General features: G+C 35.6%; 13 protein-coding genes, 1 non-coding gene and 2 pseudogenes across 25 annotated transcripts in view; 9 read left to right on the top strand and 7 right to left on the bottom strand.

Moving 5' to 3' along the window:
- Window positions 1–2615: 2615 nt before the first annotated feature.
- Window positions 2616–10665, top strand: LOC113058155 (SAM and SH3 domain-containing protein 3-like). The gene is made up of 8 exons (XM_026225831.1): window positions 2616–2841; window positions 4645–4737; window positions 7863–7997; window positions 8466–8610; window positions 8699–8850; window positions 9666–9878; window positions 9969–10113; window positions 10196–10665. Exons 1-8 carry the CDS (start codon window positions 2779–2781, stop codon window positions 10396–10398), a joined length of 1149 nt encoding a protein of 382 aa, XP_026081616.1. The 5' UTR covers window positions 2616–2778; the 3' UTR covers window positions 10399–10665.
- A 1699-nt stretch (window positions 10666–12364) lies between these two features.
- On the bottom strand, window positions 12365–32064 carry LOC113057902 (palmitoyltransferase ZDHHC9-like). Its single transcript, XM_026225484.1, has 9 exons — window positions 31898–32064; window positions 23013–23173; window positions 19753–19911; window positions 18439–18576; window positions 17077–17125; window positions 16794–16896; window positions 15225–15328; window positions 14894–15002; window positions 12365–13325 (listed from the first exon to the last, which is right to left on the bottom strand). Exons 1-9 carry the CDS (start codon window positions 32062–32064, stop codon window positions 13158–13160), a joined length of 1158 nt encoding a protein of 385 aa, XP_026081269.1. The 3' UTR covers window positions 12365–13157.
- LOC113057903 (C1GALT1-specific chaperone 1-like) lies at window positions 31883–36628 on the top strand. Of its 2 annotated transcripts, none has more exons than XM_026225486.1 (2): window positions 31883–32012; window positions 35183–36628. In XM_026225486.1, the coding sequence occupies exon 2, from the start codon at window positions 35197–35199 to the stop codon at window positions 36148–36150; it is 954 nt and encodes a 317-aa protein (XP_026081271.1). In that variant the 5' UTR covers window positions 31883–32012; window positions 35183–35196; the 3' UTR covers window positions 36151–36628. The 2 variants fall into 2 exon arrangements, with proteins under 2 accessions (XP_026081271.1, XP_026081270.1); XM_026225485.1 differs by lacking the exon at window positions 31883–32012 and adding an exon at window positions 34666–34887.
- Window positions 36629–39144: 2516 nt separating this feature from the next.
- On the bottom strand, window positions 39145–41595 carry LOC113057901 (malignant T-cell-amplified sequence 1). Its single transcript, XM_026225483.1, has 6 exons — window positions 41474–41595; window positions 40816–40968; window positions 40618–40715; window positions 40330–40463; window positions 39946–40013; window positions 39145–39378 (listed from the first exon to the last, which is right to left on the bottom strand). The coding sequence occupies exons 1-6, from the start codon at window positions 41482–41484 to the stop codon at window positions 39297–39299; spliced, it is 546 nt and encodes a 181-aa protein (XP_026081268.1). The 5' UTR covers window positions 41485–41595; the 3' UTR covers window positions 39145–39296.
- A 1065-nt stretch (window positions 41596–42660) lies between these two features.
- LOC113057900 (cullin-4B-like) lies at window positions 42661–68567 on the bottom strand. The gene is made up of 20 exons (XM_026225481.1): window positions 67660–68567; window positions 49422–49537; window positions 49234–49337; window positions 48889–48958; window positions 48665–48738; window positions 48373–48535; window positions 47730–47819; window positions 47329–47411; window positions 47170–47237; window positions 46946–47064; window positions 46654–46846; window positions 46433–46537; window positions 46230–46340; window positions 46032–46117; window positions 45828–45935; window positions 45624–45737; window positions 45287–45392; window positions 44445–44617; window positions 44218–44370; window positions 42661–43524 (listed from the first exon to the last, which is right to left on the bottom strand). The coding sequence occupies exons 1-20, from the start codon at window positions 68126–68128 to the stop codon at window positions 43429–43431; spliced, it is 2601 nt and encodes an 866-aa protein (XP_026081266.1). The 5' UTR covers window positions 68129–68567; the 3' UTR covers window positions 42661–43428.
- A 2728-nt stretch (window positions 68568–71295) lies between these two features.
- Window positions 71296–76383, top strand: LOC113057899 (lysosome-associated membrane glycoprotein 2-like). Its single transcript, XM_026225480.1, has 5 exons — window positions 71296–71686; window positions 71806–71943; window positions 72442–72496; window positions 72861–73031; window positions 76127–76383. Exons 1-5 carry the CDS (start codon window positions 71654–71656, stop codon window positions 76276–76278), a joined length of 549 nt encoding a protein of 182 aa, XP_026081265.1. The 5' UTR covers window positions 71296–71653; the 3' UTR covers window positions 76279–76383.
- A 1896-nt stretch (window positions 76384–78279) lies between these two features.
- Window positions 78280–84216, bottom strand: LOC113057898 (protein ATP1B4-like). 3 transcript variants are annotated; one of them, XM_026225477.1, is made up of 9 exons: window positions 83620–84210; window positions 82888–82921; window positions 82558–82780; window positions 80939–81067; window positions 80603–80716; window positions 80065–80264; window positions 79787–79843; window positions 79579–79671; window positions 78280–79499 (listed from the first exon to the last, which is right to left on the bottom strand). In XM_026225477.1, exons 3-9 carry the CDS (start codon window positions 82739–82741, stop codon window positions 79338–79340), a joined length of 939 nt encoding a protein of 312 aa, XP_026081262.1. In that variant the 5' UTR covers window positions 82742–82780; window positions 82888–82921; window positions 83620–84210; the 3' UTR covers window positions 78280–79337. The 3 variants fall into 3 exon arrangements, with proteins under 3 accessions (XP_026081262.1, XP_026081264.1, XP_026081263.1); XM_026225479.1 differs by lacking the exon at window positions 82888–82921 and having other exon boundaries at window positions 83768–84216; XM_026225478.1 differs by lacking the exon at window positions 82888–82921.
- A 1872-nt stretch (window positions 84217–86088) lies between these two features.
- On the top strand, window positions 86089–92369 carry LOC113057897 (transmembrane protein 255A-like). Of its 3 annotated transcripts, XM_026225475.1 has the most exons (10): window positions 86089–86273; window positions 86791–86933; window positions 87405–87467; window positions 89374–89463; window positions 89561–89626; window positions 89727–89815; window positions 90023–90094; window positions 90513–90675; window positions 90755–90898; window positions 91733–92368. In XM_026225475.1, exons 1-10 carry the CDS (start codon window positions 86219–86221, stop codon window positions 91874–91876), a joined length of 1029 nt encoding a protein of 342 aa, XP_026081260.1. In that variant the 5' UTR covers window positions 86089–86218; the 3' UTR covers window positions 91877–92368. The 3 variants fall into 3 exon arrangements, with proteins under 3 accessions (XP_026081260.1, XP_026081259.1, XP_026081261.1); XM_026225474.1 differs by having other exon boundaries at window positions 89727–90094; window positions 91733–92369; XM_026225476.1 differs by lacking the exon at window positions 90023–90094.
- A 2123-nt stretch (window positions 92370–94492) lies between these two features.
- On the bottom strand, window positions 94493–97257 carry LOC113057896 (transcriptional regulator Kaiso-like; annotated as a pseudogene).
- Window positions 97258–99024: 1767 nt separating this feature from the next.
- Window positions 99025–101849, top strand: LOC113057895 (NF-kappa-B-activating protein-like). Its single transcript, XM_026225472.1, has 8 exons — window positions 99025–99631; window positions 99725–99805; window positions 100281–100345; window positions 100438–100527; window positions 100607–100646; window positions 100730–100918; window positions 101023–101172; window positions 101370–101849. Exons 1-8 carry the CDS (start codon window positions 99312–99314, stop codon window positions 101542–101544), a joined length of 1110 nt encoding a protein of 369 aa, XP_026081257.1. The 5' UTR covers window positions 99025–99311; the 3' UTR covers window positions 101545–101849.
- Window positions 101850–103018: 1169 nt separating this feature from the next.
- Window positions 103019–103548, bottom strand: LOC113058154 (NADH dehydrogenase [ubiquinone] 1 alpha subcomplex subunit 1-like). Its single transcript, XM_026225830.1, has 3 exons — window positions 103420–103548; window positions 103185–103274; window positions 103019–103105 (listed from the first exon to the last, which is right to left on the bottom strand). Exons 1-3 carry the CDS (start codon window positions 103519–103521, stop codon window positions 103085–103087), a joined length of 213 nt encoding a protein of 70 aa, XP_026081615.1. The 5' UTR covers window positions 103522–103548; the 3' UTR covers window positions 103019–103084.
- A 643-nt stretch (window positions 103549–104191) lies between these two features.
- Window positions 104192–108988, top strand: LOC113057893 (regulator of nonsense transcripts 3B-like). 2 transcript variants are annotated; one of them, XM_026225470.1, is made up of 10 exons: window positions 104192–104376; window positions 104966–105072; window positions 105160–105266; window positions 105452–105550; window positions 105638–105748; window positions 105839–105882; window positions 105992–106183; window positions 106652–106812; window positions 106930–107254; window positions 107995–108988. In XM_026225470.1, the coding sequence occupies exons 1-10, from the start codon at window positions 104272–104274 to the stop codon at window positions 108133–108135; spliced, it is 1392 nt and encodes a 463-aa protein (XP_026081255.1). In that variant the 5' UTR covers window positions 104192–104271; the 3' UTR covers window positions 108136–108988. The 2 variants fall into 2 exon arrangements, with proteins under 2 accessions (XP_026081255.1, XP_026081256.1); XM_026225471.1 differs by having other exon boundaries at window positions 104216–104376; window positions 105184–105266.
- A 695-nt stretch (window positions 108989–109683) lies between these two features.
- Window positions 109684–110899, top strand: LOC113058153 (60S ribosomal protein L39). Its single transcript, XM_026225829.1, has 3 exons — window positions 109684–109789; window positions 110016–110119; window positions 110688–110899. The coding sequence occupies exons 1-3, from the start codon at window positions 109787–109789 to the stop codon at window positions 110734–110736; spliced, it is 156 nt and encodes a 51-aa protein (XP_026081614.1). The 5' UTR covers window positions 109684–109786; the 3' UTR covers window positions 110737–110899.
- LOC113058173 (small nucleolar RNA SNORA69) lies at window positions 110235–110369 on the top strand. The gene has a single exon (XR_003277937.1). It is a non-coding gene; the product is annotated as a small nucleolar RNA SNORA69 (small nucleolar RNA).
- A 787-nt stretch (window positions 110900–111686) lies between the features above and the next one.
- LOC113058035 (ankyrin repeat domain-containing protein SOWAHD-like) lies at window positions 111687–113650 on the bottom strand (annotated as a pseudogene).
- Window positions 113651–114448: 798 nt separating this feature from the next.
- LOC113057891 (septin-6-like) overlaps window positions 114449–114950 on the top strand; it is a 19530-nt gene continuing 19028 nt past the window's right edge. For all 6 annotated transcript variants that reach the window (XR_003277894.1, XM_026225463.1, XM_026225465.1 and 3 more), the window contains exon 1: window positions 114449–114554. Coding sequence is in view for 5 of the 6 variants with exons in the window: in XM_026225463.1 (XP_026081248.1) it covers window positions 114510–114554 (45 nt within the window). In the remaining variant the exon portion in view is untranslated. The remainder of the gene's footprint in view (window positions 114555–114950) is intronic.

Raw genomic sequence — 114950 nt, 5'->3', positions numbered from 1 at the left:
GGCAGGCTATCAGGCAATGACTTTTCAGGCAGCATTTGCATGTGAAGATACCTCACAAAACAGATTTCAGACAGCCTTCTAAGGCAGAATAACAGTCTAATGATCTTCAAGAAAATATAGAGAACTTTGGTAATAAGTGAATATTAAATTTTTTATTTTATATATTTATTAATGATTTCATACTTAAGTCACAATAGTAGATGACAAACAGAGTTCACTCTACTGAGTGAAAATACTATCCAGACACCATCAACACCTCCTCAACATAACACCTTATGACACCAAAAAAATTATAACGCCAGCTATAAGGACATTCATAGACACTTTTGCATACAGTGCAATGCACAGCATTGAGTGGTTTACATTTAGCCCATTCTCAGTGATGCATCAGAGAAAATCAAATGTATAACTATATATAAAAATATATAAGTTTGCAAGGCATGAAAGCACATGATGAACACGCATAAAAATGTAAAGACAACTGGATCTGAATTTTTTTGTCAGCTGGGCTGAACTTTCCTTATCCTTTATCCCATTCCTATTGCAATGTGAAACGATCCAGTGCATGAGTGAATAAATCAACTGAATTACAAACCATTTCAGACTTTTTTGCAAACCCACCAAACGAAAATGATTTTTAGGACAGTATACATTAATAATCCCATTGACATAAGGATTTATCAATTATAATTTACACACAGTGCAATATTTCCTAATTTCCTAAAATAGGTCTAGAGATGGCCCTGGCATTACCTGCGTGATATGTTTTGAAAAAAGCTCATATATATCAAAATATTTTTGATTGTAAGATTTTATGTGGAGGTAACAACTTCAGTAATTAAACTAGCTCAGTAAAACAATTTGCCTCTAAACTCCAAACTGCAAATTTTCTGAAATTCACATTCATTGCCATTAATATGTCAGACGTCATAATTAATAGTATACATTTCATTACAAACTGTCAGCAATCATTAAAAAAATTTAATCATGCTTTCCATGAATTCCATATTTTTTGCGTGTAAAAATTACTTGTGACCAATCCTTTCTAAAATATTGGCCCAATGTGTGATTGGCTGTTGGGTGTGTTGGTTTTAGGGCCGGACATGGTTTAGGGCACTGAAACTGACATGACATCTTTCACACATATATCAAAGCAGACGCACATCTTAACAGTGCTTTCTGAGAACCAGCTTACAATCCCCTTTAATGGTCACAGGCCTGAAGCGAGGTGCTGTCAGCAGCACTGCTGCATGTCTCATGTCTGCAGAGGTGCTGTTGCTTGGCAACAGTTCCGTCAGAACCGCAGTAAGGTGTGAGTGTGGTTTCTGACGTCCGCTCACTCACTCATGCTCTCTCTCTGCGCTTCTTTGTTTGACTGTTCTCCTCCAGCTCAAAACAACTTTCAACGTTGTTTCTTATCTTTTCAAAAAAAGGACTGATTGGGTGTGATTCTGTATATTTGTTGTTTGTTTCTTTGCTGAGGCTCTGACCTTACAATAAAGAGGAACTGCAGCAACAGGAGGTTTTGAAAACAATGACTTCATTAAAGTTGTCATTGTACTTGACCGCTGGCTGTACAACAGAAAAGACTGTTTTTGTCTAAAGTCATGTATTACATGTTACTTACAGCTTGTATGTGCTGTAAGCACCGGCCTATTTGACCTAAACATTTCATACTTTATGACATGCTTATTTTTGTCAGGCATCTTGCCATGTGGTGTAAAAATAAATATAAAAATAACTCTGACAACTCATACACACCACTTCCTCTGTGATCTGTACCAGCTGGCTGAACTTACATGCAAAAGGTCTCAGGACTCAGAGGCATCATGATCGTGAATGTTAGTTTCCATGTAATATATGAAATAATAATAATAATAAGAGAGATAGATAGTAATAATTAATTGGTAATTAGTAATAATTGTTAGTAATAATTAGTAATCTTTTTTTTTTTATATATTTATACATTTCTAAGTACTATTAGAGTAGAACTTTTGATTACTATTACTTAGAATTAGAGTATTTAAATGTTCTGCATTAAATGGTTTTCATTTTAATATATTTATTTATATTAATATGAATTAAATATGTATTTAAATGTTCATTTAAATATTCTAAATTAAACATTTTAATTATTTATTGAAAAAAAATATATATTGTTTATGTTTATATGCAATATTTCTAAGCATTAGAAAAGGTTAATGTTTTTATTATATGTTTTTAACTAATGTATAATTAATATACAGGGTGTGAATAAATGGATTAAAAATGTACTTGATTTAAAAATATTAGAATATTAAACTATTCAAGTATTCAAACTATTTAGAGTCAGAGACTGAATGTTTAACTCAAGAAATAATAAATTAAATAATAATATTATATAACAAATAATAATAATTCATCATGTTCTGAACTCCATGACAAATCTTCAGGGTGAGGATGTTCTGTATGACTGAATATATCTGGTCTTTTTTTTTATTATCTTTTTATCTATGGTTTGGTTTTTATCTGATATGAACCATTTCAACCAAAACCACCTCCTAAAAAAGAAGTTCCTGTCTAGTCATGTGACTTACTTCCTCAAGCATTTAGTTCTCTACTCCTGCGATCAGAGAAGAACTTTTCTTCTGCCTCTTCCTCCTCTGGTGGCTTTTGTCTCTTTGTGAGTGGCACCTTGGCAGTGAGACTGACAGTTCGTTTAGCACAACCAAGTGTCATACTGCCACAGCTATAGTCGTGGTCCTCAGGAGAATATTGCCCACCCACTACAGGATCAACATGTTACGACGGAAACCATCCAATGCATCTGAAAAAGAACAGGGCCAGGTGCAAAAGAAGAAGGTAGGAGTTTGTGTCTTAATGCCTGTGTGGCCCTGTTTTGAAGAGTTTAAGCAAGAGTAGAAATTATGCTCTTGAAGATTTCATTCTAGAGGTCTTTAATCCCAAGGGAGCACACACACGTAATAAACTGTTTAAAAAGCACATGGTAAATGACACAAACACATTATGGCAGAACATGTGGTTTTGTTGCTAACTGCTTAACAACACTACTTTGAGAAGCTTTTTCAAGTGTTTCCATTCATCTGCATTAATAATAGTCCTATTGTAATATGTAGTTTTGACTTGAGACCGGTAAGAACTGAAACTCTATGATTGTTCTGGGTGAAATGCATGGCTGTGCAGCAGTTCCTGTAGAGATACAGCAGACCGTACCACACATCCTGAAACAGTTCATACATCATCAGAGCAAAGCAACCAAAGCTCCTCAATTCAAAGTGAGATTTACGTAGGTCATCACAGCAATCAGCGGTTAACTGTTCTACAGCATTACTCTTATTTTCCATTTGATTTGGTTCATCTTGCGTGTGACAGCCAACAGTTTCGATATTTCTCCTCTGTGAAACTGCATGTGCTTTGTAAAGGCCCGGAACCCAAGCAAAGTGAGAACTGAAAATCTTGCTGCTGTGCATCAAGGTTAATTTTGCTGTCTTTTATTTATATGTTTTACACCAATGCCTTTCTCATATCCTTATCCAGAATACAGGATGTACCATAGAGGTGCCGCTCAGTACCACGTAAATGAAAATAGCTTTTGCACATCACCTAAAATGTTCCAGTTTCCTCTTTGGCCATGGTTTAGATTATGCGTAATCATTTCAGTCGAGATCTATCAGAAATGTATTTCACCATCTCATGATGATGCAGAATGTTGTCACTGTGTTGGAGAAATTTATGTGGAAGGTTTCCAAATGAGAATGATTTGTGCAATGATAGTTTAACAGTGGGACTTTTCGTTTAGTATGATTTTTGAACAATCTCTCTGCATTTAGTTGTCTCAGCAGATTGCAGTCTGTTGTGTGTTGTCTAGATAGTGCACAGCTCTGCAGGGATTGGCTGCATGATGACTGTGACATACCCACTTCCTGAGTTGAAGAAAAGCAGCACAGCGAAAGGTTTAGATAAGAGAGAGAAAAAAAGTCAAATTGGAACAGAGATGCACAACAGCCCACAAAACCCACACTGAATGACAAACATTAATTCAAAAAAGTGTTTTATTCTTGAATGAATCTTGTCTGGTTCTATTCAAACAAGTCATACTTTGCAATATATTGTCTTTTACAGTGACTTTATCATAAACTGTAGATCAGCGGCGCACAAACCAGGGCCAGAAAGCCCTTTGTTGTAGAAAGATTATACTGACACATTGTTTTTGTAATCAGTTACACTGAGACCTTATGTAAAGTGTCACTAACACATTATCCTATCTGTGAAAGCCTATGAAGTGTTATCCATGCTTATAATTTCATCTGGTCCATGGATCTGAAAAGGATCATGTTGTTTCTTCTGCTCATGTGTTGCTCCAGAGGCCTAATAATGCCTCCAAATATTGATCAGGATATATGCTTGTGGAATTGCAATAACATTAAATGGCCATTATAACATGAGCTGTCAGTTAAAGTGAACTGGATTTGTTCATGACGCATAGAGATAAAATTTCATCAGCATAATGCTGGATGACTCTGCATTCAGCCAAAAGGCCAACTGGGTCAGGAATCATGAACAATAATCTATCTATCTATCTGAATACCGTACAGTACTGTAACTTTAATTAGACTCTGATGAGAAACTGTTCTGTGTTCACAGCTGACTCTGCAAAGGTCCAGCAGCTTCAAAGACTTTATGAAGCCAAAGCCGTCGTCACCCGTAGTGAGCTCTGAACCTACACTGGATGAAAACGTAAGTGAGGAGTTTGTTAAAAATGAAAATGCTGTCATTTAAGCACCGTCCTACAGGTTTCAAATCTGTATGAGTTTATTTCAGCTGTTGAACACAAAAGAAGACTTTTGAAGAATGTTGGTTACTAAACGGTTGACAGTAGCATTTGACTTCCAAAGTATGGAAAAAATACTATGGAAGTCTGTGGATGCCATCAACTGTTTGGTTGCCAGCGTTCTTTCAAAATACATTATTTTGTGTTAAACAGCTGAAATAAACTCATACAGGTTCAGAACCACTTGAAGGTGAGTAAATCAAGATAATCATTATATAAAAATTGATCTACTCAAGCTCCAACTTGCTATTGTCTCATGATTATCGAACTATTGGATAATATGAAGTTGTGTAGAAAAACAACAGGCAAGTCACAGTTAACCTTAAACCAAACTGCTAGATTGGTGCTTAATAACAGCTTCATTTGAAAGTTTTAAAAATATCTAGACAGGATGTCATCTTTTCAGAAGCCATTCAAGCAGAGAGCCTGCTTAGCTTTCTGTCTGCTTTTCAGAGAAGCAGGCAACTGTGCTATTTTATGCAAAGATATATCGCTTTTTCTATAAGATTTATTTATAATGACTGCTGAAAATTCTAATAATAAATAATAAAATATAATAAATTACATTTATAAATATAACTTTTTTTAAATAGAAAACAGTTATTTTAAATTGTAATACATTTTCACAATATTACTGTTTTTACTGTATTTTTTAATCAAATAAATGCAGCCTTCGTGAGCATAAGATACTTCTTTCAAGAACATTAAAAAAGTTATTGTATATATTTTGTTTTTAGTTAATTAAGATAACATTTGAAAAAAAAATTAATAATAATTATTATTAATTAATAATTTAATAAATATGAATGTATTTATTGTTGTTAAACTGTGTCCAGTTCGATATTAAAAGTGCTAAATGGTATGGAATAGATTTCTGTGCTGTTGTTAAGTGAAGTTCTGAGGTATAAACACAAGGGCAAAGTAACAGACAGACGTAAAATCCCTTTGACGTCTTCAGGTACTTTTGTTTTTTCGTCTGTGTCTTTGATAACAGCACATGTCCTAAAAGGAAGAGTCGGTGGCATTTCTCTTTGAGCTCAGAGAGGAGGAGCCACACTGACTCATTGCGGTAGTGACACAAAAGCCACTGTCACAGACTTGAGATTGACTGGAAATCCTCTTAAGAACAGGCCCCATGGCCGTAGCCAGGGTTTGAAAATTAGTGAGGAGTGGGTGGGTATTGATATAATAACCACACATTATTACCCACACTCGTTATATACACTAAACACTTTAAAAGAGACAGATATGTAGATGTTTGTAAAATATGTTTTCACAGTTTTGGAGAAATTAGCATTGTTAAATTATATCACATTGCACCATTACTTTAGGTAAGGCGTAGCCTATATAATTTTATCAGTTGTTTCTTATTTATTCAGCAACAGCAATATAACTGTTATAGTTTTCATTAATTACCATTGCTATATTGAGGATAACTTTGTGTAGTGCCCTTATGAAATTTGTTAGCATGACTGTGAAAATGTAACTAGCCTACAATATGAATAGCATAGACGTAACATACTTGTTCTACAGATCTCTGCACTAGTGTTACTGTTTTGATAGTGTTGATAACGTTTCTGACAGATAATATCTCTTTTTTTTTTTTTTTGCGTATGCCTTGCTAAATGTTGTATCCTGTTAGCAATAAGATGTCTGTGGGCTCTTTTGATTACTATCAGTTTAAGGTGCCCCTATTATGCCTTTTTGAATATTACCTTTCATGCAGTGTGTCATGTAGCTGTTTGTGAACATAAACTATATGCAAAGTTGTGAAGCCGACAGTGCATGATAGATAAAGTTATTGTCTATCAAAAAAAGGAGTCGGCTTGTAAATAGCCTAAACGAGTTGTCAGGAATTCTAATATTATTCTGTTACGGCTCTACGTCATGAAGTAACACATTTGGCTGAGATATTTCACTTGTTCACAGTGTATTATTTCCTGTACAGTGTATTCCTCGTAGTGCACAGTGTAGGTGATAGGGAACGATTCAGACATTCGATTGATGCAAATGAGGTCTGGTTTCACGTTGTTTCACAAGAACGCACATCCAGACTTGAGACGCAATCGCACGGAGCGGAACATATGCGCGAGTCGCCATTTATTAAAAACGTTTGCAACTACATGCATCAGCAGGATTATGACCACTGTTTTGTTTTACTAAGAGTAAATCTAGAATACTGAATCTAGGGGGTAATCTGTTAGACTGAGGCTGTCAAATGCAGCTTTACCGAGCTCAACATCTCTGGTCCGAGCAGACATAATCAAAATGCAATTGGCTACTTTAAAAAGGGAGTGTGGGTGCTCAATATGTCCTGCCCTCTCTTCCTGTTTCAGCTGTCTCTTTAAGACAAGTCATGTCACTCGGCGGCCATCTTTGAAATGCCTCTTGGGCATCCAAGTCAAAAACTATAAATACCCAAGACATGTCACTCGTCTAGTTTTGAATGGGGAAGTGTCCGCGCCCTCACTCATGGTTCTCTGTTCTCAAGCCTCGTTCACTCCGCAGCATACCACAGGCAATGAACAATCTTAAAAACTGTCTAAACTTAATTATACATTCAGACTCTCATATGAGAAGCTTTAAATAGAAGATTAATCATTTAGATAAAAAATGTCAAGGTCCGAACTTCGGAGACCTCAGAGCTGGCTATGGGGCCATCAAGTTAAAACTAACACTGCTTATAATGAGATTATATCATACACAAATACATGCTGATTTAGCTTAGCCAGGGCAAAGCCCTGAACATAACACTACAAAAGCATTATGAAAATACATCAAAGAGTTCTACAGTAAGTAATTAAAAGCTAAAAGTTTTTAATTAATCAAGGCAATAAAATCTAACAGAAGTCTGTCTCGTTTTCTTTAATGATGGAGCCAGGACATAGTGCACAGAACAAGTCTATGAGGGCAAGCAGCAAGAAGTATTCATTGCCTGTAGACCTTTTTAGACAAGAGGAAGTTCTATGAGTCAAGAGGACAAAATTAGAAGCTGAATAAAATGTTTTTTTTTTTTTGCAATTTCTTTCAGCAGCTGGAGAGTGCATCACCAGAGGATTCAGGGAAAAGTAGTGGGAAACTGGGAAAGAAATGGAGAAATGTCATATCTCGCACAATGACCCGTAAAACCTCCAAGATGGTACAGAAAGCCCTTGCAGAGGCGGGGGTAAGTAGAAAGCACAAGTCTAAAGTAAAATAAGAGTCAATGATGAACTAATAATAAACTCTAGAAGAGAATGTGTTAATGTTAATTGCTACAATTATTTAGCATTTCACATTTTTAAGTATTACCACATATAAATGATCCATAAAATAATCATAATTTATCATTATATTAATAAATGCTGTAAATGTGTTAGTTAATGATAGCTAATGCATCAATTAATGTCAATTAATTGAATCTTTTTGTAAAATATTGATTTTATTACATTACATTACAAGTAATCTAACATGCTAGCAACCATCTAAGAAAAGCACTTAATGTAACAGATTGAATTTGTCTCCCCCATGTGGAAGAAACCAGTAGCCTACATTTTATACAGTCAGCAGTCTCCGGATGTTTCCAGTAGCTAAATTACATTCGTGAGCATATGAATTCAAATGAACTTTTAAATGTTACGTTTGTTGATTTCAGAATGAGAGTGGGGAGGACGGCTCTATGTCTCCCATGTCTCCAATTGACTGGATTCCAGATCTCACTGCTGGGAACAGGGCGTCTGTGTGCTCCAACAGCTCAGAGGACACAATACACAGTCCTCTCTCGCGCCAGCTCTCTGGATGTAAGCAATCTCAGCCCGGCACAATATGAAGCTGAAGTGAAATCATAAGGCTGATTGATTTTTTTGTTCTTTTTTTCCTGATGTGCAGGTGCTGACAGGCAGAGTCTGGACAGTGGCTTCAGCCAGAGAGACAGTATGAGACTGGAGGACAGCACCTACACAGGACCCTTCTGCGGCAGAGCCCTCGTCCACACTGACTTCACCCCCAGCCCGTATGACATCGAATCCCTCAAACTACAGGTCAGCCTTTTAAAAAGAGCTGTTTTTGGAGAATGTAAAAAAAAAAAAAAACACTATTAATTTACATTTTGAATCCATTTGTATGTAATCAATTAATAGTATTTTTAACACTTTTCACGGAAAGGATTACCATTGTGTATGAAAATAGTATATTATTGATATAAGTTTATGGTTTATGTAAACATTGTGATTCAAAGTTTGAGTCATTTTGTTGGGTGTGTTTGCCATTTTTATTTCATTTTTGTTTTGTTGTTTTTTTAAATATACGTCTATATAGTTTTTATTACATTTAAAATGTTGCCTTGACAACTGACAACACAATGCAAAATAAATCAGTTCATGTTTATTTTTGGCTCAAGTAGCAAAACTGTTTATTTATTTGTTTGTTTGTTTGTTTGTTTTAGTTTAGTTAACTATAATAGCCCTGATATGAAATGTGTTATATAAATAAACTTGCCTTGCTTTCTGTGGAACACAAAAGAAGTGTTTTTGAGGAAATGTACTGGCTGCTCTTTTCCATACAATTAAAGCACAATGAACATTTTCCTGAAGCATTCGAGCATCAAAAGTATCAAAAAGTGGTCCATGAAATTTGTGTGCTATGGTTAAAAGTTTTTTTGAAGCTTGAAATCTTAAGTCCCCAATCGCGGGATAAAAACAACCAGTATATTATTCACAATTACTTCTACTGTGTTTCATGAAAGAAAATAATACAACTAATGACAGAATTTTGGGTATAGCTAATCCTTTAAAAAAAAAAATGTATCCAGCAAGTATATTGCATGCAGTGCACTTATATTTTTCAAAACACACAGAAAGGAGACATCATCCAGATCATTGAGAAGCCACCAGTAGGCACCTGGACTGGTAAACTCAATAACAAAGTGGGCTCCTTTAAATTCATCTACGTCACAATACTACCAGAGGAAGACACACCACCAAAGAGGAAGCGATGCCAGAGTCAAGGACGAAAGAACAAACCCAAACCGCAATCCCTGGAGGAAGTTCTGGAGAGAATAGGCCTAACTGTAAGCCTCAAGTTACTTTCTCTTAAACATGTGAGCTATTACATCACAGTACAATAGGATCTGCACTGACTGACTTCATTGTGTGTCCAGGAGCTGGAATCTGTCCTGTCCATGCATGGCTTCCAGAGTTTGGAGGATTTCAGGGGCCTGAAGGAGTCCCACCTGAACGAACTGAATATTACAGACCCTGAGCAATGTGTGAAGATACTGAAAGCAGCAGAATTGCTTCATGATTGTAAGTGCATTAAAGAGTCTAGACCGTACATGTTTATAAGTTGCAATCTGTTTAATGTAGTAACATCTTTTCTGCTCTCCAGCGGAGGATGAATCCGATGCAGAGGAGCAAAAGACTGAAATGCCACGGGACTCAGGTTGTTACGAGAGCACAGAGAACCTGGCAAACGGATGTGAGGAGCCCCAGGTGGAATCCCAACCGGACACAGAAACAGAGCTCAATGCTATTCAGGAACAACTGGAGGAGATGAAGGTGGGGGAGAGTCCTGAGAGCCAAACAGAGTGAAGCCACCAGAATCTTCTTTTGATCCTGCTTCTTTGAAACTCTATCAAGCTGGATTGAACTCTATGAAAAAACTATTTCATATGCACAGCCCATACAGAGGCCAGTAGGTCAGATGTCATAAAGAGTTTGAATGTAGCATCATCTATTCGCTCTGAAATTATTGTTCAGAAAGATCCGAGCTTCAAAATCGAACTGAAACAAAGTTGTAAGATTTTGCAAAACAGGCTGCATAAAGTGATCTTCCATGGATTAAACCTACAGCTATGTTTTTACAGCATAAAAGAAGAAGAAAGCTGGAATCCTAAATATTGATTTTCTTCACAAGGTCAAGTATGACCTAACTGTGATTCTGTAATATCTGAGAAGTTTCATCACCATCATCATACATTTAGCTATGAAGTAGCATTTTATATACTACTATTCTGCGGTTTCTGTCGGAATGAATGTACAGTTACACAACTGGTGCACTCAAAAATGTATTTCTGTCAGGCATGAAAGAGGAAAAGCACATGGTTTCGTTTTATTCTTTTGCTTCTATAGTCAACTATTGTGGTCCCGGTTTATGAAAATGTTTATAATATTTTTTGTGTAGTTTTCAAAGCCATTGTTGTTTTAATACTTGTATTCCTTTTCAGCTTTCTAGTTGTCTTTTATATTGTTGTCTGTACTTTCAATGTTTTTACTAGTTTTAAAGAAAAAAAACTTTTTTGAAACAACATGACAGAGATTGTATTAATACCATATAATTTAATGAACATACATATACACATAAATTCATAAAAGTAAGATGTGAAGAGTTTGAGGATATACATGATCACAGTGTTATTACCAAGCAAAGTGAACACAACTCAATTTGTGATGACGAATAATGTGTTCGTTATGCATCATATCCAAATATCTAGAGCAGACCATCTTTTGCTAATAATCCAAATTTACACATTACACTGACTTGGCATTAAGGTTTTTGATTTTGTTGCGCCTCATATAGTAAACAAGAGTGACCGATTTCAGTGGGATTAATTTTTCAGCACATTGCCATATACTCAGTAATACCATCAGCATAGCAAATTAATATTCACATTTTCCATACACAGTGTAATCAATCATCAAAATAGTTCACACCAAAGTACTCACAAAAATCCCATTTGCTATAAATTAAAGCGGATCTGATAGAAGCACATTCTGTTAGCATTTAAAAGGACTACATTTTCTGCAATAATGGACTTTTACCCTCAACACATTCTTCAACATCAGTAAAGGAACTTACAATCAAACTAAATGAAATCCCACAAACATTCCAGCTTATAGATTTCAAACTGCTGTAAGATGGCACTGAACTGGCAACATAAAAGAAAAAATATAAAGCTGGCTGCTTCAAATGAATCAGAGACGAACTTCTTTCCACACAACAATACTGTCCATGTTTACATCTCTGAAACAAATGTGTAGCTGGCTATGAGAATTCATGTAAAAATATACGAGTCCCTGATGTCTGTAGGTCTGTAAATAGTGTTCCCTTACAAGTGGCCATCAACATACTACAGTGAAATTAGTAAAGGTGACTACAATACGCATTTGCTTATAAACTGGGGCTGCTACCATAAATGGTGTGAAAAGAATGTGTGAAAAAAAAAACACCGTAATTTGAAGATGGTTCTTAACTGAATGCAAAAGCATGCATAAATGACACTGAAGGAGGATTGGACTTTTCCATGCTTAGACTCGGGAAAGTTCATTTTCAGATGTAAACCAAACTTTATCTTTAATTTACCCAGTTCACATAGAAGCACTCAGGGCTCGAGTAGTAATATCCAACTCTTAGCGGAAATGAAAAAAAGGGAAGATTGCTCATATGTCAGGTGGATGTGGAAAGACCTTGTTAAATAAGACTATAATTGAGGGAATGTATTAACTTCAAGATCAAAATAATATTAATAAATCAGACATGTTTTCCAATTCTTAGGGATTTGCGTTCTGATAGATCGATAGAATTGTAAAACAAAAAAACAAAAACTGATTAACTTACATATAGAGATGTGAGTAGCATTAGGGCATTATGGAGTCCTCTGTAGATGTTATGGTAGAGCATAGATAAGGCACTCTTACTGATGCAGATCAGCCTGTACTCACACAGCTTATAGCCTCTGCTTTCTACCATCCATGCTGATTGGGAAATAAAGTCTGAGCTTGAATCACATTTATAACTGACTGACTTACTAAGCTGATCCAAAAGGCCCCATCACCAGAATAAAGCAGTTGTGTTGGGCCTAAATGTCAGTTTATGGCTAAAGCACTTTTCCTTTTCACACTTTGAAAACAAAGAAGTCTGATCCACAGGGCATTTTGCACAACTACTATAGAAGCTTGTAATGGGTTTTACAGGGCACACAATGGTTATGAATAATGGAGGCAGGCTATACAGAAACGGGTAATGACACTGGAAAAATCAACCAAACATTTCACGAGACCTTTCGAGGGAAATAATGTCCTCATTAAGCTTCAGGGTAGCCCATTCTCATCTGATTCAGTCTATGGCTCCCCATTTCCTTCATTGTGAGTTCATCATGCTGTGATTCAGAGAGGAGAGTCTCAAAACCTCCAAACTTGTCTTGAGTGCTAGTGCAGGATCCGGCCAGAGGGGGTCCCGTTCTGCGAAAGAGTATCAGAGAACATAGGCCACTGCTCTAAACGAATCACAAGTTTTTCTGCGTGTGTTCCTTTGTGTGAGGACATTCAGAGGGTTGAGAGAAGTCAGGAGACTAGTGGGTCGACTCTTTGATGACTGCAGGGGCAACAGCATTGGGTGATGTTGGTGAGGGGGGTTTCTCTTCTTTAGGGGAGCTGGTGCTCTTCTGGGTGCCTGCACCAATGCTGGGTTTGGCTTCATCAGGGGTGTGTTCATTGGGAATCAGCGGAGCTGAGGATTTCTGCAGGAAGGGCAAACACACCGTTAGCAATCAAGGAGCGTTATTTACTTGTATGTAAACATGTGAGTGGCTATCATTCCTAACCAGAGGTATGTGTACCCAGTGGGTACTTAAGCAGGGTTCAGAGGGAACTTGGAAAGATTTCAATTTTGTTTTGTTAAATAAAAATTATCAACCTTGAGGTGTCTTATTATAAGAGAGAGAAGAATAATAATCATAATGATTAATGATAATGCAATATTATCATCAATGCGACAGTAGCTGAAAAAAAAATAAAAAAAGTTTAAATAGTTCTGTGGGAGAACAGAATACAAAAAGTTGGGAAATCCTTATCTAGTAACTAAAGGAACATTTAAAACACCTAAAGCAATTTCACCTTTGACACTGTTTGACAATGAATATTTTATACAGATTGCATCGAATTTCTAGCCAATTAAATATTATATTTATTAATATATATTATTATACACTCACTGGCCACTTTATTAGGTAAACCTTGCTAGTACCGGGTTGGACCCCCTTTTGCCTTCAAAACAGCCTTAATTCTTTGTGGCATAGATTCAACAAGGTGATAGAAACATTCCTCAGAGATTTTGGTCAATATTGTCATCATAGCATCACACAGTTGCTGCAGATTTGTCGGCCCCACATCCATGATGCAAATCTCCCTTACACCACATCCACTAGTACTCCCATTTGGCACTAAGGGGCCCAAAGTGTGCCAAGAAAATATCCCCCACATCATTACACCACCACCAGCAGTCTGAACCGTTGAGACAAGGCAGGAAGGTCCATGCTTTCATGTTCTTTACGCCAAATTCTGACCCTACCATCTGAATGTTGCAGCAGAAATGGAGACTCATCAGACCAGGCAACGTTTTTCCAATCTTCTTGTCCAATTCAGATAGGGTAATCTGCATACCTTGGTTGTAACGTGCATTTTTTTTAAATTACTTTTGCCTTTCTATCATCTCTAACCAGTCTGCCCATTCTCCTCTGACCTCTGACATCAACAAGGCATTTTTTCATCCACACAACTGCCGCTCACTGGATATTTTCTCTTTTTCGGACTATTCTCTGTAAACCCTAGAGATGGTTGTGTGTGAAATCCCAGCAGATGAATTTTTTTTTAAATACTCAAACCAGCCCGTCTGGTACCAACAACCATTCTATGTTTAAAGTCAGTTAAATCCCCTTTCGTCCCCATTCTGATGCTCTGTTTAAACTTCAGGTCGTCTTCACCACATCTAGATGCCTAAATGCATTAAATTGCTAAGTAAATAAAATATATAATATAAAAACCTTTATATTATACATGCAGTGCTATACAGACCACACCATGATCTGCCCTGTGAAAGCCAAATCTATCTAAAGCCACTTAATGTATTCACTTACTCCACATAGTTCCTTTTCCCGGCCTTCTAATGCTCCCAGCTCTTAGGGTAATTGATTTAGGATCTTCTTGCAGACTCACTACTCAATGCACAGTACGACAGCCAGCAACATTTCAGCCATATATACACTCACTTGTTCAGTCAAACTGAGAAGAAAAAAAAAAGCAGTCTTACTGTGGTTTGTGAAACAGGGTTGCTGCCCTTATGTGTGGAAGCAGCAGACACATCAGAGGGGGTGGGGCTAGACGAGTCTTCCAGCATCACCCCTCTTCTGTCCAACACACTAGAAGGAGAGAGAAAGAGTTATATAATCCTGTGAACAGGTGTGGCATTTTATGGACTAACCTATAAAAAAAAAAAGAAATATCAAACCATGTGACATATTCAAACAAAACCAGCAAAAGCTGGGGTTTACTGATAAAAACGAAGGTTTCCATATTTTATCATCTAATGCAATGCCATTTAAACAACTTTTTGGGGCCACTGTACAAGCAAATGATCCTACCTAGGGAAAGTGGGGCCACACAGAACCTCACAGCAGTTCTTGAAGATGTTCTTATGACTGTATGGGTTCTGCACACGGTTCTTGCCAGACCACGAGCCTTTGATCTGTACATTAGAGATGAATGATCAGAACTTTGGAAATAAAACCAGCACAATGTAATAACTGCCAGGGACCATTAAAATCTGATTCATCCTCCAACTTTCTACTGAATCTTCAGTGCACTCTGATGTTTTATGTTATAATGAGTCTGTACAAATGGGAGCTTGATAAAAAAGAATCTCTTATTTGTTATCCTTTATTTAAATGTGCCTTTTCAGTTCTATCCATTCCATCCCTATGGATTTCATTTGATCTAGTCAAGCACTTCAAGGGTCCTCATCTTAAAAAGACATGCCTTTACGGTTTCATCTGCTCCTAGATAGAAATGTATGCATGCATGCATCACAGGCAAATCTGGAGGGGAAATTCATCTAAAGTTTCTAAGTTTCATGTGTGGTAATCCACTCAGATTGTTACAACAGCTTTAGGTTTCAGCAAAAAAGTTTAGTTGCATCTGAATTTGACTGGCAGCTATGACCATGTCTATAGGTATTGATAAATCTATTAAAAGCAGAATACATTTTATGCTAAAAACAACCATCATGTCACACCATATTACTTGCAGCAACTACATCCTTCCCTCTCGCTTCCTTTCTTTCTCACTATTTTTTACTCATTAACAAGAATAGGAGGGCCAGAGGGCAAATGTGGCAAAAACATTTTCAATTAATCGTTAGGGCTAAGTGTGAAAGTTCCACAGATCTACATTCTGTAAAACTATTAGAGCATTAACAAACTTCTAAGTTTATTAAGGAATCTAAGCATTATATATGCATGTGTGTCAGTTTGTTAGACATTACACATATAAGGCATTTTGCATGATAGGGAACACAATATGAGAATAAAAAATGCTTAACCTTTAGAAAATGTTGATCAGAGTTTTTTCATTTAAATTTCCTATTATTTTATAAGGAGTTTGGGATTTTCACAAAGCTATTAAAAGTTTTAATATATATATATATATATATATATATATATATATATAGACATACTTTTTTTTTCTTACTAATTAAACATCAGTTCAACAATGGCTAATGATGTTTATGATTTTATGATGATTTTATCTGTTGGATACAATCAGAACCAAAATTGTATTTTTTATAAGGTGTATAAACATCTGATGCATTTAAAGCTTCTTTTCATGCAAGGTTAATTGGTTACATAAAAACTTATATAACATAGTAAATGGTTACTATAAAAACATGAGATTTGTGCCTCTAATTCTCTAAATATAATGGGACCGCGATGGGTACCCGGTTAATAAACAGTGCCATAAATACTGTACATAAAACTCATGTTGATATGTTCTCTGTGCTTGCTCGCCGAGACGACACTGTTGCCAAGGTGACTGCTGGATCTAGTGTGCTGAAATGCTCTAGGGCATGTGTTTATCTTTCCAGCCATGTGACAGCAGCAAGAGTCAAGAACCAACAGAAGACTTTGGAACAGACAGGTAAGAAACAGACTCACGTCCTCATTGGTGGTCTGGTTGAGGGAGATCAAGTAGGTGTGGAAACCAGTCAATCCCACCACAGACCAGATCGTGAAAAAACACACCAGAACCTCCAACACAGTGCAATGGGGAGTCAAGGAAACAACATGCTCAAAAATATCTACTTTTTAAGTTTAGAAAACTAATATGCAAACACTGTGTATATCATGATAGATCATTTACAGAATGACAGGTTTATGAGGAGCTCATTTCATTTTAAAACCTTCTGCAAGTGGTCCTATAGCCCAGATGAAAGGATATGTTCCAGGAGTTTCTTTAAGGGTATTCACAAATCCAGAGTCTACAGAACCTATAAAACACAAAGATTTATTAATTACATTATGTATCTATGCATGCAAACAGTACCTCACTGCATCAGATGTCTCGGCATCTCCCTTTCTTTCTCTCTATCATTACAAGTACAGAAGATTTTCACACATCCACCCACACTCTGCCAGATCTGAGAAGTTTGCACTGTTCGTTTACAAGCACCTTTTCGACCACGGTAGCTACGTTTGCATTCAACTTAATACAAATCTGATGGAGTAGTAGTTTACCCAAAAATGGCCACAGGCCGTCAAACTCAAAGGCAAAAGAAGAACTATAAATAGGATCTATGTGACTTTTGGTCATACAATAACTGTGAGAAACAGACAATTTTTTTTTATGTCATTTCTCGATTTTCACCTGCACAACAAGTCTAAAATTAAATGAAGCCAATGGTGAAGGTTTGACACGATAAGGTTTGGTATGGCTTCAGAAGACTTAAAAGTGCACGTTGCGTTGACTAATTTTAGGATAACCAATGACTGCAGATGCGTATGGTCAGAAAATAATCATTACATAATATCGCACATGATATTTGTGGGAAAAAATTTTCATTTCAAGTGGATGGGGAAAATAAACGGATTAGCTTCACTCTTCAGAAAGTCAAAAATAGAAACATGCAAAATATGCTCGAAGTATATACAGCTTTGTTTATTGTAATAAGAGAGAGATCTATTTTTGTTGAGTTGTGATGCATCACATGTATCCGGTGTCGACGTGGTGTGGGGTATGTATGTGCTCTCTCCAAAAGGACTCATCATTGCTATGGAAACATTACATTCAGTCATCTGTCACACATACAGTATCTGAAGTTTGATTGAATTTATTCAGACTGTATAAAAGCTATGCACGTAAACATAAAAACTGAATTATGGAAAAAGAGTTCTAAATGAATGACAGTCACAATGTGTTTCACTTTAAACTAAGATCCCACACCAAGAGCAAACAGTCCAGGCTTTCACATGAATTCGGCTTCTCTTTTCCTTGCTGTCTATAGTGCACTTTGAGAAGAGAAAGATCAAAAGAAGGAAAGAGAGCAGACATTTAAGAGAGCCTATAGTGGCTCTTCTGATATCCTGAACCACGCCAAAGAGAAACCGCATTCATATACAGAGTGTCGTTTAAAGGCAGTTGTTTTCCCAGAAACCACGATCATTAAACCGGTGGACCGGCTTTTCATCTTAAATGGTTACTGATAACACGAAAACGTAATTCCTCTTTCGATTAATCCAATTTTGGATGTCAACAGTGAAGACACTCAGGCACTCACACATATTTTCTTGCTTTGATACTCACGTAGAACCACATGGACGATGTTGAAGGCGAAGATGTAGATGGTAAGTAGAGACAGCGAGAGTGTGAACAAGTAGAAATATCTGTAATTCCTCTTTCCTACGCAGTTTCCGACCCAGGGACAATGATGATCAAACCGGTCTGAGAGAGAGAGAGAGAGAAAGGCACAAAGAATCTTAAGACTCTTAGGAAGATTGGTGAAAGTCAACAGTGAGTGTGGATCTTCTGGCAAGGGCAGGCATAGATTTTTAACTGCTAAAAGGGAGATGGTACTCAAACCAGAGACTGTGTGTGTGTGTGAGTGTGTTGCAGGTGCAGGCCGGCCATTCAAATGGCCCTGTGTTCAGGATGACTGTGCAAAGAGAGCAAAAGAGAGCCCTCAGTGAACTCCGATATCAGCATATCTCACTAACCTTGCAATATGTGTGAGTGAGTGTGTGTGTGTGTGTGCTGCCTGACTCATCTCTTAACAATTCTCTATTATAATGGAGTATCAAATGGCACACCATGCGTAACTATGTCAAAAGTTAAGAATGCTTGTGAATTCTTTTATGTAGACGTAGTATAACTCAACTCACAAACCAAAACGAAACTGCTGCACATTATTTTTAGATATACAAAAATTATAAATTATACATTTAAAAAACAATCTACTCTACAAAATAACTTTGGCATTGTAAGGATCAATTAATTTGTTGACTTACTAATACACATACATACACACACACACACATATACATATATACATTAAAATACCTAATATTAGTAGTACCGAACATAAATACTATTAATTACCACTGAATTGATGACTGATATTCATAATTTACTTTAGTACACTCTAAGTAAAATGTATGAATGTTTTTAAAATATGCCTCATCATAAATATGGATTTATTTGGTCAAAAAAAAAAAAAAAAAAAGTAAAAACTAATACTGCAATAAAATTATTACAACATAAAATAACTGTTTTCTATTTTAATATATTCTAAAATAATTTTCCAGCATCATTACTCCAGTCTTCAGTGTCAAATGATCCTTCAGAAATAATTCTAATATGCTGATTTGATTCTCAAGAAACATTTCTTATTTTAATCAATGTTTAAAACAGCTGTACTGCTTAATATTTTTGCAGAAACTTCTTTCCTGAAAGTTTAAAAGTACAGAATTTATAAAAAAAAATGAAAAAAAATAAGTGTAATGTCTTTAATGCCACATTAGAACAATAATAAAAATTAAAGAAAACGGCACACCTTTCCTTAACAAGCCACACAATTTGAGGTACTATTCATGGTTGTAGTGTAAAATGACATTCACTCACCCACGCAGTTGTCACAGATACTGCAATGGGAAGCACGAGGTGGTCTGAAGATCTTGCAGGTGTAGCAGTACTTCAGCTTGACGATCTGGTTGTTAATTTGCACATTCCTGATGCGGGGTGGAGGCCGCTGTCCAGCCATGACGTTCCCATTGGCCGCTTCTACAAGAGATGGGTAGAAACAGTCAACATAGCAACCAACAGCCATTCAGGTTGATTAAGATCCATATGCATGACACATAGCACAGCCTCTGATGGAGGACTCACTCAAGGCCCCTCCAGCTGGTGCCATGACTCAATGACAAAAGACATGAAAAACACACCAATAAATCAGTGCCAGGAGAATTTGTGTGGATCTGTGAAGGGGGTCAAAACCTCAAGTACAAAAAAACTGTTTAAAAAATAATGCTAGTATGACAAGCATAATGATTTTTGCACTAATGATGAAGCGGAATGAGCATGACAAGAGGATGACAAAGCGGAGGATCTGGTTTCATCCTAAAAGGGTTTATTTTGCAATAATGACAGGCTGACTGCACATTATCCCCCTTAATAAATCAGTAAATAAATAAACATTAAATACTAATTTACATTATCGTTATTTGATTTTGTGAAAAGATGGAGCTACCACAGCAAAGGTAACTGTCTGCCAGTGACAACAATTAATAAACAGTTTAATGATCATTTTACACACATTTTACCACAGAATGACTCAACTGAACAAGGCAAAAATCAAATAATAAATTCTGGTGTGTATGCATACACTAAAAATGTTTATATATTTAAATGATGAATTGCTTTCTAAGGAAAATCATTTTCTATTACTGCTAATTTATATTATTTTTTTGTCTCCTAATAAAATGCTTATTTTCTATTCCCTTTTCTTTATTTGCATTTTTTCCAAATTACTCACTTTCATCAGTTTTGCAAACAACAATACTGAAGGCAAAGCAATTCGTTTAATAGATTTAAGACTTAAATTTCAAAACTTAATTTCTTCACATTTGTCAGCTTTGTACTTTTATACTCTAGTAAGATGTATGCATTAGCAAGCACTCAGGAGGCAGAACTACACAGCTGCCTCTTAATCCACATGTCTGGGTTGGCCAAAACCTCACATCCAAACTTGCATCTCATCCAGCATCAGCCACTTTTAATCAGCCACACAGACATTCATCTAAAAATAGAACAGAGCAGAGGAAATTTGCAGGAATCAATCTTTGCCCTGCTGCAGTGATCAAACAAAACTGCCCTGCTTTTAGAGGGTACAGCTGAATCAATACCAAAATTTTTGCTTTTGTTTAGCAATCAAATCAAAATGATTACATGACATGCTAACCATTTAAGTGAACTGCAATTAATTTGGCTCGAAAATCCTGGATATATAAGGTAGCCTATGAGGATATATGATTTCTAGACATGGAAAAGTCATGTAAACAGTAGAACAATTCTAAATGTGAACGTTCCACAAAATCAGTGAAAATGGGGGTTAGTGGATATTTAATGACAACAGAGAATACTGTGGTTTATCAGGGGAATTGCCAAGAGAAATGATGTCCTGGTTTAGTGAACATCAGCAATAACAAATGCTGCACCGCCCCTCAGCATGGGTGAGCTTCAGCGGAGGTGCGGATGTGTAACATCTGTACTCTCGTTTAAAAGAGAAACCAGGGAAGGGAGTAGAGATGAGGGAGAAAGAATGGAGAGCGAATGGACAAGAGTTCATCTTTACTGTAGTCCAGATCTTATAATCAGTACAGCGAACTGTGATGGGCAGGTGACTGAACTAGACAAGGCAATATATTCCCACAGAAATTAATCACCAGAAACAAAATTAGCAAGATAAGAGCAGCAAGTTTATCTTATTTAATTGCATTTAATTAGTCAGGTCCAGCGATGTTAACCTTTCTGATACTCAAAGTATAACAGGCTGGCAAAAAACGACACATTAATTCCCTATTTTTGGTTTTATATTTTCAACAAACTTAAAACAGCTATTTTTGCTACAGGATAAATCTTTATTTTCCTTTTGCAAAGGAAGCCAGTCAGTAGGGCATTTCAGTTGACTTCCCCTCACTATAGATGAGGATAGACAAAGGTAGTTGTTCCCAAATCTGTCCTGGAGGACCCCCTGGCCTCGCCCTGCACATTTTGTATGTCTCCCTAAACAGACACACCCAATTTAGTTCTGCCGTCTCTACTAATGAGCTGATCAGTGGATTTAAGTGTGTTAGATAAGGGCAGGGGGGCCTCCAGGACAGGTTTGGAAAGCACTGGTCTAAGGCAATTTCTTTTACTATTTAACAATAAATGTTTGAGCAGATTCTTTGTCCAAGAAAAATCCTTGCCATTTAAAAAGAAGAAGAAAATAAAAGACAAGATAAATGTCAATGAGCCTTAGGTTTTGAATGAGCCTCAATGGTTTCTGCCAAACACTCCTGCAAAAGATACAATTTTCACTTTGAATAGTCATAACACTGGTTTCTGTTCAAGTCAGTTGATATAAGTCATTGTGTGGGTGTTTACCAGTCATGTGAAGAATATCTATTTTTGATTTTACTTTAATAGATAGTGAAGTGAAGAAAAGGATGGAAATGCATGGATCAGATTCAAACTCTCCAGGAGCAGCTCACGTCCTCTGAAGTCTCACTTGTGCATATTTAACATACGTGTGGGATATTTTTTTGGGGGGGAAGAGACCATTTTTTTTGTTAGGGTGTCAATGTTTTAACTTGAACGATTTGAAAATAATATTTCTGTTTTATGCTCCCATGAACTCTCTCCCTGTTTTATTGTGTACCAAATGTATTAAAAACGGCTGTGTTAAATGTTTCTTCCCTCATCACATTCGTAATGTTGAGATTTTTGGAAGAGCTTTTCCTTAAATTCATTATCTAAAAATTAAATGCATCACAAGACAAAAAACATCTGTTCTTCGATATCTGTGATTTTCCAAATACCTTTTTTTTTTTTTTTATAAGATAACCATCATATAGAGCCCATCAAACTTGAAGTCAAGAACAACACAATGTTTCCCAGATGAACTCATGGACCAATGCACCCAGCCATTTTAAATCGCAAAACAAACAATGAATTAATAAGCAGGTCTGTGCCAACAGCCTCCCACTTACGCAACATACATGCTAGACTATTCATGTTCTTCCTCTCTTGGAGTCGAAACATCCGCAGGTGGCACTGATGGTACAAACCATGGCATTAAACCTCAAATACCCTTCCCTGGCCTCAGTCACCCTTACACTCACCGATCTCCATCTCAATGAAGTTGGCCTCCTCCGGCAGGGCCCGTGGCAGCACCCCTGGGTCACTGAAGCTGGTTCGGAGCAGCATGGCAATGACAAAGACGAAGAGCAGCACTGCAAACACAGGGATGGCAGGAGACAGGTGCACTGCCAGGTACGGGCACCTGTACGGGACAAGTGAACATGCAGTATTACAAAAGAGGCAAGGAAAACATGAAATTAACAGCATAGAGATTATATACGAGCATGTCAAGTGAAAGAGAAATTTATATCTAAAGGTGAAGCATGACATTTTTGTGCTGTTAATGGCACAAAATGAATTGAGAAATTGTTTGAGCAGCAATTCTCAATCGTGTGAATTTGAGGGTGGGGCTATCAGCTTGACTGACTAATGGAAGATGAGGGTATATTTGGTAGCTAAATGTGATTAATAATATAATATAATATAATATAATATAATACATTTACTTGGAAAAAAAATAAATAAAAGTCAATAATTTTTCCCATTGGTAAATCAACATATGACAACACCTTCCTTTCTTTACTTTCACTTTCAAATAGCAGCAATTCGGCATAAAAGCAATTTTTAGTTTTTAGTTAGTTTGAATTTCCCCTTTTTTCCCTCACTTTACTTTTAAATAGCTTAGCGCTGTGTGCATTTTGCTTTCACTTTCGAATAAACGGCAGTTCGGCATCACTTGAACATAACAAACAAAATACAACAAACTTACTTTAGCCTATATATAAAACATAGAATTTTTTTTACAAAACAAATAAAAATATAAAATTACAAATAACTCACATAAAGTTTAAATGGGTATACAAAACTGGAAATGGGCTAGGTATAATATATAACCAAATAAATAAGAAATGTAGAATGCTTATTAGCAAAACAAGTAAGAAAGCTTGGAGGCACGGCATACACCTTGATGTCAAATAAAATAAATGACAAAGTTTAAATAAAAGTAAAACTCAGAAAACAATGAGGAACCAAATAAATAAGAAACGAATGTTTAAAAAAAAAAAAAACTTCCAAAACACCATGGATAAACGGCAAAAGTCAACAGGCTTTTCAAAATTCATATTATTGCCAAACAGACGCTTTTGCATTTTGTTTCTAAACAAAATCATCCACTATCATCGTGTCTCACCTCCCTCTTCTGTGATGCGCATTGGCATTGTAGTGTCTGTTCTTTTACTGAATTAAATGATTTTTATTACTATAAAAAAATAAAAAATAAATAAATAAAAAATAAAACGACAGTGGGAACCGTGGCCGAGGTTTGCAAGTGACATAACTGGTGGTGCGGCTTAACACCAGTTTAACCTTCAGCACCGTCTATTGCGGCAAGCCTACAATAGACAAAGAAAATTGCAAAAAAAAAAATTTTTTTAACTTGAATTGCCAATGATGGGACAAGTGGTTTGGTGAATGGATGTAAAAAAAAAAAAAAAAAAAAAAAAAAAAAAAAAAAAAGCTTACAAAAAAAAAAAATTTGACATTCATTTCACTAGCAAACAACAACAAGAAAAATTAACATTAAAAACAAACATTTCAATTGGAATGCCAGTGTTTTTGACTATAATTTTCCTAAATTCATCACAAAAACATTTTTGTTATCTTTTTGATGAAGCATTAGTTTCTCTCTGAAATCAAAGAGGAAGTCATTGATGAAGTGGGTTTGTAATATCTGTCTGGCTCAGCCCTTCCCCTAAAATACAGTCTTTTCAAAATCAACAATGAAGCATTCAGGGAGGATGTTTATTATGAATGACTGTGCTTTCTTCATTCCCGCAGGCAAACAGCCATAAAACAATAAATTTGGTTGCTCCCATAAACTGTGGATGACTCGGGCCCTTTAAAAGTGCCTCCCGTCTGTCAGCCTGCAGCAGATTGGTCTGCTCCACAGGCTACTGCATTGAGTTATTAATAGGGTCACCCTGGCTCTCCTCCACCACTCTGTCCTGCAATGTAGACCTACTATACTAAGATAATGTATTGCTAATACATCACGATAATCCTGCTGCCCGTCACAGGCAGTGCATCCACTCTCGGGGGGAAATTTTCTACACTTAGCATCCTGCATGTGCAAAGGACATCTTTACCACACTAACTACAATACAGTGAGAGAGAAAGAAGACATGACTAGTCCTGCCAACACAATACAAAAAGACTTAGAACTAGATTTTTAATAAAAATGTAAGTGGTGCATGCTCATGCAAAAGTTGCCACTATGGTATAGTTGGTGGTTGCTTACATGCAACTGTGGTTGGGGGACCAGTATTATTAATGTACAATTTATTAATGTTTTAGGTTTTCAGTTTCGCAGAATTTCACCAAGCGAGGTTAATTAATGTGACCGCACTTTTAGACTCTATAGTTTACTCTGTTTTAGTCCATAAAGAAATGGTGCTAGCAATGCTATTTATTTATTTATTATGTCTGCTATAAAACTCTAAATCACTAAATCATTCATTCATATCAAATCAAGAATTCTTTAGTTTATATTTTAACATTATTTTGATCTTTTATTAGGCAGAAGACTCTACCATTGCTGGTCCACATGACTAAGAAGGTACCTGATATCAGCTCACAGGCGGGTTAACTACTGTAGGAAAGAGAAAGATAACCAGAGCGATTTCTTGCATGCGTCTTAGTGTGTTTTTTGTCTCAAACAGCTACCCCTTCACTGCAGACAAGCTGAAGGCTAAATCCTCATTTGGAGTCTTTCTCTCTATGGATCCAGCATCTTTAGACAGAATTTAGAATCTGTAAGTATTAAAATTAAATCTGGTATAATTTAGTTTACGGTTCAGCTGAAATGTTTGTATATGTTATTGACAAGCTATCACACATATATTCTTATGTTAGAGAAGAAAGGTTTAAAAGGTTTAAACATTTAGGTTAAAAATAAATTAACACTAATATGGAATTTTTTCCTCTCTCCCTGTTTTAATAAAGTGTTGAGACCCGGGATCTCCACTGAAGGACTGAGTGCTTTTGTGTTTGTGGACACGCATACAGACCAGGGAACATTCTGATGTTGTCAGTCAGTCAAGTTCTGATCAGGAGCAAGTCTTCGGAGAAGTTCATTTATTGTGGAATAAAAACATTGAGTTGGTTGTTAAAAGGCTATTTTGATAATGACTTTTACTTCTATGCTGTGGAAAAGATGGAGGAGTACAGACATTGATAATAAGAAATGTTTTTTAAGCATCAAAAAGACTTCTTTCAAAATACTTTTGGCTACCAGTGTAATGATTAAGATTATGTGTCATGTTATCTAATGAGATGAATAGAACTGTTTTGGCCTGTGTTGGACATTTCACTTTTGACTGTCCCAGAACTCACTCATTAATGTGTTAAAATTTAAGACTGGTTGTGTCATTTTTAACACATATTTTCTAAGAGTGTAGTTGCTAAGGAAACAATAAAAATAAATATTTTATTTAGCAAATAACAACACTTCCAGAGACCACCAGGGGTCTGTTATAGGACCCTGTATGCTTATACATCTAAAAATACTGGATTAAATAAAATTCAGTGTACGTTTTCCAGATAATAATAATAATAATAATAATAATAGGTACTTCTAGCTTTAATAATAGACAAAATGCATATAGAATTTTATACTAACTATAACGTGTCAAACCAATCCTCCTACAATGCATACTAGAACACTGGCTGAACCGGTCCATACTAGAGTGTGGGTTTGTCTCCTCAAATGTCATATTCATTGCTTTAGGTCCAGCACACAGTACAACAGATCACCTCTGTAAGAAGTACTAGCTTCAGAAAGATCATTTCTAGTCAGACTACATGTACAAGTTCAGCTGTTTCACACACACTGGTATGTCAGCATACCAGAGCCATCAGTACACCTGAGTTCTACCAGTGGAACAGGCCAGATTAGTTTCATCTGTTTTATATTGAGACTGGAACACATTAAAGGGTGGGGGTGGGGGGGTAAAGAGCAGAGCGGGTCGATAAAACTTTCCACTGCCCAGATCATAAGTATACTGCACTTATTGTGAAAGCTATGCTGGGGCGAAGCGGAGCAAAACTGAGGAGAATCGCTTGTGTTGTGTGGGTGTGTCTGATGTATCTGCTGATGACTTTAAGCATCCTGAACCTGCTCCATCATCAGTTCCCATCACATCCCTAAGTTTCCCGGATGTTACCCATCATGCAATGCTGGATGTGTCCTCTCTCCCCATAATCAAGAGATAAGCAGCTTCAATATAAAAGTGCAGATTCTGTTATCGTTACCACTGATGCACAAGGTTATTTAACCACCATAATTAGCAATTAACTTCCTCAACAGAACAACATGATAACACAAAAAGTATTGTGCCTTAATATGTATAATCAACACTTTATTGTTGAAAATCAACACAAATTTCCATTTTACTTCCGTGATGTTTCTGGAACAGGATATTCAGCTGTTCAAAACAAAAATGGGGAGTGGTAATCAACTGCAACACAAAAAACAGGCATTACCACAATAGAGCCAGACTGAATGAGAGTTTGCTGAATGCCGACACAGCCCTTTAGTTAACATTATCAGTGCAAATTTAGTTCTGATTCAGTCTTACAAATAAAATCTCTACCCTTCTGTTTGCCTTCACAGCTTGTCCTTAGTGAATTATCTGCACTCTGGTCCACAGAGAACTAGGTGAAAAGGACTGTTTTCCTCAGTTAAGACAGCAGGAAGCACAACAGCAGAATTATATGGCTCGCTGTGAAAAGGCTTAGCTGTGTGTTGTAAAAGCAATAGAGCTGCTTCACTGGTCTAGCTGGTCTCTAGGTGGAGACTGGTGGAGCAGGGAGGCCTGACAATTATCGTTACTGATCGTGCTCGGCGCAAACATCCGGTACGCCACCGGAAAGGATAATAAAGGGAGGAAGAAAAACCATGGATGATGGTTAAAAAAATATATAATTTATTTTAGTCTGAAACAAATCTGAAGACAATTTTAAATACCTTATATTTTATATATTAGATAAGCTGAATACGGTACAAAAGTTTAACAAAATAACTGATAATAATAAGAAATCTTTCTTGAGCACTGAATCAGCATGATTTCTGAAGGATCGTGTGACACTAAAGACTGGAGTAATGATGCTGAAAATCCAGCTTTGTCATCACAGAAATAAATAAGCAGTCATCACATATTCAAAAATATTTCCAAACAGAGAAAGATGATGATTTAAATTGTATTAATATTACTCAATATTACTGTGTTTTTGATCAAACAAATGCAGCCTTGGTGAGCATAAGAAACTTTGATGAACTGCTAACTGAAACTAATCTTATATATACATATGCAGTGTAGAAATGTGAAACTCTACAAGCCACATATTACAAATGATAGAATGGTGTCCTCCATAACTCACAATATGACTATATTCTTTATTTTAAACTTTATCGCACAATTACCCATTTTAGTTTCAACTGTGATGCAGAAAGCTTTCATAATATATACACCAAATACTGAGAGAAAGAGTTTCGACTTGTTTTACTTTTAAGGATGGAGGCACACAGAAAAAAAGTGCTTAAAAAAGTAGGTAAAACTCTCAAGGAATGAACACTCCTGCAAGTCCAAGGAAAAACATTCAACATGTAAATAATCACCTCATTCATTCGAACTTTGCATTGCAAAACTTGATTATATGATATGATATTAAAATAGCATGCAATAGTGCAAACAATAAAGTGGGGAAAGATTAGCAAGCAAACAAATAAAATTCATCCGAATGTGACATCAGTTGATTTTCTTCTAATGAGGGACTCTCAGAAAAGCTTAAAGTACAATACAGGTACAATACAAGTAAAGTATAAAGTACAAATATGAAAGTACAAAAGGATATTTCAGCCGTGTCACACTGATATAAGTTGTTATGCCGGGACGTTGCCAAACCCAGAAATTACATGCACAGCCTCTGTTAATTCTTCATAAAGAGTTTGCCAATTTAAGACCAAGTGCATCACGAAGCAAATCAATTATGTATTACTGCGAGAAAAAAATAAATAAATAAACGGTATCCTAATCCCTCATGGAGACAGCTCCATTTTTGCAGTCACACAAAAAAAAAAAAAAAAAACAGTAATGACACCTGAAGAAAGCCATCAACAGACAGCAGCCCTCTAGAGCTCACACAGACCAGGTCACTGACCACAAACACTCATACACTAGAACTTCCTCAGCAACAACATGAGTAATGATCCACCATTCAATGATAAACATCAAATGTATACAGAAAAACAAACATACAAGACAAAAGCAGAGTGAAATCCATGTACTTCTAAAGTGAAAGAATGAGTGAGTGAACAATCAACACAATCTGATGACTGTCAACACTATGAATCAGTTTCACTTGTGTGGAACCATTTTAGAGAGAAGTATGAGAAATATGAAGAGGGTGTAAGTCCGCAAAAACAATGCCTGTTTTCGAACAGGTTTCCTGAAAACTTTATCTGGCATTGGTCGACAATGCGGATTTGAAAGTGTCACAGAATTACACTCTTCGGGAATTCAGTCTACAAATGGCTTACTTGTAGTTGTTTCAGCTAAATATGCAGGGATACGAGTTATTTCTTCAGTGTTAATCCATCATAAATTGAAATAAACTTCAAATAAGATAAATATTACTTAAAAAAACGGAAACAAAATAAGATACTAAAATTATTCAAAATAAAACTGAAAAAAAAAAATTACAATATTAGCCAACTAAAAGAAATGCAAACTATAAAAGCCATTCAAAATATTAATACATACTATTATAGTATTTAAAAATCATTTTATAAAAATCATTTTATTTATGTAAAATTCCACACTTCACCTTTAAGTTAAAGATATCAGGCCAAAAGCAGACAATGGTGAATCGACAAACCCTTGGCTATAGTGAGTGTAAGATTAGAACTAATTTTTATATTATGGTCTATTTATTTTGACACAAAGAGCAGATTTTTTACAGAATTTCTAGCCTACACAATCAACTCAATATACTAAATCTGATATCTAAAGAGTATAAACATAAATGCAATGCAACTTGCATAATCTTTAATAAAAGTGAAGAGACTTTCAGCAAACAAAGACACATAAGGAGAGTAATGGAAGGGGAGGTGGGATACAAAGATCTTTAGAAAGAACAATGCAAAGTCCAGCCCTGCTAATCAGTCTTGAGCTTGTAACTCAGTCTACAGAGGAATAAACTGTCCAGACACAGGCCCCATGGACAGAGGACACAACAGCATGAGCATTCAGCAAAACTCAAATAATTCCCTGTAAATTCAAAATAACTGAAAGCAATGTATTTCCATAAACACTGTCTGTCTCCTCTGAAATCTCATGCTCTGTATTAAATAAAAGATAAATTGCACATAAAAATAAATGTGCACTACTGAAACTAAAGATCCACTGGGGACTACTCAAATAACCTTGGGTGATATTTAATAATTATGGATCTTTTGTGATAGTCATACCCAGAATTTTATCGAAAGTCAAATCTTAGAAAGAGACCGTTTCACAGAATACATCTTTCGTATGGTTTCAAACCCAATGGCAAGTTCAGTCCATAAAGAAGACTGGATACAGACAATGTTTGTGTAGGTAAAATCTTAATAATACACACTGAAATTGTAAATGCAAAAAAATATCCCAATTCATCTATTAGCTTCTCATGTAATAAACAATTGGGAATCATACTTTTACATTCTCTACGTTAAAATGTCTGCCTCAAGAGGACTAATTATCAGTAACCGTGATAAGCACATGGAGTGCAGTGAAACTCTACAGGAGCCAGTAGCTCCATACATAACTCAGAGTTTCTGACTAGGGACAGCAGGGAATAATTTCCTGTTCGCTGATGATAATGGAGGATCCGAGATATGGGCAGGGCACAACACTCGAGTCTCAGGAAACACCGACGTCAAAGTCCACACAAGGGAGTTCATATCCTCCCAACAGAGCTCATCTACAATATGCACTGCAGCACATCTACCTTTAAAATAAAACATCTGCTTTTGTGAAAATGTGTTTCAATAAAGATGACACAGCTCTTTCCCATCCATCAACAGGCAAATGGTCTCAATACAATTTGAAAATCTGCCATTAATCTTAATATAGCCTAATTGTAGAATTTTTCATTGCAAAAATATTTAATAGGGTACTACTAAGTTATTAGGTTCATGTTGGATGATCTACAGGTTTATGGCTCTATAGTGATCTACAGGTTCAAAAACTAACCAATTACATATTTCTTGTAGCCAGAGGGGGAAAAAAAACGTTGGATACTTTGTTCTTCTGGAGAACTGAGTTGATTATGAGTGTCATTTAATGTTGGTAAATTTGACTCATTTAAACAAAAAAAGATTTTTATATAGTGTCTGAATATAATGTTTGACTATTAAGTTTTGTTAATAAGGGTGTTTATTGTAATCAGATTTTTGAATATCAATAAAAAAAAAGTTACTAATTAAAACTAACTGTGCATGTGTGCTAAAACTGTCATTCTTTCTAATTGTAAACATTTCGAATAGATTTTATTTGTAAAGTTTAGTATAAAGGTTTTATCAGCACACACACGAATATTAAAGTAACATTGGTATATGAAATAATAGTTGTCGATTTGTTCACTTAAGAAATGTTTGGAGCGATTCACAGTTCGCAATCGGATCGAATTTTTGTTGTTACATTTGTCACGTGGCTGTAATATATTTTGACTGCTCATTAAATATAATATTTCATTCTTGCAATGGCATAAAACAAAGGTCATCTCCAATGCAAATTCCCCACTGTGAGGAAAAAAACGAAACTGTCCACTGATATCGCAGCTCGTGTCTCTAGCAGTGTAGGTCTAATAATCACCAATGGCATGCACTTACTCAAAGGCGAAGAATAGAGAGCAGGTTCCAACGATGAGAAATAAGGTCAGGTAAAATACTCCTTTCTGCCGAGCCATCATAACCCGTCCATCGCAGCAGAAGGTGTTTTTCCCAGGTAATTTCTCCCATTTTCGAGTAGCCTTCCGTGTTATCATCACAGCCGACATGATGGCAAAGGTACAAGCAGATTGTCTTTTGTCAACTTAACCTGAAATAAACCACAACCGTGTCCACTTAATGTTTAACCTGAGATTAATGGACGATGGAGAGTTATCAGCAATAAAACACAGAGGAGCTTCTTTGTAGAAATGCAATTCTTCCTTCACGTGCACGATTTGTTTGTAGTTTTCTCACGGATCTTCAGTGTTTCTTAAAATCATCAGTCTGTCGCTCTACATGTCTTCTCTTCCGCGGTTAAATCCATGGTTGGAGTCCCAGTCAAATACCAGAAAGCAAAATTCCCATATGAAAGCGAAGATTTGTCATACTGGCACAATTTGAAAATGTTTCCGTTCAAAATGTACACCGGTTTCGAATGAGAAAGCGAAGCTAACCTGTAAAAGCTAAACACACATCTGGAGTGTGAGTGGACCTTGACCGACTGACATTTATGTCATTGGTTAGGCTGGTTAAAAGCGTCTATCCCGAGAGGTTTCGCCGTTCCTTTTCTCTTAAAAGAATGCAAAATAAATCTGGGTAAAGCTTTGTGACCTACACCGGTTATACAGGAATTAATTGAGTAACGTGGTAAATAATCTTTCCTCCAATTTCGCGTCGTAGGATGCAAGCAGGGCTGGATTCTCTTCTGGAGCAGGAAACACGCCTAGATTTAAATATCTCTTCTTAAAGGGCCAGTGTCTCGGTGTACAGGGAACAAAGGAATTTTGTCTTCTAATACAAAATGACTAAGAGAAATATTGTTACTTTTTAGCTTTTTAGGCGAATGTGATATTCTCAGCACGTTAAAATGATACTTTGTTCAAGTCTATTCGATTTTAGACATATTCTAGCCATATTAGCTATTTGATTTTTACATTGTCTGTTGTTGTTATAGGCCTACATCTTGTTACTTTTTTAAATGTCTTTATATTTATCGTGTCGTGTTCTATTTACTGTGTGTATACTTGTGCTGAAATGTTGTTGTTTAATGTTAACAGTGTGCTTCCAAATAGATTCCTAAGAAACAGCATTTCAGTTTTCTCCTCTCCCTTCAAAGAAAAATTAATAAATAAAAACCCATTTTGACTAATTAATGGCATATTACTAGGTACAACTTCTTTCTTTTTTTTTACCTTTTCATGCCTTTAATCTTTTTTGAGGTATTTAGGAAATGACATGTCAGCTGAGAAACAAAATATGTTTTATTCAGTTGTAGGCTACTGTATCCAATGACAACTGCATGAGTATTTTAGCCCTTCGGATCATGCAAAAAAACATTAAAACTTAGCTCATGAGAGATGGAGTTCAGTCAGTTTATGAGTAGGAGTTCATTAGAAACAGTGGGCAGGAATTATGAGCGATAGCTGAGATTATTTCTATAAATAAGAAAGCTATTAGCATGACGTGAGAAAGACACTCTTAGTCTTTATAAAAAGCAAGAAGAGGTGACAGGTTTGGTGACAATAGCCTATACAAGGAAAATAAAAGAACAGACCGAAAAGCAAGTGGCAAGTTTCCTTTACAAAATAAACACAAGCCAGCTACCTTGAACAAAAAAATGGCAAGGAAAAATATTTTGTCAGAACACATGGGTGGTTTTCAAAGACTTTCAGTGGAAAAATATGTTTTTTGGAACCAGATGGTGTAGATATAAAGGCATCTGCTATCAGGGGCTAATGCAGAAGTCATCATGCTATACCCAATCAAATATTCTTGACCCCTCAGCCTGGCCTCTGCTGCTTGATTCTGTGACTGCATCATCTGGCTCCAAAAAGCTTCTTTATCCATTGATGATCTTTTCAAAGGAGTAACGTATGATTAATGAAAAAATAAATGTTTATATTATATTATAAGAAAAAATTATGTTTATAATAATGTATAACTGTGTTCTCATATCTTAATTTTCAAATGGCTCCATAAACATTAGCCCAAGCATTTATTTTATTTTATTGGGGATATATAAATCGCATTAATTAAATTAGTAATTAAGGTTTTAATATGCTTAATTTAAACACTTCAGATTTTTGATCAAGAATTACTTCTCTAACAAAGGACAAAATAATGAAGAAAAGCACTTTGGCAAATAGATTAAGAAAAGCGTTTTATATAATGTTTTAAAAAGCTGCAGTTTAAAAAGGGGTTAATTAATAAATTATTTTTGTTGATAGATTTAAATAGATTTTCAATTATTATTAATGTATTATTTTACTCTTACATTTACCTACAGTTCTAAACAAAGTAAATGAACAGTTTATTTATTTGTCAGTGTTTATTTTTTATTTATTTATTTATTTATTCATAAGTGAGTTAATTTAATTTAATACGTTCATTTATTTACTTAATTTGGTCAAACCTTGGTTTTTGTCATTCTTCCTATTCTATTATCTTTAAGATTTAATTTGTTTGCAAATATATATACTTTTTTAAAAATATTTTATGTATAAACATAAAAGTTGATATAAAGTCTGTAAAAACATTTAAAGCACAAAAATAATTTCCGCCTTTGCCTACTTAAAGGAAATTGACGTCTTTGTAGTTTTTATCACCTAGTTCGTCACAGCGAGACAACACAATTGAACAACATTTCCCACAGTGCCTTTCGCGTGGACTCGACATCCGCTTAAACATCCGTGTTCTAGAAGACAGTACTAGGCTAGCGCTGGACTGCAACCAGCTTTCTTACCTTATCCCGTCCAAATGAAGTAGATGAAGGGCAGGTGAAACTGACTCCAGAACAGATACTACTTTTTTGTTGTTTTCCGGTTGTGTGTACGGAAATGAATGCGACGGTGTAGCGTCTAAATGTGAGCACTCTTCTGTGTAATTGAAAGGTATGAGTTCATAACTAACTAATTATTGGAATGTGTAGTTTTGGTCAACTGTTTATTGGATTAGTGCAGTCAGATGCAGCCGTTGCTTTTCTCCTTCAGAATTACAGCAAACCTGTCTAGCTACTTTGTATTGTCACCAGGAACAGAAATGTAGAGCTATCAAAAAGGACATCGTATTTCATAATATCCTATAGGATTCTTGTTGTAATTGCTGATCAAATGTAACTTAGAGCATGAACTGCCATGATAGTTTTGTTCTAATCACAGTCTTTAATCTTATTTTGAACTATTACAGAGTTTCGGTTGACCATGATGTCTGAGAGCAGTTCGTTTATGAAAGGCATGATCCTAGGGGGCATATTTTGCCTTGTGATGTCTTTCTTTGGGACTTTTAATTCAGGATCCCACTCAGAAGGCCATGAGCATCTCCACCATCATCTGAAACCTCTCAGCAAAGATGAGCTACAGAAGTTATCAGAGTCTCAGATGACTGACTGGACCTTGCAGGTTCGAGTGTACTGTCTCATCATGGTCACTCCAAAGCTCTTGGTCCACTGGGCGACAGCCAATGACACTTGGAGCAAGCACTGCGACAAATCTGTGTTCTACACGTCCGAATCGTCCAAAGCCCTAGAGGCGATGGACCTACAGGAGCAGGATGAGTGGGCAAGGCTACGCAAAGCCATTAAACACGCCTACGAGAATGCTGGAGACCTGCGCTGGTTCTTCGTGGCCCGGCCCACCACGTTCGCAATTATAGAGAACCTCAAGTATTTGGTGTTGGATAAAGATCCAAGCCAGCCGTTTTACATCGGCCACACGGAAAAGTCCGGAGAGCTGGATTACGTGGAGTATGACAGCGGGATTGTGCTGAGCTATGAATCTATGAGGAGGCTGATAGAGATCTTTAAAGATGAGGAAAAATGTCCAGAGCGGGGACATGCCTTGTGGAAGACATCTGAAGAAAAGCAGCTCGCCACCTGTCTGCAATACAGCGGGGTGTTCGCCGAAAACGGAGAGGATGCCCAAGGCAAAGAGCTTTTTAACAAGAAGAGCATCAGCACCTTGATTTCCGACAGCATGGGCCAAAACCCAGCCGACGTCGTGGAGGCCTGTTGTTCTGACATGGCCATCACGTTCGGTGGCATGTCTCAGAGCCAGATACAGGTTTTGATGTATGGCGTCTACAGACTCAGGCCATATGGACACGATTTTCATGATTCCTTGACATTTCTGCCTCCCAAAGACTCTGATAATGACTGATTGACTTCATGGTTTCTGTATTGGAACTGTTACTGTATTGAAATGTTGATCATAACTGGGTGCAGGGCTGAATTAGCTGTGAAGTGCAGTATGTACTTTAATTCTGATCATGTTTTCATATAGTTGGTGCGGGTGTGTAAAGTTGAGGGGTTTTCACTGCTTTCTGCTACAAATGCATTCTGGCAAAAGCAAAAGGATACTTTTTTTGCATACAAGTTAATAATGTGGGGCCAATATTGGGTAATTTTGTCCACTTATAATATTTTGAACAAAAACTACACTAGATATATGAATGGCGCATATTTGGATCAGATATGCACTCTTACGCAAAACTAAAATATCCTATAAAGTACATAATGCTTAATGTATACTTTATATGATCTATTTGATGATAACTGTCTACATCACTCTTAAAAATATCAAACTAATGTGGCATGAAAGGTTAATAAGCTTGAGATTATAAAATTAATTTTGCATAAATTATCTATTTATTTGCATATCGAAATATTGTTTCTTTCTATAATTCAGATGTACTTCATCATACACTGGTTTGTGTTTTTTTTTTTATTGTTCTTTACAATGTTTACTAGGATGCTTGTTTTCACCTGTTTTAAGTAATAGTAAAGGTTACAAATAAAAGAGTGTTATCAACAGATGATAGTGCAGTGAATAAATGGCCCATAAAACTTTAAATCCTAGGGATACTTGATCTTTCAATATATTATACGATAAATAAAATGTTGTGTTTTCATCTGATTTGTCTTAAGGCTCAAAAAACAAAAACAATCAGCTTTCCTTTTTTCATATTCTCTCATTTTCTCCAGTTCTTGTTTTTCTCTCAGCTCTAGTGTTTCTGTTTTGGTTTTTATTCTCTTAACCTCTTTTTTTTCAATTCTTGAATCCCTATGCTGTTCTTTTAAGCCTTTTTTTCTGTTGTTCTTCTTGTTGATCCTCTTTATTTTTTCAAAATCTCTTTTAATAACTTGTTTTATGGCACATTTTGCTCAATTTTTATAATTTCTCAATCACGTTTATATTCATTTTTTTTCTCTGTCTTCCGTTTCCTATTGTTACTTCATTTCTTATTTTCAGTCTCTACTTTCATGTATTTAATTATTTAATTATATTCAGATTTTTCCTCATTTATTAATTTCTGTATCTCCAGCACTCATTTTCACTCTAGAGAAGGGATTTTGACTGTACTGGACATTAATTTACAATCTTTTTTTTCCTTCTTCAGCTGATCCATTTGTGTCTTGTATTTGGTCCTTAATTTCTCCGTTTGAGCCTCAATTTTTCTCTCTCTCTCTTTCAGGATTTTCTCAACCCACTTCTTAAAAGACATTTCCGTGTTTTGGTTAAAAGGAAAAATATTGCTCTTTATTGGATGTAATCATCTCTATAATTTTTACAAGTTGAGTAATTTGAGTTCTGTCTTGTTTTTCTCTTCGTTTTAACCTCACAAACTCCCTTCTTACAAACATTTGTCACTGAATGCATGTTCCTTTCGAACTTATTTTAAACTAGAATAGTGTTTCCTGTTGCACTCTTTCCACATCCTGTCCTCCCAATCAGCACAATTCTCAAACACTCCAGCTCATCTGGGAATCAAATTGCTCAACGTCAGGAATTACTATTCACACAGATTTAGGTTTGGTGTTGTTAAACATGAGTGTCCATGAGATTTAAAGATCCAGGAAAAGATGTATTTTTGAGCATTACTGTGTAGAATGTCTTCCAAATTTCAGGAGAAAAAAAATGTATAGGAGCATATAAATGTATAGGGATATTTCAGCTAATTCAAAGTGCAAAAATTGTAATTTGTGTCCCCTCAAAAAAGTGCCTTAAATTCATGGCTGTTAAAATGATGGAGCAGGTCAAAACTAAGCAAACATACAGCTCATATGTACATAAAGCTCATATACACAGCAGCAAAAAGTATAAGCATTATAGATAGTTTGTGTATCTGGTGTAACCAAACTTTATTCATCTTAATTTAATGCTATATATTGAGCAGTAAACTCCATGTACGAGATAAATAACTGAGGGAAAATGCACTGTTGGTCGGCTTCACCTAGCGTGCAGGCGTGAATTAGCAGAAGACATCAATAGTTTCATAGAATAGAATTCACTCTCAAAGTGGAAAATTTAAGGAATTTATAGTTTTATAATGTTATGGATTTATGATAAAGGCTTAATATATTTATAATTGTAGAAACTAATTCTAATGTAGATTAAATACAGTGTAAGACCATTTTTTAAGTTTCTGTTTAAGAATGGAAAATAAAGCCATTATATATTCACGGTCATTTCTAGCCTGACTTGACTAAAAACTGTGGCATCAGAAATAAACTAAGAAAATGACAAGAGGATCAAATAACTTTAGACTTAGACCCCCAGGCCCCTACTATTGGTTTCGGTTCCCAGATAATACACAACCTGATCAATCTGAATGCTCCGACTGTAAATCACTTTGGTTTCCCTATATTAGTTACCTTAAAATTAATTTGAGTTTCCTTATGTGCTGAGATGAGTTTGTCTTTCATAATCTGGTTAGATTAACTTTCTGTAACAGTCAAATCTCCCTTTATTTATTGGGACATTAACATTTGCCTTTTGTATTCCATATGTCCATAAATAAGATGTGGAAGTAAATCCAATAGAAGTAAAGCAACAGAGAAATGTGTGTATGCAAAAGAAACAACAACTCCACATAGGATTCTTTGAGATACATTGTCATCATGTAAGTTTACTGCTTTTAGTGCAAACAAAAATATTAAAAACAATGAAAACATATGGTCTAGAAATGCATATGATACATAGTATTTAATAGCATGTGTTGTATAAGTCATCTTTTGCAAGTAATTTCGTTTAAGTAAATACCAGATGATTTCTGTCTTGGGCAACTGAGAATTATACACTTGTTTAAACAGGCTTTAAGCTGCCATGACACAATTCAGCTCTCACTGTAGCAACAGACCATTTCAGTTTGGATGACTTGAATGCAGGTTTTATTTGTGCATTAAATTAGGGTCGCTTTCAAAGCTTTCGGCATGGTACACTGTTGAGTCCATTCATGTAAACAGTAGATGGGCAGCCTGGTGACAAGGGGTCCGAACGATTCCAGCACATCTTCTCATCTCTCATTACTTATACGTCTTCATATGCCACAGTCCATCATTCAGATAGTGAACGTTCTCAATTCCAATTCCCTTGTTTACTTTCCCTCTGTTCAGTGATGTGAGACAAGAAAATATTTTTAAATGAAATGCACTTCTCTTTGTTATATTTTAGTTTTCAATAACCAATTAATTGTAGTCACAGATTTAAACTGATGCTGATTTATTTATATTGATTTCATTCATTATTTCTTCTAACAACTAAAATAATTTTTATACATGATGTATTCACACCACAATCGTATGGAAGCCCGTTTACACCAATAAATAAAAAATAAAAGAAGGTAATTGAGACTTATCTCAGAATTGCAAATTTGATATTAACTCGCAATTGTGAGTTAAAAACGTAAAATTGCAAGTTATAAAGTTGCAATACTCGCTATAGTGAGGAAAAAAAAGTCAGAATTGCAATTGCAATTCGGAGTTTTTTTCTTCAATTTTGACTTCATAACTCACAATTGCAAGTTTATATCTCGCAATTCTGAGAAGAAAAAAAAGTCAGAATTAACTTTTTTATTTTTTATTCAGTGGCAGAAACGGGCTTCCATACAATCAAGACTATAGACATTAATTGTGTTTTTTATTCAGAGTGCAGGAAATGCATAAAACCACTTACATGTCATCTGCAGACATCTTCATGACTCCCACACAAAGCGCGTGCTGCTTCCCTTCTGCCATTATGGCCTGAAACAAATACTTAAGGACAACAACTTGTGATCATCAACACACACCAGTCAACCGCTTTGGCAACTACCTGAAATAAATGGATTTAAGTTGGAACACTAAAATGACTAAAACTGAAATAAAAATAAATGAAAGCTAAATAGAAATATTAAACAAAAATGAAAGTGCAGAACATAACTTTTAAAACAAACTGAATTTAAATAGAAAACTAAAAATATACATTTAAAACATAATTAAACTCTATAATCATATATATAATATAAAACTGATAATAATTACATTATCACAGATTGGAATTGACAACTTTGAAAGATACGACTACTGTGTCTGTTGCAGCAGGGTAGAGTTTGGCTCCTGGTGATGTGAGGCCTGGGCACATGATATTAGCTCCACTCAGAACAAATTTGATGGCTCCTTTATCTACTTGCTGGTGTGGCAGAATGAAGGGATCTGAAGAACAGACACGTGAGTAGCAGCCATTAGTCTGACCAAAGGAATAAGTCGTCTCACTTAGTAAAGGAAGTACCCTTCTTGCACCCGGCAATCTTTTCTGCAGAGAAACATCTTACTGCTACTGATTTAAAGTATATAAGTGCAGACTTACATTTGTGTAGAAGTCTGAGGGTGGGATAGAAGGGTCCTTCTCTCTGTCTGAAGAAGAGTAGCTCTCCGTTTACCGTAAGAATTTCAATATGCTCATGACTGGAATCATAAAATATCACACACCTCAGATGTAAAATGAGTAACTCTCTTAGTTCTGCATATCATTAAGTACTGACTTTATATATAGTGCAACTCTTACCATCTCACAATTTTGACAGGGTCCTTTTTGGGCATTATCTGGTTGAGCCAATCATCGATGTTGGGAAACTGATCTAACAGCTGATTCTTTATACCCTTAATAACAGATGTCTTCAGTTGAATACAGTTTGAAACATTTTCCTTTTCATCAAATCTATTAAGAGAGAGAGAAAAGGACATCATTTAATTTAATGTTCAATACCTGCAGAGTAGAGGTATCTGCAATATTATAATTGTATGGTAAAGTATGGTAAAATAAAGAAATTAGTCTAATATAAAAGTCTCATGACAATTACCATCAGTTGTTCAGTTTTTATAATAAATGTAAACATACAATTCAATCAGTCTTTTTTTTTATTAGAAGTATCTTGGCAAAAATTAAGTATTAAAAAAATACAGATGGATCATTTCTAATGAACCATGAAAATCAGCTGACAGAGCAAGTTAGCAGAGCAGCTAAACAGGTTGCTGTCTCGATACAGAATTAAGGGCAAATATTAAGTTACTATAGCATATAAACTGATAAGCGTGTGCATGCAACATGTCTTCTATTTCTACTGAGAAGCCAAAGCTACTGGGTTACTGAAACAATACATTACTGCAACAATGCTAAGTTATGTTCGCTACTATTTATAAGGTTGACAACGACTCAAGCTTACTTTTTAAACATCCTTGCAGGTCGTTATCCGTCACTCTTGTCCTCCGATCTGTGTGATCTTACAGTTCGTAACTGTTAAGTTTTCTGAACCAAAAAAACCTAAACATTCAGTAGATGTAATGAACGGACTCCACGCTTCACTACCGCAGGTGATTCCGGTTTACGACAGTGGTAAATCTTTTACGGCAAGGAATGGAAGTACAGTATGACAAAATTATGCTACGTATTTTGCTATACATAAAACAAATACAAAACTTTAGTCGCTAATGATAGTCAAAGTGAGTAAAAAATGTAACTAATCCCAGCATATTAAGACAATTGTTTTGCATTACACCTTTCCCAGAAATGTTTAAATATGCACCAATTTGCGTACATACCCAGATCAGAAGATAGATAAAGTAAAAACGGCAAAATATAGATTGGAGTAATTTTTATGAAAGAGCTAGTGAAGTGAACATTGAGGAAAGTGTATGAGGGAACAAACATTGAGAAAACTGCTTTTTTTTTTTTTTAATTATTATTATTATTATTAATTTCCTTCCCACAAGTCTGAAAGCAAATGTAATGGAAGCAAATTAGTCCAAAAACCTGAAAATTTAATCAGTGCATAAACAAAGAAATGCCTAAAGAGTATTGTCTTATAATCTGAGCCAACTTTGATATCTACCATAAAATATCTACATATATATATAAAAAACAACGTCAAGTTTCGTGTGGTTATTGGTTAGAATATCAATGTATTTTTTATGAAAATAATGATGTACTGCCAGTTTATTATGTCTAAGGATGCTTTGGTCTATTCACCCACCCATTATCTAGACTTAATTTGTCATGGAGATTTTTCAATGAAGATCACACAAACTGATTAGAGGGACAAGATCATGGAAACACATACAGTTGTTTATTCTGAGGCAATAAAAACGAGCATACTTTTTCCAGACACTTGGACGAATGTCCACTTAAGAATGATTTCTCAAAACACCACTGCCGAAAACTCCACAGACCGATCCAGTGATGCCACACAGAGGAGCTTCTCAGTATACGGGTCTAATTCAGAACTTAAGGGATATATAAACTTGGAAACACTAGAATGATAAAATGGTGCTGCTGTGCTTGTTCTGAGTTTTCGGAGAAAGAACGCAGTTGCAATGTAGTCGAAAGTGTCAAACATCAAAGTTGTGTGTAAAATGTATATACAAAATAAACAAGAGGAAGAAATGTGAGATGATGTAAGCAGGGAGGGGAAAAGAAGGAAGATGTACAAGTTAGTGTTTAGCAGCGTTAACATTCCTACAAACAAAACAAGTGCTTGGTTTTATCTAATGTTGGCACATACTGTGAAATTTCCAATCAGCCACAATTGTTCTACTTATCAATAAATCATTCACAGAACATAAACTGCTTGTGACCAATCAGCTGAATCTCCTTTTCCTTGTACAAACATTGGCAAAGAGAGAACCTGTTTTCAATGTTCACACACTTGGTACCCAATGTGACACCGCCTGAACAAACAAGTCAAATACAGTGAATGTGGTGTTGGTTTTCTTTGCACAGGTAATACATAAATATGTTATGTGATATTTGCATGAGTAAACGATGAGAAAAAAATAAAATAATCACGTGTCAGAGACAACAAACAAAAGCCATGGAACAAAGTCTTTCTTTTTAAGCTTGGGCGTGTCCAATTCTCAAAAGCATTTTAACTAAATCATTTTGTATTTTCTTTTCTTCTAATTGAGAGAAATACAACTTGCGCTACCCTGTCAAAGCCATGAAGAGAAAACTGATTCAGTTGTTGGTCACTGGTGCGAAGATGTTAAATTGAACAAAACTCTGAACAAGGGGTTCCATGTGCTAAGGGAAGTAAACAACGTCACTGAGAACAGCTTCCTCCTGTCATTTCTGCCATCCCTCATTTATACCTCTTATTCTCTCTCTCGCTCTCTCTCTCTCTCTCTAAGCAACATAGTTGTATTGATTGGGATTGTCCTTATCCCTTTCCATGTAGTCCCTGTCAATAAGTGACTCTATCCTCTTCTTCAGATCAGCAGGCTGCAAAAAGATGAAACAAAATTTATGGCAATGGCACATGTTCTCTGCTGTGAGCACAGTGAATCTTGGGTTTATTCTCAATTTTAGTGACATTGTGTACATATTGCTCATATTATATGAAAACTTAAGACTAGAGGGGGAAAATAATGCATTAACTGTGAATAATTTAACTTAAATCTAAATGACTATGAGAAATCCCTCGACTTTGATCATAATTATTTTTGCTGAACATAATTTGCATTAAAATTCCATATTCGTTATTTAGGCATCCCTTTTCACAACCAGCTGAATTTTCAGCATCATTACGCCAGTCTTCAGTGTCACATGATCTTTCAGAAATCATTCTAATATGCAGATTTTGGTGCTCAATAAAGATGATCAATATTTTTCTGTAACATTACAAATGTCATTACTGTCACTTTTGATAAATTAAATAAATCCTTGCTGAATAAATAAGTTGATTTAACAACAATGCTTGGATACATTGCGATTGTACAACATGCAATTAAAAATACTCTTATTGTAATGCACAAAGCAGTCACACAGTACAATAAATATTATATACAGAGTACAAGACTTGTTGAAGTATTCTAATTGCACTTTATGTTGTGTGCACACAGTCTAGCACAACATCCACAGTGTAACAGCTCCATTAACTGTGAAACCAAAATGTTTGGGCAACCATGACCTCACCTTGACTGGGAATTTAAGTTGGTTGTACACCTCAGACACCAGAAGATTATGGCTGAGAGTTTTCCTCATCTTCATGATTCGAACAATTGCAGCATCGATTTGGTACTGACGATCCTGGAAGACTCTCTCTGTAGTGCTGGCTTGCTCCTCCACCTGTGATGTACAGCAAAGAGCATGAGACTTTCACACAACAGCAACCAAATGATAGGTGTGTGCGGGGACAGTACCGTTTCTTTCATCTGGATCTGGTTGATTTTAATCCTGAAGAGTTTGTGTTTGAAATCATCATTACAAGAGAACTTGTCTCCGTCCTCCACGTCTTTACTCTTTGGGGTTTTGGTAAGGACACGCGCCTTCCCACAGGCCAGCGACTGCAGAGTCCGCCTCAACTCACCGTCCTCTGCGAATGTATTCGTATTTTAATTTACTGGAAGTTTTTTTGTCAAATTTGGTAAACGTTTTGGAAGTTTGTAAAAGTCTGTGAGGTTTACAGGCTTTCTGCAGGTTTGAAGAAGGTACATTTAAGGAGTTTTTAAAGAACTTAAAAGTTCTTTCTAATAAAGAAAAAATAACAAATAAATTGAAGCGAACAGTAAGTCAATATGTTCTCTAAATATAAATGTATAAGGAGCAAACATCGAGCTGTATTAGCAACTCTTCAAAGTTTAAAAATGCAACTTCACTTTCACATCACTTTTACTGTACTTCTAATCACACTGCAAAGAAGTGATGTTTTCCTGCATTTTGGTCTGGTTTTCACATGCAAATGTCTAAAGATTCTCATATCAAGATACATTTATTTGAGAAGCAAGATTGCATGGGGTAAGAATTCTTGTTTTCTGTGGAATTCATCTAAAACAAGAACTGATATCTGCCAATGGACTCAAGTTTTCGTATCCCATTGTTCTTGTTCTAGGCATATATTTTTATGATTTTAGAATTTTTAATGCCTTAATTTTCAAAGGACTTTTTAGGACCCGCAGAAACCCTAGTTTAAAATTGAATGCAATAGTATCTTTGAAAAGCAAGAATAAATTGCAATGCATTTGCTTGTCACAAGTATCCATACCAATGCCTGTAGCCAATTTAATATCCTCCAGAGAGAACTCCTCTGCTTCATTAAACATCAGCAGGACTAACGTCTGAAACAGGGAAACCTGCAGCTCTTTTTTGCCCTGTGAAAAAAAAAAAAAAAATATATATATATATATATATATATATATATATATATATATATATATATATATATATATATATATATATATATATATATTCCATTTTTCAGAGAAACCTTTAGAAAATAACGTTCAGATTGAATTATATACACACACGTTTAATCAGATACTAACAGTCTGGTATTCAAGCTCAATTGCTTTTTACAAAAGAAAATTGAAAAAGTGCATTACCTCTTTGAATTCTGCTTTTAAAACGCAATGTCCTAACGTCGACTGCCACTGTAGTTTCCGTCCACTGTGTTTGCCCAGGTAAAACGTTTTGAAAATCTCTTGAAATCTTACCATCTGGAGAGTGAAGGGTATTAAAAAAAGGTTATTAATGTCATGTTAAAGGACAAGGGAACATCCCATATCTCAATATTCATCAGAACAGACCTCTGGAGGCAGATGTACTTCCATGGGGACGTATGTTGGCCAATAACCCATAGTGAGGATGTTCACCGTCAACTCAATGTTCCCAGGAATATTTTGGCATTGCATGTGCTGAGGTGCAGATTCAAAGAAGAGAAATTTGAAAGATGTAATTAGACAAGATAAGAGAATGTAAATAATGCCAATAAAAATAAAAGCTCTCATTACCTGTTTGAACTGCACCATAATATCTTTTGACAGCTCCATGTCTTTGAACATTCCTTCCAACTTACTGGTAAATGCAGCGCCACATTCTACAAGAAAAACACAATTCGCCATTTTTTACTTCACAATCTGTCGAAACCTCAGTGTTAATGAGGATGCGATGTTTTAAGAATCAAACATAAAAGTAGAAATGTAATTTACCATGCTTCAGTTTCGACAGCATTGATTTCTCAGCATCTACAGAGGCACTCTTTCCGACTAGTAACCTCTTCGCCAAGTCTTTCTTGTAGAAGGCCTCAAAAACATCTTTGCCTTAAAAGAGAGATGAGAAAGTCTATGAAGCTTGGACGGATGTTTAATAATTGAAGGTCTTTGGAACAGAGCATTAAGTTTAAATGTATTACCATAAATGAACCTGAAGATGATCATTATCTTGTCCAACATTTTCTCGAGTTCCTCATCAGTCGCTTCTTTGTTCCCAGCACGGAGCTTTGAATCCACATGTTTTGCTATAGCACATAAATTTGCAACATTAGTGAATATTAATATGTGTCTTGATCCAATCAGCTCTCAATCAAACAGAAACCCCTGAAGATTGCTCGGAAAATGACATTTGTGAACTGACCTATGAGCTCTGCAGGTTTGTTCGGCCGTTTATTGATGTAGGTCTCGAAGGCCTCCTTCATGCCATTAACAAACTTCTCATTCCTCATGAAACACACATCAATGATGTGATCGACTTTATCCTTGAAATCCAAAAGCTCCTGGACCATTGTCTTGTCTTTCTCTGGGTTGATGACAATTGTGCTTCCAAAGGCCTGAGACACAACAAACAAGACTTGTGATATTGAATGCGCACATTCAGAACTGTCCGGTCATGTTTTTTTTTCAGCCATCTAGATGGGTTCCCTGCACACCTTGATGTACTCGATCCAGTGCTGGAGAAGCACCTGCACGCCTCCCTTCACACGACTGAAGAGCTGGTACAGTAGAGACAGATCCTGAATACGGTTCTCATCCAGCAGGTTATTCAAACCTACAGAGTGGCAAGAAAACCATCACTTATGGGAAATTTTGAGGACGGTCAACCATTTGAACACCAAATACAGTATCAATCATCTTCATTTGTAGAAGGCGATACCTTTCTGAAGTATTGCAGGGAGGTGTTCTCCAAGCAGCTGATTTTCTACTTTGGCAATGAGACGTTTTCTACAAATAATAAAGATATATATTTTTGCCAAAATAACTAAATGACTATACTACTATAATAATGCAAATGATATATTCTCTGCATACGTACTGTGTGCTCTGGTCTAGGTATGTAATGACTCGATCTGCCTCCTCTTCCAGACGTTTGTTGACATGATGGAGATACTCTGGCACCTGAAAAGAAAATATTTGTTCAGAATAAATAACTGAAATGTTACCATCCTAAATGGGACAGAAAAAAAAAAACTAATTTAAAGTACGATTCTTTCATTTCTATGTTCCACAAAAACAAAACAGCAGCATATCTTTGTAGGGGTGTGAATAATTTTGAAAAAAACTAAGGGTGATGACACTTTACTAAAAGATTTAAAAGAAATACAAATCTAGACTGTAGCTAATTTCCACTTAATGAGGAATGCCAATCATTTATTTCTCACAGAATCACAATAAAACAATAAAACCAATACTTTGTTCCCCTGATGTGAAACTAACCTCTCTTTCTTGCATGAGTCTCTGGCCCTCTGCAGCATAAAGTCGATTTGTCTCCTCCAGAAAGCGATCTTCGAATGAATCCTGATAAATCTGTCATTAAATGAACAAAGGTGTGATTACAACAACAATACTAACAGGTTTGACCACACAATTTAAGGCCTGAATGATATCAGGGATCAAGATCTCACAAGATTTGCCATGGTTTTGTTTAATCTTTCATTAATGTATGAATGCAGAATAACAGCTTTTTCAACTGAGACTAAGTGTAAAGATGCAAATTACAGGATGTAGCATAATGTTGATGCTTAAATATTTCACACTCATCCATCAGTTTAAGAAAATAAGTTGCTACAATACAGACACTACCATGGAGATAAACGGGCCATGTAATTTGAGAGTTTAACTAACCAGACTTCTTTTCGGTGTAATGTGAATGTTATTGGGTTTACTGACTTTATACAGACATGCCACTTAAGCAAGCAATAAGAAACACCAGTACATTGCTTATGGTAACCATGTTTTTTACAGTTTATAAACCTGAGAAGCAAGTCAAAATTATTCATATTATTAAATGGTTATTCCACATGCAAAATAAACCCAGATACGTTGGTTTGAGTACAACTGAGAAAGCAGGTGAGCTAACCTGCAGATCTGAGAGCATGCTCAGAAGACTCCTCAGGAGACTGCGGTCTACAGCCTCTCCACTCCGCTCTCTCTCAATAAGAAGCAGAATCCCATCGATTGTCTTACACTGCACCTTCAGGTCGCTGATGATATAGAAACGAAACAACTCCAAGCCCATGTCCCTGAAGACAGAACACAAGTGTATCTTTAATCACCAGTGAACAGCAAAGCAATGGTAGTAAAAAAAAAGACAGTGTGCAAATGTGACAGTGCCTCTTTACAAATTATTTCGGCAAAGAGTGAAGACCTACCAGATTGATGGCAGCATTGAATTTTGTAAAACATATGTGCGATCCAAAAACAAAAATATACTCCTAATCATGATCTAGAAGAAAAGACAGTGTTTTTGTATTAAAAGCATTTTGGCAAACAAGTAAATAACTAGATATAAGAACATTTAATAAAAAAGTCAACTTACAACCTATTTGAAATAAATGTACAGACAATAGGTCTAGAGTTGACTAACTTCACTAACCATTTGTCTGCAGTGATCTTGCCAACATTTGTCTATTTTCTTGAGGAACAGAACACTGTCTAAGGCATCCGTAGAGCAAGAGTTAAGAAATGGTTTCATGTGACAGAATTTTCCCTTATACATTTATGTTTTAAGAAATACATGATAATTTTTTTTAAAAATAGTGTCATATATATATATTTTTTTACTTCTAAATTGTTTCTAATAACTTCATCATGTCTGATGGGCCATTGTTTCGCTTCATGAAAAAAAGAAATACACATTTTCATGATAAGCCCAGATGCATGCTCTTCACTTTAACTCGGCAAGAAACTGCATATAAATTTATAGCAAGGAAAAGGATATTCTCTGAACTGGTCAATCTGAGCCTTGATATGGTCTTCACAGACCACTCGGAGCTGTTTATAGAGCTTGGCAGATATCTTATGGGAGCACAAATTTTCAACAGCCTGAAAAAACAAAAGGGAATAAATAGCATTCGATTCAATGTATAATAATACTAAATGATAAAACAAATATTTACATAAACCTACCTGATAGAGCTCTTCTAGGTTGTACTTTATTGAAGTGCTGTTCTGTATGGCCTCTACTGCCTCCTTCAGCTTCTGCCAGGTCTCATTCGTGTAATTCTCCGGTAATTTGGGCTTTTCTGATGTAACATTATAAGAAAAAAAAAGGATACTTAAAAACAATTCTGATGTGTAAGAAACATAAAAACTGATTACGGTTTCAATGAAGGTCAGGTTTTGATATGGTCTATACAAGTGATGTGCCATCATAAACAAATGCACGTTACATAAAATATATATACAAGTTCATACAGATAAAAAGCTGATCTCACCGGTGTCAACAGCACAGTATTTTCTTTAATACAGCAGTTACTAAAGTGATTTACTTTCATTAATGCATTCAAATACACAAAATAACGCTGAATTTTAAAAAAATATGGCTACTAGGACTAAATGTAAAGATGCATATGACAAAATGTGGCATAATGTTGATCACTAATTAAAATATTTTGAGTTTAAGAAAAAGTTAGCATGGATAAATTACAGTAAGGACATTATCATGGGGTAAACTGGGTTAACATGCACTTTGAGGGTTTAAAAGCAGAAATATTATTAAGCTGGTATGTTTGCTACAACACATTAATACTTCTTTAAAAATGTGTTTTGATATTTGTATCATTTTGCTTCATACGTCACTGTTTTTGAGTATATACCGTCATGGCCAAAAGTTTTGGCAGTGAAATGCATTTTGTGTTTTGCAAAGTTTGCTGCTTCAGTATTTGTAGATTAGTTTACAACATGTTTCTATAATATACTGAAAAACAATTATAAGCATATCATAAGTTCTAAATACTTTTTTTGCCCCCACAAAAAAATATAATGAGTCCATATTTGTTGACCCTTATTCTTCATAACCTCTGCAATCCGCTCACATGCTGGATATTAGCATCTGGGCCAAATCCTGACTGATGACGATCCATTCTTGCCTTGTTAGTTCTCAGAGTTGATCACAATTTGTCTTCTTCTGCTTGTCCACTCACCTTTTGAGGACTGACCACAGGTTCTCTATGAGATGGAGATCTGGGGAGTTGCTGGCCACGGATCCAAAATGTCAATGCAATGATCTTCGAGCCACTTCTTTATCACTTTTGCTTTGAGACATGGTGCTCCATCATACTGAAAAATGCACGATTCATCATCAAATTGCTCATGGATCTGTGGAAGAAGTCGCTCTTGCAGGACGTTTTGATACCATTCTTTATTCATGGCAGTGTTTTTGGGCAGAATAAATAAGAGCCCACTCCCTTGTTTGAAAAGCAACCACACACAGGGAGGGTCTCTAACATTTTATCTGTATGTTACAATTTCTTCTTCGAACAACCAATTTTCCAGCTGTCCCAAGCAGTCGGAAGGGACCTTCATCAGAGAAAATAACTTTGCATCAGTCTTCTACTGTCCAATCCTTGTACTTCCTGCAGAATTTCAGTATGTGCTTGGTGTTTCTCTTGGAGAGAAGTGGCTTCTTTGTTGCCCGTCTTGACACCTGACCATTGTCCAAAAGTCTTTGCGTCACGGTGCTACAGATGCTCTCGCACCATCCTGCTGCTGTTTCTGAGCAAGCTCTGCACTGATGGAGACACAATTCTGTAGCGGACTCCTCAGGAGAAGACGGTCCTGGCACTCGCTGGTCACTCTGGGGCGTCCTAAAGACTTCTTCACTGCAGTCGGACTCAAACCTCTCTCCTTGAAGTTATTGATGATCCAATAAATGGTTATTTCAGGTGCAATATTCTTTGTGGCACTTTCCTTGCATGTGAGGCCATTTTAATGCAAAGTGATGATGGCTGCACACGTTTCTTTGGAAGTAACCATTGCTAACAAGAACACAATGATTGTACACATGTTGTCTTAGGATGAAAAAAAGTTTTTTTTTTTTTTTTTGGTGAAAAGTTCTTTTTTTTATTTTTATTTTTTGGCCAATGAAGCTTTTAGCAATTATTTAAAATGCATCTGATCCCCCTACACAATAATCTAAATAAAACAATGTGAATGAACACCACAACAGCTTAAGCAGCAAACTTTGAAAAACAAAAATATTTGGTCACTGCCAAAACTTTTGGCCATGACTGTATATACACACGCACACATTAAAAAATTAATTAAATACAAAATTATAACACAAAGAAAAGGATGTTTACATCAGTTAATAATCAAAATGAAAATAAACTATCGAGTGTTTCAATTAATCTCAATTCATTGTTATTGTTTTTTTGCTTACGTAATGGAAGTTCCTTAAAAAAAATAAACGCCAGTTAAATAATAAAGTCTATATATAAGTGTGTGTATATTTATAAAGCTGGTCTCAACACCCTGACAGCAGCACTTTTCCTTTTCTAAGATGGTTACTGGAGTTGCTTCCTACTGTTTTAGATGCTACGCATCATTTCTGAACATCGCAGGTGCGTTTAGCCAAAAATGCTGCATAGGCTGGCAGCTCGCTAAGTTTGGAGACACAGCAAGTTCGGTAAAACTGGCAAGATATTCACAGATTCGACTTTTCCGGATCAATAACTCGCGAGCAAAACGTTTTTGGTACACGAATTATGCCTCTTTTTACTCGTAGTGATGTAGTAAACGAGCTACAAGCGAGTTTGCCTGAAAACAAGCTTTCCTCCGCTCTGTACAAAATACGTTGATCTCAATGCGCTGGCGTCTGAGAGACAAGTCCTAAGGGACCGTCTGCAAAGTGCGAAACGCGAAAAAGGTTACTAATAAAATACTCAATAACTTCACAGTAACACACTGTAGTGTCACCAAATTCAGTTCACACATCACTGCTCTCCTGCTGCTTATACTACAATGTTGGTTTTAAAAATAGTTGCTTTTTTTAAATTATGAAAACAAATTATGATTTTTTTTATTATGAAAACGTTAATAACGTTACTGTAACACACTGTACTCTCACCAAATTCAGTTCATACATCACTGCTCTCCTGCTGGTTATACTACAACTTTCATTTTGAAAGTAATTGATTTGGCAAATGTTTAGAATTTTTATTATGAAAAATAGTTAATGAATTCACCATTATTGAACATAATAGTAAATAACTTTAATGTAACACACTGTACATTCATCAAATTCAGTTCACACATCACTGCTCTCCTGCTGGTTATACTAAAACACTCATATTGAAAATAATTGCTTTGTCACATTTTTTATGATTTTTTTATTATGGAAAATAGTTAATACTTTACTGTAACACACTGTACTTTCACCAAATTCAGTTCACACATCACTGCTCTCTAGCTGGTTAGATTACAACTTTCATTTTGAAATTAATTGCTTTTGCACATTCTTTATGATTTTTATTATGAAAAATAGTTAATAACGTCACCGTTATTGAACATAATAGTTAATAACTTTACTGTAACACACTGTACTTTCACCAAATTCAGTTCACACATCACTGCTCTCCTGCTGGTTAGACTACAACTTTCATTTTGAAAGTAATTGCTTTGGCACATTTTTTTGAATTTTAATTATGAAAAATAGTTAATGAATTCACCATTATTGGACATAATAGTTAATAACTTTATTGTAACACACTGTACTTCCATCAAATTCAGTTCACACATCACTGCTCTCCTGCTGGTTATACTACAACTTTCATTTTGAAAGTAATTGCTTTGGCACATTTTTTAGAAATTTTTATTATGAAAAATAGTTAATGAATTCACCATTATTGGACATAATAGTTAATAACTTTATTGTAACACACTGTACTTCCATCAAATTCAGTTCACACATCACTGCTCTCCTGCTGGTTATACTACAACTTTCATTTTGAAAGTAATTGCTTTGGCACATTTTTTATGATTTTTTATTTTGAACAATAGTTAATAACTTTAATGTAACACACTGTACTTTCACCAAATTCAGTTCACACATCACTGCTCTCCTGCTGGTTATACTACAACTTTCATTTTGAATGTAATTGCTTTGGCACATTTTTTAGAATTTTTATTATGAAAAATAGTTAATGAATTCACCATTATTGGACATAATAGTTAATAACTTTACTGTAACACACTGTACTTCCATCAAATTCAGTTCACACATCACTGCTCTCCTGCTGGTTATACTACAACTTTCATTTTGAAAGTAATTGCTTTGGCACATTTTTTATGATTTTTTATTTTGAACAATAGTTAATAACTTTAATGTAACACACTGTACTTTCACCAAATTCAGTTCACACATCACTGCTCTCCTGCTGGTTATACTACAACTTTCATTTTGAATGTAATTGCTTTGGCACATTTTTTTTGAATTTTTATTATGAAAAATAGTTAATGAATTCACCATTACTGGACATAAGTTAATAACTTTACTGTAACACACTGTACTTCCATCAAATTCAGTTCACACATCACTGCTCTCCTGCTGGTTATACTACAACTTTCATTTTGAAAGTAATTGCTTTGGCACATTTTTTTTAATTTTTATTATGAAAAACAGTTAATAACATCACCATTATTGAACATAATAGTTAATAACTTTACTGTAACACACTGTACTTCCATCAAATTCAGTTCACACATCAATGCTCTCCTGCTGGTTATACTACAACTTTCATTTTGAAAGTAATTGCTTTGGCACATTTTTTATGATTTTTTATTTTGAACAATAGTTAATAACTTTAATGTAACACACTGTACTTTCACCAAATTCAGTTCACACATCACTGCTCTCCTGCTGGTTATACTAGAATTTTCATTTTGAATGTAATTGCTTTGGCACATTTTTAGAATTTTTATTATGAAAAATAGTTAAAGAATTCACCATTACTGGACATAAGTTAATAACTTTACAGTAACACACTGTACTTCCATCAAATTCAGTTCACACATCACTGCTCTCCTGCTGGTTATACTACAACTTTCATTTTGAAAGTAATTGCTTTGGCACATTTTTTTTAATTCTTATTATGAATAAATAGTTAATAACATCACCATTATTGAACATAATAGTTAATAACTGTAATGTAACACACTGTACTTCCACCAAATTCAGTTCACAAATCACTGCTTTCCTGCTGGTTATACTACAACTTTCATTTTGAATGTAATTGCTTTGGTACATTTTTTAGAATTTTTATTATGAAAAAAAAAAACAGTTAATGAATTCACCATTATTGGACATAATAGTTAATAACTTTACTGTAACACACTGTACTTTCACCAAATTCAGTTCACACATCACTGCTCTCCTGCTGGTTATACTACAACTTTCATTTTGAAAGTAATTGCTTTGGCACATTTTATAGAATTTTTATTATGAAAAATAGTTAATGAATTCATCATTATTGGACATAATAGTTAATAACTTTACTGTAACACACTGTACTTTCACCAAATTCAGTTCACACATCACTGCTCTCCTGCTGGTTATACTACAACTTTCATTTTGAATGTAATTGCTTTGGTACATTTTTTAGAATTTTTATTATGAAAAAAAAAACAGTTAATGAATTCACCATTATTGGACATAATAGTTAATAACTTTACTGTAACACACTGTACTTTCACCAAATTCAGTTCACACATCACTGCTCTCCTGCTGGTTATACTACAACTTTCATTTTGAAAGTAATTGCTTTGGCACATTTTTTATGATTTTTTATTTTGAACAATAGTTAATAACTTTAATGTAACACACTGTACTTTCACCAAATTCAGTTCACACATCACTGCTCTCCTGCTGGTTATACTACAACTTTCATTTTGTAAGAAATTGCTTTTGCAAATATTTTATGATTTTTTATTATTAAAAATAGTTAATAACATCACCATTGTTGAACATAATAGTTAATAACTTTACTGTAACAGACTGTACTTCCACCAAATTCAGTTCACACATCACTGCTCTACTGCTGGTTATACTACAACTTTCATTTTAAAAGTAATTGCTTTGGCACAATTTTTATGATGTTTTGTTTTGAACAATAGTTAATAACTTTACTGTAATGCACTGTACTTTCACCAAATTCAGTTCACACATCACTGCTCTCCAGCTGGTTATACTACAACTTTCATTTTGAATGTAATTGCTTTGGCACATTTGTTATGATTTTTTATTTTGAAAAATAGTTAATAACTTTACTGTAACACACTGTACTTTCATCAAAATCAGATCATACATCAATGTTCTCCTGCTGGTTTTACTACAACACTCATATTGAAAATAATTGCTTTGGCACATTTTTTATGATTTTTTTTTATTATGAACAATAGTTAATAACATCACCTTTATTGAACAAAATAGTTAATAACTTTACTGTAACACACTTTACTTTCACCAAATTCAGTTCACACATCACTGCTCTACTGCTGGTTATACTACAACTTTGATTTTAAAAGTAATTGTTTTAGCACATTTTTAATGATTTTTTTATCATGAAAAATAGTTAATAACATCACCTTCATTGAACATAATAGTAAATAACTTTAATGTAACACACTGTACTTTCACCAAATTCAGTTCACACATCACTGGTCACTGATTTTATGTAATTTCATTAAGCTGTGTTGCCACTAATCTCCTAGTTTGCACTGTGTATTTCAATTCCTCTGTTTCAGTTCATAACTCCGGTCTCATCTAGATTACGTCTGTGCTGTACTACTGTGTTTGGATTGCCTGTGTGTTGGATTAAAAAACTTTTGAAACATGCATATTTGTATATTTAGCACATTGTGACTGTAACAACCATAGCTTTTTGCACAAAAATAATTTTTCTTCTATGTTTTTTACATTTCTACATTTCTCTCCCTTTGCAGTCTTGAGCAGATAATGATTGGAAGTGTAAATCGTTGTATCTGCTTCTATAATAAAATTTAAAACAACAAAAATACAGGTAGTGTAAACTCAAACGGATTAAGTAAACCAATTTATCATGATTAAATTAAGTTGTGGCAACATCATAAAATAATTGTGTTGTATGACCATCTTGTATTTATTTACATGGAACTGTATAAGTTCTACAATAACAGCACACTCTATCCGTTTCTCTCTCTCTCTGTGTATATATATATGTGTGTGTGTGTGTGTGTGTGTATGTGTGTAAGTGTGTGTGTCTGTGTGTTATCCTGTTATGTTTGTACTGTTGTGTGTGATATTCCATTTTGCATTGCCTTTGTCTCTACTTTTTCAACACTGGAAGCACCTGTCACCAAGACAAATTTCTTATGTGTGCATTGTAAACATTCTTGCCAATAAAGCTCATTTTGATTTTGCACAAGAGGCTAAATTAAATAATTAAATTTGAATTTTTTTTGAGTCCATGGTTACTTTTTAAGACATTGTTTTGTTTTTTTCCATTTTTAACAAATATTTGTATTCATGTTTTTGTCTGTCAAGACAACCATGTTTTATTTATTTATTTATTTTTTAATTAAAATAATTTTATTCATTCATTTATTAATACACTCATTGATTCATTTATTCGGTTATTGTTATTGTAATTGTATGCACTCAAATAATTTTTGAGAAAATATGTATTATTGTTTGGAGAGAAAGATACAGTCACTAAAAAACTTTTCCAAAAAAAAAACATTATAATTGTAAGGAGCACCTCACATGACATGCAAGAAAAATAAATAAATCGTGCTCACGATTTATTATTTCGTTTCCTCGATTTAATAAAGTGCGCACGATTTATTATTTCGTTTCCTCGATTGAATAAAGTGCGCACGATTTACTAGTTCGTTCTCTCGATTTATAAATCGTGTACACGATTTAGCAAATGGAGGGAATGAATTAGTAAATGGTGAGGACAATTTATAAATTCGAGGGAATGAAATATTAAATCGTGCGCACTATGTAGCCTAATTTGTTCCTGCATGCCATGTGCAGGGCTCCTATAATTGGAATGTTGTTACATGATGAAATAGGCCTACCTTAATTATTTATTTCGGTAATGTCCATTCTGAGCAAACTCTTTTTTTATGAAAATATATGAAGACAAAACATTTTTTTAAGGTATTTAAAATAGACTTAACTGTAACTATAGTAGTAGCCAATCAGGAGCAACTTTCAATTAATCTCTACCTGCATCATTGCACGTAGAGACGAAGGTTGCAAATCATAAAAATTGTGCAAAAGCAACTATTTTTAAAATCAATGTGGTAGTATAACCTGCAGGAGAGCAGTGATGTGTGAACTTAATTTGGTGAAACTACAGTACATTACAGTAACTTATTTTAATAAGAAGAAATATCATAAGAAATATCATAAAAAATGTGCCAGCACAAATATTTTCAATATGAGTGTTGTAGTAAAACCAGCAGGAGAGCAGTGATGTGTGAACTGATTTTAATGAAAGTACAGTGTGTAACAGAAAAGTAATTAACTATTTTTCTTAATATATAATCATAACAAATGTACCAAAGCAATTACATTCAAAATGAACATTGTAGTATAACCAGCAGGAGAGCAGTGATGTGTGAACTGAATTTGGTGAAAGTACAGTCTGTTACAGTAAAGTTATTAAGTATTATGTTCAATAATGGTGACGTTATTAACTATTTTTCATAATAAAAAAATCCAAAAAAATAAGCAATTACTTTCAAAACGAGTGTTGTAGTATAACCAGCAGGAGAGCAGTGATGTGTGAACTGAATTTGGTGAAAGTACAGTGCATTACAGTAAAGTTATTAAATATTTTTCATAATAAAAAAATCATAAAAAATGTGCCAAAGCAATAATTTTCAATATGAGTATTGTAGTAAAACCATAAGGAGAGCAGTGATGTGTGAATTGATTTTGATGAAAGTTCAGTGTGTTAAAGTAAAGTTATTAACTATTTTTCTTGATAAAAATTCATAACAAATGTGCCAAAGCAATTATTTTCAATATGAGTGTTGTAGTAAAACCAGCAGGAGAGCAGTGATGAGTGAACAGAATTTGGTGGAAGTACAGTGTGTTACAGTAAAGTTATTAACTATTATGTTCACTGAAGGTGACGTTATTAATTATTTTTCATAATAAAAAATAATAAAAAAATGTACCAACGCAATTACTTTCAAAACGAGTGTTGTAGTATAACCAGCAGGAGAGCAGTGATGTGTGAACTGAATTTGGTGAAAATACAGTGTGTTACAGTAAAGTTATTAACTATTTTGCATAATAAAAAATCATAAAAAATGTGCCAAAGATATTATTTTCAATATGATAGTTGTAGTGAAACTAGCAGGAGAGCAGTGACGTGTGAACCGATTTTGATGAAAGTACAGTGTGTTACAGTAAAGTTATTAACTATTTTTCTTAATAAAAAATCATAACAAATGTGCCAAAGCAATTACATTCAAAATGAAAGTTGTAGTATAACCAGCAGTAGAGCAGTGATGTGTGAACTGAATTTGGTGAAAGTACAGTGTGTTACAGTAAATTTATTAACAGTTTTTTTCTTATTTAAAATTCATAAAACGTGTAAAAGCAGTTATTTTCAAAACGAGTGCTGTAGTATAACCAGCAGGAGAGCAGTGATGTGTGAACTGAATTTGGTGAAAATACAGTGTGTTACAGTAAAGTTATTAACTATTTTGCATAATAAAAAATCATACAAAATGTGCCAAAGATAATATTTTCAATATGATAGTTGTACTGAAACTAGCAGGAGAGCAGTGACGTGTGAACCGATTTTGATGAAAGTACAGTGTGTTACAGTAAAGTTATTAACTATTTTTCTTAATAAAAATCATAAATATGACAAAGCAATTACATTCAAAATGAAAGTTGTAGTATAACCAGCAGTAGAGCAGTGATGTGTGAACTGAATTTGGTGAAAGTACAGTGCATTACAGTAAAGTTATTAACTATTATGTCCAATAATGGTGAATTTATTAACTATTTTTCTTAATAGAAATCATAACAAATGTGCCAAAGCAATTACATTCAAAATGAAAGTTGTAGTATAACCAGCAGGAGAGCAGTGATGTATGAACTGAATTTGGTGAAAGTACAGTGCATTACAGTAAAGTTATTAACTATTATGTCCAATAATGGTAAATTTATTAACTTTTTCATAATAAAAATTCTAAAAAATGTGCCAAAGCAATTACCTTCAAAATGAAAGTTGTAGTATAACCAGCAGGAGAGCAGTGATGTATGAACTGAATTTGGTGAAAGTACAGTGCATTACAGTAAAGTTATTAACTATTATGTCCAATAATGGTAAATTTATTAACTTGTTCATAATAAAAATTCTAAAAAATGTGCCAAAGCAATTACCTTCAAAATGAAAGTTGTAGTATAACCAGCAGGAGAGAAGTGATGTGTGAACTGAATTTGGTGAAAGTACAGTGTGTTACAGTAAAGTTATCAGCTATTTTTCATAATAAAAAATCATAAAAAATGTGCCAAAGCAATTATTTTCAATATGAGTGTTGTAGTAAAACCAGCAGGAGAGCAGTGATGTGTGATCTGATTTTGATGAAAGTACAGTGTGTTACAGTAAAGTTATTAACTATTTTTCATAATAAAAAAAATCATAAAAAATGTGACAAAGCAATTATTTTCAATATGAGTGTTGTAGTATAACCAGTAGGAGAGCAGTGATGTGTGAACTGAGTTTGATGAATGTACAGTGTGTTACATTAAAGTTATTAACTATTATGTCCAATAATGGTGAATTCAGTAACTATTTTTCATAATAGAAATTCTAAAACATATGCCAAAGCAATTACTTTTGAAATGAAAGTTGTAGTATAACCAGTAGGAGAGCAGTGATGTGTGAACTGAATTTGGTGAAAGTACAGTGCATTACAGTAAAGTTATTAACTATTTTTCATAATAAAAAAATCATAAAAAAATTGGTCAAAGCAATAATTTTCAATTTGAGTGTTGTAGTAAAACCAGCAGGAGAGCAGTGATGTGTGAACTGAATTTGGTGAAAGTACAGTCTGTTACAGTAAAGTTATTAACAATTTTTCCTTAATTAGTATTTATAAAAAAATGTGTTAAAGGATTTATTTTCAAAATTAAAGTTGTAATAAAACCAGCAGAACAGCAGTGATGTGTGAACTGAATTTGGTTGAAATACAGTGTGTTACAGTAAAGTTATTAACTATTATGTTCAATAATGGTGACTTTATTAACTATTTTTCATAATAAAAATCATAAAAAATGTGCCAACGCAATTACTTTCAAAATTAAAGTTGTAGTATAAACAGCAGGTGAGCAGTGATGAGTAAACTGAATTTGGTGGAAGTACGGTGTGTTACAGTAAAGTTATTAACTATTATGTTCAATAACGGTGAAGTAATTAACTATTTTTCATAATAAAAAATCATAAAAAATTTGCAAAAGCAATTACTTTCAAAATGAGTGTTTTAGTATAACCAGCAGGAGAGCAGTGATGAGTAAACTGAATTTGGTGGAAGTACAGTGCATTACAATAAAGTTATTAACGTTTTCATAATAAAAAAAATCATAAAAAATTTGCAAAAGCAATTACTTTCAAAATGAGTGTTGTAGTATAATCAACAGGAGAGCAGTTATGTGTGAACTGAATTTGGTGAAAGTACAGTGTGTTACATTAAAAATATTAACTATTTTTCATAATAAAAATCCTAAAAAATGTGCAAAAGCAATTACTTTCAAAATGAGTGTTGTAGTATAACCAGCAGGAGAGAAGTGATGTGTGAACTGAATTTGGTGAAAGTACAGTGTGTTACAGTAAAGTTATTTACTGTTATGTTCAATAATGGTGAAGTTATTAACTATTTTTCAAAATAAAAAAATATAAAAACTGTGCCAAAGCAATTACTTTCAAAATGAAAGTTGTAGTATAACCAGCAGGAGAGCAGTGATGTGTGAACTGAATTTGGTGAAAGTACAGTATGTTACAGTAAAGTTATTAACTATTGTTCAAAATAAAAAATCATAACAAATGTGCCAAAGCAATTACTTTTAAAATGAAAGTCGTAGTATAACCAGCAGTAGAGCAGTGATGTGTGAACTGAATTTGGTTAAAGTACAGTGTGTTACAGTAAAGTTATTAACGTTTTCATAATAAAAAAACCATAAAAATTGTGCAAAAGCAACTATTTTTAAAACCAACATTGTAGTATAACCAGCAGGAGAGCAGTGATGTGTGAACTGAATTTGGTGAAAGTACAGTGTGTTACAGTAAAGTTATTAGCAATTTTTCTTAATAAAAAATCATAACAAATGAGCCAAAGCAATTACTTTTAAAATCAAAGTTGTAGTATAACCAGCAGTAGAGCAGTGATGTGTGAACTGAATTTGGTGAAAGTACAGTGTGTTACAGTAAAGTTATTAGCAATTTTTCTTAATAAAAAATCATAACAAATGAGCCAAAGCAATTACTTTTAAAATCAAAGTTGTAGTATAACCAGCAGTAGAGCAGTGATGTGTGAACTGAATTTGGTGGAAGTACACTCTTTTACAGTAAAGTTATTAACTATTATGTTCAATAACGGTGAAGTCTTTAACTTTTTAATAATAAAAAATCACAAAAAATTTGCTAAAGCAATTACATTCCAAATGAAAGTTGTAGTATAACCAGCAGGAGAGCAGTGATGTGTGAACTGAATTTGGTGGAAGTACCGTGTGTTACAGTAAAGTTATTAAATATTATGTCCAATAATGATGAATTTATAAACTATTTTTATTAATAAAAATAAAAAAAATGCGCCAAAGCAATTACTTACAAAATGAAAGTTGTAGTACAACCATCAGGAGTGCAGTGATGTGTGAACTGAATTTGATGAATGTACAGTGTGTTACATTAAAGTTATTCGCTATTATGTCCAATAATAGTGAATTCATTAACTATTTTTCATAATAAAAATTCAAAAAAATGTGCCAAAGCAATTACTTTAAAAATGTAAGTTGTAGTATAACCAGCAGGAGAGCAGTGATGTGTGAACTGAATTTGGTGAAAGTACAGTGTGTTACAGTAAAGTTATTAGCAATTTTTCTTAATAAAAAATCATAACAAATGAGCCAAAGCAATTACTTTTTAAAATCAAAGTTGTAGTATAACCAGCAGTAGAGCAGTGATGTGTGAACTGAATTTGGTGGAAGTACACTCTTTTACAGTAAACTTATTAACTATTATTTTCTATAACGGTGAAGTTATTAACTTTTTTCATGATAAAAAATGTGCAACATCAATTAATTTCAAAATGAGTGTTGTAGAATAACCAGCAGGAGTGCAGTGATGTGTGAACTGAATTTGGTGGAAGTACAGTCTTTTACAATAAAGTTATTAACTATTATGTTCAATAATGGTGAACTCATTAACTATTTTTCATAATAAAAATTCAAAAAAATGAGCCAAAGCAATTACTTTTAAAATCAAAGTTGTAGTATAACCAGCAGGAGAGCAGTGATGTGTGAACTGAATTTGGTGGAAGTACACTATTTAACAGTAAAGTTATTAACTATTATGTTCAATAACGGTGAAGTTTTTAACTATTTTTAATAATAAAAAATCATAAAAAAATTGCAAAAGCAATTACATTCAAAATGAAAGTTGTAGTATAACCAGCAGGAAAGCAGTGATTTGTGAACTGAATTTGGTGGAAGTACCGTGTGTTAAATTAAAGTTATTAACTATTATGTTCAATAATGGTGATTTATTACCTATTTTTCTTAATAAAAAATCATAACAAATGAGCCAAAGCAATTACTTTTAAAATGAAAGTTGTAGTATAACCAGCAGGAGAGCAGTGATGTGTGAACTGAATTTGGTGAAAGTACAGTGTGTTACAGTAAAGTTATTAACTATTTTTCATAATAAAAAGATAATAAAAAATGTGCCAAAGCAATTATTTTCAATATGAGTGTTGTAGTAAAACCAGCAGGAGAGCAGTGATGTGTGAACTGAATTTGGTGAAAGTACAGTGTGTTACAGTAAAGTTATTAAATATTATGTCCAATAATGATGAATTTATAAACAATTTTTATTAATAAAAAAAAAAAAAAATGTGCCAAAGCAATTACATTAAAAATGAAAGTTGTAGTATAACCAGCAGGAGAGCAGTGATGTGTGAACTGAATTTGATGAATGTACAGTGTGTTACAGTAAACTTGTTAACTGTTATGTTCTATAACGGTGAAGTTATTAACTTTTTTCATAATAAAAAATGTTCAACCTCAATTAATTTCAAAATGAGTGTTGTAGAATAACCAGCAGGAGAGCAGTGATGTGTGAACTGAATTTGATGAATGTACAGTGTGTTACATTAAGGTTATTAACTATTATGTCAAATAATGGTGAATTCATTAACTATTTTTCATAATAAAAATTCTAAAAAATGTGCCAAAGCAATTACTTTTAAAATGAAAGTTGTAGTATAACCAGCAGTAGAGCAGTGATGTGTGAACTGAATTTGGTAAAAGTACAGTGTGTTACAGTAAAGTTATTAGCAATTTTTCTTAATAAAAAATCATAACAAATGAGCTAAAGCAATTACTTTTAAAATCAAAGTTGTAGTATAACCAGCAGTAGAGCAGTGATGTGTGAACTGAATTTGGTGGAAGTACACTCTTTTACAGTAAAGTTATTAACTATTATGTTAAATAATGGTGAAGTTTTTAACTATTTTTAATAATAAAAAATCATAAAAAATTAGCAAAAGCAATTACATTCAAAATGAAAGTTGTAGTATAACCAGCAGTAGAGCAGTGATGTGTGAACTTATTATTTTTCATAATAAAAAATGTGCAACATCAATTAATTTCAAAATGAGTGTTGTAGAATAACCAGCAGGAGTGCAGTGATGTGTGAACTGAATTTGGTGGAAGTACAGTCTTTTACAATAAAGTTATTAACTATTATGTTCAATAATGGTGAACTCATTAACTATTTTTCATAATAAAAATTCTAAAAAATGAGCCAAAGCAATTACTTTTAAAATCAAAGTTGTAGTATAACCAGCAGGAGAGCAGTGATGTGTGAACTGAATTTGGTGGAAGTACACTCTTTAACAGTAAAGTTATTAACTATTATGTTCAATAACGGTGAAGTTTTTAACTATTTTTAATAATAAAAAATCATAAAAAATTTGCAAAAGCAATTACATTCAAAATGAAAGTTGTAGTATAACCAGCAGGAAAGCAGTGATTTGTGAACTGAATTTGGTGGAAGTACCGTGTGTTACATTAAAGTTATTAACTATTATGTTCAATAATGGTGATTTATTACCTATTTTTCTTAATAAAAAATCATAACAAATGAGCCAAAGCAATTACTTTTAAAATGAAAGTTGTAGTATAACCAGCAGGAGAGCAGTGATGTGTGAACTGAATTTGGTGAAAGTACAGTGTGTTACAGTAAAGTTATTAACTATTTTTCATAATAAAAAGATAATAAAAAATGTGCCAAAGCAATTATTTTCAATATGAGTGTTGTAGTAAAACCAGCAGGAGAGCAGTGATGTGTGAACTGAATTTGGTGAAAGTACAGTGTGTTACAGTAAAGTTATTAAATATTATGTCCAATAATGATGAATTTATAAACAATTTTTATTAATAAAAATAAAAAAAATGTGCCAAAGCAATTACATTAAAAATGAAAGTTGTAGTATAACCAGCAGGAGAGCAGTGATGTGTGAACTGAATTTGATGAATGTACAGTGTGTTACAGTAAACTTGTTAACTGTTATGTTCTATAACGGTGAAGTTATTAACTTTTTTCATAATAAAAAATGTGCAACCTCAATTAATTTCAAAATGAGTGTTGTAGAATAACCAGCAGGAGAGCAGTGATGTGTGAACTGAATTTGATGAATGTACAGTGTGTTACATTAAAGTTATTAACTATTATGTCAAATAATGGTGAATTCATTAACTATTTTTCATAATAGAAATTCTAAAAAATGTGCCAAAGCAATTACTTTTAAAATGAAAGTTGTAGTATAACCAGCAGTAGAGCAGTGATGTGTGAACTGAATTTGGTTAAAGTACAGTGTGTTACAGTAAAGTTATTAGCAATTTTTCTTAATAAAAAATCATAACAAATGAGCTAAAGCAATTACTTTTAAAATCAAAGTTGTAGTATAACCAGCAGTAGAGCAGTGATGTGTGAACTGAATTTGGTGGAAGTACACTCTTTTACAGTAAAGTTATTAACTATTATGTTAAATAATGGTGAAGTTTTTAACTATTTTTAATAATAAAAAATCATTAAAAATTAGCAAAAGCAATTACATTCAAAATGAAAGTTGTAGTATAACCAGCAGTAGAGCAGTGATGTGTGAACTAAATTTGGTGGAAGTACACTCTTTTACAGTAAAGTTATTAACTATTATGTTCAATAATGGTGAAGTTTTTAACTATTTTTAATAATAAAAAAATCATAAAAAATTAGCAAAAGCAATTACATTCAAAATGAAAGTTGTAGTATAACCAGCAGGAAAGCGTTGATTTGTGAACTGCATTTGGTGGAAGTACCATGTGTTATATTAAAGTTATTAACTATTATGTTCAATAATGGTGATTTATTACCTATTTTTCTTAATAAAAAATCATAACAAATGAGCCAAAGCAATTACTTTCAAAATCAAAGTTGTAGTATAACCACCAGGAGAGCAGTGATGTGTGAACTGAATTTGATGAATGTACAGTGTGTTACATTAAAGTTATTAACTCTTATGTCCAATAATGGTGAATTCATTAACTATTTTTCATAATAAAAATTCTAAATATGTGCCAAAGCAATTACTTTCAAAATGAAAGTTGTAGTATAACCAGCAGGAGAGCAGTGATGTGTGAACTAAATTTGGTGAAAGTACAGTTTGTAACAGTAAAGTTATTAACTATTTTTCATAATAAAAAATAATAAAAAATGTGCCAAAGCAATTATTTTCAATATGAGTGTTGTAGTAAAACCAGCAGGAGAGCAGTGATGTGTGATCTGATTTTGATGAATGTACAGTGTGTTACATTAAAGTTATTAACTATTATGTCCAATAATGGTGAATTCATTAACTATTTTTCATAATAAAAATTCTAAAAAATGTGCCAAAGCAATTACTTTCAAAATGAAAGTTGTAGTATAACCAGCAGGAGAGCAGTGATGTTTGAACTGAATTTGATGAATGTACAGTGTGTTACATTAAAGTTATTAACTCTTATGTCCAATAATGGTGAATTCATTAACTATTTTTCATAATAAAAATTCTAAATATGTGCCAAAGCAATTACTTTCAAAATGAAAGTTGTAGTATAACCAGCAGGAGAGCAGTGATGTGTGAACTAAATTTGGTGAAAGTACAGTTTGTAACAGTAAAGTTATTAACTATTTTTCATAATAAAAAATAATAAAAAATGTGCCAAAGCAATTATTTTCAATATGAGTGTTGTAGTAAAACCAGCAGGAGAGCAGTGATGTGTGATCTGATTTTGATGAATGTACAGTGTGTTACATTAAAGTTATTAACTATTATGTCCAATAATGGTGAATTCATTAACTATTTTTCATAATAAAAATTCTAAAAAATGTGCCAAAGCAATTACTTTCAAAATGAAAGTTGTAGTATAACCAGCAGGAGAGCAGTGATGTTTGAACTGAATTTGGTGAAAGTACAGTGTGTTAAATTAAAGTTATTAACTATTATGTTCTATAACGGTGAAGTTATTAACTATTTTTCATAATACAAAATGTGCAGCAACATTTAATTTCAAAATGATTGTTGTAGAATAACCAGCAGGAGACCAGTGATGTATGAACTGAATTTGGTGAGAGTACAGTGTGTTACAGTAAAGTTATTAACTGTTTTTCATAATAAAAAAATCATAAAAATGGTGCAAAAGCAACTATTTTTAAAACCAACATTGTAGTATAAGCAGCAGGAGAGCAGTGATGTGTGAACTGAATTTGGTGACACTACAGTGTGTTACTGTGAAGTTATTGAGTATTTTATTAGTAACCTTTTTCGCGTTTCGCACTTTGCAGACGGTCCCTTAGGACTTGTCTCTCAGACGCCAGCGCATTGAGATCAACGTATTTTGTACAGAGCGGAGGAAAGCTTGTTTTCAGGCAAACTCACTTGTAGCTCGTTTACTACATCACTACGAGTAAAAAGAGGCATAATTCGTGTACCAAAAACGTTTTGCTCGCGAGTTATTGATCCGGAAAAGTCGAATCTGTGAATATCTTGCCAGTTTTACCGAACTGACACAGCACAAGATGTTTTCAGACAAGACGAAGACGAACTCCGACTATTCACCTACCTTTAAAGTTCTTGATAACAAGTTTCTTCGCAGCACCGGGTTTGCTGTTGGAGAAGGTGGCGGAGCCTGCAGACTTGGTCAGTCCGTTAGCATGATGCCCGACACCTCCGGACAGGAACACATTTCTCGCCTTTGAACACGATTCTGCAGAGTTACATGACTCCTCGGCCATCTTCACATCCAGTCCGATCAAATCCAGCGGGTCCTCGAACCTCAACTTCTTCTGGATGTGCTGCTGCTGCTGCTGCTGCAGTGGACTGGAAGAGCTGGACGTTGTGGAGGAGGAATTACAAATGGCTTTAGGAGACGAAGATATTGAATCAATGTCTTCCTTCTCGGAGCTGTTAGTTTTCCTCTTCTTAGAAGCCGTTAAGCTAACGTTACTGTCGTTGTGAACATCAGAAGCTGCCGGTCTGGGCTCTTGGGTTGGCGGTGGGGGATTAGGGGAAGGTAAACCTGTTGGAAACATGAAAAAAGAAATACCAAATCAAATCGCTAATCTACTAATGCTACGATCCCGGTGAGTGGACGCTTTCTATTCCTCGGTCTCGGTCGGGGAAAGTGCAACCTCGCGGCTCCGAGTAAGAATTAAGAGGAAAAAAAGGATAAAATGAGAAGTGCAGCCCCACTTGGACCCTTTTCTGTTCTTGTTATTGCCAGCAGAGGAAAGATGGTTGAATACTGCTTCCTCTCGCTCGAGCACACTCTGGCGCGCTGCACAAAGTCCGTTAGATCACAAACTGATTTTTGCCGAGAGCTGTGTGCGTTAAAGCATTCTGCCTGACGCTGTCTTTCCGCTCGGTAAATAGACTGGTATTTTTGGTTTGAGGAAAAGTCCGCGGGGAAATAGTAACTTTTCTAAGAGGCGACGATGACCCGCCGGAAGTACTTCCAACCGTTGCGCAGCTGCTGTTGAGGCGCTTTAGTAAAGCGCGAGGCCTGACGTTCCCGAGCCTCCGCCAGGGGGCGACAGCACATAAAGCGCAAGCCAGTCTCCAAATACTGTTGTGAATATCCTCCAAGCTAAAATTTATTTTGTATTTTTTTATTTTTTGTGCCCAATTTTATCATGTTTATTTTTACTAAAAGGTTTAATTATATTATCCATAAATGTCTGGTCAAGGCCAGTTGTCACATTTAATGGGGCAGGATGTCAAATGGGTTTTAAGTCGTTTTGAGAATGAAAAATGTTTTAATTTAGCTAGAAAATATGTATAATGTGCTGTATAATAATCATGTTTTGCTGTTTTTAACAGATTTTATTATAATTATAATTATTATTATTATTATTATTATTATTATTATTATTATTATGTCTGATTTTTGTACTGAATCCAATAAGGGTCAATTTGACTACAACTATAACCATCACACACAGATTCCCGGTGGTGGATAAAGAACTTGAAATCTACACTTTAATAAAATTATAGATATCTTACCAGAAGCTAATAAAGTCACTGTTTAGAATATTACTTAAGTAAAGGTTTGTGACATTAAATGTACTTAAGTATGAGAAGTATATTTTTAGTCTCAAACGCATTGGAAGTAAAAGTACAAGTTAATTTAAATAGAAAAGGAGCAAATTAATATTAATTATTGTTCTGTTCACAGCTTTAACATCTACACTGTTCAGTTTTAACTCTTTCCTTTAAAACCTTAAATCTTTTCATAGCAAATATTTTTAGTCTGTATGTTTTAATTTACTAGACCAGTCGTCTGCTTATTTATTGCGCTCTTAAACAGGAATGAACAGCTTTGTAGGTGATTTACTCACACGCAGGTTTGGTGAATAAAGAGTGCTCGTGAACTTAATGCTCGTGCAGGAGGAGCTCGTGTCACATGACGTGATGTTATATGAGTTTTGAGCCTCTTCTACTGTCTATGGTTAGAGCTGCTGCTGAACCGGGTCTCACTCACTCACCGTCGGCGAGCTCAGAATTAGACACCCGTCGCGATGGCTGTCCGCGGTTGTGTGACCCTGCTCTTTATTCTACTGAGCGGTACGTACGATTGTGTTGTTGAAGGTTTTATTTCAGACGGTGTCACATAACAGAAACCGATATTAAGTTTATTTTTGGGAGGTTATCGCAGGCCCAACAGGAGCGCGAGAGCCCGTTAGCATTAGCATTAGCGTGAATTTTAATCTACGCCAGTAGAAGATTGTTAGATAACCAGAGAGATTGTCGGCTTCTGGGATAAATATTTAACGTCCTTCCATTGTTTTAAACCCTTTTATACAATTCAGGAGTGATCAATAAATTACTTAAGTTCGTTTTAATAGATGATTTGTGTATTACGTTTAATAGACGGACTAGTTTGCTTGCTAACGTTAGATTGTTAGCGAATTAAAATGTAAAACAACTTCGGCTGAAATATGTTTAGGGGGTGTTCAATATAGTGTATAATTTAGTAAAATTAAATATAAAAAAACAAAAACCTCTGTCCGTTTCTCAAACTAACGTACTTGGCAATAATTGGTGCAAAATTTGGTTTTAATGTCCAAAAATGCTGTCTGGTTTAGTAACGTTAGTCCACTTGATTTTCAGACACAACCGGTGTGATTCAAGCTGTAATAAAGCCAGTATATCGTTTACTGATGTATTAACTGCAGTGTGTGAAATAAATCTCATATTGGTTATAACCACTGGTCTAAATATGACCGTCTCTGTAATAGATCAGTGGTTAATAACGCTTTTCAATGGGTGTTGAGACAGACTGACGTTCTGTGTTAATATTTTCAAAAACTCAATTTTTTTACATTTTTAATAAAAAATATATATATTTTCAGCGAAAAATGGAAGTAATGCCATTGATTTCTCTCACTTGACACATTCAACCTCAAAAGCATGTGATCCTGAAGCGCTTGTTCAGTGTTTTTTTTTTTTCTTCTTTTTTTCTTCTCATCCACCCTTATTCATAATCATGTGATGGGTTTGTGTGTGAAGCACCAGGTTAATGATTTCATCAAACCACAGGACAGGGGACAGTCACTCACTGTGATTCTCTAAAGGCTGGTGTACTTTACACAGCACTTAAAGTCTGAATAGTTTTTAAACACCACAGCATACTCTTGACGACTTTGCAAATGGTTACAAAGGAAAAACTGGGCGTTGTACACCAAATGACTGCGGATCACACTACCAGACTTTCAAGTCATTCTGAACTCCGCAAACTCAAGCAGAAACATGTGCCTTGCTGCTAAGAGATGCATGTTAAATGAGAGCAACATGAGTTCTATAATTGGTCCTAAATATCAAACAGGTTTAACTTTTGACTGGATGGAATCATAGTTTGAAGAAAATAAAATAAAAATTAGAGTCTGTGCCCATCACACAGTATGTGATTTTCTGTGAAATCTGTCAACTCTGAATGCCTAAAATTTGTAGACTGGCTTTGACTTTTGGAAACTAGCATCAACTCCTGATTGCAAATTGAAAAGCTGCTGTATTCCAGCCTTAATCAGTTAGGTCTTAGACAAAAACTGCTTCCAGTTAGTCAGGAAGGAAGGTACTGGAATGTGCTTGGGTTGCTGTTTTTATTTCCTTACTAATGGAGGTGGTTGAAAGGCTGTGGTGTGTCCGACTAGTCTTTCACTTTTTTTTTTAATGAATATGAGGAAATAACATTATGCTTCCACTCTCTAGGTATCGTGCATGCTGATGTTCTTGTGACTCCATCAATACCTGCTGCTTCAACCACCTCCAAACACACTTCAGCTGTGACTACACCACTTCCAACCACACATCACAACACAACTAATTCCACCACAGAAGCGCCAACTACTCCACATCACAACACCACAAATTCCACCACAGAAGCGCCAACTACTCCACATCACAACACCACAAATTCCACCACAGAAGCGCCAACTACCGCACACACTAATGCTACAACAGCCCCAACTCCTCCTCCAACATCATCTCCTGTCCCCAACCCAACTGTTGGAAACTACAATGTCAAGTCACACAATGACACAGTCTGTCTTTTGGCAAAGATGGGTCTTCAGTTCAGTTTCAAAATGAGTGAGGTAGGTACAAAAGATCTGTACAGAGGAATACAGGAATTGAAAGTTGTTTGATTTCACTACTAATTTCTTGTGATAAGCTATTGCCACTGCTACTCTTTTATTATGTTCTTGTTGTTTAGAATGCCAGCTTCCAGACTCTTAATCTTGACCCGAGTCCTAATGTAACAGAAGTGAATGGAACCTGTGGAAGTGGTGGCAGTGACTCTTCCCTTGTGCTGAAGTCAGATGAAATCACAGTTCATTTGGTCTTCACAAATGTAAGTCTTTAAAGAAAAGGGTCAAATATTGAGTGGATTAAGTCCATTGAGGTGAAGAGGTGGTAAATGTTCTGGGTTGGTCTTTTTTTTTTTTTTTGCAGTCTATTGGTTAATCATTAATTTTGTTTAATTAAGATCGGTTTATGCCCAACTTAGGGTTAGGTTTAAGAATGGACCTTAGTTCAGTGGATTGTACTCTAGTTTAACAACACACTGATTAAGCTGAAAAAATGTAGACAAAATCTCCTTTAAACTGACTTAAAAGTTGTGGAAATTAAATGATCTAGGAACTTTATACAGTGCATGTTTTTGTAGGACTAAGTATGGAATCTAACCTGATTAAGGTCGATGGGTTGGCATTGGACCATCATGCTTGTTCGTGTTTTTTTTTTTTTTTTCTTCTGAAAATTGTTTTTGTACATTTTCATGAAACTGCTAGTTCATAAAATTACTTTTTTTCGTGATATCAGGTTGCATCTGACTGTTTGTTTCTTACAGGTTTCACAGAAGTTCCGTCTACATGCTTTGATGCTCTCTGTTAATCTTACAAATGGTAAGGGATTTTTAATGTAAAAAAAAAAAAAAAAAAAGGTGAAAATGAAATGCCTGACATCTTTTTATTCTCATTATTTTCTTCCCAAGACAATAACAAGGCAGTAACAAAATTCTATATTATTGTCTAAATGTGTATATAATTTAAAAAAAAAATCAAGTGAATGTAGGCATTACAATATAGAAAAAATATTAATTTTGAGGTTTGCTAAAGATTACACTTAACGGTATTAAATGGTGGTTGCTTTAGATTAACAGTAAGTGAATGTTAAATTTTAAGGTACTCTAAATGTCAAGACCTGTATCCCTAATGGGGTGTCTCACTTATGTAATTATGTCCTGTCTTATGATTATCACCTCAACAGGAAATGTTTTCAATGCCTCCAATAATAATTTGTCTCTATGGGAGGCATCTGTCGGAAGCTCCTACATGTGCAAAAAAGAGCAGAGTTACAACATCACTGACAAGCTTACCATCAACACGTTCGAACTACAGGTGCAGCCCTTCGCAGTCCAGAACAACAAGTTTAACACAGGTATATATTTGTTTGTGATGCTCAAGAATAAATCTGTGATCATGACCTCTTTAGAGGTAATTATACAGCTCATGTATAACTGGACTTTGTCCTTTAGTGATGTACTTCATCAGCTACTTTTCTACTCGTACTACTGCTCAATAAGAAGTGCTTTTCAGAGGGGTGTGAAAAGCCACTTTGCTTTCCAGTACTTATTAGGGTTAATTTTGAAGCTTGGGTACTGCTCTCATGCATCTATATCTGATAAGGCCATGGTTTCCTGTGATCATATCAGATGTGACTTGCTACACCAAGTTCACTGGAAGTAAGAAGATGAATATGAACAAATTATATGATGACACAGAAGGATTAATGGCAGTCTAAAAATGTCCTGCCAAATTGGTCCTGATAGCCGAATATGAGTTATGAGTTTTAAATGTCGAAGTCTTAAATGTGAGGTAAGAACATGATGATTCTTGGCAACACTTCACAATAAAGTGACATTTGTTAACGTTAGATGACCATTTTAGTTTAGTATACTTCTAAAGCATTTATTATTTTAATGTTAATTTCAGCAAATTTCATCTAATGGTCCTGAGCTAATATAAGCTAACATTAATCGGTTGTATTTTTATTAACTAATGTTAACAAAGATAAATAAATCCGTAAAGTCTCATAGAATTAGCTCAGTTTTACCAGATTAAGTGTCTGTGATTATATTAAGTTTGTGAAGTGTTGAGAATGTCTGCAGTGGTGTAGCAGCTTCATTTTACATTCATTCATGTTCTCTTTGTCTGCAGCTCATGAATGTTCAATGGATGACACCAGCCTCTTAATCCCAATCATTGTTGGTGCCGCTCTGGCTGGTTTGATTTTCATTGTTGTGATTGCATACGTGATTGGTCGACGAAGGACCTATGTTGGATATCAAACACTGTAATGCAACAAAATCACAGAATCAAATCCTGGGTGTTTTAAGGGACACTCAAGCCTGTTCCTGGACCATTTTAAATATAGTGGGGTTTTGTGCAATCTCAATTGGCAATTGGCTCATGGCCACGGGCCTTTCAAAAATGTTTTGTCCTTGTGTGGTCTATTAATCCACCGGCAGATTTTCACTGCAACATTGAAAATCTAAAGATATAGTGGCTCTCCAGGACCAGAGCTTCCTATTGTGAACGAAGTTTGTAAAAGCACCACAAAATTGTGTTGTGAAGTAAGTGCATGGTCTCTTTGGGTTTTGGCTTAAAGCTTGTTGGTTGTGGCCAATTTAAAATGTAATCGCTCCATATCAGACCATGCACTTGCTTCTCTTAGACATTCCTTTTAATTGTTTTGTTTTTCATTTTGCAATTAATTTAGCTCATTTTAATTTGTGCCCATCAAATCTATCATTACTGTGTCCACAGCTTTAAACTGAAACTGCTTTATAGTCACCTGTCTTGCAGCATTTGGGTTAAATGTTAAAAGAAGTTCCATAAACAAGTTGGTACTCTGCACTATAGTGACTGGATAGCTAACATTTATTAAAATCAGGTGCTTTCGCATCAGTTTGGTTGTCCTATATTCAGAGCAGAATCTAAACATGCTGGACGGCCCGTTCAAAAAATTTAAATTCTAGAACAGGAAAACAAATGCTTGAATGTGTAAACTACGTGACAAGTATTTAAAAAATGCAGACCATTGTAATAGATTTCTTTTTTCTTTTTTTTTTAAGTGACATTTAGTGAAGCATAATGCAAAGAAATGCTTACTGGCATTTAAATGCTTTTAAAAAATGTGACCCTGGACCACAAAAGCAGTCTTAAGTCGCTGGGGTATAATAGCCAAAAAAACATTTTATGAGTCAAAATGATAGATTTTTCTTTTATGCCAAAAACCATTAGGATATTATGTAAAGTTTCGTAACTATTACGTAATCATGTTTCATGAAGATATTTTGAAAATGTAAAACCATAAATATATTAAAACTTAATTTTTAATAAGTAATATGCATTGCTAAGAATTCATTTGACCACTTTAAATGTGATTCTTGTCAGTATGTGGATTTTTTTTTTTTTTTTTTGTGCACTCATATTCCAGATTTCCAAATAGTTGTATCTCAGACAAATATTATCTGATCATTATGAACCATACATCATTGGAAAGCTTCATTATTCAGCTTTCAGGTGATGAATTCATCTCAATTTCGAAAAAAATTGACACTTAAGATTGGTTTTGTGGTCCATGGTCACAAATGGTTTTGGTAATGTTTGGTTACCCTTTATTGGGGTTTGAAAAGGGACGATTAATTATAAAGCAGCTATTCTTCACAATTTAGAATTATTTACATCTATTCTAACCTGAAAGATAAATTGTATGCTGCAAGATGACGTTTTGCACCTGTTTGAATAATCTTTGGTAGTGGCTTTAGATTTTTTTTTTTTTTTTAATTAGACATGACTTGTGTTTTCAGTTGCAGAGCCTTTTCAGAAAAAGTTATTTGCTTTCTCTTATGTATTTATATTCTTATCATACATTATGGCTCTCTGGGTTTCACAGATTCTTTTTTCTTCCCTTTTCATTTTCCAGTGAATTTTTCACGTTATGCACTATTCTAATTTAGTCTATGCAGCACCCACTCAGACTCTTTTGTAAATGTTTGTTGTTTTTACTATAGCCAGGACAAATTAAACCTTTAAAACTGGTCACTGATAATTTTGTGCCTCGCTTAATGCAGTTACTTTTGCTTGCCATTCAATCAGTTTCATAAATAACTTGTAAAATAAAGATGGATCTATTTTACTTTTTTCTTTTTTTTCCTGAACATACCTGTGTGACCGTTTTCTGCTTGCAGACTTGTGAAAAGGGATTCCTTATCTGACTGCTCTAAATATTTTATGTGTTTCATGAGATTTGGTTGTTCTGTTTTTGCAATGGAATAGCTTTGTTTCAATGGGCTTTTAGATGCAATAAAAGGTGAAAGACAATTGTATATAACACTAAAATCAGTGTGGGCCATCTTTTCAGTCAAAAACTGTCATGCAATTTTGTTTCATATAGGTTTCAACTGCAGTTTGACACATTCTTGCTGTTTCTTGTTTGTTTTTCCCCTCATTCATTCTTTTTATTTTCAGCTGAGGATTGCGTCGCAGATGAGCCTGATAACTTCATTGTCCCTATAGCAGTGGGAGTTGCCCTGGCCATCCTCATTATTATTGTCTTACTGGCCTATGTGATCGGACGAAAGAGAAGTCAGACCTCTGGCTATGAGCAGTTTGATTCGTAATATTAATCTGAGAAAATGAATGCGTCCATGCAAATTCTGGCTAATCTAGCAGTATTTCATGAATCTAATCATTTCAGTTTATGTGCACATAAATTCTTTTGAAACGAGTCTCATTTCAAATATTTTATTGTATTCCCTTTCCAGTACATTATGTAACATGGTGATTATAAAGTAGGCCTGTATGGCACAAAATACAATGCTTATTCTGCATCGATCTGACTGAATTGTGAGTCCTGTTGTGATTAACAAAATCTTTGGAGTGCGTAACGGTACTATGTTCTTTCCATAATCACTCACCCTCCCTTTCTTTCTCCCTTTCTCCCAGCGGAGGAATGCTTTCTGGATTCTGATTTGAGTTTTCTTGTACCCATTGCTGTGGGTGTGGCTCTCAGCTTCCTTATCATCCTAGTGCTTATCTCTTACCTGATTGGCCGGCGGAAGAGTCGCACTGGTTACCAGTCCGTATAACAACCCAAGCTGCTACCATCTTGCCTCTAAACCTGCCCTGTCCTTTTACCATTTATACTTGCTCCTCCTCTCTCTTCCGGTCCTGTTGGCTTCCTCTTTTGCTCTGCAAGTTGCTCGACCCTCCTCATCTGCCAGCACTAACTGCTGATGACACCCCTATTTCTAACACATTTGATTGCACAGTTATAGCATTACTACATAATTATATCTCTGAGCTCTAATAATTTCCTGTGTATGATTTAAACATTTTATGAATGATGTGGCATATTTCAGCTTGATCACTCTTGAAGCAATGTCAGCCGGCATGATTCACTTGTTTCGTGTAAGCACAGGCTGTAAAAATCTACTGGCATTGCTCTGTATGTTAAATGCATGGGGGAAAAATTATGCTCTATGGATGCTCAGTTCTGAATGCTGTGACTTATTCATGTGAACTATCATTATGACTGAATGATGCAGTTTTAGAATTAAGAATCTTTTGAGTTCATTAACTATTGAATGTAAATGCTCAATTCGTTCTGTAATTGTGTTGTCGTGAATCAGTTGTTGCCTAAACTATAGGGGTGAAAAGTATCCTGATGCATTTTCTTAATCGGCAGATCTGATAAGTCACACTATTGCACTAAGCACATTGTATTATAAAGGGACACAATGTAATTTTTTTTATTTTATTTTTTTTACTTTTACCAGCATTGAACATGAATATTTTGTAGATCATGCTTTAGTTGATTTCATAAGGTCCCTCTCAGGGAATGTTGGAAGTGTTATAAAAGGCCTATTAGTACATGGGGTTTGTGGATTTAGTTTGTCATTTCTCTGGACACAGGAATACAATGTTCAAAATACACCATTGCTAAGACCAAAGCTACAAGTTCCTGTGTATTTTCTGTCTTTTCTGCTTTGCATCATGAAAACACTAACGTGTCCGAACCAGTCCATTTGTGTACAATTTAATTTTTCTTAAAAACCCCCAAGGGATTTATTGTTGTACTATAGTGTGCCTTTTAGTTGTTTCTTTGTTCCTTCTCTATAGGCCCTTGATGTGTTATGTTAAGAATGCTGGTTAAAATTGGGAAGAAAAAAAAATCAATAAAATGGCTTTTATTTTATTTTTTGTACAGTAGTCTTCGTCTCTCTTTGTTCTCTTGCCCTGACCTCTTTTTGAGAATCTCAGTACAGTGCTGATTTCACATTAGACCTGGGGCGTTAAGTAACTGCAGTTTTACACAGTTCACATGCTTTCAGTTATAACCTCTAGCTTCCACTGATGGACTCTGATCAGCAGTGTTGCTATAAAAGTTACTGATGTCATAAATTCTGCCTCTGTTAGTGGAAGCATCTCACTTTGACCTGCATACCACGTATGCCTATTACTGAATGCACATAACTGCATTGAAGTTTGAACATAGTGCTGTTTTTTTTAACCATCTTAAGTGACCATCTTAAGCAATTTATCATTAGGGACAATATTATGCATATCACAACTGATTTGTTACTTTTAAACAGAATGGTAAACTGAGCAGAAAGGTTTGATTCCGTTAAATCTCATCCATCTTTATTGTTTATGCTAGAACATCATGAGTGCGTTTAAAACATGAGCTGGCAAATCTTTGTCAGCAAGTGGATATTTTGTTGCATTTACTGAATAACAAAGATGTGCAGTTACCAATTTCCATCTCACTATTACACTTTGTAACTGTTTGTACCATGTCAATATATTCAAATACAATTAATAAATAATACTGTTGAAATCCTCCTTACAGGCAACTGAGCAGATAGTTTCACTCAGGGATGAATTATGTGACATACTCTATTCCGTTTTTAAGAAGAGTTAGTTGCATGCTTGAAAAAGAAAGATCAACTTGTACTTCATTATGAAGCTCTGTGAAAATGATGAAATGGGATTTCTGTCCCACATTTCAGTAAAATACATTTGCCACTGGAATAAAAATTTAGTTGCACATCCAAAAAAAAAGGTGGAAAAAAATTAATCCAAAAATGTACAATCAATTATTAATTCTAAACCATATCTGATTGTTATTCATTTAAATTAGCAAAGCATAAGGATAATGTTAAGCAGTTTTCGGCCTTTTTCTTTATTCAAAGGGGGAATTTAAAGGAGACTGACTTAATAGAAGAATCATAAAAAAAATTTTTTTTTTTTGTTTTAATTTGTGTTATATACACATTTGACTTAGCAAAAGAACTGATAAAAAGGTTTAATAAATGTTAATTCTAAAGAGAATTGTCTTTCCTATGTCTCACTGTAGAGTGATTATGCCTCAATAGCTATAATTGCAACCTACTTACTGTATTTGGATATCTTTTCATAATCAAATCCAAGCAGGTCAGTCTCTAGTGGTTGGATGTTACATTACTGAATGTGATCTATGAATCTCAGTCTTTGCATACAGGGAAATTCCTTTTATGAAAAAGTAGTGTAGAAACACAGCTCTGACAAGAATAGCACAGTGGCTGCCGGAGACATAATCAGAGGGCTAATGGGTAACGACAACACCCAGTGTGCTATTTCATTTATTATAACATACTCTGAGAAGTTTAATTTCAATGTTTCTAGGTCTACTACCACCCTACGCACCCACTTCTAAAGTGAAAGACACACTACCCAGGAAACGGTCAGTTGGTGAATCGTTGATGATGCCTTTGCCATTCAGTTTGCATTGAACGTGTAGTTGGGTGTCATACTGGACACTAGGAAAGCGCACAGCCACCAGCGGGGAAGAGTAGTTCACCTGTTTGTAGAAATGGTGGAAAATGCTATGAAATAAGTCAGGAGGAATTCTGAGATAAATGTTAAGTAGGATCACTTACATGTCTCAGTTTCCCATAATAGGGATAGTACCGCAAGTTGAAGATATTTTCCGGAAAAAACTGGACTTCTCCGAGGCCTTCAGTTGACCCTTTCTGTAAAAGCATTGAAGGAGATCCAAAATTGTTAGATACTACAAAGACACTGTATAATTATTCTGCTTAGTTATTTATAAAGTATTAATAGATTGTGCCAATCATTAATTGTTACCTTTACTCCACATGTAACATTTACTGGAGTGCCTTGACCAGGCAGATACCCGAGAATCTGTCACAACAGAAAACAGTCAAGTGTCTGACATGCCACTGAATTAACCATTGAGACTGACTTGATCGCTTAATATGTTTAACTCCAGGATTTGGCCATTTAGTATTTGTTTATTTTAACCACAAGATGGCACTAGAGCTCCAGAGCTTTAATTATTCACTTTTTGGAGAGATTTTGTTCAGCAAACAAAATAACATTTGTACAGTATATTATAATCTCACCCGATTCATTTTGACAAGGATGCAGGGTTTTCCCTTTGAGTAGCCGAAATCCTTGTCCTTCAGGCCGGAGCATTCACCCAGCCAGGACCTCTTAAACTGACATGCCTTGCGCTCGGCACTCTCCTCCAAGTCTTCTTGCTTGAAATACGTATTTCCCTCGCAGTTAATGTTCCGCCTATCCTGCACTCCATCGTCATAGGCTGAACACAGCCATGGCGGGAAACCGTAATAAAAGAGATGGAAGAAAGAGACAGACTGAGATAGACCATAAAATAACCAAACAATGGTTGCTGCCCAGCCTGGCCTCTACAACTTAGAGGCCAGAACAAAAAGAGGGGCCCTGGCAGCACTGAGCAGTTACACTGAGCACACAAAAGGGTTTCCCTCCTTGTCAGTATTTCTATAGACCACAGGATTTGTTAAACAGCGTGCTGGAGCGATTTTAATCTGTGCCCACTGAACAGAAAATGTACCTTCCTTATTAAAGAATGTAAAACCAAACTCAGTAACCTTAGTCGTTCTCTCATCCAGGACTTACGTTTCAGATGGGCTTCCAGTGCTTTCGCATACTTCCTCCACGAGCTTCGGTCAGAGGCATTGAAAGCAATGTCAAACCCATGAGCTACATCTACATGAGGAAACATAGTCATGCCTGCCGGGGGAGAAACAAAAGATTTTGAACCGCAGTGAAAATACAGGAATAACTGTATTAAGCTCATGTACTGGAATTGTGTTTATATAATTATTAATTTCGACTATTTAATTTGTATTTTAAATGAAAAGTGATTTACTATTCTAATTTTAAATCATCCATCCATCCCCAAAACCCTTTTTTCATACCCTTTTAATGTTCACAAATACAATTTAGTCTAACCTGGTGGCATCACTCTGTCGTTGTAGGTGGGAGCATATGGACTAATCGACCACATCAGGCAGCACATACCACCAGCAAACATGGCCGCAAGGAAAATGTATAATGCTGAGTAAAAGAGCAGAATAAGGCCTGGGGGGAAAAAAGATAAGAAAATATTGATGAATAAAACAAGATTTAATTGAGGAAACCTCTGATTCATGTAAAAAGGTATTAGTAAAGTGAAATGCTCGCACCCCTGCAATCAGAATGGGACAGTTTTTCATATAGGATTTTCTTTCTTATATGTTTGTGTCTTTCATTCAGTTGACCATTCAAATACTAAGCCTTTTCATTGGTTATTAATTATTCTTCATCAACCCTTCCATTGTGGAAGTGTTCAAGATACTAGTCAATGAAACTTAGCATATAAGACCCAGCAAAAAAAGTGTAGCCAATGTCCTTTAATTTTCAATTAAGGGTCCATTAACAGCTGATCAGATGGGACGTGCCGTCAAACTAAATGGCTTTTGCTTCACAGACAATTTCACAGGGACTAGCTGCAGCCCGTCTTGTGTCCCCCAGCTACAAAGGCCTTTCTGTTTGAGCCGGGTGAAAATTCTTTCACTCAGGAACACTGTGAACCTCCGGTTGCCATCGTGTTGACGGTCTTTTGCAGCCATACAGAGCCACAGCCAGCTCCAAGGAGTCCGATCACCCCATTCTTGCATTGTGAGGCCTCTGTACTCCCTTTCATGGGACATGCATCACAGCACTCCAGCAGCCCCTCCCCTGCGCTAAGGAAGACTACGGCTGTTTATTTAATCCACCTCCAGTACATTCCCCATCATATCATGACTATGTAAAGCATGGATCTCAATTCGGGCCATTGAGATATCCCTCTGTACCCCCAGGAAACTTTCACATTGCTGTTTAGAGCAATTGTCCCGATGGGAATTTGCTGTGTTGCTTAGCAACAAGACGTTCAGAGGCCGCGATTGGCTGCTCTGTCATCGTCGGACGTCTTCAGGAAATGCTTGCTGCCAAAAAAGTTCTGAGCTTGGACAAAAAAAAAAACGCTACACTAAGTTGTGCCGTTGATCTGAGAGCATGTTGGAAGAGATCTGGAGGTCAAGGGGGCTTTGGGAAAGAAGGAGAGGAAAGCACGGTAGGGGTAAATGGAATGTGATCCCAGGCCAGCGAAGGGACTGTGACATTCGCTCTCCCACTGAGGACCATTCCCCAGGCAGTCTGTTTTTGTCAAGATGACTCTAAGCTATCTGTGCACCTATGTAAACACTAAGCTTGGACATACACACACACACACACACACGCACCCACAGTGACATCGTGTACATTCACACACACTTTGTCTGAGCGAGCAGAAGCACAGTTCATCACCCCTCATCCCCACAACTCATTCCCATAACTCCACTAAAAATGGAATAATGAGCAAAAACGACAAGCAATAGTCTCAGTTGCTTTTGCTTCTACGGCGAGACTGAACATCACTAATTAATGACTTTACAGTCCAAGTACAATTTGGATGCACTCTCTCACCCACAGACAAATGCTCTTTGTTTTGCCATTGAAACGGGTATCTTTCTGTGTACATTCAAATATAATTTTGTCTTGTTACTCACTCCAGCTCTTCCCCGAGCGGCCCATAAACTCCTTTGTCTCTGCGTTCCACAGGTAAGTCTTTAAGTCGTCGATTTTCTCATGCAGCGTCCTCTTGGGCTTTGGCTTGGGCTTCCATTTCTCAAAGTTAAGGTCATCCTGCTCCAGAGGCTGATGTTCTACCAGTCCTTCCTGTTCCACTTCCATGGCCTCAGCTAGTTCGTGTTTGGGAAGGGATCCTGCACGCTAAAGACAACATGGAAAGTTAATAAGTATGTTTCTGAATCTCAGTAGTAAGTAGTGTAAAAAAAAAAAAGACCACTGCAATAAGCATTAAATGGTTAAAAACTCACTTTAATGTTGATAATATTGTCTGATGGGGAAATGCTAGGAGAAGAGTTAGACAAATATTTATCTTCAAAAAAGTGAAAAGCAAGTGCATGAAAGCAATGTGAATGAAAGACGTTTCACAATCCCATTGATCTATGAGAGGCAGAAGAGGACCCACACACTCGCTGACCCATGTTGGGAGATCTAACCTCTCACAGCTGCACAAGATCTGTAGGGTCACTCTTCAGCCAGATGTTACACACTCACGCTCAATATCAAGACACGCATAAAATGTGCTTTTAAAAACTGTTATAATCTGGAAACAATAGGGATTCAGCATGTTAACATTAGTTAATGCATTTATTACCATTAACTTACAATTAAAAAAAACACATTTTTAATCTAGGTTGATATTAATATCGATATAAAAACATTTCAAGTTGTATTAAGATTTACTACTGTATTGTGAATGAACATGAAATATATATTTTTTCGTTTTACTTCATGATACCTAATGCATTAAATAATATGAATCCAATCTTACTTGTTGCCATAAAACTGCCCCAAAAAAGTTGTACTCAGAGTTATTTAATTTGACAGATTTAACCTGCTTACATAAATACAATTCATTTTAACAACCATATCAGGTAGAAACAACTCATTAAGATACCAGAGGGATTTTCAAATGCCTCGTGTGATACAGCTTTACTGTACCAGTAATGAATAAAAAAAATGATACAAGAAGTTTGACTTACAGTTGGGTAATACCACGTTTATCTGCGTTCTGTTATATTGTTGACTATATATTTCACCGAGCACTTAATCCAGCCAGGTATGGTCATTACAATGCCCTGATCACAAGTAACCACATAAGTCTGGTGCATTATGGTTATGGTCACTTGCCAGCTTTGAAACTTTGTCTTCCAGGAGCAGTTCCTCCGCCCCTCCCTCGGTAGAGTCGCGCTCCATGATCTCTCACTGAAGAATAAAGGTACTTGTTAAACCAATCACATATGCGAGAGGTCCAGGCGATTTACTGCGAGATTTCAATCCAGAAATAAAATCTGCAGCAGTCCAAGAAAGTCAAATACTGTGTGAAACAATTGGTCAGACTTTTTTCGTAAAAAAAAAAGACAAGAGAATTAAAAAAAAAAAAATAAAAAAAAGACAAGAGAATGTTTCGATGTCTTCTGTGTAAAAAAAAAATGGGGGGAAGCCCTTAGGGGGGTAAAAAAACGTTAATTTTAAAAGTGCCCCCAAAATAAAGTCTTGATAAACGCACTGAGGCGATTTCTTCAGGTTCACTCGCTGGCTGCACAAACGTTAATTCTGCTCAAGATTTGTTCTTGAATTTCATTGAGTTTTTCTCTTACAACGGATGTTGGGTGCAGAGGAGCTTCTTCTCGCTAGGAGTCGAGCCTCATACTAGTGAATGGAGTTGAGCTGGAGAGGGAAAAGTGGGGGTGGGATGGAAGTGGAGTTTTTTGGCAACAGCTTCGTTTAGTGTTGTGTGGAATTCTGCACACGCACACCAATAGTCTCATTGTCTGCTTAAACAAGCTCTAATCATAGACCCACATCATTATGAGTTTCTGTTCTGATCTACATTTGCCGTTGTCATGCAATCACTAAGTCGGCAACCACATTAGAACAGTGAGGGTTAGTGTGCAGGAGCCTTCACTAAACAATCCCATTGACTCGCTGGGCTGAACTGAAGAGAGTATTCACGCGCATTACATAAAGCATTAAAAACACGAACGCAAAATTGTGAAACGTGTGCCAGCTTTGGTCTGCGCTGGGGTCAAAAGCGTAATATATTGGGAAAGTTGTAATCAAGCTTCATATTTGTACACAGGTCACGTTGAGCTCCGTGAAGCCGCTGATTTTTTTAAACCTGAAAAGAACTCGCGTCATGGAAAATTCGGTCTTGTCTGGTTCTTTCTGCTTTCTTTGGTAGAGAGCAGGTCATTCAAAGAAAGACCATCAAGGAGGGAAACGAGAAAATGCAATCTTTTACTTTGTGACAAAACTAGGCTGGAGGAATTGAGATCAATATATTTAATGTAGTGTTTTATCCTTAATTTTGTACACAAGCAAACACTTAAGTAGTAGTGAATGCTTGCTTTTGTAAAAATGAAAAGCGATGTAGGAATCCATTCAAATACATTTAATACACTTGCCTACGAAATAGGCCTATTTTACGTCGCAGTGGGTAGCAGCAATTAGCCAGGAGAATGTGTATACCCATGTATGGCTTTTAACTGATGACATTTTAAACTCTGCATCACATCAGATATAATTTTTATGCATGTGTGTGTGTCTGTGAGAGAGAGAGAGAGAGAGAGAGAGAGCGATATAAACAATGGCTGCGCTATAGGCCTACTGTTTTAAAATGAGTCTGGTGTAGCCTATGTCAACTATATTTCAAGTTGCACGAGTAAAAAATAAATTAAACAAAATGCAAATAGAAAAAATGGCGGGGGTGGGGGGTATTATTCAGAATTTATCAGTAACTATCGATTTTTTTTCCCCCTAACTTTTTGTGTCTCTTAACTACCTGATGGTGGCGCACTTTCATTACTTTGATATTGCTTTTAGTTCTGAGACTTTCAAATAGCCATTTTTGTAGGGAGGGCTAGCAAGCAACTGCATTATTCTCAGGATATGCATGATGAGTAATTATTTATGTGTGTAATGTAACTAATTTGAAGCGAGGTTGTGAATGTAGAATTATGTAAACATTTACTATGCAGCCCAGCAACACAATAACTTGTTTTTAGTCGGTCTTTTGGAATTCTAGTTCTAAAGAGCATTAGTTTTTATAAACTGAATCATACTTGGAAGGAAGCATGAAATTACAAACACCCTTAAGTAATAAACAACAATTTGTGCTCACACATGACTTCACTTTAAAGTTTAAAACGTGTTACATGCATTCAGGGACAACAACGTTATGACGCTAAGAACCTCTGAATCTATTTTTGCACAGGTTGTTTTCATAGACTGTGTGAAACAGGTAGCCTCTGAAACGGACTGTTTGAAATGACTCTCTCTCTTCCGATCACGACTTCTCCTGACCCACGCGAGCGGTTCTGGTTTGCGCATGCGCAGTGCTGTACTCCGTGCGGCGTTCTGCTGAAGGGATGAGGGCAACGGATTCATGAACAACAGACTCGGATGCTGATGAGAGAAGCTCGGCTACACGGGGGACGAATGTCGTCAGAGAATGCCACGGCAGGAAAGGAGTTTCAATTCATTAACTCCGGGGAAAGGCATCTTTGTCTTAGTGACTAGGTTCTTTGTTTTTGATTTGAAGTCACAACTGCAGCTAATGCTGCATAACCTGACGTTACAATGCCAGCGGGGCTGAATGCGCAAGGCAGCGGTATACCAGTCTCAGATGCGATGGGTAAGTAGCCTACAAGGTCAACGGCATTCACGGCGCCCTCAGACCATTATGCTCACACGGAGGACAATTTACGTTTGTATTTATATTTAAACGCGATTAGCACCGTTTATTCATTGTAATTTTTAGAATATAGTAGCACCAGAGAGAATAATAAGCGTTCCGTAACCTACATTCTTGCATGTCTCAACGAATGTCGATGTAACACCGATTGATATTGTTAATAAAAAATACACAACCATAAGTGACATTTTATTGCATAGTCAAAATATGTTTTGTTTAGTGATGGAAACCCATCACCTACATATATCTGGGTTTTTTTGGGATGTGGCCATGCCTTTTTAGCTGTAGATAGGCCACTATAATACACATACGAGAGATCAAATACACTGGTTGTTTTGCTTTGCTTTGCTTTACCCAAAAACGAACGTGCCTAAAATGAAAGCACGAGTAACCAAATGCTGCCTGAAGGAAGGGCGTGTTGTGCCATGACATCTTCCTACTCCACTGTCTTATCCAGGATCATTTAAGAGGAGGAAAAGGAAGTCCATCATAGTAACAGTGATGCTCCTTATCGTCTCCATACTCATCCTGGTCTTTGGTCTGGCCGCTACTACCAGGACGCAGAACATCACTGTCGGTGGCTACTATCCAGGAGTCATTGTAAGTATGCTACTAATGTTCATAGTCGTGCGTAGAACAGACTGCGAACTATCCTCTTTGTCTAAAAGTGGGTTTGTGATGTAAAGTACTGCGGGGAAGGAAAGGCCCGCCTCACGTTTAATTATTTTCCGCTTGGCCCACCGTTATGGTGACCAGTGGTCATTACTTTATTACTGTAAGGAACTGAGTGAACTCATCAATTCTTTATTCAGCAGCAAGTATCATTTTGTTCAACACTCTAGGAGAAACATACAAGCTTAAGTAACAGTCCTGAACGTTTTGTACAAGTAACAGGTGTTTTCCAAGTATTCTTAGAGGATCGACTGTTTTGAAATACTATATGGTGGGGCCAGATTTCATCTATATGTTGACCACACCATAAAATAAACTATACTGCTTGGAGAAAGACAAAGGCTTTGTGGGAATGAGAGATTGTATGTTGGATATTAATACTAGTTTTAAAACTTTCAGCTCGGCTTCGGGTCCTTTCTGGGAATCATTGGCGCCCATTTGATAGAGAATAAGAGGCAGATGGTAAGGGTCTTTTATTACACTGCTCATATCGGATTCTGTGTTTGTGCATTCCATCATCCAATAGACACCAAAATTCAAACCAAATTCTAATCCAATTCTAACCAAAATACTCGCACACACAAAAACATTTTCGAGAATCAACTGCCTGTTTTTAGTTGTGTCATAATGGCAGAAATGGCTCACAAGTTTGAGCTCGAATGGCAGGGCATGTTGCAGCCCCTGTGGTGAGATGCACCCAGAAATAGCTCAGTGTAAGGGGAGCGGGATGGATGTCCAGGCAGGAATTTTCAGAAGCCATTTCAGTGCAGAGGGAATAGGAGGTGCCACAATCCAAATAAGAATGCATGAGGATGGCATAGCTGGCCAGATCATAGACACACAGGGACAGTTACTGCTGGGAGAGAGTAGCATACACGCTCCACCCTTGGAGACGAAGTGGTTAGAGCATGTATTGTGGTGTCTGGTAGTCTGAGCTACCTGGAAATAAGTATTGGTTATTTTTTGAATAATGTAAAACAAGGAACAAAGTGTTGTGATGCTTTTGCACTATTTCTGGGTCCGTAATCAAATAAGCAAATTTGTAGAATTGAGCATGTCCAATCCTTTTGTACAGATGGTCAGATGTTCTTGTTTCCAGTGAAGCACAAGATGCTCTTTGGATAATTTTCAGATCATGCTGGAAGACATGATCATCAGGTTTCACTCAGTTCATGCAGCTTCAACGCTGCTGTCATTATGGCAAAATAGAGACTAAATATTAATAAATATTTAATATTTAGCTGCATGAAACTAAATATTAAGACATTCTGAAACATATGACAATTTTTTTATCCTTTTTACTAATTATTACATCAATTACATAAGTTGTATACAGTAAAAAGAAATAATATAACTATTATATATAATAATATACTTATAATGATTTATAAGATAAATCTAAATAAAATATATATATATATATATTTATTTTAATATATTCAATAATATAAAAATAATTGAATTATTATTACAGTATTTAAATATTATATACACTAGCATTCAGAAGAATTTGTAATATGTTTTTGAAATATGTATTTTATGTTCTCCAAGGACGCATTTATTTGATCAAAAATACAGTAATATTTTGAAATATCATAAAAGTTTTCAGAATCATTGATCCAGTGTTTAGCCTCACATAATCTTTCAGAAATAATTCTAATATGCTGTTTTGTCGCTTAAAAACCTTTTGTTTTATTATTATCAATGTTGAAAGCTGTTAAAAGTTAACTGTGATTCCTTTTGTAAACATTATAAATGTCTTTACTATTATTTTTGATCAATCAAATGCATCCTTGCTGAATAACAAACATTTGAACAGTACGGTATTAATATTATATTGTATTATATAAAATAAAAATATTAAAATACATAAGATAGCATTTTTTATTAAATTAGAAAAATCCAAAACAGAAGCATTTCCACGGGTCTTTTTTTTTTTAAGGAGAGAATTGCTTATTTTGAGATTGATTGATTGGATTGATTTAGATTAGATATATCAAGAACAACACTCAAAATGATATTATTTATTAATCAGATTCAGGCAGTTAAATGTTTTCCATTTTCTCTATCAAACAGTGCCACTAGACATGCCTCGGCAAAGTGCTTTTGATTGCAGAGAGAATGGAGTGACTGGTGTGGTTGTGAAATGGCAGGGAAATCATCAAAGTAATGTGGCAATAAGGCAGAATCCATTCAGTCCAGATTATCTCCATTTCCCATAATAGACACATCTACAAGATCTTAGACAAACCACTTCAACATAAAGTCTCTATAGGAATCATACATAGTAGTAGTGCCCAGGTGTGAATGCACGTGCATAGAGCTACTACAGCAGGTGAATATGCTGACATTGCTGTTCTGCTTACAGCTGGTGGCCTCCATTGTCTTCATCAGCTTCGGTGTGGTGGCAGCCTTCTGTTGTGCTATAGTGGATGGTATTTTTGCTGCAAGACATATAGTAAGTGCTTCCACACCATGTTATTGAAAAAGCATTTCCTCAGAAAATCATTTCAGTTAAAGCTCTGTCATGGCATACTGCTGTTGTTGTTTCAAAGGACCTCAGACCACTATATGCTGGCCGATGTGTATATTACTCCAGCAGGACCGCGTTTGATTCAGATGTGAGTCGTCAGCTTGAGAGAAGCGCTCTTGCCTCTGAATTTAAGGGTTTTTTGTTAATAGTATATTAGGATACATTTAGAAAACACATGTGTCTTTCAGGTCCACTGTCAAACTGCATCTCGGGTCTCCTGTAACCTGCGCGTGAAGAGCAACACCTGCTACTGCTGTGACCTTTACAACTGTGGCAAGTATGTGTGTGAGCGAGTCCCATTTGGATACATCCGTCCTAGGATACCCTCTGCAAACAGGCAATCTGAGAGAGAAAAAAACAACAACTATGCTATCTTTGTTTTACCCTGGTTAAGTTCTGGTTTATATTTGCCTGTATGCTGTGTGCTTCTATCCCTGAAATTCAGCTCTGTTCGAAAGAACGTTTGTGTTTATTTATGTTTCAGAGAGCATCCTCTTATGGGACTACAGAATAAAGATGTTTTGAAAAAATTTAGGAAATCCTCCATGATTTGGAAGTAGGTCTTTTCACTTTTAGACTCTCAGTGACATTGACAGCCCATTATTTGTTGTTGTTAAAATCTTGAGTGTGGCTGTGTACAGTCGCTGTACTTTACGTACAGTTACTTTACTCGTGAAGTGAAAGGAACTAAGATTCCTGTTTCACAGGTGAGGAGTGACAGTAGTGATTTAGGTTAAAAGTAAAGAAGTCTTTGATGACAGTGAGCTTAAATAAGGAGACTGGATATATTTATCCATTTCATGCTCGTCTTAAGAGTGATGTGCACTGGTATGCAGATGGTTTTGGTCTTTTCTTTTGCATGAATCACTGGTCTGGTCACGCTTTACCTCTTTTGTTGCTCTGCCTGTCACCTACATGTCTATTTCTTTTTATGATTCTCTTGAGATAATACATTTCTCTCGTCATGATCTCAGTCGAGTGGAACTGCGAGGAGGTTACCATGAGTACACAGAGGTGCGGAGCTGCCAGGACGTTGTGCATCTTTACCACCTGCTGTGGTCTGCTACTGTCCTCAACATCGTTGCTCTGTTTCTGGGCATCATCACCGCCGCGGTGCTGGGGGGCTTCAAGGACATGGTGAGATTGAAATGCAGTGCAAACAACTTATACAGATGCATTTTGTATGATTTCTAAGAACCTGGATATTTTTATTAAGATGCCTTCAGCAGCACCAGATTCCTGCGAGCCAGAACCGCTCCCTATTCCTCCGCCTCAAGAGACTCCTCGACCCACAACATCTAACAACGCTTTTTACAACACTGCCCCCTGCTTACCTCCATACACTGCCTATGACCTCCAGGTAATCACATTCACTTTGAGCTGTCAACCCACTTTGTGTTGCATGCTTTAGTGGCCATTTATAAGTCACTCTGATACAGACTTTTTCTACAATGCTTGTTCGATGAGATAAAAATACAAACTGTATAATACAATAAAATATAATACAGCACCACATACATAGATTTTTTTTTTGTAGTATATTTAATAATATATGAAATATATGAAATGTAGATATAAAATTATTATTACTATATAATATATTGTTTATATTGTATATTTCTATCTTTTATGTTTTAAATACACATGCCAATTGACATTAGCTTAATGCAATCAATTATTTAAAAAAAAATATATGCAAATAAGCAGTAAGCACAAAAAGATTTTCAATTATTGTTAACTTAGTTCAAACCATTATTTTTCAAAATGTATTCAAATAAACAATAAGCACAAAAAGATCATTCCCCTGGTATAAAAAATATATAAATAATTTATTATCATTGGTATCTTATTATAGTTTTTGTTAATATTTTTAAATTATATTTTTTTGTTTTTACTTTGATTTTAGAGTATTCATATTTCTTTGCCTTTTAAATAGTTTTTGTTTTAAAAAATATCTCTATGTTTATTTCTTAGTTTCACTTTTTTTATTTATTACTTTTTTTATTTTAGTAACCAAACATAAACTAAGAGAAAATGACAAATGTTGCCTTGTAAGTTTAACACTTAAGCTTTTTTATTTATTTTATTTCAAATAATAGTTTTTTGAGGCTTTAGTTCAAATAATAACCCTGATTTAGAGCTTTAGCTTTAAATGTTTTGATGGTGTATTATATGTGTGGTAATGTCTTTACAGGGTGCCAGCATGTTTCCTGACTCTTCAGGCCTGTCTGATGACTCCCAGTCTGGAGCCAGTCTCATGTGGCCAAACATGGTCCCACCACGTTATTCTCCTCCTTATTACCCACCTGATGAGAAGCCCCCGCCATACAGCCCCTAAGGAACCAGTCTGAGGAAGACATTTTCCTGTCAAGAGAGAATTGGCTTTTGGCATTTTTGTATATTAGTGTACCACATCAGTGAACAATTGTCGTTCTGAATGAACAACCTTTGCAGAGAAGAGACTACAGCATTACCCACAGTCATTGATCACCATTCAGCAGATGTAATATGCAAAATCAAACCTCGACAGGATTCTCTCAAGTCAAACCCGATGTGTAAAATATTCACATTATGTCAGCTCAATCCAAGAGGACTATCCCTAATAACAACTAACCTGACTGTGAGATCAAGACTGGTCACAGAAAAGCCTTAAAATGTGTGTCCGCTTCCAGTTCAGCTCCACCTGGCTCGCATCCTCTTCCTGTTACAGGTCTCCCACTTGAGATTCCTCTGCATAAATCCTCTGTATAATGTGAACTTCTTCCTTCCAAAGTCGCCTCTGCTCTCTCTGCATGAGGATGAGTCTCTTATCTACCAATTGATTTGCACTTTATTGTCTTCAGAATTTACTGTTCTTGATAATTACTTGAGTTCTTTTTAACTGTTTCGGGCAGCTAGATTGCAAAGAACTGTACATATATTTAGGCTGATTCTTACTTTTTGTGCTTCGTTAGGATCTACGATCTAACCTGTAATATTAGATGTTTCTTCTGCATTACGTCAAGCACACAATCAAGTCACAGATTTGAAGAATCTTTTGTGGCAAAAATATCCTTTGCTTGATTTATGCAAAGTATAAGCTCGTACATAGTGGTATGAAGAATGAGAGGACTTTAAAAACATATAGACCTCACATTCGTATGCCGTTCAGTTGCAGTTGTTTCTGTCTAAACATGACAGTACTTAAAGAATGTAAAAAGGAGGCTTAGCTTTACAAGTAACCATTGTATAAACTTACACAAGTTTAAACACTTAATTGTTCACTAGGTAATAACAAGGATGTCCCTCCACATTGCAAATATGATATCTGTGTGTGCAATGCACTATATGTTGTACATATACTGAACAATCAAACTGCCTTTTCATTAGTCTTAAGACTTATAGTGTTCTCCTTTTGTCTGCTTGCGTGCTTACTGTGAATGTCAAGTCAATAAGCTGTACTTCAGAACATTGTCCTTTACTGATGTGAGTAGATATTATTAAGATGATTTTATTACTTCCTGGTTGACATTTGGTTGCTACTGGTGGTTGTATAACGGTCACATGCTATAAAGAAAACTTGTAAATTGGATCTTTGCCTCGATTGTTCATTTTTGGCCGCATTCATGTCACATGAAAGCATTTGTTTACATTTGACGTTTAAATCTTGAAATGAAAGACTGAAAGTTAGATATGTATAGCTGGAAGAGATTTTTTTTTTGCTTCATTATCACACGTGCATTTCTAAATATGTTCACTGGTATTTGACCATTGAATCCAATTTATCCCTCATCATGTGGAACCTTATAGATGACATTCATGTATCAGTGCATTATAATACGTTGATTGACAAGATCCACTAGAGTCGGGGATGTTCATATTGACTGATGGTTATCATAATGATAAAAACAAACCACTTGGAAATAAAATAAATACATGTGTTTCTTCAAAATTTTATTTATATCACACTAAGACCTAATAATAAATAGGTTCCATATGAGAAGAAACTGTCTTCAGTACTATCATGTACATGGTTATGGTGTTAAAGCACTAGTTCTGACTGAAGGAATCTCAGTGTATTCACAGATTATTCTCACGGCCCACAAAGCTAAAATAATTGATAAATCTATGCTGAAAAAATAATTTTAAGAAACAATATATGTACAAAATATTCAACCGTAAAGGAGAGGTCCTCTGTATTACCAACATGATCCTTTGATTACCCTGACAATTCAGTATCTTGTTTCTCTGGACATGAGCGGAGGAGGGAGGAATATTTCTCTTCAGGTCTCAGTTACTGTCTGGGAAACTATATCAGGATATATGGCCAGCATATAAATAAACAACCTCACAACATAATTACTGGACAGATGATATAAAAAACTATAAATACAAACATTCCCCAACTTTTTCTTACCACAGGATTGAAACCTGCCATTAACACTGAACTATCTAGCGCCAAACAATCATTAATAACTATGCTAAGAAGCTGACAAGAACATTAAAACAATGTTAGCGTTTCAAATATGTGTGCTGTATGCGGTCTCTGAAGTTATTTTTGATAGGATTTATGTAAAAAGGATTTATCAAAATTACAGAATTGTATAAAATAACTGTAACAAACTGCAATTGCCTGTACTTGATCCCTCTAATTACATCCAACAGGGTTGTAATGTCTGGAACATAAACCGGAATAGAAAATCTTAAGGATAAACTCTACACAGTTCGAATGTAGCTCTACATAAAATATGTATTGTCTACTTAGTAATATTATCTGACGAAGCATTATTCGAATTTAGTAACTGGACTGTGAAACTGAACTGTAAACCAACACTAACACATTTCCTAAATATACATTAAAGCACCTTGAAAAAAAAACTTTCATGAGTCGATGGATACTTTGATTTTTCAATCAAATGGTCCAGAGAACCACGACCACCTGCACCTAAAATTAAAAGGCAAATGAACAAGGCACCTGAGCCAGAGCAGTGCACAAGCATGCTCAATACGTCTCTGGTATAACAAACTCAAATTCATTCCTGGTTTCTGCATTTATTTGGTCGATAGGCCGTGGAGGTGGATCCAGTCGAACGTGAGTCGCCGCTCTGTTTTGTGCTTCAGATTCTACAAAGATGTCGTCCCAGGACATTGCTTTACTTTGGCTAGCTGGAAGTGGCTGGTTGGTAAAGTGCTCTTTGTCTGGGTCTACATGTTGGACAGTCCCATCTTCAGCGATGACCGGAATCTCCCCAGGCTCTTCGGACACAAAGGAATATGGTTGAACTGCAACGTTTTGCAAGGCAGCAGCCGATACAAGTTGTTGCATGAATCATCTTTCTCTTTCCTTCCCGACGGGTCCTGGTTGTGCATTTGCTTACAGTGGGTGGACAAAATCTGATAATTGAGAAACGTTTCACTGCACAGTAAACACTGGTAGCGTCTTTCGCCCGTGTGTGTGATTTCATGTTTGGTTCTGTACTCGGCCAGGGCGAAAACCTTGCTGCAGTAATGGCACGGGTACTTCCGTTCCCACGAGTGAGTGTTAAAGTGCCGCCTGAGGCTCGTCAGGCACACATAGGGACGCTTGCACACGATGCACACGTAAAAGGTCTTTGCATCCATGATAAGTTCATAGTGATCCTCCTGATCCAGCTTGAATTTTTTCTTTCCTCGAGGTGAGTGACTGGTCACACTGGGAACACTGTGTGGGGTGTGCGATTTCCTACCAGGAGCCAAACCCTCCACGGTATCCTCTTTTACTGGAACAATGTCGTAGGTGTCTTCACCGATGTTTGCATACACTTTACAACCAGGCGATAGCGAATCGATTTCCGAGGCTTTGTCTAATGTTATCGTCTTTTTCCCCAACACTGTCATAGCCATGTTTATTGCTGGTACTGGACCGTTATTGGTGCTATACACCGGCCTTACATCCGACAGTCTGATTTTTCCAGGATGATCGGGTGAGTGCTCTAGATGGACCTTTTTCTTTTGGACTCCGAGTACTTCATTATTGTCTAGAGGCAGTGAAGTGCTGTGAGGATCTGAAGGAAGGCTGTTCACGCCAGCTGGGGTGGTGGGTTCGCTGTTTGAGCTAAATCTTACTGGAGATGTGAGAACACTGCTACTGGCTTCTGGGTTTGAGAGGAGAACAACATCTGGCTGGGGCTCAAGGTTATTTTGGAGTGATGTATCTCTTTCAGAAGAAAGCTTGTTGTTTCTCTCTTGACCTGTTGAATCTTTAGAGGCAATTCCTTCCTGGCATGTGACTTTTTGTTTTTTTGCCTCTGGTCCACCTTCTTTGTCATTAACATCTGATATCTTGGTCTTCTGAGCTTGAGGGGCCTCTGTTCTTGAGACGAAAAGAACATCATCGCTGTCCGAGTCCACTTCCTGTATACTTTCTGTATTACCACAAGCCATGTTGAATTCTTCAGCAGACAGTGAGAACGTCTCAGTAATGATTGGCATATTTTCACCTCGGATCTCATTCTTCTCAGAGGAACTGATGGTGTTGTTGTCACTTTCTTTGGACAGGCCAGGTAAACCCTTGACTTGTGCGAGCGGCACTGCTAAATTGGCTAGGAACGTCACGCCCAAAGCCTGACTGGCGCTGATGAGATCCTCAAGTCTGTCTGATCGAACTCTGTAGATTTTAGAAGTGTAAATGTAATTCAAGATCATATCAAATATGTCTGCCTTGATGAAGTTCAGCTCTACAACTTGTCCAGCAACTGAGAAAAGTTGACGGAAATAGGTACTCGAGGCAGACAGCACACATTTGTGTGCCTTGAACTTGCGGTCTTGCACAATTATGGTAACATCACAGAATAAACCGCTGTGTCGCTCATCATTGATGGACCTCAACAGTGATGCTGGGTACTGAGTGTCTGCTGCAGATATTAGCTTTAGTTTCGACATGCCTGAGAGGAAAGAGGTATAATAAAGTTTAATACACTTTAAAAGTTTGGAAATATAAATGAAATCTATTAAAAAAACGCGTTCAGATGTTATTAACACAACTGTATGTAAAGCTTTCTACACTGTGCATTCATTTCTGCAAGATATACTCTCACAAACAATGACAAATCATATTTCCATGCGATTTTTTTCTCTCTTTTTTATGTTGATCTAACCATAAATAAAAATACAAGTTTATTGTTTCTAAATTAAAAGCAACGAAATGTGGATATGCACGAGAATCGCAGCCAGGCTAGCTGGCTAATCGCACAGCAACAAAAGACAAGCATTAAAACATATGCGTCTTGAAAAGTGACATAAAACTAAAGCCTTTTGACTAGTTTAACGTGATCACACGGAATACTATTCGTGCGAGGCCACAGCTTTCTGATGTTAGCACTCAGAACCGGTAGGACTCCGGTGTGCAGCGGTCAGCGTGAAAACAAAAACAAATGGTTCAATTCAACTCTCCTTCCTGGTTTGGCGGCGGCGCGCGGCCTATCTTGACTCTACGATGTACAGCAACGCGTATGTGGTTAAAAAAGATGAATTAAAGTTTCAATCTCCCACAATTCTGGAAATGAATTTCCAAAATCATATACCTGCACAACGACCCGTTAGAATCCACGATTCCCTTTGGTGAAAAACAATAATGACAGCGATAACGTGAGTCGGTTGCCGTGGAGCTCGAGTTCCTTGTCTGAGAGGAAGAGTCTCTCCTCCAGCAGCAGACCGACACGAGACGCGCACAACACACGTGTGATGAATGTTAATGAGACAGGACGGTTTTACATTCAACTTTACTTGTATTTGCACACATATGAATAGGGATATAGAAAACAAATGCGTAATGAATTAATACAGAGATTTTAAGTACAAATCGGGGCAAATTACATTCATTTGAAAAGCTTTATGAGTTTTACATTGCTGCTGCAGTTTTTTTCTCTCTCTCTCCACATTAGATAACGTGTCCATTTCATTTTTCAAACCAGTATAATATAAGAAGCTTTTATGGTACTTTGTAAATAAAAAGTTTTGAGTCTGTAGAAATGTGCTATATCAATAAACATGATTCTTTCTTCTTATTATTATTATTAAGATGTAGAAGAAGAAGAATAAAAAAACTGAAAATGACAACGTGCTTTGCTGGCATGACAAGACTTGTCATAGACAAGTATAAACGTTTTATTACAGTGTTATCGGTCTCATACATCTCAATAACTATCAGGTTTTCAAAAGTCCAAGTTACAAATGTTGAGTTCAGATGCAAAAGCCTTGAAGTGTTGATTGAAACTGAAGGGTACTATGTTTATATGCAGTTATTTTACTTTAATGGCAATGAAAAGAACATTCGTTGCCATTAAAGTGAAATGACTGAATTTTTACATAGGAGCCTGTGAAAAAAATCTCAGTTTAGAAGAAAAATTCAAACGTCATTTTAAGGCTTTTGCATCTGAACCCTTCAAATGTGTATTCTCTCTAGAAGTGTTTTTTTTTTTTTTTAGTTTCAGACACCTTTTGTGATTATTATTATTTTTCAAAGAAATAAAAAAAAAATAATAAAAAATTTAAAAATCCCAGTAAACACAATAATACATTATCTGTTGATAAAGCCATATTGAATTATTTGCCATTTTACTTTAGTTTTTGTATTGTATGTTGTTTATTTGTATTTGCTAACTTAGCTGCCTATCTTGGCCAGGACACTCCTGTAAAACAGATTTTAATTTCATCAAGTCTTATTTTTCTGGTTAAATAAAGGGCATGTGGCATGTGGCAATTGTCAGGTGCATAAAAACAAACAAACAATAAATGCAATTTTGTTATTTTGGTATTCATGAACAACAATTTTCAGAGGCGGACAGAATTGAAGTATTTTTACTTTAATCAATTAAATTTAAAAAAAAGTATCTGTAGTTTATCAGAGTGTTTTTCTTTGGAAAACTTTACTTAACCACATTCCAAAGCATAATGTCATACTTTTTACTGCAATTCATAAATAAAAGTTGTTGTTTGTTTTACCTTTAATACTGAAGAATATAAAAAATCTAGTACTTTCTTGTACTCAAGTAAATATTTGAATTACATTTAGTTAAGTAAAAGTAACAAAGTAATAGATTTCTAATGTAATTAAGTATTAAATTATATTTAACATGAAACGTAGTGCAGCAAAAAGTACAATACTATGCTTTGGAATGTTGTGAAGTAAAGTGTTCTAAAGAAAAACACCAATAAAGTACAGACACTTGAGAAGTACTTTTACAGCAGAGTAAAAATACTACTACTGTCTGCCTCTGAACATTTTTATGACACCTAGCAAAGCGTTCATTATGTCGTATAGAATATTAGGTAACCCAGTCTGTCATAGACTGCCTTTATATATTTTCCATATATTCAAGAAGCAATCCAAAACTTATCGGTGGCAAAAAAAAGTGGTTTCAATATGCGCCTTCCAGGTCTCCAGGGGGCGATATTGCGCTCGTCTTGCTACACAATTTTTCACAAAAGAATAAGGCAGACGTAAACACAAGCCGGAACAAGTTGGATTTCAACGACGCTAGTACACATTTTGGTCTCATGAGACGCGTTTAAGTTGAATGGTTTCGTGATGAGTCTTAACACCACCGTGATTTATATAAATTAACACGTTTTTTATTTGTCTTATTAGCTAAAACAAAAATCGCGATTAGCTAAAAATCATTATCTAGCTAGCTTGGTCAACTGCGACATGACCAACAAAATGTAATTAGCAGGCCGCTTTATGACCTAACTAAATAAAAGGCTATCCAAACGTCATTAAATTACCGTTAAAGTTAATAATACAGATTGTAGTAATGCCCGAGCTGGACGTAAAATATTCAGGCGCTGTGAGTCCGAAGAGACGCCGTCGCAGCCGCAGCCGCTCACCGGACCACGGGCTGAAGAACCACAGACACGAGCACGAAGACGAGCACAAATCGCGACACAACGACAAAGAGAGGAACAGAAACCGGTTCCGAGTAGAGAATTCCCGTAGTCGCTCCAGGTCAAGGGAAAGAGATCGGTTAAACTGGTCAGATCAGAGAGACCGAGATCACGGCTTCGGATCAAGATCCGATTATTATGACAAGAGAGATGATGCACAGCGACAGAGACAAGACGCCTTCAACGCGAGGTCAGACTCAATTTAGTCTTCATGAGCGAGCATTCACGACACGAGCAGTTACTGAGCATTGCGTTTACTTGTTTTCTGCTTTTCTCTATCAAGGCGTCTGCAGGAACGTGAGAGAATTGGTGAACTGGGATGTCCTGAGGTCTGGGGATATTCTCCAAGAGTCAGAGAGCCTGAGTGAGTTCATATTAAATACCATATATGTGTATATATATATATATATATATATATATATATATATATATATATATACATACCATATGTGTGTGTGTGTCTACTGTTATATGTTTTATAAAGTATAAAAGGGGTCTAACGATACATCTATTAATGCAATGAACAAATGCAACACATAAATCAACATACATTTTTTGCAAGATGCACCTCTATTTTGATACTCTCATCATGTAGCCTTATATGGAAATCTGCATTGTCACTGCGTTGTCATGGACTTATGTTGTGTACATTTCTCATTCCACCAACCATTAGATTATTGGTTTAATGTATTTTTTCTTCTTTGTGGTTTAGGCTATTTTATCATTTGTTGTGTGTATTTTTTGTTGTGGATGTCCCAGCTGAGAAAACAGTCTATGTACAGTAATATATTCATCATATACTCTGTGCTTAAATGCTCTCATCTTATATCTGGTAATAGCTCAGATGAACACACTCCTGTAGAAGAGGACGTGAAGAACAGCAGCTCTGATTCAAGTGCACAGGGTAAATGATTCTTTAACATCTCACCTACACACAATGTGCTTTTTCACAGCATGTTTAATAAATCATCTAAATGCCTGATATCTTGTCTACAGAGGAAAAGAAGAAAAAGAAAAAGAAGAAGAAGAAATCAAAGAAAAGAAAGAACAAGAAGCACTCAGAGGACAGTGAGCCAGAAAGTGAAGGTTTGTGGCATTTATTTTTCTCTTAAAACAATTTTTTTATGTATAAGATTAAATCAACATTTACCGTCTTGTTTTGCAGATGAGATGAAAAAGAAGAAAAGAAAGAAGAAAAGTAAAAAGTAAGAATCTTGTTTTCGTCTGTAGTGTATTGAATCAGCTAGGCTCGTTTTGTTTCATACGATGCATGATTTTGTCCTCTCAGGAAAAAATCAAAGAAGAAGAAGGCAAAGAAGAATCAGAAGGAGTCCAGTAGCTCTAGCAGTGAACATTCGGAGGAAGAAGAAGAGGATGTCGATGAAATCTCATGGGTGGAGAAAACTGGTGTTGGAGAAGATGTTGTTGGACCTGAAGCTCCTCTCACTCACCTGTCCCAAGATGACAAACCTTTGGAGTGAGCAACTGATTCTTCTTCCACTGTTACTTAATCATAATAGTGCTTGTTTTAAAGTCATTCTTGATCCTGTCTCTGGAACCGAACTGTCTTGTTTCCCATAGTTTTGGCCACGCTTTGCTACCAGGTGAAGGTGCGGCCATGGCAGAGTTCGTCAAAGCAGGAAAGCGTATTCCAAGAAGAGGTGAAATAGGTTTGACTAGTGACGAGATTGCGGAGTATGAGAAATGTGGCTATGTCATGAGTGGAAGCAGGTATGAAGCTTTTACACTGTACATTTGTGCACATACACTACTGTTCAATAGTTTGCTTTCAGTTTTTTTTAAAGACTCAATCACTTTTATTTCCACAAAAACTAAAGCAATGTAGTCTTAAGTAAAAAGATGAAACTCTTTATAATTGTTGGTGAAGTATCATGCACATTTTTTACATTTATTCTTTATGCCTTCAGACATCGGCGTATGGAGGCTGTGCGTCTGAGAAAGGAAAACCAGATCTACAGCGCTGATGAGAAGAGAGCTCTTGCTTCATTTAACCAAGAGGAAAGGAGAAAGAGGGAAAGCAAAATCCTTTCCAGCTTCAGGGAAATGGTGTACAGAAAAACTAAAGGCAAAGACGAGAAGTAGACAGTCCTGCAGAATTATATTTTCTGTTGGGATGTTATTCGTTTTCTTTTTTTTTTAATGAAACATAAGATGTGATCAAGTCACGGATTTTACACAAATGTGTGTTCATTTTTGTCTGCTTGGGCATCCTCCTGTACAGTTCACAGTGAGATGCTTGTGAACTGAAGTTTCTTTTATTACAAACAAGAAATAAACTGTGATCAGTAGAGCTCAAACCATTAACCACCGCAATTCCCTTAATGTAATGTGTGTTGCATCTAAATAAAAATGGTCAGGTGACCCACTGTCATGCTGGAGCAACAATATTCATTTGCTTTTCTTAAGAATGACTTCATTTTAAATGGAGCGTATGCAGTTCCTTTACTAACCACTCATATATAATAGCTTCTCAAAGTCAAGATAAAACACATAAACACTTAACATGGCAACAAATCACATCCTTAAAACAAGGCATAGTTCGGCTTGGTTCCAAGCAGACTCAGACATAATTGCAACATCATTTCACCATTTCTAGATAAAGTGAGTAAACAGCAGAGCAGTTTACGCCACAGGCGCTCAGGGTCGTATTGCAATGACCTTTCAGTGTTATATCCTTTAATTTTTTTTTTATTTAGAGCCCATCATGCTTCATGCAAGCCTTTCCCTTGTGCGTTACTTCTCAATAAAGAGACTAAAATGCCATTAATAATGGATTTTTACATTTACAGCTATATAAAATAGCACTAATAATCTTATTGCTTATTATACATAATATATTCACAATAGTAACTTTCATAACTTCTCCTAGCCTGGAAATCACAGTTCTATCACGAACCATGCTAAAAGCATTATGGTTTGGAATAGAAGTACGTCATGTCTGCTTGCTTGCTTCATCATCTCAGTTGTCTCCACTGGACGTCTAAATGGATGTTAAAAGTGCACAAGATTTTCTTCACAACATAAGAGTGGTACTACTTTAGTGCAGTTTGTATACTTATTGCATTACCACAAATGATGCCAACTGACAATCTATTGGAAGCTGATTCTGTGGAGTCTGTTTATTACATAAACACATTACACCGTTTATGCACATTATGTATACTTTTTATATTTTCAAGCATTTTGTAGATCCACTTAAATCGATCATTTAGAATTATTTTAAGAAATCTGCACATTTTGTAGACTCTGCAGTAAGTCATGTGTATTATGTACAATGTATTTATATGCATCGCTCGGCATCTGTAAAAACTGCAAGGATTAGATCATTACACTTGAGTACATGGTGAAGTGATTTACTCTAAACTAAAATCGACTAAAAACCTCTGTTAAGTGGGTTAAGGAATCATTAACCTAATTAAGTAAAATATGCAAAAAAATCATATTAATATCGTATTAAAATGTACATTCACACCACAGTGAACCAGTACAATATAACAGCTCTATAAAAAAAATTAAATATGAACACACACACACAATGAAAACCGCAAGCAAAACATTTTAACATAACATTTTAATAGACGGCTGGACAAAATGTACATTTCAATTGTTTCTTGGTGACTCTTCATTTGATGTTTTCAAGTCCCTATGAAATAAAGCAGAATATTAAAACACCAGATATTGTGAGCATATTCAGAACTGATACGTTAAACAAAAGTTTATACCTTCGCATGGTAGTGTGCACCAGTTCCAGACACTCTCCTGTCTCTCTCCATCAAATACCAGTGATAGGGAACCCGTGCGATCCTCTTTTCCTAAATACAACAAGTGGATTACATGTACAGAAATATCAGACTTATTGTAAAGCTGAAACAAGGGTTTATATGTATTGAATGATTCATTAAAGCATACTCAGTGACTGAGAGTGACAAAACATAGCTCATCATCATCATAACTCACCTTTCCACCGTTTGTGAACTTCTGGATTTGAGCAGTTGCGATGCCAGGAATCATCAGACAGACTGTCATAACAGCAAAGCCTGGCAATATCTCATACCACATGATTGTGGTGAAATATAAGTGTACAAAGGACAGAGGACACGAATTATTTAAAGTTTTCCAAAAAAAAAAAAAAAAACACTTGCAAAATGTCTGCCCTTGTGACGGACGGTCACAAAAACAACTTCCGAGATGTGCATGGGGCCTGGCTGCATATAATTCACTTCCGCATCTGAGAACCTCGGCTGTAATACTGCAGCGCCGCTTTGTGGCCATTCTTAGTGTAAGTCTTATACTGCTACACCTATTATAGTATTCACATACTTATGGACACTTTGTTTATCATGTCGTGTGTTGCCAAGAATTACATTTTTATTCATTTTTGAATGATATAGCCTAATGATAAAAAATAGTTTAAGAACTGGGAGGAACACAGCAGTGTCTAGCCTGTCCACTCTTGATGTAATAGCCACTTAAGTTCAGAAAAAGAGTATTAGGAAGTGTGTGAATTTATTTTATAGTGTCAAGTATGCTGTTATTGTCATTAACAGTTACTAACTGTCGTCGAGTTTTCTCCCTAGCAAGAGTCCATTTGACAACGACACATTAAGCAGAGTGGAAGACTGGACGATCGTCGCTTTATCGAGAGACTCTTTGCATCATGAGCTGTGGCCAATCAGAGACGCCTGCTGGTGTGACGAAGAAACAACTGCGGAAAGTTGAGCAGTGGAGAGAGATAGCAGCACAACACACAACTGATAACAGAAAGAAACTTACGAAGTAAGACATCGCTACAGAAGTTGGCAAAGGATCATGAAGGAGGATAAGGAAAACACGCGTCCCAGAGAAAAGAAAGTGGAAATAAAATGTGATGAAAATGAAAAGCCAAATAAAGAGAAGAAGGAGGCTTTGACAAAGGTAGTTAGTTAGCAGGCTAGCTGGCTACATTCCTGCTACAAATAGACTATAAACAGCGCAGCCAGCTGCTTTCATTTGAAATACTATAAATTATTGTTTTCAGCTGTATTTTTACTAACACGTTTACATATTATTCTCTTTTTGATTTCAACATTGCAGTTGAACATAACCAAAAAGGCCCGTTAGCAAACCCCCCTGTCAAAGTTTCCAATCACTGCGGGGATTTGGCACCTTGTTAGCCAAATAATAAAGAGGAATTGCCTAAAAAACATTGACAGGGGGATTTCTGTGGATACAGCCACAAACGATAACTTATTGTACTGTACTGTAAATGTCAGATCTAGTTTCAGTCACATTAATATTATTATAAACAGCAATACATATACATACTGATAAATAACAAAAAAAATGTATAGCCTGAGTGCACTGTAAGTCGCTTTGGATAAAAGCATATGCATATAGGTTAACAACTCTTATTCTATACTATATATATCTTATTTGTCATATGTGTATTAAAGCGTATAAAACACATAAAGTGTGTGCAAGTAATTTTTGTTATTTTTACACTATTTTATTGTATTTTTTTTAGATTGTGATCCGGCGTCTCCCTCCAAGTCTGACTAAAGAAGATTTAGTGGAACAACTGCAGCCTCTTCCAGAGCTGGATTACCTGGAGTTTTTCTCTAGTGATACTAGGTCTGTAGATTCATTCTTTTAGAAAAGAGAACAGAAGAGTGATGAAAGGTATTTGATGGCTGATCGAAATGTTCGTTTTATTTGCAGTCTTTTCCCTCATCTGTTTGCAAGAGCGTATCTGAATTTCAAAAATCAAGATGACGTAGTTCTCTTCAGGGACCGGTTCGATGGCTATGTCTTCATTGATAGTCGAGGTTTGTCTTTGGCGTGCCATGATAATTTGCAGGATTCTGTTTACTAGCTAATCAGTGGTTTTAGGTGTCAGAATTATGTTATGATTATGTCTTCAGACTGAGCTGGTTTGTGTGCTGGTAAATTTCTGATGAACGTGTCTAACAGTGAGATCTTTGTTATCTTCTTTTTTTTATATCCACATTAGGTCAAGAATATCCAGCAATTGTTGAGTTTGCGCCATTCCAGAAAACTGCTAAGAAAAGAAGCAAGAAGAAAGATGCCAAAAGTGGAACAATTGAAGATGGTGAAATATATATATGTGTGTGTTTTTACATTTGATTGTTATCGCTGCATACAATAGTTTATTATTTGCTTACCTGTGTCTTATTAGATGCTGATTACAAAAAGTTTTTGGAGTCCTACAATGGTGATGAGGAAAAATTTCCTTCCAACCCTGAGACTTTGCTTGAGGAAATAGAGGCCAAGACTAAGGAACTTAGTGGTGCGTTTCAACACAACATCCCTAAACAAAAATTTTAACAAGTTTTCGCTCTTCGTTTAAAATAATTATCTGAAATGTTTTTTTCCCCAGCTAAAAAAACGACACCTCTCTTGGACTTCCTAAAGAATAAACAGGTAAAGTGAGGCTGTAATATTAACTGACGTCGGTTTATTTAGTTTCTGTATATAATACGTTATACTGTATGTGTAGTGTGTTCATGCTCTCTCATCCTGTCCTCCCCAGAGGATTAGAGAAGAAAAGAAAGAAGAGAGGAGACGGAGAGAACTAGAACGTAAACGCCTGCGAGATGAAGAAAGGCGTAAGTGGAGAGAGGAGGACAGAAGAAAAAGAAAAGAGGCTGAGAAATTAAAAAAAGGAGAAAAGGCATCTGATAAGGATAAGGACCAACCTAAAGATGAACAGCCAAAAATTAAGGTACATAACTATCTAAATATTAATGTTTCATTACTAAAAAAATCCATACACAAAAGTTATTTGATCAGTAATACAAAACAAAAATACTGTAAAATATATTTATAGCTCCAAATAACTGTTTTCTATTTTAATATATTTTAAAATGTAATTTATTCATGTGATGGCGAAGCTGAATTTTCAGCATCATTACTCCAGTCTTCAGTGTCACATGATCCTTCAGAAATCATTCTTATATGCTGATTTTTTTTTTTGCTATTATCAGTATTGAAAACAGTTGTGATGCCTCATATTTTTGTGTAAAGCATGATATGTATTTTTTCCAGGATCTTTGAAGAATAGGAAGTTCAAAAGAACAGTATTTTGAAACAGAAAAAACCTTTGTAACATAAATGTCCTTACTGTCACCTTTGATCAATTAAATGCATCCTTTTTAAATCTTACTAATCCCAACTGGGTTTTGTCTTTCAGCTCTTGAAAAAAACAGAGAAAGCAGATGATGTTGATACTGAGAAGCCAAAGGACAAGGCCAAGAAACAAGACCGAGAGAAACAAAAGGAAGATCGACCTCCTGGAGGAGGAGACACAAAGAAGCGGCAGAATGGTGAACACAGAGAGGAGAAAGGGGGAAAGTATGTTGGTCACACTCGACACGGACAAAAAAGATTCCCAGCCTTACTCAACACATATTTTACTTTTCAGGTCTCCTCTAATTTCATATCATGATGTCAATATGCTTTGATATTCAGGTCAGAGGATAGTGGGCATAAAAATTACAGAGATCGCGATGGAGACCGAGAGCGAGATCGGGACAGAGAGAGAGAGAGAGAGCGAAGACAGAAAGACAAAGAACGTATCAGAAGGCAGGATGAAGAACGGAGGAAAAGGGAACGTCAGGATAGAGAAAACACCTACAGAAAGAGAGACGAGGAGGGGAAGAAGGACAAAGAGCGTGTTTGGGAGAAAAGGAAGAATGAAAACACCGGAGAGTCCTCCGTTAGTGCTCATCCTGAAAAGCCTTCAAGGGACAGCAGAAAAGAAGACAGTGCCAAAAGAGACCGTCTGAGAAATAAGGTACACGACCGGTCATATGTTTGGAAGAATTATTCATTTTGGAGGAAGCATCTTATGCTCACCAAAGATGCATTTATTTGATCAAAATACAGTGAAAAAAAGTACTGTTTTATAAATATTATTACAATTTAAGCAGTTTTTCTGATTTTAATATGTGACTCTTGACCACAAAACCAGTCTTAAGTCACTGGGTATCACATGGATCACATGATACTTCAGAAATCATTCTTGTATGCTGATTTGCTGCTCAAGGTGATACATGATATTAAGACATATTTCTTAATACCATCTTGATAACATATGTGCTGCTTATTTAATTAACTGCCTTTCAAAACTTTAGGAATTCTATTTGAAATAAATGCTGTTCTTTTAGTTTTTCTGGTTATGATAGAATCTTGATTGTTTTCACAAAATATTAAGCAGCAAAACCATTGATGATAATGACAACCAATAATAATTTATAATAAAACACCAAAACAGTATATTAGAATGATTTCTGAAGGATCATGTGACACTGAAGACTGGAGTAATGGCTTTGCCATCACAGAATAAATTCATCACAGAAAAAGTTTTAAAATATATTAAGATTGTAGTAATACTCCACAATATTTCTGCTTTTGACTTCGTTTTTGATTTAAAAAAATGCAGCCTTGATGAGCATTGGAGACTTCTTATAAAACTTTGAATGTGAATAACTTTTATTTTACATATTGTTTATGGTTTTTACATTTCTGTCTTAGGATCGGCCTACAATTCAGCTGTACCAGCCCGGGGCGAGGAGCCGTAACCGGGGCGGAGGCGGAACAGGAGGAGATGGACAGGGAGAGGAGAAGAGAGCTGAGCGGGAGACCAAGAACACTCAAGAGAAAGCTGCTGAGTGAGGAAACAGCTCTGTGCTGGCATGACATGATGTCTTGAGAGGAGGGGCTCTGATCTAATCAAGACAAACACCTCAGAAACATGGTGCTGCCATCAAAATAACCCCCCCACCCCCACCTCTCTGTCAGTGACATGAGAGCACATACCTGTTGCCCTCCAGTGCCTGAGTGAACCCCCCAAAGTTTGTTCATGAGCAAGGCAAGTCCTAACCGATGGTTAGATTTGAGAAACAGGGCTTAATCACGAGAGAAGCCAAAGCGATTGGACCACGATAATTAAAAAGTGACCTTACTTTTGGTACACAGCCAAACATGTTTTACTTCACATGCTTTTCTGTTTCATAGTTTAACAAAGGTCTGATCCAGCTTGCTCACCATTTCTCACTGTTGTGTTTTAGAAAGATCTTTCACGCCTGACCCAAATCCACTGCATTTCACTTCAGACAATCGGTAATAAATTTGTGTTCTTTGAGCATGGATGTGGCTTGTAGCCGATTTAAAGAGCCTGCTGATCTACAATGTTTCTGTTTTGATTAGGGGTTGGTCAGGTGGAAAAAGAGCCATGCTTTATAATGCTGATGCCTTGTTCATTGTCAGTTCTTTTTTTGCAAGTCAACTAAATTATATGCAAAAACAAATGTGGCCTTTTATAGTTTTGGAATTGAAGCATATCTTACCACTCAGAAAAATCCAACTTCTGGTTAGCTTGGTTTGGAAACTGTGCTGCCATCCATTTGTGTGTTCCATTGTAACAAATCCTCAACTCAAAACACAGATCGTTTTCCTTTTATAGTTGCAGCTTGGTCAAAATGTGAAGAGAAATGCAAAAAACAATAAATGAACAACCTATGTGTTATTTCTAGTGTATAGTTTTATTTGTCTATTACATTTCTTTGGTCATTCCATACCCTTTATGGGTTCCTTGCATTTGTGTCACCTTACATTAAATTTACAATTTTTTATATTTAAGTTTAAATATAGCTTAGACTTAAAAGTTGGTAGTTTCATGGTTTTAGGTTAATTTAGCCATTAAAAGCCTTGTGCTTGATCTCCTTTTATGAGAAAGATTATTAAATGCTGATATCGCTGATTATTCACATAGTAGTTTTCAATAATTGGTTGTTCGCTGTACAAAAAAATTATATATATATATATATATAACAACGAAGTAATAAAATAAGAGGGGGATAATTTTTCTTGAAGAGATTCATTGCTTGAAAGGATGTCATTATCCCACTTTTCTTAATTTATGTAATTAATTTTACATTATTTTAATAAGTGTCTTTGGAGGGCTAATGATGTTAACATGGGTGACACATAAACTGGGACATGGTTTTTGTCTATTAAAAACTGAACATATAAAAACTATCTTTTATTATCATATGTTACTTCTGTTAAATTGGTAACACTATATGTAAAATACATGTACAGAAAGCAATGGCTCTAATAACACCTCAAAACGCAGAACTGCATGCAAAATCTAATTTTCAAAAGCGAAGTATACCCAAGAGCTTGTGCTCTCCGTGGAGCCACTGGGGGTCGCTGTGACGTGAAGGAGCGGCTCGGTTCGTGACTCGGATATACAGTGCTGCATTACCCATGGTTCCTTCTCTTCGACTACCGCCATAGTGGTGAACGGATAGCGAGCTCCGAGATGGTAAGTGAAAATCATAAAACATCCTTACACAGGTAGCTGTTCTCCTCTACATCTCTTCGTTTTTGTATATCAGTGGAAGTTCTTAGGTGATGGGATGTAATATTTGAGTGATTAATGTTTGGTGAGTAATAAAAGCATAGCTCGTATTTCCCCGTGAAGCGTCGCGGGATGATGAACTTCAGCCACCGCAGACTGTCTGACGGCGTGCCTCACATTTGTGTTTCAGGCGTCGCATAAGACCTTCAGAATCAAACGCTTCCTCGCTAAGAAGCAGAAGCAGAACAGGCCGATCCCACAGTGGATTAGGATGAAAACGGGCAACAAGATCAGGTATGTTTACATGGTTATTGCCGCTGTAACGAACACCGCTGAGGTGCACCCGTAGCTACAGTCTTAAAGTGGCTGTAGTCCTTTTTTCTGCTTCTGTAGTTCATAATAGCCAAGGAAAGCAGGACGCAATTACAGTGCTAAATTTTGTGGGAGTACTGTCATTATCCTGCTAAGAACATCCTTCTGCTTTGGAGTCATGAGTACTGTCATCTCTCATATGACATGTGAATGCTCTATGGTGGAGACACCTTTCATTGTATCATAATTATATTTTTTTACATTGAGGATGTGCACATTACGCTACTTTGCTTATCAGTACTTTGACTGGTTGCTGCTATAGTGTTAAAGCGTTAAATTGATGTATGTGGTGTTTATTAAACTACATTTTGATGAGACATATGCTTGATGTTTTTTGATGTTTCAATCCCTCTTATTCATAATTTTCTTGGCTGCACTGTTTGTTTTGTTGCACAGTGCAGTTTACTGCTATAGCCTAAAGGATGTAGTGTAATTGATTTTAATGGGTGTTTGCCTCTGTGATGCTTTATCTTTGCAAATCTCTCTGCAGATACAATTCTAAGAGGAGACACTGGAGAAGGACCAAGCTGGGCTTGTAAACACTCGGTTTACTTCAGCTTCCCCCTCCGTCTGTTCCCTGCCAGGACCACCAACTCATCCAGAGCTGGAGAGAAGCCATGCTATCAGGAACAGCAGTCTCTCTTTGTACAGATATTCTGGTTATGTCCTTGCTGAACAATAAAAGATTTGTCATCAAAGAAGTATTTGTATCCTCCTCTTTTGTTAAAATGGGAAAGTTTACATTTTCCTGTGGCTGGATTTGCAACAGTTTTTTGTGCACAAAAAACAGAATTACTGATAAACACTTTTATTGGCTTTCACTGAGCCTTTATTTCTCAAAGGATACACTTCAGTTTTTATCTATCTAGACATATGTATTTGTTTTTCTGCAGTTCTTAAAAGTTTTAATATTAAATAAAGTCCTTTTAAAAGGCATTAATTTTTAGCAGGAAGTTATAAATTCATAGTCTACCAAATGTGACTGCAAAAAAAAATTATATCCCAATATCTAAACATAAAATTTTTAATGAGTATGAATTATTTTCAATATTTTGTCTCTTTCTGGCTCCATTTGGCATGTTTTTGGTCTTGAATTTGTAAAAAGAATTTGTTGCTTTGCAGCCTGAAATGAAGAGGGCCCCAGTTTTTGTTTTATCCAGCTGTATTTGACATCCACGTGAAAGATATAATGCTAACATATAGAAAAAAATAGCAATCACTGAGTTGGAAAATAGGATCAACTTCTTTTTCTTTAATTACACCTGTTAGTCTGTTGGGGTATGTCTCTGCTAACTTTAGTTTAAAGGGTAATTATTATTTTCTATAGCCACTGTGTGTGGTGTAAGTGTGTGTGTGTGTGTGTGTGTGTGTGTGTGTGAAACATTGGTGTTAAGTTCCTTGCAACTCTGTTAATTTCAAGGATTAAAATGCATCAAATAATACAACAGCACTGTTAAGAGGTGCCACATTATTAACCATACATATTTTGTTAAAGTAGCAAATTTAATTTTTTTGACAATGACCTGAAAACATGGTTTTGGCAAAGTCTCAGATATTTTTCAAACAGACCAACGTTGTATAACAGCCTCTTAAAGGATGAGAATCGCTGGCGTGTGATTCCTCCTGAACCGTCCACCTCGACTCTATCTTCTTGAGTATGGTCTTCATCCGGCTGTGCTTGATTCGCACTGTTGTTCACATTTAAGTACCCCTACAGAGTGTTCATCATCCCAAGCTCCCAGAAGCTCCTTCATTTCTATAGGTGCATTGCTTCTGAGATACTGCCATGCTCTTTTCCCACTGTAGTCCAGGACATCTATATTAGCACTGAATGCACCGACCAACGCTTTCACGACCGTGTACTGGTTATGCATGGAAGCCACATGAAGAGGCGTCAGACCTCCACTGCCTCTCAAGTTCACATTCACTGAGAGCCCCTCTTTTTCTGCATGCCTGAGAAGCTGAATCAGCGTCTCGTCCTTTCCATTTTTTGCCAACCAGTGGAGAGCTGTAAAACCACTGATAAAGTCTTTTCTGTTCAATAAACTGGGATCCTCGGCGAGGAATTCCAGCATAGTTTCATAATTTCCATCCACAACAGAAAGCATCCACGCGTGCTCCATAGGATCCAAAGCCCAGAACGCGCCGCTGTTCAAAGTGTCTCCATATGGTGCCTCCTCTGCTTCTGACGATTCGTGTTTGGATGATAAAATGCTTGACAATCCGGATTTATTATTCAAAAACAACTCTTTCAAATACTTCTTTCGCATGGAGGGGGTGAGGGAGCCCTTCTCCAGTTTATCGACTGATTGTCTGCGGGAGGCGCTGCTGCCGCGTTCCTCCAGCTGTTTGTGAAATCTGGATCTGCGCGAGGAGGCGCTGAGCGCAGGAGACACGGGTCGAGCACCATGTCTTGACAGTCGCTCCTCGAGATTCGAGCGGAACTGGCTTGTTATCCTGCTTTTAGGGGAATCTGAAATCCTTACATTATTGCCTGAAGCGTCACCGTCTGAATCTGTTGGATCTTCTGAGGGCAGAGCTGCATCCCCCACAGGTTCATCATCACAGTGTTCCTCACAGCTGATGGGACCACTGCTGTTCCCCTCATACATACTGGCGGGTCCCCGGGAAGTTTGGCTATTTACTTAGATAAGATCCAAATTAAAGAGGCTTACATAACCTTAGAAAACCATCGTCCTCAGTCACTTCTCTTTACTAGCCTTTAAATGTTCAAATCTGGGTAGGGGAAAAATAATATAATATTCGTAGATTAAATATTATAGCCTAAATACGTGTCTTCATAAGAATAATAACAAAAGATTAATAATGAATAATCTAAACATGTTTCTATTTAAGAAAGAAACAACAAGCATGACTAGTTTAGTTTTCTCTTGGTAGGCTAAAGAAACGCGCTTCTTCCTCATTCGTGTTCCTCTTTTTACACTTGCTTTTAAAACAAAAGATTCACACTATGAGTATTTTACATGATCACATTTTTAAATATATATAGGCATATATATATTTTATTCTTTAAGCCCGTAGTTTAGTCTTTTACGTTTTCATGTTTGAAAATTTTAAAATTCCGTCGAATGTTATCATTTTATGTTCTCGTAAAGTTTTACGAAAACTGTGTTTGATTGATGAATGTGAATGCATACCTGTCTCTCGGGTGAATCACCCGGTGCCGGATCACCTGTTGTCCGCACAGCTCTTCAAAGTAGCCTAATTCAAGCCCTCTACACTCATTTCTTGCGGATTATGAGGCTTCACAGATCTCTGAACGCTAGTTTAACGACAGTTTCTCCTTTCTGAGAAGCAGAAAATGTTTTCCGTGAGCTAATCGAAACTGTTCGAGTGTGTTTTTCCTCACAGTGGCCATTTCCGACGTCCAATCCCTCCCCTTAATAAAGTCTAAAGTTCAAATACCACTAACTAAATCAACACTTGTCTTCAAACCCATGACACTTACACTGATGGAACCCAGAAGGAAGTTAAAATAGAACCTTTTTTTCCTTTATATATAAATAGCCTCTCTCTCTCTCTCTCTCTATTTACGTATTATTTTTGCAAAGTCAGTCCTGCTTAATTCAGTATGAATTAGCCTAGTATGAAGGTTTACTAGCTTATTAAAAATGTTGCGACAGTTTCCAAATAAATCATCTTCCAGCATTTTATGACTAGGCTAGTCATACATACATATTAAAATGTATAGGCTAGTAACGTAATGTAAACGAGTCAAATGAAATTATGAAAGCATAGAGAACCTAAATCTCTATGCTTTCATAATACTGAAGAAAATATATCGTTCGCGTGGACATAAAAACTTACGCATGACATTCAAATAATAGGCTACAATTAAAATAAAATGTTTTGAAATGGGCTTTGGAATATTACTTTTAAACATTTAACCCTTGTGACATATTTACTTCGTAACTTGCTGAAATATTTAATATTTAAGACATATTCTATGAAAAGTGTACCTTTTACGCCTTTCAACACTTTACTACTGTTAGTTGTTGGACCTAGAAATACAACGGTATGAAAAGGACTATACCATTTAATTAAATAGTGGGCATAGTATAATGGGATAATTTGATTATCATGATTGTTTTGAGTGTTGTAATTAGTAAACTATGTGTATTTTGGTTATACGTTCATTCGTATACAATTACAATTAAAAAAACTGTGCAATTCCTAAAAAAATAACACACATCGTCATGGCGTCAGTAATGAATGGTACAGTCCATCGTATCTGAGATCGTCACTGTAGCTTCTCTCTGCGTGCGTGCTTGTAGTTTCCTGTGAAGGGTTGATGCAGGAGATAACCATGGCGGCCACTGAGATAGCGCGACAAGCGGTAAGAGCACTGTTTTATTACAAAGATGTGCTTTGGGTTTACCAAACTGGACTGGCGAATTGGTACCAGATATTTTAGCGGGTGCGACAATTATAGTAGAATCCAGTAGGTTTCGATATTCGTGAACGTAGATAAGGGCCCATTATCAACAAACTGATACACAGTTACAATTAATATTTAAACGCCAGTTATTTTTTGTGCACACGATTAGAATATATGATCAAATTTTTTTACACATTATACAGTTATCTCCCTGCAGCCGTTTAGAGGGAAATGGGTTAAAGTTGAGGGCCAACAATAACGCACGAAACCCACGGTTTGAAGTGACCACGGATGATGCATTTTCACAAACAACGATTAAAAAAAACATCGTATTGTATTAAACGGCAGTTTAAC

This window comes from Carassius auratus, chromosome 39 (genome assembly GCF_003368295.1).
Source record: "Carassius auratus strain Wakin chromosome 39, ASM336829v1, whole genome shotgun sequence".
NCBI classification, from domain to species: Eukaryota; Metazoa; Chordata; class Actinopteri; order Cypriniformes; family Cyprinidae; genus Carassius; species Carassius auratus.
This window is presented reverse-complemented; position numbering and strand designations above follow the sequence as displayed.

What these genes read in the sequence shown, in the direction of transcription:
- LOC113057902 (XM_026225484.1), bottom strand. Translation starts at nt 32,064, where the DNA reads ATGTCGGCTGTGATGATAACACGGAAGGCTACTCGAAAATGGGAGAAA. An exon ending in ACCAGACCACCAATGAGGAC is followed by an intron (nt 15,329 to 16,793) that starts GTGAGTCTGTTT and finishes TCTAATGTACAG; the next exon opens with ATCAAAGGCTCGTGGTCTGG. An exon ending in TGTGGCCCCACTTTCCCTAG is followed by an intron (nt 15,003 to 15,224) that starts GTAGGATCATTT and finishes CTCTCCTTCTAG; the next exon opens with TGTGTTGGACAGAAGAGGGG.
- LOC113057895 (XM_026225472.1), top strand. Translation starts at nt 99,312, where the DNA reads ATGCCCGAGCTGGACGTAAAATATTCAGGCGCTGTGAGTCCGAAGAGA. An exon ending in AGAAAGAAGAAAAGTAAAAA is followed by an intron (nt 100,647 to 100,729) that starts GTAAGAATCTTG and finishes TTGTCCTCTCAG; the next exon opens with GAAAAAATCAAAGAAGAAGA. An exon ending in CAAGATGACAAACCTTTGGA is followed by an intron (nt 100,919 to 101,022) that starts GTGAGCAACTGA and finishes TGTTTCCCATAG; the next exon opens with TTTTGGCCACGCTTTGCTAC.
- LOC113057899 (XM_026225480.1), top strand. Translation starts at nt 71,654, where the DNA reads ATGGGTCTTCAGTTCAGTTTCAAAATGAGTGAG. An exon ending in TTCATTTGGTCTTCACAAAT is followed by an intron (nt 71,944 to 72,441) that starts GTAAGTCTTTAA and finishes TGTTTCTTACAG; the next exon opens with GTTTCACAGAAGTTCCGTCT. An exon ending in GAACAACAAGTTTAACACAG is followed by an intron (nt 73,032 to 76,126) that starts GTATATATTTGT and finishes TTTTATTTTCAG; the next exon opens with CTGAGGATTGCGTCGCAGAT.
- LOC113057903 (XM_026225486.1), top strand. Translation starts at nt 35,197, where the DNA reads ATGATGTCTGAGAGCAGTTCGTTTATGAAAGGCATGATCCTAGGGGGC.
- LOC113057901 (XM_026225483.1), bottom strand. An exon ending in CTGCAACAGACACAGTAGTC is followed by an intron (nt 40,014 to 40,329) that starts GTATCTTTCAAA and finishes TATTTGTTTCAG; the next exon opens with GCCATAATGGCAGAAGGGAA. An exon ending in AAGATGTCTGCAGATGACAT is followed by an intron (nt 39,379 to 39,945) that starts GTAAGTGGTTTT and finishes ATCACTGAACAG; the next exon opens with AGGGAAAGTAAACAAGGGAA.
- LOC113058153 (XM_026225829.1), top strand. An exon ending in AAAACGGGCAACAAGATCAG is followed by an intron (nt 110,120 to 110,687) that starts GTATGTTTACAT and finishes ATCTCTCTGCAG; the next exon opens with ATACAATTCTAAGAGGAGAC.
- LOC113058155 (XM_026225831.1), top strand. Translation starts at nt 2,779, where the DNA reads ATGTTACGACGGAAACCATCCAATGCATCTGAAAAAGAACAGGGCCAG. An exon ending in AAGCCCTTGCAGAGGCGGGG is followed by an intron (nt 7,998 to 8,465) that starts GTAAGTAGAAAG and finishes TGTTGATTTCAG; the next exon opens with AATGAGAGTGGGGAGGACGG. An exon ending in TGGAGAGAATAGGCCTAACT is followed by an intron (nt 9,879 to 9,968) that starts GTAAGCCTCAAG and finishes TTGTGTGTCCAG; the next exon opens with GAGCTGGAATCTGTCCTGTC.
- LOC113057893 (XM_026225470.1), top strand. Translation starts at nt 104,272, where the DNA reads ATGAAGGAGGATAAGGAAAACACGCGTCCCAGAGAAAAGAAAGTGGAA. An exon ending in ACTTCCTAAAGAATAAACAG is followed by an intron (nt 105,883 to 105,991) that starts GTAAAGTGAGGC and finishes TGTCCTCCCCAG; the next exon opens with AGGATTAGAGAAGAAAAGAA. An exon ending in AGAGAGGAGAAAGGGGGAAA is followed by an intron (nt 106,813 to 106,929) that starts GTATGTTGGTCA and finishes TTTGATATTCAG; the next exon opens with GTCAGAGGATAGTGGGCATA.
- LOC113057898 (XM_026225479.1), bottom strand. Translation starts at nt 83,833, where the DNA reads ATGGAGCGCGACTCTACCGAGGGAGGGGCGGAGGAACTGCTCCTGGAA. An exon ending in AAGACAAAGTTTCAAAGCTG is followed by an intron (nt 82,781 to 83,767) that starts GCAAGTGACCAT and finishes TGTTGTCTTTAG; the next exon opens with CGTGCAGGATCCCTTCCCAA. An exon ending in CCGCTCGGGGAAGAGCTGGA is followed by an intron (nt 81,068 to 82,557) that starts GTGAGTAACAAG and finishes TTTTCCCCCCAG; the next exon opens with GCCTTATTCTGCTCTTTTAC.
- LOC113057900 (XM_026225481.1), bottom strand. Translation starts at nt 68,128, where the DNA reads ATGTTTCCAACAGGTTTACCTTCCCCTAATCCCCCACCGCCAACCCAA. An exon ending in TGTTATCAAGAACTTTAAAG is followed by an intron (nt 49,538 to 67,659) that starts GTAGGTGAATAG and finishes ATGTTACATCAG; the next exon opens with AAAAGCCCAAATTACCGGAG. An exon ending in AAGATCACTGCAGACAAATG is followed by an intron (nt 48,739 to 48,888) that starts GTTAGTGAAGTT and finishes CTTTTCTTCTAG; the next exon opens with ATCATGATTAGGAGTATATT.
- LOC113058154 (XM_026225830.1), bottom strand. Translation starts at nt 103,521, where the DNA reads ATGTGGTATGAGATATTGCCAGGCTTTGCTGTTATGACAGTCTGTCTG. An exon ending in AGTTCACAAACGGTGGAAAG is followed by an intron (nt 103,275 to 103,419) that starts GTGAGTTATGAT and finishes TGTTGTATTTAG; the next exon opens with GAAAAGAGGATCGCACGGGT. An exon ending in GTGCACACTACCATGCGAAG is followed by an intron (nt 103,106 to 103,184) that starts GTATAAACTTTT and finishes TTTATTTCATAG; the next exon opens with GGACTTGAAAACATCAAATG.
- LOC113057897 (XM_026225474.1), top strand. Translation starts at nt 86,219, where the DNA reads ATGCCAGCGGGGCTGAATGCGCAAGGCAGCGGTATACCAGTCTCAGAT. An exon ending in GCTACTATCCAGGAGTCATT is followed by an intron (nt 86,934 to 87,404) that starts GTAAGTATGCTA and finishes TAAAACTTTCAG; the next exon opens with CTCGGCTTCGGGTCCTTTCT. An exon ending in TGGGGGGCTTCAAGGACATG is followed by an intron (nt 90,676 to 90,754) that starts GTGAGATTGAAA and finishes ATTTTTATTAAG; the next exon opens with ATGCCTTCAGCAGCACCAGA.